Here is a 144,179-nt window from a genome sequence, read left to right on the forward strand (position 1 = left end):
TCTCATTAAAAAAAACCCACCACTGCCGTCAAGTTGATTCCGACTCATAGCGACCCTATAGGACAGAGTAATCTTTAATCTTCTCATTAAAGATGTGATAATAATAATAACCTTGGGCTCAACACCCAGTGATACCATTTATTACCTATCATTATGACTCTGACTTATGGCTGTTGTTGACAGTTGCTATCCAGTCGATTCTGGCTCCTGGTGACCTCATGTGTGCAGAGTAGAACTACTCCATAGGGTTTTCATGACTATGACCTTTCAGAAGCAGATCGCTAGGTCTGTCTTCAGAGGTGTCTCTGAGTGGGTCTGAACCACCAACTTTTGGTCAGTAGTTCACGTTGCTGTTAGTTGCCATCAAGTCAATTCTGAATCATGGCGGTCCCAAGCCCTTAAGAAGGGTAAATAGGTGGGTTCCAGCCAAACCCCTTGCCATCAAATTGATTCTACCTTATAGTGATCCTGTCGGATAAAGTAGAACTGCCGCATAGGTTTCCAAGGCTGTGATCTTTACAGCCTAGAGGAAGGAGCCCCGGTGGTGCAGTGGTTAAAGTGGGTGACTGTTAACCAAAAGTTTGGTTTTTCGAAATCTCTATGGGAGAAAGATGGAGCAGTCTGCTTCCATAGAGGTTTTACAGAGTTTAACCTACTGGGTAGCTATATTAGTAGTTTTTTTTTTTTTTTTGAAATCTTTATAGAAGCAGACTGCCCCATCTTTCTCCTGCAGAGCAGCTGGCAGGTTTAAACCTCTTGCCTTTTGGTTAGCAGCCCGGCATTCTAACTACTAGTACAAACTGCTCCACCTGGGGAGCTTAACACCTATTCCGGTATCCATGAGCTCTCTGCATGCATTTCTCATTCTACCTAAACCTCTCGGTGCCTGGATATGGGAGGGAGGCACAGCAGAACACAGTCCCCCAAATTCAGCACCCCTTTACCTGAGATCTCTCTCCTTCCACCCTGTTCTCACAGTCTGAGATTCCACGTTTCTGATGTTTCCGACACAAGGAATGCGTGCTGAAAGGTTGTACTGGGGAGCTTAGTGTCTTCCTGCTGAATTTTTCACCAGTCCCCACCTCTCCCTGAACTGCCCCCCACCCAAGCCTGGCATTTTCTGGAAGTTCTCCAAAGTCACAATGACAATGTTAACGTTCTCATCCCCATTTGAAGCTCTCATCCCATCAGAAACTCTTATCAGCTGGATGCTAATCAAAAGGCAAAGGAACTGAAGTCACAAGTCGAATTCATGAATGAAATGAATTTAGGGTCAAGGCGCAAACAACTCTTAACATTTCCCTTATTTTAGAATTAAACCAAGCCAAATCCATTGCCATCGAGCAGATTCCAACTCACAGACCCTATTTTAGAGTGGCCTGAAAAAATACTGGATGCCCAGTTAAATTTGATTTTCAGATAAACAAAGAAGAATTTTTAGTATAAGTAAGCCCTACATAATGCATGTACATACTTACACTGAAAAAATTTTCCATTGTTTATCTAACTTTAACTGGGAGTCCTGCATTTTTATTTGTTAAATCTGACAAAAAACCAAAACCAAACCCACTGCCGTCGAGTCGATTCCAACTCATAGCGACCCTATAGGACAGAGTAGAACTGCCCCGTAGAGTTTCCAAGGAGCGCCTGGCGGATTCAAACTGCTGACCTTTTGCTTAGCAGCCGTAGCACTTACCCGCTACGCCACCAGAGCAACGCTACCTTAAATCCACTTTTCAAAAGAGAATTAAAAAACCCCATGTGTACAGAGTAGAACTGTGCTCTGTAGGGTTTTCAATGGCTGATTTTTCAGAAGTAGATGGCCAGGCCTTTCTTTCGAGGTGCTTCTGGGTGAGTTCAAATCCTTTCAGTTAGAGTTCAGCGCTTAAATGATTTCACTACCCAGGGATACCCTCAAAAGAGAGTAGTGAGGCTGTGACCACTATAAATCTGTAAAGTTGCTATTTCAGGCCTGGGGGACAAAAAAATGAGATTTTTACTGTTAGATCTCAGGAGGGGAAATACTCTGGGGCTTGGTGTGATGGGGAAGAGAACGTTTGCTTGTCTCTAAGTTACACACCATCTTTCTGTGCAAGCTGCCCTGATAATGAGCTGACCAGCTGCTACTGAGTTGATTCTGACTCATGGCGACCCCATGAGTTGCAGAGTAGAACTCTGCTCCATAGTGTTTTCGTGGATGTGACTTTTCAGAAGCAGATCTCCAGGCCATTCTTCTGAGGTGCTACCGGGTGGGTCCAAACCACTGAACTTTGGGATAGTTGCCCCGGTGATGTTGTTGTTGTGTGCCGTCAAGTTATTTCAGACTCATAGCGACCCTATAGGACGGAGCAGAACTGCCCCGTAGGGTTTCCTAGGCTGTAATATTTATGGAAAAGGAGCCCTGGTGGTACAGTGGTTAAGCACTTGGCTGCTAACTGTAAGGTTGGTGGTTTGAACCCATCAGCCGCTCCACAGGCAAAAGATGTGGCACTCTGCTTCCGTAAAGATTGCAGCTTCAGAAACCCTATGGGGGCAATTCTACTCTGTCCTATAGGGTTGATATCAGTTGGAATCAACTTGGTGGCAACAGATTAGTCTTTCTTTTCTCCTGTGAAGCTGCTAGTGGGTTCGAACAGCTGACCTTTCAGTTAGCAGCTGAGTGCTTAGCCATTGTACCACCAAGCCTCCTTAGCAGCCCTGGTAGTAGCAGGTATTGAGACAGATCAGGGCTCAATGACTTTTGAATAAATAACTGCTTCAGTGTTGCTTTGGGAATGGCAGCTGGCAAGGAAACTTGTCTCTAGCCAACAAAGACTCCCTGTCACCCATCTTGTCTTTGAGGGTGTGGAGTTTTTGCTGGAGAGAGCACAGCGCTAAGGATTAAGGAGAAGGAAGATGGGCAGAGCCCCAAGGGATCTTAAACTATCTGTGCCTGATTGAAGATGCTGAAAGCCAAGATTAAAACCTTGGCATTTGAATCAGCTATGTCCATGTGGCTTTTTCAGACAGAGCTTCTTCACCTGGTACACACAGGTATGCCGTTCCTGGCTGTTTCTGGGAAGCGTGTGTCCTGGTGGATGGCGCTATGCCCCTTGAGGTGCAAAGTATTTTGTATACCACCTTGATTTTTAGGTGTGCAAAGGTGGCAGGTGGGCACGGATATTTGGATATTTGATAGCAAGTTCTCTGTCTATACTTTTAGAGTCACGTGGAGAGGTTTTACAAATCCTGATGCTTGGTTGCTCCCCAGACAGGACAAATGAGAATGTCTGTGGGTGGGAAGCAGGGATGGGTGTTTTTGAAGATCCCCAGGTGAGTTTGAGTTTGAGAACCTCTGGTCTGTGCTAGAGGTGTTTCCTGCGCCCCGGCAAACACTTTCCCAGCTAGATGTCCAGGGATGTAACTGGAGGGGTGAGGGGAGTCACCCTTCCTTGTCCGACCAGGGGGAGGAAGAGGGAGGAGGGAGGGGGTCCCCTCAGGATAAAGTGGCATTGTTTTGTATCAGTTTCTGGCTTTCTAGCTTGGCTGGGCTGGTGGAACAAAGAAGGCTTCATGCGGGACAAAAGCGCTCTGTTTCACCTAATGAGGAACAGTTGAGAGGTCTGGAGACAGGACCCCATCAGCCGGGGACAGAGGGCGGCAGAAGAGAGGGCTGCTGGGCGCCTAATGAAGACCAGTTGAGAGGTGCCGGCCAGACACCAGAGTCGCCTTTCTTTGTGATCCCCCCTCAGCTACCCCCTCCACCTCTCCCGTCTCAAGAGGCTTGGCTCTGCATCCAGAGAGTGAGAGAGACATGCTTAGATTCATCTGTCACCATGATGGGTCCTGACCTCGTGACCTCTCGAGCCGTGCCCTCTGGCCTCTGGAGTTGACCTTTCCAAAGAGCCCCCAGTCCTCAGCCAGAAGGCCCCTATTGACTACCTGCCAGTGGCCACCTGCTGAAGCAGCCCCTGAGAAATTAAAGTCGGCAAATGGTTCACCAGGGACTCTTTGAGGCTATGCTGGAGTGCTGGGTCCGGGGTCCATGAACCCATCTCTCTAATTATCTGGCGCAAGAAGGCTTGCCACTTCTTTTTTGGGACTTGAGACTTCGTTGAACTTTGAGGCTGGTGAAAAGTAGCGGTGTGAGGCCAAGAAAAAAGGAAGGGGCTTGTTGGAAGGACTTCCGAAGTCTCCTTGTTTGCTTTTGGGTCTAGCTGAGGAGTGGGGGGCACGTGAAACCAAGTGGGTCCCAAGGATTATACTCATCTTCTGGGAGATTCTGCTTTTTTCCCGCGGAATACTTTCTTCTTCTTTAAATGATTTATTTTGTTTTTGTTGTAGAAAATATGCACAGCAAAACATACACCAATTCAACGATTTCTACACGTACAATTCAGTGACACTGATTACATTCTTCAACTTGTGCTACCATGCTCACCCTCCTTTTTTGACTAAGAAGAAAGGCATGGCGGTCTACTTCTGAAATTAGCCAATGAAAACCTTATAGATCACCACAGAATGTTGTCTGACTTGCTTGCTTTGGACACGCCATCGGGAAAGGGTTGCTGGTGAAAGACGTCATGGCTGTGAAGCGGAGGGTCAGCGAAGGCAAGGGAGACCCTCAGTGAGATGGACTCAAGCATGGGGTAGTGCAGGCCCGAGCAGCATTTTATCCTGTTGTACATAAGGCTGCCCTGAGTTGGAGTCAATTTGATGGCAGCTAACAACTTCAATATCCATTCCACTCTGTGATTCACTGGTTCCAGACTTGGTTTCTGCCATCTGGTCACAGGTTGGGTTTTCTGGAAACTGAGATGAAGATTAGCATGCAGAACGTTTATTAGGGCAAGCTCTTGGGACCAACACCTGTGGAAGGAATGGGAGGAAACCAGGGTTAGGCGGAGGAAGAACCTGAGCTGCAGCGCAGTAGCGGCGAAGGACTTGGCCAAGTCCGTGGAGTGCTCTAGAGCCGAGATGGCCCTTCAGAGTTGTCCTGAGTTGTGGCGGAAGGTCTGGCCTTTATGCTTTCCTGTGGATCAGCTACTGAATGTGGACTGCCCCCTTTAGTTATGGCAATCCCAAAGAGGCCTGGCACCTGAGGACTGTCTTTTAGCAAGTTCTGGCCACAGTGGGAATAAGTACTTAATTTGTTAAGCAAATGGGGCAGCGCATCCCAACATGGTGTTAATTTCTAACCTAGTTAAGAAAGTCATACACATTCTCTCTCTCTCTCTCTCATACACACACACACACACACACACACACACACATCCCACCTGCACTCACATTCAACAATCCCAGGTAGCATGTAGAGAATAAATTCAGCCCTAAGAAGTCCCCGGAGTTTTCAGATGAAGAGAGAAAACACATTTGAGAGTTTCACAGGGATCTCTTTCATCTGAACAGCCCCCAATTATCTGTGTTAAACCCCTGGACTCCTGCCCTCAGCACATACACCCAGCCGACAAGCAGATTACCTACGTACGTAGTACACAATGCAAAAATAGATTCTTTATTGTTGAGTTACATTCACAACACACCAACACTTGTATACCTACATACAGTTGAAATGCATTCACGTACATACACAGACCAACATGTGCACACAATACCCACACAGGCATGTACACGTATTCATAACACATGTCTACCCATTCAAACAGAACGCATACTAACATACACTCAACACACAGTCATGCACACACAAACATACAGATTGTGGAGCTGGTCTAACACGGATGAGAAAATCTCATAAATAAAGATGAAATTACCCTTGAAAATCTATCATAGTGCCACATTGTAAGACACCTGGGAAACTAGACTAGTTATAGGAACAACAGAGGCACATCTTCTATCTACACCCTCCCTGGGGCAAAAGTTCATTGAATGGATTGATGGGCAGAGCTCTGCTTATATTCTGCACTTCTCTCTCTCTCTCTCAATAGTTGAATTAGTGTCACATAAATACATGCATGATGTTTCTCTACTGCATCACATTACCCTAAACCCAAGGAGAACACACAGACACACACAGATACCAACAATGGAAGCCAAGAATTCCTGCCTTTCCTCTTTGACTTTGTCTTCTTCTGAGCCCCAAGTGACCAGATCAGCGGAGAAGACTCCAGAAGCCATGGAGCAAAGGCTGCTGGGTCTGCGGCTGGCCTCACTGCCTCAGCCTTGGACACCGAGTCTACAAGGCCAGTTGTCACTAAGAAGAGAGTGTGGAAGGAGATTACCAGGCCCAGCGAAGGCCTCTGTAGTAATTGCCCTTCAGCCTCTTATCCTGGGAACAAACACTTTGTAAGTCTGAAGGGGCCATTTCAGATCTAATAAGGCCTCCCCCTCAACTTCACCCATAATTGGAATAGTGCTTGCTTTTCCTTTTCTGTTCTTTTCCCTAAGCAATTAACTCTTTCCTCTCCTTCCCTTCTTCCCTGGACGCTCTCTTTGCCTGTTCAACTGTCGTTGTTTTTCACAGATCACTCCTGCCCCCACAACTGTGCTATCACTTTCCTTCTTTCTCTGGAAGGTCCATCTGTACTGGGGGTTGCCCATCTGTGAGTTCACCCTTCATTTTTCATCAGGGGCTTCTTTCCACCCCAAAGTCCCATTTCAACTTTCTCCTCCTGCTCTCCTACAGCCCATAACTCTCAGGCCAAGGGATTAACAATTGTGATTTATTTGCAAAATTCCTTGAGTGAGGGATGAGGAGGGAGGAAGCCCCAGAGAGACCTTTGTCCCTGAATATTGAGTGGTTATTCTGTACATTTTGCAAATGATAAAGTAGGCTCTAGGGGTCTGGACTAGAGGGAGGTGACTGCCTCAGTTGGGTTCAGTAGAGAGATATTGTCACTCTGGAGACTCCCAGGGTTTCCTCTCCTTCCTCCACCCAACCTATATGAATAGTTTGGCCCATTTTTTATTAGAAATCTAACTCTCAGATGTGTCCAGTGCACCTCAGCTGACCTACCTTCTTTCAGAGAGCCCCTAATCCATACGGTGATGTCTGTTGGTTCTGTTAGTAACCTATTGGCTATATTCAGGGATGATGTTCACCAGAAGACCAAATAGACTTTCTTTTTCTCTTTCTCCTTCTCCTGGTCCTCCTCTTGGCCGTTTCAACATTCTTCACATGTAACAATCTCGTAACATTAATTGTATTCATCATGTTGTTTAACCATCATCGTTATCCATTTCCAAAATTTTCCATCACCCTTAACAGAAACTCAAAAGTGTCCCCTAAGCAATGAGTCCCCTTCTCCACTTCCTCACGCTTGCCCCTGGTAACCACTAATAAACTTTGATCTCTATACACTGGTCTATTCTAGATATTTCATATAGGTGGAATCAAACAATATTTGTCTTTTTGTGACTGGCTTACTTCGCTCAGCATGATGTTTTCAGGGTTCTTCCGTGTTGTAGCATGTATCAGGACTTTGTTTCTCTTCATGGCTGATTAATATTCCATCATACGGCTAGACCATGGGTCATCTGTTGGTGGACATTTAGGTTGTTTCCATCATTTGGCTATTGTGAATAACGCTGCAATGAAGTACAAGCATCTGTTTGTGACCTTGCTTTCAATTCCTTAGGGTATATACTTAGAAGTAGAGTTGCTGCCTTGTATAATAATTCTGTTAAACCTTTTGAGGAACTGCCAGACAGTTTCCCACAGTGGCTGTACAATTTTACAATCCCACCAGCAATGGATGAGGGTTCCCATTTCTCCACATCCTTGACAACACCTGTTGTTTTTCACTGTTTTAAATCATAGCCATCCTAGGGGGTATGAAGTGATATCTCATTGTGGTTTTGATTTGCAGTCCCCTGTAGGCTAATGACACTGAGCATCTTTTCATGTGCCTATTAGCCGTTTGTATTTCTTCTTTGGTGAAATGTCTATTCAAGTTTTTTACCCATTTTTTGATGGAGTTGTTAGAGTCTTCTTGTTTCACCTATCAAGGAAAGGATGAGGAATAAACTTGGAAGAGGAGATGGAAACAGAAAACATGATCAGGGACTCTCCCCAGGCTGAGCTTGCCCATGATAGTTATGGTTTGAGAATGATATGCCTAAAGATTTCCATAAGGATAACCATATTTACCCATTACCCATAGTGCCTTCTGTTGTAGGTGCCTTTTCTTTTACTTAGGAAGTACTAAGCCACCAACACTCACTTTCTGCTGGATGGCTTATTAGTTTTCCACACCATCTGTAAGCCAGCCAGCTAACCAGGGGCACGGTTTGCTGATACAACACAAGAAAGGGCCAAGGCATGTCTCCTCACTTCTTTTGAGTCCTCTACTTAATCGTGGCATTTTGAGAGCTCCAGAACACCAGGTAGCAACTGATCATGATATAAGTGCATAGTGAATGCTTGGCGCAAGGCTGGGACACCTGAATTGTAGGGCTCCTAATCACAATTGACAGACACATTGGGGGCCCCTCAGAAAAGGTGAGAGGCTAAGGTCCTGCATGAAGAGCTTGTGGGATGCGTGTTATTGTTGTTGATGTATCCACAGGCTGGAGGAGCTGAGGAAGCTGAGATAATGAAAGAATAAAAATAAACAGATGAGAGTTAGACAAAATTAGTAAGCCCTGACCTCCCCTAAGTTCCAGCTGTTCGCGCAAAAGACTGTAGGGGTGACATTCTAAAATGAAGCCCAGAGTTCACCCAAGGGTCTTTGCCACAGGTTTTTTAATCCCCCCTGGTACAACCCTCTCCACTTACAGCACCCCCCGCCCATGCCCTTTGTTGCCTCTATTTCAAAAGGGTGTCAACAGCCACTGGAGATCAATACACATTAGTCCATCTGTTTTCACTTTGAGGTGCTACATTCAGCATATGTCTTACAATTCTTCTGATTGATTACTCTAAGCACCGCCATTTTGATTTGGAGACAGAGTTCTCTTTCCCCATTGGCAGTCATAATTTAACTTGCAGCCAACCAAGTTTTCTAGAACAGCTCCTGTAGAACATTGTTTCTTCCCAGCTTTGATAAAATCAGAGATTAAGGTAGCGTTCTCCCATCCCAAAGCATCATTTCAGGGATATGCTCTCTGGTCCCCTGATTTTGTTCATCACTTTCACCACTAGCTACTCAAAGTCAAGTCCAGCCTAAATCTGTTTGTTTATGCAACATCCCATAGAACTGTTCTATCTTCTCAAGGTCACCGGTTGCCAGTTTAACTCATTGAGGTTGGAATATGAACTGGAGCACAAGGAAGCCATGAAGAGACTAATTCAGGCTGTTACTGGTGAGCAGACTCTGGAGGTCACCAGCAAATCTGCTGCAATAAACAATATTTTATATAAAGGACAGAATGGCATTTCATAACAGGGGCTGTCTCTCAATGCTCCGGCCATTAATTCTTGTCTAAGATGTGGGGTCAGATGACTGGGATCTGGAGTAGTTTGATGGTTGGGTTTGTGGATGCAAGAGTACAAATTACTGAATGCTGGCCAAAACCACATAACGAAACCCCTAATTATCTACGTCCGCTGAGCGGCATTTTAGCACAGATAATACAAAAATGAGTATCCAAGGTGTCATTTATCTTTGGTTTTGGATTATATGCTATGGCTTTATTTTATCTTGTTCTTTTGGCATCAGATTTTCCATTTTCAATATTGTTATTATCTTGATGGTTATTATTAATTTCACATTGCAGAATCACAGAGTTAGAAGGCATGGTGAATCCTAGCTCTTCTCCTGATTTTCAAACTGCATTCAATGGAAGTCCGGGGCTCTGCAGAGGAGCTGGAGGAAGGAGAAGACAAAAGGGGGTGCATCTCCCCCATAGTATAGATTGCAAAACTGAGTCCAAGGGAGAAGAAGAGACCTTTCGAGCTAGTTAGTGCCGGAGCTGGAACTAGAATCCTGATCTTCTGGTTCTGAGAGAGAACGAATACCAATGGCTTTAAGGTTCAAGAGAATTATTTCCAAAACGCAAACTCATCTCCAAAGCCAGCCAACAGAAGGTATAGAGCTTTTAAAAGGGTTGATCCAAGAATCATACCAAAAAGATTCCAAATACAGAATGACTAAGAGAAATTTTAGAAAATTTAGTTAGCATCTATCTTAATCTATCGAGGTTGACCTGCACATGTGGGCTTATAAAATTACAGGGAACACATGTGTCGGCCGGCCAGCGTGCTGGCTAGTACAGAGTGTGTGTGTATGTGCACTTGTGTGTGTATTTGTTGTTGGTCGTGTGTGCCATTGAGCTGATTCTGACCCATAGTGGCCGCAGGTGACAGAGTAGAACTGCCCCATAGGGTTTTCTTGGCTGTTACCTTTACAGAAGGAGATTGCCAGGTGTTTTTTCTGTGAAGTCACTGGGTGGGTTTGATCCACCAACATTTTGGTTAGCAGCTGAGTGCTTATATATGTGTGTGTGTGTGTAATGTGTGTCTGTATGGTGGATGCTTACGTATGCGTGTGGTTTGGGTGTGTGGTTTGTGTATGTGTGGAGTGTGTGTGTGTGGTGCATGTGTGGGCATGGAGTGTGTGTGTGTGATATATGTGTTGGTAGGGTGTATGTACGTATGTGAAGTATGTACATGACTCCGTGGTATATGTGTATGCGGAGAGTTTTTCTGTTATGTTTGTGAGTATGTGTGGTGTAAATGTGCTTGTGTCTGTGTGTGCTGCGAATGCGCACTATGTGTGAATATGTGAGTGTGTATGTCGTGTGTGTGTGCATAGTGTGTGTGGCATCTGGATATGGAGACTGTGTGATTTTTGTGTGGCATATTTGTGCATGTTCAGTGTGGATGTATTTGGTGTGCTTGCGTGTCTGTGTGTGCAGTCATGTCATGTGTGTGTTACACAAAGGCAAAGACTCAGACACACTGAGAGACACAGAAACAGAATTTCACAGACAGACTGACAGACATAATAAAAGACAGAGATTTGTCATAGAAGTTGCAGAAGGGGAAAAATAAAAGCCCCCCAGGAACCTGAAACCTCCTAAAAGCCCAAGCAGCTGAGTGAGAAGGATCCAGATTCTCACCCTGGCTTCACTGTCTTGCTGGTACATGATTTCGGGTAAGACACACAGCCTATTCAAGATACAACTTTTGCTTCAGTAAAACAGGTTAATAAAACCTCCTTTATAGGTTTACGTTGAGAATTAATATTACACAAGATAATATACACAAAGTACTTAGTAGGATGCACGGCACATACTTAGTATTTGAGAAATGAATCTGTTGCCGTTGAGTCAATTCTGACTCATAGCGACCCTATAGGACAGAGTAGAACTGCCCCATAGGGTTTCCAAGGAGTGGCTGGTGGATTTGAACTGCTGATCTTTTGGTTAGCAGCTGAGCTCTTAACCACGGTGCAATCAGGGCTCCATTTAAGAAACAGAAACGATTATTATTATCAGTAGTAGTACTAACAGTATTTTGCTCATTACTATTATTGCACAATTATATGCCTGGTCTCCGCCATTGAGTCGATTCCTACTCATTTACACTTTGCCACCAGGGCTCCTTAATTATATGCCAGTTACACAAAATTGAAAATTTCTCATAAGGTAGACTATTTTTCAGCCTCCCTTTTTATTTGTTGGCAAGAAGTTTGTAGAGTTCTTAAACTGTCTATTAAGGTCTTCAGATATTTCAGGAGTGATTTTCAAGTACAGCAGCTTCTGAAATGTAGGGTGTCATTGTCGTTATTGCTTTGATTATTAGGAAAAAGAAAATGACCAAAATCAGTGCGAGAATGGTGGTAATTATATTCTGATTTCCTAGATCCACGTGCTTCTCTCACCCCAAGGAGAGATATTCTTATTTCATTTGTCTTTCAGACTTGGCCAATTAAAATAATCTCCACCAACTTGTCATGGATTGAACTGTATCTGCCCAAAATGTCTGTCAACTTGGTTAGGCCATGATTCCCAGTATTGTGTGGTTGTCCTCCATTTTGTGATTGTAAGTTTATGTTAAAGAGGATTAGGGTGGGATTGTAACACCCTTACTAAGGTCACATCCCTGATCCAATATAAAGGGAGTTTCCCTGGGGTGTGGCCTGCACCACATTTTATCTTACAAGAGGTAAAAGGAAAGGGAAGCAAGCTGAGAGTTGGGGACCTCATACCACCAGGAAAGCAGTGCCAGGAGCAGAGTATGGCCTTTGGACCTGGGGTTCCTGTGTGGAGAAGCTCCTAGTCCAGGGGAAGATTGGTGACAAGGAGCTTCCTCCAGAGCCGACGGAGAAAGCCTTCTTCTGGAGTTGACATCCTGAATTTGGAATTCTAGCCTACCAGACTGAGAGAATAAATTTCTCTTTGTGGAAGCCATCCACTTGTGGTATTTCTGTTACAGCAGCACTAGATGACCAAGACACTGTTCTGGCAGTTAATAAGGAGAATTTGGATTTAGGAAAAGGACATAGCAAGGGAGAAAGAAACCAATATTTGCCTGCTTTATATCAGACTGTTTACATAATTCATCTTGTTACCTCTTTAAAATAATCCAGTGATATTTGGATTGTCACCTCCATGTTACAGACAAGGACACTGAGGCTTTAAGAGATGACAAAGTTCTTGCCAAATATGGCACAACCAGAAAATGGCAGAGAGTGGATGTCTTGTGGCTTGGGCCAACCCAAGAGTTCAGTCTTCCTGGCCAAGAAAATTAAGACAAATAACAAAGAAACCAAAGAGGTGGCACCTTTCCATTCAGACAAGATGGTAGCACCTGAAAATCCAGGATGAATTCTCAGGGTGTGGCTCCAGGGGCAGCTTGGTAAAGTGAATGTAATTGCCCCCTAGGGTAGCTTGTTTTACTGTCCTTGTCTTCTCTGCAGACCAACAGAGCACGCCAACAGCTAAAGCTCAAAACGCATGAACCCCCAAATTATCTTGTGCAACGATTAGTTTTTTGAGGCAGTTTGGCTAGGTGCTGGTTACCAGTTGCCATCAAGTTCACTCCAACTCATGGTGATCCCGTGCGTGTCGGAGTAGAACTGTGCTCCACCGGGTTTCCAGTGGCTGATTTTTTGGAAGCAGATCACCAGGACCTTCTTCTGGGAGGCTCTAGTACCAAACATTAATCTAGGTGTTGCTGTGAAGGTATTATGTAGATGTGGCTAACATCTACAATCAGTAGATATTGTGGGTGGGCCTCATAAAACCAGTTGAAGGCCTTAAGAGGAAAAATTGAGGTTTCCTGGAGAAAAAATTCTGCCTCAAAACTGCACCATCAACTTCTGCCTGAATTTCCAAATTACGGGCCTGCTGTATGGATTTTGGACTTGCCAGCGCCCTCACAATTGTGTGAGCCAATTTCTTTAAATAAATACCAGTTGCCTTCAAGTTGATTCTGACTCATGGCGACCCAATGTGTGTCAGATCAGAACTGTTTCTATAGGGTTTTCAGTGGCTGAGTTTTCAGAAGTAGATCAACAGGCCTTACTTCCAAGGATGGAACCTGAAACCTTTCATTTAGCAGCTGAGTGCATTAACTGTTTGCACCACCCAGGGAATCCCTGAAGGAAGGAAGAGAGGGAGGGAGCGAGGAAGGAAGGAGGGAGGAAGGGAGGGGGGAGGGAAGGGGGGAGGGAGGGAGGGAGGGAGGAAGGAAGGAAGGAAGGAAGGAAGGAAGGAAGGAAGGAAGGAAGGAAGGAAGGAAGGAAGGAAGGAAGGAAGGAAGGAAGGAAGGAAGGAAGGAATTCCCGTCCTATTGGCCTGCTTCTCTAGGGAGCCCTGACTGATACACTCAGCTAAGGAATATCCAAAGACCAATAATTTCCTGTCTCCCAATTTGGCCGCAAATGCTTTTCCTTAGTAACCACCACAGTGTTTTCCATTTCTCTGTTCTTTTTCTCACATTTAGGCCTTGGCATGCCTCCATACCACCCAGCTCCTACAATGGAGAGGATAAAAGATTCTCCCCTAAAGCAAAATTCCTTGGGTGTTAAAGTCACCTTGTTTTAAGGAGGCTGATGGTGGCTTAGTCACAGAAAAATGAACTTGAGGATTTGGCTCCTTGCTGGGAGGTGCCCATGGGATGGTGTCACCTGTCACACAGAGACAAAGAAAGTTATGTTCTGTCACTCTTTCAATGGCACCTCTGTTGAAGTTATTGACCTTTTTGTTCAAATCCCACCTCTGTGTCTGACGGGGTGCGGGCTTTTTTTAGGCTCATTTCCAGGCTTCTTTTGTGAACATCACCCTCTGCAACAGAGACGTGGGGTTTTAAGATATTTGTTTCTAGTGGCTTCCATGATTTCACCTTTCTGCCTGTTGTTCCTGAGAAAATGGGCTTCAAACAATAGGGAGGTTTATGACTCTACCTAGCGGCTTTCACAGAAAGAGTTAGCAGGATAAACGAGGAGTTTTCTTTTCTGTTTTTACCTGTACCAGAGTTTTGGAGGGTGAAGAAATCACGCTGTCCTTTCTTGTTTGTCTGCTTACCTTCTGTGAACCTCAGGTAAATGAGAACTGGTCTTATGTTGAATCAACTGTGACTCATGGCCACCTTAAGTATAACAGAATGAACTGTTGCCTGGTCCTGTGCCATCTCCATGATCTTTGATATGGCTGAGCCTATTGTGAGACTTTTGTGTCAATCCATCTCACTGAGGATTTTCCTCATTTTCGCTGACACTCTCCTTTATCAACCACCAGCTAAAGTAACTGGGTCAACTTCAAAATATGATCCTCAGTAGAGCTGCAGAGAAAATCCTTATACAGCTTCATCTCCAAGGTATTATCTGGTCTTAGAAGACCTAGATATCCTCTATAATCTGTTCTTGTTGTTGGACACCGTCTAGTTGATTCCAACTCACAGTGACCCCATTTGACACAGTAGAACTGCCCCATAGGGTTTTCCTGGCTGTAACATTTACAGGAGCAGATCACCAGGTCCTTCTACTGTGCGGCCACTGGGTGGGTCCAAACCAGCTACCTTTAGGTTCACAGCTGAGTGCTTAACCGTTGTGCCACCAGACACCAGAGCTCCTTCTCTATTATCTAGAGTATAAAAATATTATGAGAACCAGTTTTAGAGACAGGCAAAGCAGTGTGGAGTGAGAGAGATGAGAACTTGCCCCAGGTGACACCCAATGAATTTGCAATAACTGGCTGACTGAATGGATGAATGGATGAACGGAGGAAGACAGCTTCATCCCTGACCTGAAATCTGGTTCAGTCACTAAAGTGCACCTCAATAAGGCAATCTATTTCTGCTAAGATGATATGAATACTGTAAGCAGAGTTGGAGCCCCTGGGTTCAAATCCTTCCCCTTCCACCTGTATATAAAAATCTGTTCCTGTTAAATTGATTCTGGCTTTTGGTGATCCATGTGTTAGAGTGAACTGCTCCATGGGGTTGTCTTGTCTGTAATCTTTATGGAATCAGATTGCCAGGACTTTCTTCCATGGTACAGCTGGGTAGATTTGAACCACCAACATTTAGGTTTATACTCGAGCACAAACCATTTGCCCCACCCAGGGACCTTTCCTCCCATATATACTTAGTTGCTATATGGCCTCGATGGGTTTTGGTAACCTCTCTGAGTTTTAGTTTATTCAAATGGTGAAATTTTTCGTGAGGATGCAAAGAGATCATATAAGAGTTATCAACTCGTAGTGCATGCTCAATGAAAGTGTGGACTCTGATTAGAAGTGTTTGGTCAATTTGATAGTAAGAGTAATTAAGAATGGGGGCAGACATCTTTGTTCCACTCTGCACTTTAGAAAGAAAGCTTTTGTCTCACCTCGTATCAGTTTTTTTTTTTCATACCAGTGTCTTGCTTTTTTAGTTCTTCCCATCCACACTTTGTGTCTCTTTAGCGCTTTTGTAGGTGCCATTCTCTCCACCTGGGACACTCGTCCCTCAGGTAAAGACTGGGTAAACTCTCGCTTTTATTCTTCCGGCCTCAGTTTAGATGCCTCCATCCAGGGGCAGACTACCCAGTAAGCAAGGTAAGTACAGGCCTACTTGTGCTTACTTACTAATCTGTAGTGAACAATCTCACAAGGGTTTCACCACATCAAAGATGTCAGGGATTGTACATTTGAGAACTGGCTTTGATTCTGTAGGAATGTGCTGTGGGGTTGGGAGAGAGATGCCAGCCATACCAAAAAGCTGAATCTTTGATGTGGTGAAAAAAAAAAAAGTGCGATTGTTCACTACAGATGATCTGGTAAGCAAGATAAGCATTGTGCTTATCTTGCCTATGGTATAATCTGCCCCTGCCTCCATCTTTCTCCAAGATTCCTTCCTTACCTCCTACTCCCCTGAGCGGGAGTTACCTCCATCGTTGCGGTCTCCTGCACCCAACACTCCCCCACCTCTGAACACATTTCATGATATTGCTACTGACATCTTCCGTGCCTCCCTTCCCCACCAGACTGCAAGATTTGGGAGGCCAGGGCCTGTGTGTTCTTCCCTGTTGGAGCCTCAGCACCTAGGCCTGTTCTGGAATAAACCAGACCCTCAGTACATATTTGCTGGATGAATGAAGAGTGCAGAGACGAACTGAAGTTCCGATTACAAGAGTGAAGGAATGTAGAGAGGCGATTACAAAATGGCGGCACCTAGGGAGGTGATTACAAAATGGCGGCCATAGATTAATTACAAGGAGATTCCTTGGCCTGTCAGCATTTGTCCTCTCTATGGAGGCCCCCTAAGGGTTCCGCTCCAAATCCTGCTGTTGTCATCAGATAACGAACTCCCCGCACCAGGCTCCGCACTGGAAGTGGAGACATTCCCTTGCCCTCCCCTAGGAGTCCTGCCTCTCCCAGTTTCCCAGGCCTGACTCTTAGTCTGGGGCTTCCCTTCCATTTTCCAGTCAGGCCTTGTCTGCGTTTTGAGTCAGGAGGGGACTGTCTGCACCTTCTGTGGAGACAGAGCAAGGGAACATGACGTCTCACCCTGGCCCTAAACCCAAGCGTCATTGGTGTTGGCTGGGGATCAAAGCCGCTGTTCCATTTTTAACCTTCGTCGGGCCCCACCTCACCCTGAGCATGTGTTCCCGACATTTCATTGTGTGCCAGGGGGATAAACAAAACCCACCCCCTGAGTCTGGGGAAGGATGCCTTGGGGGAAGGGGGGCGCAAACCCGGCCGAGGCAGATAAGTGCTTTCCCCACTGAGGGGCCCCTTGAGCACTGTGGTTTTTTCTGAGCTTACATGACAACATGGTAAGGGAGATGGATGGCTTTATTTTTGTGCAAAACAAATCTACAGATGGTGACCCCAGAGCAAAAAAAAAAAAAAAAAAAAAAAAAATTAGTGTGTGGAGGCGGAGGGAGAGGTGCGGTGTGTGTGTGGGGGGGGGGATGGGCGGTGGACTCTATCTTTGGCGCTCTCTCTCTCGCAGTGTCTCCTATTCCTTCTCTTCTCCTGGGCCTTCTATAAATGTCACGAAGGAACGTCCACATCTGTGGTTATTGGGGATGTTGACAGCAGACTGTTTTATTTTCAAACGATCTGTTAAAAAGGTAAAAGCAAATGCATGCTTTTAGAATATTCAAGTAATTAAAAAAAATGCCACGAGGAAGAAAGATGGTTGTCTGGTACAAAGTAGGAACTCAATATAATATTCCTTCCTTTTCGGAAGGAAGCAAAAATCCTTCCAAACCCCATCACTAATATTTTGGGGGACATCTTTCTATATGTTTATGTGTATTCAAATTATATATACAAACAAGAACATACTATATACATGATAGTATATTCCTACTCACTCTACATACATAATAAATTCTATGCTGTGTACTATTAAAGGAGCCCTGGTGGTGCAGCGGTTAAGCACTCAGCTGCTAACTGAAGGGTCAGCGTTCAAACCCACCCACCGCTCAGTAGGAGAATGATGTGGCAGTCTGCTTCCATGAAGATTACACCACTGGAAACCCTTTTGGGCTGTTCTACTCTACTCTGTCCTATAGGGTTACTATGAGTCGGAATTGACTTGATGGCAATGGGTTTATGTACTATTATATACACACATAGTATATTCATACTCTGTTGTACATATATATACACACACATTTATATATGCATGTAGTATATACTACACTACACCGTAGTAGCTGTTAGCTGCCGTTGAGTTGGCCCTCGACTCATGGCGACCCCATGTGTTACAGAGTAGAACTGCTCTATAGGACTTTTTGGGCTGGAATCCTTATGGATTCCATAAGGATTCCTCGCAGTTTGTGAGGTCTTTCTTCTGTGGAGTCACTGGGAGGGTTTGACCTACCAACCTTCAGGCTAGCAGCGAATCCCAAACTGCCTGTGGCATCGAGGCTCCTATACTACACTAAGCTATGCTAGACTATCCTATACTAAGCTGTGCTAAGTTATATTAAGTGGTACTAATGTATACTACACTATACTATACTGTACACAGCTCTACTACACTATAGTATGCTATGCTACGTTATGGTATAGTATGCTATATACCACTACGCTATAAAAAGCCTAGTAATATACCCATACGACACATGCAGACGGGACCATACCGTTCATGCCGCTTCACAGTCTGCTTTCCTCACCACGTCCTGGACATCTTTCCAGGCCTGTGAACTTAGAACAAATCCGTTCTGTTCCACTGCTGCCAAGTCGCCATTTGTGTATCACTTACTTAAGCAGTTGAAGGGAACATTTTTTTGAAGCCCTCGCCTTAAAATAAACTCTGACTTTTGCTTTTTCTCTCGTGACTCTCCCTCTCCACTGTCCCTCCGGCCACACTCATCTGAGGTTGGGGTTTTCCGCCGCCTCCTTGGCCCAGATGCCAGCATCAGCATCGCGGAAGCACATTTGCAGGGACCCAGTTGGCTTTCTCTGTTGTGCTTTGGTTTGAGAAAAACAGTTCTCTTGCCTTTGCCTTCATCTCCCCGACATGCTTCCACATTTTAGAAAAATAATATTGTGTTTTTGGTGAAGTTTACACAGCAGTTTAGCTTCCCATTCAACAGTTTCTACACAAGTTGTTCAGTGACACTAGCTACATTCTGCATAGTGCGTGAAGATTCTCATTATTTCCATTCTGGTTGTTCCATTTCCATTAATCTAGTTTCCCTGCCTCCTTGCATTCTCATCTTTGCTTTAAAGTAATTGTTGACCTTTGGTCTCATATAGATGATTTTTTAAAGGGCGATATTCATTATTTTTTTTAGCCAACTTGTTATTTAGCTACAGGGTGACCTCAGGTTAGTTTCAGTTCAAGGTTTGAAGGGTATTTTAGGGCAATAGTCTCAGGGAATCCTTCAGTCTCAACCAGTTCCGTAAACCTGTTTTTTTTGTTTGTTTGTTCAGGAATTTGCAGTCTATTCCACAGTTTTCTCCTAGTCTATCGGGGTCCACCTATTGTGGTTCCGATTAGAGTGGTCTGGTGTGGTAGCTGGGATCTAGTTCTTTTTGGTCTCAAGGTAGTTGAGGCCATGGTTCACGTGGCTTGCTTCCACATTTTACTTCTCTGTAGTGCTGTTACTGTATCGGACTCTCAAGGAGTGGGGCCTTAAGATTTATAGTTTTAAAAAAGCTCTTTGTGTGTTCCAATGTATGTCCAGAACCAAGAAACCTTGGTGTAGGACATGGCAAGAATATGGCTTTTGATGTCAGGGAGGGCCAAGTTCTAATTCCACCTTTGACCTTGGGAAAATGACTCAATTTGTATGAAGAGCAGTTTTCTTGTCTGCACAACTGGGGAAATTATAATTGAACCAGCCTTGCAGGGTTATTAGGAGGACTAAAGTAAGTGCCTAGAACACAGTTGCTGCTTCAGTGATGGCAGCTTTTATTATCGTCTGAGAAGTGGTGAGATGTTGCAGACCATAGGTTCTGGAATTAGCCATATCTGGGTTTGGAGTCCCTGGGTGATGCAAATGATTAAGCACTCAGCTACTAACCCAAAGTCTGGCAGTTCAAATCTATCTAGAGGCACCTTGGAAGAAAGGCCTGGCAATGTCTTCCGAAAGACCAGCCACTGTGGAGCACAGTTTTACTCTGAAACTCACTATGAGCTGGAGTCAACTTGATGGCAACTGGTTTGGTTTTCGGCTTCAAACCAAATTCAGCTTCTTCCCAGATGCATGAGTTAACCCCTGTGGGTTTCCTTTTCCTCATGCGTAAAATGGGGCTAAAATAACTATCAACAATTATGTTTCAAGGCTTACAGATAATACATGCAAAGGGCCTAGTTCAGGGCAGTCAAATGGTAGCTGGTGTATACTGACCACTCTGTGTCCAAACACTAAGGCTCAAAGAATCAGAAACTTGCATTCTGTTCCTGCCTTTCCTATTTATTCCCCGAGCGACCTTGGAGAAGACACTCGGCTTCTCACTTTCCTTGTTTCTAAGCTGTTGACTTATTCGCATTAAAAGCAATGATGAGTATATCCTTGGTAATTAGGCATTATTCTATATCACTTTCCCAGAGCATGGGCTGAAGTTTAAACATACACATTTAATGCATCAACATTCTATACAAATTTAGATCCCTTTTGGAGTCTTTTTTATTTTTCTTTGTTAGGAAGCAAGCTGTGGGCAGAGGTATAGGTGTTAACATATAACAGACTCTTAAAAGTGTTCATTTGTTAATTCATTGAACAAGCGTCCTGTAATTGCTTGTAATGTGCTAGTCATTGTACTACAATGTAAGGATGACATAAAGCATAGTTGCTACTCTCAGAACTCTTATTGTGTAATGGGAAAGACTTACATGTAAAGGTTTAACGCACTAGAAGCATAGCAAATATTCTAAGGGAAGTGTGTGTAGGGTAAGGTGGAGGTACCAAGGTTGTTGTTAGCTCCCCTTGAGTCTCAGTCTGGAAGCTTCGCTGAAACCTGTTCAGCATCATAGCAACATGCAAGCCTCCACTGACAGACGGGGGTGGCTGTGCCTGAGGTACACTGGCTGGGAACTGAATCTGGATCTCGTACACAGAAGGGAAGAATTCCACCACTGACCCTAAGGAGGCGTCAATTCTTAGAAGAAGTGACACCTTTGAATTGTGGTGTTGGTGAAGAATATTGAATATACCACGGACTGCCAAAAGAACGAACAAATCTGTCTCGGAAGAAGTACAATCAGAATGCTCCTTAGAAGCAAGGATGGTGAGACTGCGTCTTACATACTTTGGACACGTTGTCAGGAGCAATCAGTCCCTGGAGAAGGACATCATGCTTGACAGAGTACAGGGTCAGCAGAAAAGAGGAAGACCCTCGACAGGGTGGATTAACACAGCGGCTGCAACAATGAGCTCAAGCATAACAACGACTGTGAGGATGGCGCAGGACCGGGCAGTGTTTTGTTCTGTTGTGCCTGGGGTCGCTATGAATCGGAACCGACTCGATGGCACCTAACAACAACAACCCTAAGGAGGTGCCAAGGAGCAAATACTTAACCCTGTTGTGGGTGGGGAGATGGCACTGAGAAGAGGTTTTAAGGCAAGGAAACTCTTGAGTTTTCCAATGATAAGAGTTCACCAAGCAGAAATGGGGAGCATAAGGGTGCTGGAGATCAGGAAAGGCATTCTTTACAGGACGTACAGCATGTTTAAGATCAGGGGATTAGAAGAAGTCTCCAGAATGACATTAGGGGAGAGCAGAAGGTGAGACCAGAGCAGTCAGCAGTGGCCAGAGCTTGGAGAACCTTGTACTCCATATTGAATCTGGACTCTTCTGAGAGCTATGATGGGTTTTACATGGTGGAAGACAGTGCCCGGAATTGTGTTTTCTGGGTGATTACATCTGATATAGGGGGCATTGGTGGTTCAGTGGTAGAATTCTCACCTTCCATGTGGGAGATCCAGGCTCAATTCCCAGCCAATGGAATTGTAGTGCAGCCACTACCCATCTGTCAGTGGAAGCTTGTGTGTTATTGTGATGCTGGAGAGGTTTCAACAGAGCTTCTAGACTACGACAGACTAGGAAGAAAGGTCTGGTGATCTATTTCCAAAAATCAGCCAATGAAAACCCTGTGGATCATAATGGCACAATCCACAACTGATCGTGGGGACGGTGCGGGACCAGGCAGCATTGTGTTCTGTTGTGTGTGGGGTCGCCGTGACTTGGAGGCCAACTCCACAGCAGCTAACAACATTGGATGACTGGGATTTTCTTTTGTCTAGGCTTGTTAAGTTGGGGGGGTGAAAGAATGAAGCTGCCATCTTTACAGTAAATTCAATCCAGAAGAAAAGAAAACCAAGAGATGGGGGAGAGAGATTAAAACTTGGTGACATCATTTGAGTACCTGGATCCAATCATGCTTAAAAGCAGACAGCTTTGCCCCTAGACTTTTTAGTTGGGTGACTCAATAAATTTTTATTTCCTAAAAGCCATTTGAGTTGGGTTTCTGTCCCTTGCAAATGTACAGGTCCTAACTAAAGTACCAATAAAACCTTTGGGGCATAGCCCTGGCTCTCAGTACTCCCAGGTTCCTTCTTTCTATGGTTATTATTAGTTGTGCTCGAGTCAGCTCTGACTCACGGCAACCTTGTGTATAACAGAATAAAACGTGCCATCTCCACGATCTTTGGTATGTTTGAACCAATTGTTAAGGCTACTGTATCAATCCTTTCATTGAGAGTTTCCTTCATTTTTGCTGACGCTCTGTCTTTCTAGGGGATGGGAATCTGAGATGTTGATATCTTGAACCACCCAAATAATAATAATTACCACAATGTCAGCAACAACTACCATGTACTGAGTGCTTCCATACAACACTACATTGGTACCATCACAACTCCTGTTGCCATGGAGTTGATTCTCAGCAACTCTACAGGACACAGTAGAACTGCCCCATAGGGTTTCCAAGGCTGTAATCTTTACTGAAGCAGACTGCCACATCTTTCTCTCGACCAGCGGCTGGTGGTTTCGAACCACCAACCTTCGGTTAGCAGCCAAGTGCTTAACCACTGCATCACCAGGGCTCCTTTACTACATCTCCAGGCACTATTATTAACCCTATCTTGGAGAGGAGTCCCTGGGTGATGCAAACCATGTGCTTGACTGCTAATCCAAAGGTTGGAGGTTTGAGGCCACTCAGAGACACCTTGGAAGAAAGCCTTGGCAATCTAGTTCCTAAAGGTCACAGCCACTGAAAACCCTGTTCAGTACAGTTCTACTCTGACACATGTGGGGTCACCATGAGTCAAAACTGACGGATGGTTGGCAGCTGGTGGTTTATAGATGGAGAAATTGAGGCTCAGAGGCGTTCAGTAACTTGCCTAAGGCCACACAGCTCATAAGCAACTAGCATCCAGACTCAGGTCTGTCTCCTGATTCTACATGGTCAATTTCAGCGCTCCACTTCTTCCTGCCTTAAGAATTGGAAGTTCCCTCCTGGATGGGCAAAGATGAGAGTTGAACTTCGCTAAACACCCATCGAGTACCTGTAGTGCCACTTCATTACCAAGGTGTTGGTGAAGGTCACGCTCTCCCTGCTTGCTTATAGCTATTCTTCCCTCCCTGGGAATCTGCTGGAGTGCCAGCGGGCTCTGAGAATGGCTTGTCACCAGATACTCTCCCGGCCCTCTGGGTTTCTGTATACAATCTTATTTCCTGCTGTGATTGGAACCTCCATTATGAGGGGGCCGTACCAAAGTCTGCCCCATAAAGTATATACACATAAACTCTTGTCTTCTGAGCCCCCAGAATCTAGACTATCAGGTGTACTTATCCAAATATTTCGGAAAGCTTTGAAACATTAACCCCATTCACTCCTAAGTCCTGGGTAACCACATGCAGAGAGTAGGGGAGAAAGGGCCCTGTCTTGTGCCTTTTCAAGATTAAAGCTCTTGATAGCATTGAGTGGTGCCCAGTATTGAGGGTCTAACAGCCATTTAACTGAGCTGCTGGGCCGGTGGATGCAGAGTTACATATCAGGGCTGTGTCCCCAATCAGCCCTTGCAATCAGAGATACTCAAGCCATTCCAATCTTTAAAAAAAAAAAAGGAAAAAATCCCTGCCAACTCAGGGTGAATGGGTGGCGAAGAGTTTTAATGGCTGCTTCTGCAAATGTGCAGAAAATGCTTCTGTTTCTCAGGTTGGTTTTAGCTGTTTTCTACAATCTGCTTGGGTGAAGAGAAGAAGGATACGGTGTGGGAGGGGGTAGAGCTGGGGAAAACGGGCAAGTCTGAAGGACTGAGGTCCAACTGGCCTCTTGTAGGATGCCCCCTGGTTCTGTGTCACCTCTTGTTGTTAGGTGTCGTCGAGTCGGTTCTGACTCATAGCGACTCACAGTGACCGTAGGTACCACAGAATGAAACACTGCCTGGTCCTGCACCATCCTCACAAACGTTGTTGTGCTTGAGCCCACCGTTGGCAGCTGCTGTGTCAACCTGTTTCGTTGAGGGCCCTCCTCTTTTCTGCTGACCCTCTACTTGACCAAGCATGATGTCCTTCTCCAGGGCCTGATCCCTCCTGATAACGTGTCCAAAGTATGTAAGATGAAGTCTTGCCTAGAGATGGAAAAACGGGCTGGAGGAGGGTGAGAATCGTTGCACGACTCGAAGAATGTAATCAATGTCATTGAGTTGTACATGTAGAAAATGATGAATTGGCATATGTTTTGCTGTGTATATTGTCAACAATAACAAAATAAATTAAAGGAAGAAAAGAAAAGGGGCTGTTGGTTCTAAAGACAAAGCCAGTATGAGAAAACATTCCAGCTTCCCCAGAAGCCCTCCCAAGGGGTGGAGTGTAGAGAAATCAGAAGGCCTGGGTTGGAGTCTCACATACGCCCTTCACTCGCTGGTTGGCCTTGGACAAGTCATTTTCTTCCCTGAGCCTCAGTTTCCCCATCTGTTGCCACTGAACTAAATCAGGGACTCCAGAAGGCCATCATTAGAGCTTCTATGAATCAGCAGGAAGGGAAGGGAGAGTGTGAAAATGCAGATTCCCAGACGGACCGCCTTATTGAACCAGAATCTCCATCCCAAGACCGGTAAATCTGTGTAATTAACTGGTTCCCCAGGTGATTCTTACGCAAAGCCAGGTTGAGGAAGTGCCAAACTAGATCAGTCCACGGTTCCTTCCAGCCTTAGCATTCTTTGACAATGGTTTGGAGACTGATTTTTGGCTTCTTTGCTCTCTGTTGGAAGAGAGACAGCGCTCTTGCAGGCTTCTTGGCTCTCTCTGTCTCAGTTTCCCTTGATAAGTCACCCCACCTTCACCCCCTTTAAACACAAAATATTATGAGTGTCCCGAAGGAAAACAAGGAAGTCAGATGTTTCTGGTTTCAAGTGAGAACTCTGCCTTCAGTTCTTGCACAGTGGTTGTTTTACGGGCCCTTAGCAAAATATAACACAAGCCAGCTTTCTCAAACCCAGCTACATGGAAAATGTGCTGGCAAATCTATAGACCTCAAGTCTGTAGACCAAAAAAAAAAAACTAAATGAGAACCACCATTTCCAGGGTATTGACTGCAAATGGCACCAGGAGTCAGTATTGATCGAGTACTTACTCTGTGCCGGGCGCTTTATATGGACTATTCCTTTCAACTTCCCCATCCTGGGAGGTAGATGCAATTATTACCATTCCCATTTTACATTCAGGGAAATCGAGGCACATGGACGTTAAGTCATTTGCCCACACTTCCCTAGCTAGTAAGTGTGGGAGATAGGATTACAAACCCAAGCAGTTTGGTGCTGAATATCGCACAACTATGCCCTCCTGTCCCTATTGGTCCTATGACCAGCTATGGATTTTTTTTAACAGCTACTATGTGCCCTGGTGGCATAGTGGTTAAGAGCTGCTCAGCTGTTAACCAAAATGTGCACCAGCCACTCCTTGGAAACCTTATAGGGCAGTTCTACTCTGTCTCATAGGGTCACTATCAGTAGGAATCGACTTGATGGCAATTTTTTTTTTTTTTTTTTTAATGTGCCCAAGGGAGCCCTGGTAGCACAGTGGTTAAAAACTTGGCTGCTAACCAAAAAGCCAGCAGCTTGAATCCACCAGCCGCTCCTTGGGAACCCTAAGGGGCGGTTCTACTCTGTCCTATAGGGTCGCTATGAGTCGAAATTGACTCCATGGCAACGGGGTATGTGTCCAAGGAGCCCTGTGGTGCAGTGGTTAAGTGCTGGGCTGCTAACTGAAAGACTGGCAGTTCAAACTCAACCAGCAGCTCTATGAGAGAAAAGACCTGGTGATTTGCTCTCTTAAAGATTATCTGTTAAACCAAACTTGTCATTGAGTCCATTCTGACTTATAACGACCCTATAGGTCAGAGTAGAACTGTCCCTTAGGGTTTCCAAGGCTATAATCTTTTACAGAAGCAGATAGCCACATCTTTCTCCTTTGGAGTAGCTGGTGGGTTCGAACTGCTGATCTTTCGGTTACCAGCCGAGTGCTTTACCACTGTGCCACCAGGGCTCCTTCTATAAAGAGTATAGCCTGGGAAACTTTATGGAGTTCTACTCTGTTACATGAGGTTACTATGAGTCGGAATCTACTTGATGGCACACAAAACCCGTGTGCCCAATCCACCACAGATATTTCAAATACCAGCAGGGTCACTCATGGAGGACAAGTTTCAGTGGAGCTTCTAGACTAAGCCAGACTAGGAAGAAAGGCCTGGTGATCTGTTTCCAAAGATCAGCCAATGAAAACCCCATGGATCACAACAGAATAGTGTCCAATATAGTCCTGAAAGATGATCCCCTGGGTTGGAAGGTACTCAAAATACACAGTGGCTGAAACAATGGACTTGAGCATACCACTGACCGTGAAGAGGGCACAAAGGCGGGCATTGTTGTATTGTGTTGTACATGGGGTCACTATGAGTTGGAGGCAACTTGATGGCAGCTGACAAGATGTGCTTCAAATCATACAAAAGCTTTATACTTACTGACTCCCCCATGAATACCCTGCAAAATAGGTATGGTTATTTTTTTCCCATTTTAGGGATGAGGAAACCAAGGCTAAGAGTGGCTTTCTATATATTACCCAAGATTACACTGTAGCTAGACTTCAGCGTATGCAATGGATGGAGAAACTCCACTGGTAACATAAACTTCTAGAGGTGTGTGTGTGTGTGTGTGTGTGTGGAGTACATACACGTGCGCGCCTGTGTGCGTGCATGGGTCCCTGCGTGCGTGGGTGTGTGTATGTGTAGCTGCACCAGGAAACAATCCTTTGTGTAAAAAGGGATGGACCATGCATTGTCCAGCAATGTTCAGAAGGTGCAGACTCCAGCTTTTAATTCCCTTCTTGTAAGAAGTGTCGTCCAAATAAAATAAACGGAACTTGTCCCAGCGTATTGTACTGCTGGCCCTGTCATCACGCACGTCCGGCATTCTGTTATCCCACCTGACAGCTGCTCCCTTCACTAAAGGGATCTGGGGACGTTAGCAACAGAGTTTTTTTTTTTTTTTTTTTGACTATAGCAAAGGATTGTTTAGACTGATCCCAGGGCCATAACGTGGAATAATGAGTGACAGGTTGAGCGTGATTTTGCCAGGCCAAGAAAGGCCTGATTTCACGACAATTTCCATATTCTGCTTCCCCAGCGCGTTGACGATAATGCCCAAGATTTATAGTGTAATGGGAACTAGGTGGGATTTGATGACTCTCGGCTTCAGCTTACCACTGACCCAGAGTGTTCGCCAGGTTTCTTTAGCACGCCAGGCCGGTGCAAAGTCTGAAACAGGGGACAGGGAAGTGTACTGGGCTGAGAATCTGGGCCTTTGTTCTCTGCGTGAATGGGGGCAATTGCTTCAATCTCGACTGTCCATCTGTTTAATAGGGAGATAGGATTGGAAGATTCACAAACTCTTTTTCAACCCTGATATCCAATTCACTTTCATTGTTGCGAGTTGCCTCCGAGTCATGGCAACCCCAGGTATAATAGGATAAAACATTGCCTGTCCTGTGCCATCTTCACGGTCCTTGATATGTTTGAGTCCATTGTTGCGACGATTGTGGCAATCCATCTCATTGAGGGTTTCCCTTGTTTCTGCTGACCCTCTGCTTTACCAAACATGATGTCCTTTTTTAGTGATTGTTGTTTGCTGAGGACATGTCCAAAGTAGGTGAGCTGAGGTCTCGCCATGTTCATTTCTAAAGAACATTCTGTTTGCATTTCTTCTAAGAGTGATTTGTTCATTCTTCTGGCAGTCCATGGTATATTCACTTCCATTCAACCAACATCATCAAGCAGCTGCTCAATGCCAGGGTTTGGCTAAGGACGGATGACACCGTAAAGAACAGCAACTGTCTCTCCACCTGCTTTATAGGCAGATGCTGGATAGGCCCAGAGAGCAAGACATGGAGCGAAAAACCCACCTTTGCCACCACCCAGCTGGGTGACCTCTATGAGCTGGTGCCTCATATTATGGGGCTTACAGAAAGAAGTTTCTCAAAAGTGTGGCCAGCTGACTTTTTGGATCAGCGAACCCTGGGGCTCTTGTTAACAACTCGTATCCTTGGATCCCAGCCCAGACCTGCTGAATGAGAATCTCTGGGGTAGGGGTGGGGGATGGAGGAGTATGCATTTTAACAAGGACTCAGAGGGGACTGCTGTAACGTTGACATTAGATAATGTGTTAAAGTGCCTCACAATTTTAGAGTTAAGGGTTCCATGCTTGCTTGTTACTTTTATGGGCTCATGCACTGGAAAACCCTTGACTTCAACCACATTCAACTCTGTCTGAACAATAGCGTCTTACTGTCCCTGTAGGTTATCCTTTGTTCATAGATTTACATGTGGATATAGATGTTGTTGTTAGGTGCCGTTGCGTCGGTTCTGACTCATAGCGAGCCTGTGTACAACAGAATGAAACACTGCCCGGTCCTGCGCCATCCTCAGAGTCATTGCTGTGTTTGAGCCCATTGTTGCAGCCACTGTGTCAATCCATCTCATTCAGGGTCTTCCGCTTTTTCGTTGACCCACTATTTTAACCATGATGTCCTTCTCCAGGGACTGGCCCCTCATGTCCAAAGTACATGAGATGAAGTCTCACCATCCTTGCTTCTAAGGAGCATTCTGGCTGTACATCTTCGAAAACAGATTTATTCATTCTTCTGGCAATCCATGGTATATTCAATATTCTCTTCAGTTTTCCTTATTCAGCATCCAGCTTTCATGCACATATGAAAAAACTCAAACCAAACCCATTGCTATCGGACAGAGTAGAACTGCCCCGTAGAGTTTCCAAGGAGCACCTGCTGAATTTGAACCGCCGACGTTTTAGTTAGCAGCTGTAGCTCTTAAGCGCTATGCCACCAGGGTTTCCATGTGCCGATGAGGTGATTGAAAACACCATGGCTTGAGTCAGGTGCACCTTAGTCCTTAAAGTGACATCTTTGCTTTTTAACACTTTAAAGAGGTCTCTTGCAGCAGATTTGCTCGGTGCAATGTGTCTTTTGATTTCTTGACTGCTGCTTCCATGGCTGTTGATTTTGGATCTAAGTAAAATGAAATCCTTGACAACTTCAGTTTTTTCTCTGTTTATCATGATGTTGCTTATTGGTCCAGTTGTGAGGATTTTTGTTTTTTTATGTGGAGGTGTAATCCATATGGAAGGCTGTGGTCTTTAATCATCAGTAAGTGCTTCAGGTCCTCTTCACTTTCAGCAAGCAAGGTTGTGTCTTCTGCATATGGCAGGTTGTTGATGAGTCTTCCTCCAACCCTGATATCGCCATGTGTCGGAATCTAGTTGATGGTAACAGGTTTGGTTTTGGCCTCAGTGAATGTAGATGAAAGCAATGCAGATGGTATTGGAAATGAGGAGTCTCTGGGTGATGCCGGTGATTAATGTGCTCAGCTGCTAACTGAAAGGTTGGAGGTAGAAGTCCACCCAGAGGTGCCCTGGAAGAAAGGGCTGGTGATCTACTTCTGAAAAATCAGCCATTGAAAACCCTGTGGAACATAGTCCTACTCTGACACACATGGGGTTGCCATGCGTGAAAAGTAACTCGGCAGGAATGGGTTCTGGTTATTGGAAATGAAGATAGATGTGCCCTGAGCTCCCCTTTTGACTAAATTTCAATGAATCCAACCTTATTTATTTTTCTGCTCCATTGTTTTTTCCTAAAACTGAAACCGAAGAAAGGCATTCTAGTGAGTTGAAGGTTCCAGATAGTTGGTTTTCCATTAACTGCCTTTTATTTAGTGTTTATGCATTGATGATGGTTTGCCATTCATATACAGTAAAACCTGTGAAAGCCAGAACCTGTGTAAGGTGGCAACCTGTCAGAGAAGGAAAATGAAAATATCTTCCACTAAAATGAGCGATAGAAAAGTAGTAAGACTGCAACCCATCAACGGCAGAAAACTTGCCGGACCTTGAAAAACAAGACAGTCCCGTTGAGTTCCGGCTCTTGCAAGTTCCACTGAACTTTACAGTTTACCTTTAGTTCACTCTTATTTTTAATTCTGCCCAGCGAATTCTAAAGTTTCCTCGTTTGTACTGTAAATTCCATGACGGTGGCTGCCATCTTCCTGTTGCCCATAGCACCTAAATTGGAAATTTGAAGTAGCAGCAGCTCGGTAAGCGATGTTGAACCCGCATGGTTGCAAGTGAAAATACTTTCTGAGAATCCGTCACAAGGAAGGATCCGTTCCAAAGTTCAATTGCAAGCATCTGAGTGAAGCTTTGCGTGGCTCATTGTCACAGGCTCTAACAATGGAAGGCTCTCTGCAGATCTGTTCGCTTGACCCACAGGCTGTTTCCTGGCCATCTTGACCTGTTGTTCCAGTGAGAGGTGTTGTTCCCAAGTCCTGTCCTGATGCCTCAGTAGCCAGAGCCTTGGGGAGAACAGAGGCTTTATTAGTCTTTTCCCACGTCTATCACATTTCCATCAAATCTCTTCCCCTCCTGGAGCCCTTCAATGACGGGTATCAATGGTTTCATTGTAGTAGTAAGCTCTCATATGAAAATTCCTTTCTGTTCACCTTCATCTTCTCCCTTAGCTCTGGGAGGTGGAAGTTGCTTTGTGTCTTTTTTAGGAATCTATCTATATGTTCATCTATGTATTTTAACTGAGCCCTGGTGGCACAGTGGTTAAGAGCTCAGACTGCTAACCAAAAGGTCGGCAGTTCAAATCCACCAGATGGGAACCCTATGGGGCAGTTCTACTCTGTCCTATAGGGTCACTATGAGTTAGAATCAACACAACAGCAACGGGTTTTTTATTTTAAATTTTAATTGAGTGCCTCATGTGAACTGGCCACTGTGCCCAAGTGAAACCTGACTTGAATCTTCTCACAATTTTCACAGCAACCCTTTGTGTTAATGCCATGATTAGAGGAGAAGAAAGCAAAGGAGTTGTTAGATTATAATAATTCTTGGACGTAGATCACCAGGCATTCCAAAACGTCTCCAAAATCAGCCGGCACAGGGATCCTTTCTTGGTTCTGCCATTTATTCTGTGACTTTGGGCAAGGTCTTTCATCTCTGATCTCCGGTCTTCTTTATAAAGGGCATCAATCATATTACTGACCTCAAAGGTTTGTTGTGAGAATTAAGTGAACCAATGGCACATAGTAAACATTCAGTGGAGTCCTGGGTGGGGAAAATGGTTAACTAGGTCAGCTGCTAACTGAGAGGGAGGTTCAAGTCCACCTAGCGTTGTCTTGGAAGAAAGACCTGGTGATCTGCTTCTGAAAAATCAGCCACTGAAAACCCTGTGGAGCACAGTTCTACTGTGACACACATGTTGCCATGGATTTGGATTGACTCGACAGCAATGGGTTGAACATTCCAAAAATATTGTCTATTATTATTATTTACCAGCCCCTTCCCAATTTGCAGAAAAGTCTATTGAGGCTCAGAAAGGTCAGGTAACTAGCTCAAGGTTGCACAGCCAGCAAGAATGGAGCCAGAATTTTAGCACAGCTCAGTCTGACTTAAATTATCTGTCCTTTCTGTGAAGTTATACCAGCTCCTATCACCCAATGAGGAGCCCTGGTGGTGCAGTAGTTAAAATGCTTGGCCGCTAACCAAAAGGTTGGCGGTTCGAACCCACCAGCCGCTCTGTGGGAGAAAGATGTGGCAGTCTGCTTCTGTAAATATTTACAGCCTTAAAAACCCTATGGGGCAGTTCTACTCTGTCCTATAGGGTTGCTGTGAGTTGGAATCGACTCGATGACAGTGGGTTTGATTTGGTTTTTGTATCATCCAATGACACACGCAAGGCCTTTGGCAGTGTGCAGAGCATGATACTGCAGTAGATGCAACATCATTCCTATATTATTATTTTGTCTTTCCTTTGTGTGGGGGAGCCCTCTAGATGACCTTTTTTCTCTTTGGTAATTCTTCTAAACGGAGCTAGCACACACACACAAGCCAACTAAACTGGGTCCATATTTGCAATCAAGAAGACACTTCGCAGATGTCCTCAACTTGGAAAGAGTGCAAGAATCAAAACAGATAAACAATCCTTGGCTGATATTGCCCAAGACTTGGAAAGCTGGGATGCTTCCTGGAGACCCACAGAGGGATGCTTCTTTGTCCATAGAGAAGTCCACGTGAGAAGTCCCAGCCCTGCCTGGAGACCCTCTTTGGAATCCCCCATCTGTGTCTGTGTGGGTGGGAACTGGGAAAATCTCAGCTCATAAAATTTGGCAGTTGTGTCCTTTGACACATACAAGGTGCCTTACCATGGTTGACAGAATCGATTGTGCGTAACTGGGGACCAACTTCATTTGGCAGAGGCCTGCAATGGTGTGGCAAGTGTTGAGTTGGGCAGTCTTGGGCTCCATTTTGAAAACTTTTTTTTTTTCTCACTTTGAAGTCAAACCAAGTGCTCATTGAAGGGACTAGCTCAGATGAGAAAGGAACCATTATTTCGAATCCCCCTTGCTGTGACTTAGGATCCCTGTCCCATCTCCTTGAATCCCAGTTCGTCTATTGCCTCGACAATCTTTACAACAAATTGTTGAAGTCAGTACCCCATGTTAAGGATGAGAAAAGCAAGGTCTGAGAACACATGGCTTTAAAGCATTGCAGGAAAAATATCTTCCCAAATGCCTTGCTTATGGAGTCATGTTAAACAATTCGGTTGCAAACTGAAGCCAGTTGTCATTCAGTCAGCTTCAACTTGCGGTGACCCCTGTGTGTCAGAGTAGAATTGTGCTGCATAGGGTTTTCAATGACTAGTTTTTCGGAAGTAGATTGCCAGGCCTTTCTTCCGAGGTGCCTCTGGGTGAACTCAAACCTTTCTGTTAGCAACAAGCATGTTAACTGTTTGCATCACCCACAGACTCTCTAGTAACGCGGGATCACTTAAATTTTGTGTTGAGTTACAGTAATGGAAATGGACACTGAGTCTCTGAAATCACACTTACTTTGTTTCTTTATGAAGGCTGTCACAAGCTAATTGGGGATTAAAAGACTTTTCTCTCTGTGAATAATTCCAGTTTCCTTGGCTTGATATCCAAACTTTCCTTGTTGGTAGAGCGTTGAAGGAACAGGCCCAAAGCCTTCTTGATTTTACTCCTAACTACGATGATTTAAAAACACACAAGGAAATTCACTCCGACAAACATCAAACAGCTGCTCCAAAAATACAGGCTGAAAAAAAAGGAAACAAAACTCATCATCCCGTATTTCAGCCACAACAAACAACGGTTTATGAGAAGCTACAATAGATTGGAGAGACTCGGCAGCATTCCTCGGCATCTAATGTCAGTTGACAATCAGCAGAAGAACCACAATAAACATGCAGCTGCACGCATGGCAGAAAAGTCACAAACCTACACCATATGGTGGAGTGGTCACTGCTGTTGGTCAGCAAACCACCTACGGTCTTCTTGACCTCACAAGTTGATGACCAGGCCAGCCATGAGGCTATAAGTTGTTGATTGGCACTGATGGAACCCCACGATCCATCCAACATCTGGAAACATTAGAAACCTCACCAGCTGTTGGCAGACAGCCTTCATTATCCCTCTGCATCTCAGTCGTTAACCATCTCACCATTGTCTCCAACCATCCAATAACTCTGTTCCATAAAGCGTCAGTCCCAAGAGATGGTTCTTGAAGAACCTGTTTTGTATCCAAAGACGAGAAGTACTACCTACTACTTCCCCTACGTGGAACTTCTCAGTCACCAGGAACTCAGGTGCCTTTCAGTTTCCGGCTTGCCAATCCTAGTGCATCACCCGTATTCGGAGAAGCAGGAAGGAAGAAGGCAGAGGGAGATGCCTTCCCTTTAAGGAAGCGTCCTAGAAATAACAAGCAACGCTTCTGTCTTCATTTCCTAGTGCTGCTGTAACCCAGATACCACACGCGGGTGGCTTTAAAGTACAGACACGTATTTTCTCACAGTTCTGGAAGCTGGAAGTCCAAATCATTGTTGATTCCTTTCTTGTCTGTAGCCCTGGGTGTTCCTTGGTTCCTTGGCTTGTAGACGATCCTCGCATGGCATCTCTCTTCCACCGTGTGTGTGTTTCTGTGTCTATTCCGGTCTTTTTATAACTTGGAAGTAATTAGGTTTAGAATTCAACCTACACAGGTATGACCTCATTAACATAACAAAAGAAAAGCCCTATTTCCAAAAAGGATCACCTCCATAAAAAAACCCACCCAGGGCCTTCGAGTCGATAGGTATAAGGGCCAGGAATTCAATACACACACACACACACACATATATATATATATATATATATATATATATATATATATATATATCTTGGGGGGGCAGGGGAGGGGGAGTGGGCACAATTTAATCCATAATAGCTTCCATTTTACCTTTATTGGCGAGAACTTAGTCCCATGGCTTCTCTTGGCTATAAGAAGGCTAAGAGAAGTAAGATTTCAACAGGGAACTGAAATGTACTTTCAAAAGTTAGGGTTCTGATAATAAGAAAGAAGTGACAGAAGAGATGTTGGGGTGGGCATTTAATACCCTGCCCTCCAACTACAATTCACATCAGTATAAATGGTTAACACATCTGGCTGCTAACCAAAAGACTGACAGTGGGAGTCTACCCAGAGGTATCTTGGAAGAAAGGCCTGGCAATCTACTTCTGATACATCGGCTATTGAAAACCCTATAGATTTAAGTTTTACTTTGACACATATGTGGTCGCCATGAGTTAAGAGTCCACCAGATGGTAACTTTTCTAAGCAATGTGATACAACGGTGAACAAGCCATCTATAATCTCCATCCTCCTGGGCTCACTTTCTAGTGGGAGAGCAAACAAATAATAAGAAATGTATCTGTTGGAGTTCCTTCCCCACCTTCTTTGAGTGATTTCCCCCACTGAGATGTTTTTACATTGGTGTTTCCCTTTCCCTCCCGGGCAAGGTCTGGGAGATCCAAAGAAGCGATTTGGGCTGAAGTCTTTGTTGTCACACCGACAGGCTCCTGAGAGAAGGCAGGAGAGGAAGCCGCAAGCCAGGCCCCAGAGTTAGACAATCCACCCCCTCTTGTGTGGCTTCCCCCGTCTCCAACTCTTGACAGACAATCAAGATTAGTCAGCAGAGGAATTGACTGTGGCTCTTTAAAGTAGTATATAATTATAATGCCTGGTACTTAAGGGGTGTCTTTTATTTCAAGCTCTTTCAGCACGTAATGAGGTCTAACTCCGTAATCTTGGCAGTTTCTCACTGCATTACTTTTTTGTTTTTTTTATTAAATTGTAAAATGACCTACTTGAACAACATTTTTAAAAAGCTTTTTTTTTTTTTTTTTTTGGTAAGGGTTATCTTCTACTCAATGTTTTTCTCTGTCCTTTCTGCGAGAAACAGTTTGCCAAAACTTTTATGACCCTACTGTGTGTGAAAGCAGTCCCTCGGTGGGACAAACGGTTAAGCGCTTGACTATTGGCTGGAGGGTTGGTGGTTTGAACTCACCCAGAGGCACCTCAGGAGACAGACGTGGCAGTCTGCTTCTGAAAAGTCACAGCTTTGAAAACCCTGTGGAGCAATTCTACCCTGTATATGTGAGTTCACCATGAGTTGGAATCGACTCGCTGGCAGCTAACAACAACCAACCCAAGATAACCAAACTCGTTCCCATTGAGTCGATTCGACTTATAGTGACCCCATACAATAGAGTAGAACTGCCCCATAGGGTGTCCAAGGAGTGGCTGGTGGATTCGAACTGCCAACCTTTTGGTGAGCAGCCAAGCTCTTAACCACTGTGCCACCAGGGCTCCAACAATAACAGCAGCAACAAAACAACTGTGTCTGAAGGCTGTGATGTGCCGTGCTTATACAGTGGGTACCTTATAAATGCTTGCATTGCTGTGGTTTAAGACATAAGGCTGTTCTTTTCTACTCACTCTTTGATACAACCAAAATGTGTTGAGTTAGTCGAGGAAGCTGGAGTTGTTGGGAGCAAAAATGTACTATAACTCAAACAAAAAATGAGATTTATTGGAAGGGCATTGCCGTGTGTTGAAGAAAGCAAGTTCAACGGTACACAGTAGACCTCACAAGGGCCCGGAATCAGGAATCTGAAGATCAGGGCCTAAGACGACCTTGTCCACCTCTCCTCGTTCGTGGCGTCTCACCTGTGTTTCTCTCTGAACATCAGATGCTGTCTTCTCTGTGGTCCATTCTTCTCTGTTCACTTCCACATGGGTGAGACATGGCCACTCTAGTTCAAGCGTACTACAGAAACCAACATACATACACCTTTGTCTCCCAGTTCCAAGATCTCAGGAAGGACAAACTGATTGGTCCAGTTTGGGTCCATGGTGAGCAGAGGTGAAGGCTCATGTGCTTCAGAAATTCCCTAAGAAAAGAAGTTGACAGTGCAGCCATTTTGGAAAACAGTTCGGCAGTTTCTCAAAATATTAAACATAGACTGAGCATCTTGTTGTTAGCTGCCGTTGAGTTGGCCCCCAATTCGTGGTGACCCTGTGCCGCAACGGTATTGGACCATTGTGATCCATAGGGTTTTCACTGGCTGATTTTTGGGAAATAGATCACTAGGTCTTTCTTCCTAGCCTGTCTTAGTCTGGAAGCTCCACTGAAACCTGTTCAGCATCACAGCAACACACAAGCCTCCGGTGACAGACGGGTGGTGGCTGCACATGAGATGCGTTGGCTGGGAATCGAACCCAGGTCTCCTGCATGAAAAGTGAGAATTCTACCAGTGAACCACCACGGCCCCCAGACTTGGCACTTGTGACCCAGCAATTCCACTCCTCGCTATTTACCCAAGATAAATGAAAACCCATGTCTACATTAAACTTGTATACAAATGTTCACAATAGCCCCAAAGTGAAAACAACTTAAATGTCCATCAACCTGTCAACAGATAAACAAAATGTGGTGTATTCCTACAATCAGATGCTATCAGGCAATAAAAAGGAGTGAAGTACTGATACATGCTACAACATGGATAAACCTCAAAGGTATTATGCTCAAGTAAAAAAAAAAGAAAAGCCAGATGCTCACATGTTATATTATCCCCTTTATCTGAAATTCCTGTAAAAGGCAAATTTATGGGGACAGAGAGTAGGTTAGTGGGTGCCTGGAGCTGGGGGTGGAAAAGAGGAGTAACTAAAAGCATTCAGTAGTGCACTTAGAAGTGAGGATGGTAAGACATGAGCTTGCTTACTTTGGGCACAACATCAGGAAAGACCAATCACTAGAGAAGGACGTTATGGTTGGTAGAGTAGAGGGTCAGTGACAACGAGGGAAACCCTCAACGAGATGGATCGGCACAATAGCCACAACAATGGGCTGAAACATATCAAAGATCATGAAGATGGCGCAGGACCAGGCAACGTTTCCTTCTGTTAAACGTAAGGTCGCCAGGAGTCCGAGCAGACTCAACCACCACCACAACACCAAGAACGGTACCCTTAAAATGGATGAATTTTATGATCTATGAATTCTTTCTCAACAAAGATGTTAAAAAAAAGGTGGGGGGGGGAGATTGGTGAAGAAGTGGTTTGCATCAATAGATGAGTCTACTTCCAGTTGCCTCAACCTGCAGGGTGAATTCCTGTCTCTGGGTCATTGTTTACCTCATTCCCTCTGCCTGTAACATCCTCCCCTCTATGCATTTAAATGACTGGCTTCGATTCCACAACCTCTGTGGTTATCTGCAACAGTAGGCATCAGGAGAAGTCCCTGGGTGGCGCAGACTGTTAATGATTGGCTGCTAACTGAAGGGTTGGAAGTTCCAGTCCACTACCCTAATAAGGGTGCTTTGGAAGAAAGACCGGGCAATCTACTTCCAAAAAAATCAATTATTGAAAAAGCTATGGAGCACAGTTCTACTCTGACACACATGGGGTCACTATGAATTGGAGTTGACTCAGTGGCGACTGGTTAAGGGATCAAGAGTGGGAGGAGAGAGAGGGAAGTTGCATTGGTCAAGATCTCAACAGGAAACAGCTCCCAAGGTCATCATAGCAGTGGGAGAAAGGGATGGCGAGTCACATGGGAGATCCTTTTCGAGGCCAGGACACATTCCCATTGAGTACAGCGCAGTCACATGACCCCACACTAATTGCAAGGGAGGCTGGGAACTGTGAAGGAGCACATGGGAATTTGGCGAGCACTACTGTGTCCTCCACACTCTCCTATTGGAATCTAAGCTCCCTGAGGCCAGGGACTTGGTCTATCCTACTCACCACTCTCTCTCCAGCATCTAGAGCATGTCAAACACGTTAGTCCTCAGTGCATGAATAGACGAAGGCGTGAATGAATAAAATCTTAGTTTCTAGAACTTTCTTTTGGTTCTTAGTAAAGTGCTGTATTGTGATGTGTGGGTGAGAATTCTATCTTACTAATTCCATTTTCAGTCTTAGTAGGGCAGGGACTAATCTTGGTGTTCTTTGGGTCCACCTTTTAATATGGTCCCCAGCTCCTTGGAGAGGCTCCTCCATTTGTGAATAATGACTCCTGTATTCACTGTGACTCCCCAGAAAGAAAACTGATAACGAGACTCTAGTTTATTCCACATGTTTTCTGTTTGCATCACTTTAGTGATTTCACAAACAGTTCTTTACTTAGCGCCCTCACCACATGTCAGGCATTGGGTTCCTTGTCCGCCCGCCATGCTTTCTCTGCCAACCCACCTCTTGAATCTTCTAAAATTACCATGATCTGAGGCAGTAACCCTGATGGTGCCAGCATCAGGCTTCCAGGTACATCTGAGAAGTTCCCAGAAGTTACCTTTTCCAGGATGGTTAGTGGGGAGTTTTAAAGACTATGGCTTCTTGGCTCATAAAATAGACAATATCACCCGTAAGTACTGTGCTCTTTTAAATAATCATCTATATGAGACCAAGCAGTCAATATTTACCCCAAAGCAAAGATGAGAAGGTAAGAGGGGGCAGGGAAGCTAGATGAATGGAAACAAAACAACCAGAATGGAAATAATGAAAATGCTGACACATTGTGAAAAATGTAACTGAATCATATGTATAGAAATTGTTAAATAGGAACCTAATTTGCTGTGTAAACTTTCATTAAAAATACAATAAAGTAAAAAACAAACAAAAAAAGACTATGGCTTCATAAGCCAAAATGTGGGTTCTTGGTCATAGACTCTGCCCCCTGGATTTGGCCTTGGTTCCAAGAGGACTTCGCCATACAATGTGGATGGCTCCATGAAGTCTCAACCCCTCCAGTGGAGATATAAACCATATACCCAAGGACCTCATTTTCCAAGCTTGTTTGACGGGAGTCTGTAAGAAGTTAAAAATTGTTCCAGCCAAAAGGGTTTCCTGGTGAAAGATATTTGGGGAACAGTGCTAATACAACCCGCTTTTGGAGATTCGCAACATAAACTACGGCATTAAAGGCTTTGAGTAGTCCTGCAAATAAACCAACAGAAAAGCAGATCGCCGTACTTAATTTTGCTCAACCTAGTATATAAAAAAACAGCCCATATTTGTTCAGCCATGGGCCCGTTTGTCATGAGCTCTGTGTTACTATAAAGTCCTCTGAGCATAGTCTTGGAAGCTCTGTCTTTACCTACGTGGTTTCCGATTCTGCTGTCTATCTTGCAAACTTTTCCATATGTCAGAATTCAGACTCAGAGAAATGAAGTAGCTTATGTACAACAGTTACTCAAGACAGAGAGTTGCAGAGCTGGAATTTGAGGCCGTACCCAGCTGAATCAAAAGCCCCTATTTTTTGCTACCATGCCATACTGTTCCCAAGGTATAGCCAATTGCCTGGGATTCATTTTAATTATGTGATAAAAAAATAATTTGTAATTAACCATGGATGGTTTATCAGCGAATGCTATTCCGAAGAACTTGAAGACAGCTTATTTTTCAGATCCAGCAGTCTGCTTTGCATTATCAATTTTGTTAGGAAACTCTTTTGTAGAGCTCTGCAAAAAGAAACTTCCATCCAGACCGTCTGAGTTATCCAAAAATTCTGAACTGATGGCATCCAAATGAATACGGTTTTACGGAACTGTATCTGGTGAGCTGATTGGATTTGTCAGTTTTCCTTTCGATATGAAGTCCTGGGTGGCTTGACCGAAAGTATGCTAGAACATAAATAATCACCAAGTTTTCAGGTGGATTCCGCAGAGTCTGTGGGAAAAATAAAGCTCTGGCTGTCTGTTTGGGACTCTACAGGCACACTCTGAAAAAAAAGAAACTTACACGTTGTCTTGAGGTGTGAGCTGGATAAGGGTGTTTGGAAACATCAGGTTGATTTTTTTTTTTTTTTTTTGGAAGCCAAAGCACTTTCCGGTAACCAGTGTTATAATTTAACAGCCAAGAATGGCAGGGTGTTGAGCTTCCAAATGTTTGTGGACATGAGGCGCCTAGTCAACTCCCCCAAGAGCGAGGAAAATGTTTTTTGAACTAAAAAGATTACATCTTGGATAGATAGACAGATGGATAGATACCAAAAACCAAACCAGTTGCCACTGAGCTGATTCTGACTCATGGCAACCCCATGATTTTTCAGACATAGATTGCCAGGCCTTTCTTCTGAGGTACCCCAGTGTGGCCTCAAACATCCAACCTTTTGGTTAGAAGTGAAACACGTTAACCATTTGCAACACCAGGGATTCCTAGATAGATGATAGATAAATAGACAGGCAGATAGATTATGCATTTATTTATATGTCTTCATTTATTTTCCACAAAGGGATTTTTAGAATGTCACATCTCTTGGCTTCCCGAGTTTCTTCTTCCTATTTCTGGGAAGGTGAGATATGGGTTGCAAAACTAGACTTGGACCTTTCCCTTTTATATTTCCCAGAGGTTATACACTGTTTGGTGATGAAAGATCTGATCCAGGAATTTGAAGTTCATGGGTGGAGTGAGATGCTGAGGGGGCACTGGGAGGCCTCCCAACCCCAACTTCCATCTGCCCCAGCTGGCTGGACTCCAACCGCTCTCATTCTTGGAGGGCTGGGCCCTTGCTGCCGTTCACTGGCACCTTCATCTTCTCTTCTAAGGCAGTGGCTTTTGCTTCTTTCCTGGGCTTTGAGATGTGTCAGTTGTTCATAGCTGATTCTCAGCAGACCTTTGAATGAGGGTCAGTATCCACTCATGCCTCCAACGAATATTAGTGGAACATCTACTCTACGCATTGATGACCCTGGGAATAGACACCACCTCCGTGATTCTGACTCCTGGTGACCCCATGTGTGTCAGAGTAGAAATGTGCTCCGTAGGGCTTATTTACTTATTTTTTAAGTTACTTTTGTCGTTGCCAAAAATATACACAGCAGAACATACACCAATTCAACAGTTTTGACACGCACGATTCAATGACATGGATTACATTCTTCAAGTTGTACAGGTATTCTCACTCTCCTTTTCTGGATTGTTCTTCCGCCATTAACATAAACCCACTGCCCCCTAAGTTTCCTATCTAATCTTCTGAGTGACAGTTACCATTTGATCCCATATAGATAGTTCCTAAAAGAGCTCAATGCTCAAGGCAGACAAATTACTTTACTAATTAAGCTAAATTATTGTTTGGTTTAAAGAAGACTTCAGGGAATATTTTAGATTAAAGCTTAAAGATTATCTCAGGGCAGTAGTTTTGGGGGTCCATCCAGCCTCAGTGGCTCTGTAGAGTCTGGAGTCCATGAAAATTTGAAATTCTATTTTGCATTTTCCCCCTTTTGATCAGGATTCTTCTACAGAATCTTTGATCAAAAAGTTCAGTAATTTTTAATGGCAGATCTTCCGGAAGTAGATCACCAGGTCCTTCTTCTGAGGTGGCTCTGGGTGGACTCAAACCTCCAACCTTTCGGTGAGTATTAACCTTTTGTACCACCAAGGGACTCCAGGAATGGACAACACCCTCTCTATCCTGTTGAGAATTCTCATATTTTTTGAGTTATGTGGACCAGTTCCCACTGCAGCTTGCTTGCACTCAGAGGGCAGGATCGTCTTAGAAATCATCTCTTCTGAACCTTTCATTTTACAGACGGAAGACCAAGGTCCAGAGAGGAGCAAGGGGCTCATTCAAGGTCACATAGTAGATTGGTTACAGGACCTAAAGAAGGTTCTAGTTTTCTTGCTTTCTAACCCAAATATCTTTGCACAATGTTGTTTCTTACAGTTCATTCAACTCGCCCTCACCAGGTACCATGAACTTTGTTAGGTGCCATATGCTACTCAAAGATGTCAATGAGAAGATGAAGATCCAAGCTGGGGACCCTTAAGCATGTAACTGGGAGATGTGGAGAAGAAAGTATAAACTTGGAAATCAGGTGTTGGGTTCCACTTACTCACCTTGTTGTCTTGGGCAAGATTTTTTTAGCCTTTCTGAGCCTCAGTTTTCTCATCTTTACAATAAGAAGAGTAATGATACCTACCTCCTATGAGTGCTAGAAGGAGAAGCAGGAAAATATGGAAAATGCTTTACAAAGTGCCTGTCACAAAACAGATAATACTGCATTGTTATACTGAATAATAATCACTGTGGTAAATGCTATAAATAATGATACGGTCAGTGTTCTGGGAACACATAGGAAGGAACAGCTAATTCTGTCCCCAGGAAGGGGACGCTCGCCCTTGATTGGATTTTTCTGCCTGATTTTTGTTAGCTGCCATTGAGTTGGCCCCCAACTCTTGGTGACCCCATGCACAATGGGACAAAACTCTGCCAAGACCTGCACCATCCTCATGATCGGTTGTGGATCAGGCTGTTGTGATCCACAGGGTTTTCACTGGATGATTTTTGGAAGTAGACTGCCAGGCCTTTCTTCCTAGTTTGTCTTAGTTTAGAAGCTCCACTGCAACCTGTTCGACATCATAGCAACACGAGAGCCTCAAATGACAAATGGGTGGTGGCTGTGCGTGTGGTGCATTGGCCGGGAATCGAACTTGGGTCTCTTGCATAGGAGGCAAGAATTCTACTGCTGAACTACCACTCCTCTCCCTCTGCCTGATTAGGGGATTACTTTTCATTGCCAAAATCTCTCTACAGCGATTTCTATTCTTAGACGATCATTCTCCTATGTGAAGTGAATGCAAGAGACCTAGCCACGGACTGATGTGAATGCTACCCGCCACGAGCTGACCAGCCGGATATTGTGTTCTCCCAGTGGCTTTGTCCATATGCTCCAACTACAAGGATGACCCATGTCCAGAGGATGATCCAAGACACAGGAGATCTCAAAATGCCTTACGAATCACACAAGATCAAATGCATTGAGTCATCGAGGATTATATACGTTTTTCATGTCGAAATGTTTTTAAAACTGGGAATGGTTCAGGAAGGGAGAGGAAACCTGGACAAATGGACACGGGGAACCCGGAGTGCAAAGGGAAAGGGGGAGAGTGCTGACACATTGTGGGAATTGCAACCAACGTCACAGAACAATTCGTGTATACACTTTTGAACGAGAAACTAATTTGTGCTGTAAACTTTCACCTAAAACAAAATTTTTTTTAAAAAAAGGGAATGGTATAGAGTTCATACCTTGATGATGCTAACAGCTGCTGGCCTTGACAAGCATTTCCCAAAGTCTGCTTTGTGGAAAGCTACGCCCTTAGCGTCTCAGTAACTTTGGGCAAAACACATACCCAGTTATTCCCAGTGTACTAACTGCATAGTCTATGAAGAAAGAGTCCCATTTGTGTTCTTTAACCCAGTAGAAATTTCTCTAATCCCTAGATTAAAAGGTCCATAAGGACAGGAATGGTGCCTGTCTTGTTCTTCATTGTATGGCAGCAACTAGCTCAATTTCCAGGGTGGTGTTGTTAGGTGCCGTTGAGTCAGTTCCAACTTATAGCTACCCTATAGGACAGAGTAAAAATGCCCCATAGGGTTTCTAAGGAATAGCTGGTGGATTTGAACGGTTGACCTTTTGGTTAGCAGCTGTAGCTCTTAACTACTGTGCCACCAGGGCTTCTTCTAGGGTGTAGTGGGCATTTAATACATATTTATTAAAAATAATGATCCATTTCCTAAACATACTTGACCATAGAAGCTCGCTTTTTGTCCACAACATACCAGCATCCTGTAGAACTGAAGGAAAGACACTTTCAAACTAAAACATCAAAATGTGGTCCAGGTGGAGCCACAGAGGTGCCTCAGGTGCAGCAGATAGAACAGGGGAATGGTGAGGAGAGCAATGGGGGGCGGGGCTCCAGGCCCCTCATCCTTGCCTCAGCTAGTACATCCCGGCCCTCACGGTAGCTGCTTTATATTTTGGCTTTCTTTTGAATTAAGGGTTATGTCACTGTTTATAAGACGCTTGAAATACATGAGTCTAAAGGGAATTGGATTCCCGGGGAGTGTTGATATAACAGAGGGTGGGCTGGCTGGATTTAGCCAGACGTGTTTTAGGAAAAAAATGTAACTCTAGGTCATTTGATTATGGATTCATCCATCCATCCATTCATCTATATTTACTGAATGTCTCTATATGCTAGGCAGAGTCCCTGGGCGGTGCGAACAGTTAATGTGCTGTGCTGCTTAGCTGAAATGGTGGAGCTGCAAATCTACCCAGAGGTGTCCCGGAAGAAAGGTCTGGTGATCACCTTCCAAAAAAACCGGGCATTGAAAACTCTGTGGAGCACAGTTCTACTCTGTCACACATGGGGTCGACCTGATGGCAGCTGGGAACGGTGTATGCCGGGCAGTGCGCTAGATCTTAGAGATACAAGTAAGTAGGATAGATGAGGTCTCTGATCTTCAAGGGGCTCCTATGTTAGTGGGGGAGAAAGGTGCCGGTTAATGAGCCAGTAAACAATCACCTAAACAGCATGGTTTCGTACAGAGACCCCTCCCGTGAAGATGGCAGAACAGGGAGATGGAAGGGAAGTTTCTGGGTGAGGGCAGGATGGCAACCATTTGAGCTGAGATCTTAAGGCCGTCTGAAGATTCACGAGGCCGCCATCCTGGATGGAAGGACAGCAAGTGCAAAAACACCGAGGCTGGAACAAAATTGGTGTGCTTAGAGAACATAAAGCCAGTGTGGCCAGAGTGTAGCAAACTAAATCGCCCCCCCAAAACCTTGCCATGGAGTCGATTCTAACTCATGGCTACCTCAGGTATTACAGAGTAGAACTGCTCCATAGGGTTTTCTAGGCCGTAATCTTTATGGAAGCAGATGGCCAGGATTTTCTCCCACATGCCTCTGGGTGGGTTTGAACCATCAACCTCTAGGTTAGTTGTCGAACACAAACCATTTGTGCCACACAGGGACCTACATAGCAAGCTAGGGAGTAAAATGGAAGGATAAGCAGAGGTTGGGATCTGGCCAGTCTGTCTTCTCAGCACCAAGTGCTGTGTCTGCAAAGATATTAATTAATTGCATCCCTGGATTCCTGTTATTCACGATCTTCGATGCCACTGTGCATGCATCTTTTATAAAATGAAGCAAATTAAAAAAAAAAAAACAACTGTATTTGGTTGTTGCTATTCACCATGGGAGCCCTGGTGGCATAGTGGTTAAGAGTTCGGCTGCTCACCAATAGGTCAGCAGTTTGAATCCACAAACTGCTCCTTGGAAACCCTATGGGGCAGTTCAACTCTGTCTTATAGGGTCACTACGAGTCGGAACTGACTCGTCGGTGAGGGGTTTTTGGCTTTTATACACAGTGAATCAGAGTCTGCTTGATGGCAACTAGCTACTTGGATAAATATGACCATATTCATGGGAACAGTGTAACAGACTCTTTGATATTGACTATTCTCCCATATCTAAGACTTCAATGGTTAGTATTGCCCAATTAATTGCCTGGAAGTGCAGGGGATTTGCAACCCACGATAGAAAGACTCCCTTTGAGGAAAAAGGCCCAAGGAGGGCCAATGACTTGGCCAAGGTCAAACGGGCGACCTGATCAATTCCAAGGCTGGGAACCCACCTTCCTTATCCTGTGACTGAGCTCATGGCTGGAAGGATTAGTTGATCCATTTAACTCCATTTACTCTGACATGCTCACACTTGAAGCTTCCCCAGCACAATGCACTTCGTTCCCCAAAATAGGGGATTTAAAGCGAAACCCTGACATTTAGCTCTAGGGCTAAACAGCAATATTCAAACCCCCAATTAGAAGCAGAGATGGAGATGAAATGGTCCCAAGGAATCTGGAGACAACAACACTTTCAAAAGGCAGCAACAGGCTGGGGCAGAGAGGGGGAAGTTTTAGATCTCGCACCAGGAATGCGAAGCTAAATGAGAACCATTCGAAAGCTCTGGGGGTTATAAACTGGAATTCCCTCTTGTACAGTACACAAGAGTTATTAAGTGTGTCTATGAGACTCCTGTTTTACTTCATGTATGTGATTATTTTATACAGGCGAGTTTGGAAAGAATTATAGGCTGAGAGCTGGCTGAGACGCAAGATGAGCAGTGGGGAGGGGGGTGGCCTTTGCAATTGTCACTGTTGGGAGCTCCAGCTGCTTGGAGAAAGCCAAGGTGGGGTCCATCATAGGTCAAGGAGTTGGGGAGTTGTAGAGCATGGAGTTGGACCCCGTCAAGGCTCCTCTCCAAAGAGGCATCTGGAGCTTGGTCTTTAGGGGGAAGGGCCATTTTTGAGAACTGAAGGATCAGAACTTGGGACCAAGCCCAGCAAGCTGGGTTTGGTCCATGAATGGCTGGAGACCAGGAAGATAAAGAATTTGATTTTGATTTGCCTGGCTTTAAGACACGAGCGAGACCATGGGCCATTGTGAACACACCCAGTGATTTTCGAAAGTGGGAAATATATTGATTATCTTTCTGAAAGAAGTCCAGGAGGCAGGAAACTGGAGAGAAAGGGCTGCTTTCAGGAGAAGCCCAATTACCAGCAGCCTGGGCTAGCTGTACCTTCCCTGAAACTGGGGCAGAGGCAGTGGATTTGGCCCACCCTGCTTTTCCTGGGTTACATTCCTGTGCACTTGAGCAGAGTGGATGAGCAGTGGGCTCCGGCAACAGAAAAACCTGGGCTGGATTCCTAACTTTACTTCTAACTGTGACCTTGAGAAAATTAATCTCTCTAAGCCTCAGTTTCCCCAATTGTAAAATGGGGATTAAAACACCCACTTTGTGGGGTTATTGAAAATACAATATGGCAGAGGATACGTAAAATTGGTGCTCATTAAGTATAAAAAGGAAACCCTGGTGGCATAGTGGTTAAGAGCTACCGGCTGCTAACTCAGAGGTCGACAGTTCGAATCCACCAGTTGCTCGTTGGAAACAATATGGGGCAGTTCTACTCTGTTTTATAAGGTCGCTATGAGTTGGAATCAACTCGATGGCAACGGGTTTGGTTTTAAAGTATAAAAGAAAAAAAAATCAGACCCACTGCCGTCACGTTGATTCCTACTCATAGCGACCCTAAGGGACAGGGCAGAACTGCCCCGTAGGGTTTCCAAGGCTGTAAATCTCTATGGAAGCAAACTGCCACATCTTTCTCCCATGGAGTAGCTGGTTGGTGTGATCCACCTACCTTTTGGTTGGCAGCTGAGCACTTTAGCCACTGCACCACCAGGGCTCCTGCTCATTAAGCGGCAATTATCATATCAATAAATATGATTATATGAATGGATGGATCAGACTAGGATGGGGAGCAATATCGGCATTGCACATGATATTTTGGGTTTGATGAGCCAGGGTCTCTTGTCTGTTCTTTGTGCCCCAGGCTTGCTATGGTGCAACTACAAAAGTCCACAAGAGCTTCGTTGAGTTGCCAAAGTGGTTTTATAACTTGAAAGCAATTGTCTTCATGGGATGACTTGCCTTTCCCTCTTGCATGATTGAGCTTCTGTAGACACTAGTCTGGTAAATGTCAACCGCACCAGAGTCCAAAGCTTTCCCCTTGGGTGCCCCAAATATTTGAATTTCCCAATTCCTTGAAGCTACAACTTACATAAAGGGACAATACTGAATGCAGAACTTTGTATTATTGTTGTTCTTAGTGGCCCTCAGGTCGGCTCTGATTCCTGGCGACCTTACCTATAACAGAACAAAGCGTCGCTGGGTCGTGAGCCATCTTCATGATCGTGGGTGTGCGTGAGTCCATTGTTATGGCTGTTGTGTAGTGCCTTCCAACCTAGGGGGCTCATCTTCCAGCACTACGTTGGACAGTATTCTTTGTATCCATAAGATTTTCATTGGCTACTTTTAGGAAGTAGATAGCCAGGCTTTTCTTCCTGGTCTGTCTTAGTCTGGAAGCTCAGCTGAAACCTGTTTAGCATCATAGCAACATTCAAGCCTCCACTGACAGACAGGTGGTGGCCGCGCATGAGGTGGATTGGCTGGGAATCAAACTTGGATCTCCTACACGGAAGGCGAGGACTCTACCACTGAACCACCACTCCTCCTGGTCGTAGATTAAATTTATACAAATCCCTGAACCTCAGATTTCCTGTTTTCCCAGCTGTAAAATGGGGATAATATCATAACAAATCCAACCTCACAAGACTGTTGTGTATCGAATATAGAACACTTACCGCTTGGCCTGTACTGTTACGTTGCTGCTTCTGCAGCTGGTATCAAAGCCTTGGTTGGCTCCCTCCTTTCCTTCCTAATCCCATCATGCACCATCCAGAGGGTTACAGCTCCTGGGATATTCTTGCACTTAGCTTGTTACAGGTCTGGTCCCCCTAGACTGTGAGATCTTGAGGACAGGGACCATGCTTGCTTCCATTTTGTCATTCTGAGTAGGTTGCAGAGTGTCTGGAACAGACTAGAGTCTCAGTAAGGTTGGTTCAAATGAATAAATGATTGGAAAATATCTGTTGACCAAGCTAGATCTTACCATGAAGGGTCCAGGATCCATACATGTTGGCCTAAGATGGCATACTATTGGGATGCAGAGATGCTGCTTAACTCGCCAAAAGCCACACAGATGTTAGGCGGAACAGCAGGGCTTTGAAACCAGGAAGTCCGGTTTCAGAACCTATGTTCCTAACCACCATACCATACTGACTCTTTGCTTTGGGGTGGATTAAAGATGCCTCACTGTGCCTTTTCATGTTTGAATTCCAAGAAAAAATCTTCTCCAGATTCTGAGTTGTTAGAAGAGTCATTTCATCTAGTCTGGTGGATTTCAGCCCTTCTTCCTTCCTTCCTCCCTCGCCTCCCTGCTTTCCCCGCCCTCCCTCCTTTCCTTTCTTCTTCCATTCCTCTCCTCCTGCCTTCCTTCCTTCCTCTCCTTCTTTCTTCCTTCCTCCCTTCCTTCCTCTTTCTTGTCTTTCACAGCACATTTTTTTTTTTTTAATCGTGCTTTAGGTGAAAGTTTACAGGTCAAGTTAATTTCTCATTCAAAAACTTATACACATATTGTTTTGTGACTCTGGCTGCAAGCCCCACAATGTGACAGCACGCTCCCCCTTTCCACCCCAGGTTCCCTGTGTCCATTTGTCCAGTTCCTGTCCCTTCCTGCCTTCTCCTCTTGGTTTTGGACAGGAGCTGCCCATTTGGTCTCATATACTTCACTGAATTAAGAAGCCTGTTCCTTACGTGACAACACATTTTTTCCCTCTCATAAATGATTGCAACATATAAAATAGAACAAAGCAGAGCGCCAGTGGTTGAAGAGCGCAGGCCCAGGTCTTATCTATTATGATTCCCCATCATGTCCACAAGTGTCCCATGAACGATTAATTCCAAGACTCTCTGAAACACACTTTGTAAATCACCAGTTCATTTTACCCCCTTCGTTGTGTTGTTGTTATTAGGTGCTGTCAAGAGGGCTCTGATTCATTGTGATCCCATGTACAACAGAGTGAAACATTGCCTGGTCCTGCACCACCTTCGTGATCGTTAGTGTGGATCGTCCATTGTTGTGGCCACTGTGTATTCTGAGTGCCCTCCAACCTAGGGGGCTCATCTCCCAGCACTGGATCAGACAACATATTGCTGTGACCTCTAAGGTTTTTATGGACCAATTTTCTGAAGGAAATCATCGAGTCTTTCTTCCTAGTGTGTCTTAGTCTATAAGCTCTGCTGAAACTTGTCCACCATGGTTGACCCTGCTGGTGTTTGAAAACTGGTGGCAGAGCTCCCAGCATCACAGCAACAAACGAGTCACTGCAGTATGACATACTAGCAGATGTACAGGGGGGAAACTGAGGCCAGCACAGGAAGGGATATGCCCACGTCCAGATCAGAAGAATAGAAAGAGTCCTGGCACCCAGCTTAGTATCTGTGCAACTTGTAATACATGTTCTGAATCCCCAAGAAGGTCTTCAGGTACTTTCAACTAAAGTCACCTGAACTCAAGAGCAGGAGGTTACAGTTCAGTTAATGTCAATTACAGCTTCAGATAACCAAAGAGAACAGATTTAAGGCTGTTGTTATCAGGCCAAAATATATGTGGCCAGTGTTCGAAGTCAGAACATTTGTTGCAATCCATCCTCGAGAGGCAGACATGCCTGTTTATTCTAAGAGTTCCCCAAGTGCCAAGTCCCCAGCAGTGAATAACTTAATGGCTCAAATGCAAAGCCCCGACTGGCTCAGGAGAGGTGGTGTGTATGGGAAATCCTGCTTCATCTCCTCCAAGGAACTGACCACCCGTGAGCTACAGAACAGAACGCAAAGCAGGAAGGTCACAGAAGTGTCCAAGAAGGAAACGGAAAACACAGCCCAGAAAGAAGCTGGCCCTTGAGAATGACCATGTGTGAGCTGAGCCAGGGGTAGTATTCCTGGGTGGTTCTGAAGGCCTCTGGGCTCCTGTGTTGTGGATGAGAATGTAATGTGTAGACAAGAACTGTCTATTTTACAAGGCCCTAGAGAACTGGGATCCCAGAAGCCTTAGACTATTGTCTTAGATCTGGGGTTATAAAGTCAACGTTCACCCAGGCCAGGCAGGAAATATACGTTAGTAAGTTTTTTTTAAGTGAGCTGGGTGGAAGACGATCAAAGGCCTCTGACGCTCAGTTTCAGTGTTGGGAGGCAATAGGGAGTAGTGGGGAGTGGGCAAACACACCTCAATTAAAGGGAGCAGCTGCTGAGCTCCAGCTGACTTTTGCTGTGCGTCCAGGATTGACAGATATTCTGATTTTTCAAAAGAATCCCAAACCTTGATTTTTCATCTGAAGTCTTCCTTTTTAAAGATTGCCAACTAATGCAAAGTTTTAAAAGCAGTTCTGGGAGCGCTCCCTTCTCACTAACATAAACTAGGTAGTGGCCAAGGACAATCTCTGTTTAAGACCCTTGGAGTACAGAGAGGATGTGTAATTCCACCCTTTGTCCCTCTCTTCACATCCCCACTGCATTAGGAAATGGATCACATGATATTGGGGGGCGGGGGGGGGGTGTGGTTGTCCTGGTGGTAATAAATCAGTGTAATCCCATTTGTGGGACTTTTCTACCGTATGATTTAGGATGTACTTATGTTAAGTAAAGTTGAATCACAAATGAGAAGAACACTGGCTGGAGAACACAACAAATAACCACGAAGTGTACTGCAGTGACTTGTGTGTTGCTACAATGCTGCAAACTATGCTACTGGTATTTCAAATACCAGAAACATCACCCACAAGTGGACAAGTTTCGGCAGAGCTTACAGACGAAGACAGACTAGGAAGAAAGGCCTGGAAATACGCTCCCAAAAATTAGCCAATGAAAACCCTATGGATCACAACAGACCATTGTCTGACTCACTTGCTTTGGACACGTCATCAAAAGGGATCGATCACAGGAGGAGGACACCATGTTTGGTGAAGTTGAGAGGGCCAGTAATGGCAAGGGAGACCTTCTAAATGATGTACTAGAACACGCCAGCGAGTGTGAGGATACTGTAGAACCGGGCAACGTTCTGATCTGTTGAACATAAGGTCGCCATGAGTTGGAGTTGATGCAGACAGGCAGCTATATCTATCTGTCTGTCTATCTATCATGTATCTATTTATCTACCAGCCTACCTGCCTATCTGTCTACCTACCTACCTGTCTGTCTGTCTATCCATCTCTCTAAGAAATTAGGGTTTGGGTTACTTTCATGAATGGATAATTTCAGAGCACAGAAGCCTAGGGTGTTTGTGTGTGTTGTAGTAGGGGATGAGAAGAACCGGGCAAGGAACAGGCAGGAAGAAACACAGTAATTCTTATAAAAGGCAGAACATTGCTGAGCTCTGGTTCAGAACAGCTATTAATAAATCATGGCCTTGTTAATTTATACCAGTTCACCATCTCCAGTCGCTTCAGCTTGGATTTGCCCAACACGAACCCTCAACCAGGTGTATGGGCTTGAAGCAAACTGCGTTGATTCATGCGGTCCTGTCTTCAGCAGCTACCTGGTGGGAAACACTGATGGACCTGGTGGTTGGCACTGTCTGGTTTGGCCCTGCCGGAATGGCACTCAGTGCAAAAGACCTGACCTTCTGGAGAGAATTTCCACTTGAAATTCTTGGTGGAAAAGGTAGGAACCAGAAGCCCCCAGTTCACATTCTTCTCCTTCTGTTCGTTTGATTATTTAACTAGTATTTACTGAGTAACCATCTGCCTTGCAGTAGACTCCAACTCTTGGTGATCCTATGTGTGTCGGGGTAGAGCTGTACTCCAGAGGGGTTTTCAATGGTTGATTTTTTGGGTAGTAGATCATCAGGCCTGTCTTCTGAGGTGCTTCTGGGTGGACTCGAACCTCCAACTTTTCTGGTAGCAGCTGAACGCATTACCGGTTTGCACCCCCCAGGGACTTCGTCTCCCTGTATAGCTGGTATGTATTCAGGATTTACCACGTGCTATGCTAAGCGAAGGAGCCCTGATGGTACAGTGGTTGAGAGCTATGGCTGCTAATCAAAAGGTTGGCAGTTCGAACACACCAGCCACTCGCAGGAGAAAGATGTGGCAGTCTGCTTCCATAAAGATTACAACCTTGGAAAACTTGTGGGGGCAGTTCCACTCTGTCCAACAGGGTCACTATGAGTTGGAATCGAGTCAACAGTACCGGGTTTTTGGGGAGCTCAGTGCATTACTTCTTTTAAACTTTACAGTGATTTTAAGAGGTATGGGTGTCCCATTTCTCATACTCAGTCCCCCATCAAATCATCGTACAAATATAATCAGGATCCAGGTGAGTTAACCTAAGAGAATTCTGACTTCCACCCCCTGGCCACTGAACCCACACTGGGAGCTGAAATCACTCTCACAGATTCCCAGGGAGCAGATGTCCCTATAAGTATTATCCAAACAAAACCTCTGCCAGAAATGCGGACTAAGACAAGAAAATCCATGTGCATGCGACTCAGAAAGGGCTTGGATCGACTCAGAAAGGGCTTTTTATGAGATTTCATATTCCCCTGACTGCAGATACATTACTGTCAAATAATAAACAGCAGAGTCCATGGTGTTGATCTTTAAAGTAAATCCTATTGCTATTAGCTTATCTACCCAACTATTAAAACTAATAAAATAATAAACTTTATGACACAGACACTTAGCTCAATTCAATCCCCCCGTCCAACAGCAATTTTCTCCTTCTACGACTGTTGGTTTTTCCAGCAATTTCCTGCTTATCACTAAACTATCTGGAACATTTTCATATGTTTGGATGACAGTCTTCAGTTGCCCTGGGATATTTTTATATTCCCGACTCTTTCTCTTTCTTTAAATTGGAACTTTATTGTCTCTTTTTATTTCAGTCTGTGCTTAAATTTTCCTGCCTGGTATTCCAGCAGGCAAGAATGTGTCTCCTTGTCAAGTTCAAGATCACCTGCCTCCTGAGGCCCATTGTGGGCTTGGTAGAGAAAGGGAGAAAAAGCACTCCGAATTGATCTGGTGGGGAGAGGAAAAATAATCCAGGTCTGCCTGGGGCCCTGGTGGCACAGTGGTTAAGTGTTTGGCTGCTAACCAAAAGGTCGGCAGTTCGAATCTACCAGCTGCTCCTTGAAAACCCTGTGGGGGCAGTTCTCCTCTGTCCTATAGGGTCGTTATGAGTTGGAATGCGTTTGGTCTGGTCAAAGTCATGTAACAAGTTTGGGGCTGAGCAGGAAAAAAACAAAACATGTATACATGCAGAAGAGATGCTTCTTATGTGGGAGAGTGAGGGCAGCTGAGCGCTTAACCACTGTGCCACCAGGGCTCCTAAATTCACCAGAACCAGCTTTGTTTCCACCATTGAAAATCACTTTCGGTATGTGAGAACCAGATAAAGTAGCTGGCTTGGGTTCAATGGGCATGTAGCATGAAAAACTATGCACGTTTAAGCACCAGAACGACACTCAGTATGGGGGATATTCATGCACTAAGAAGACACTGGTGATGAGGCCGAGAGAGACCCACATTCACCCACATGAAAGCTACACAACGAAAGGGGAAGAAGGAAGAAGAATTGATGCTTTCGAACTGTGGTGTTGGCAAAGAGTATTGAATATGCTGTGGACTGCCAGAAGAACAAATCAGTCTTAGGAAAAATACAACCAGCGTGCTCCTACATGTGAGGCACCTCACCTGCAGCCACCACCCGTCTGTCAGTGGGGGACCGCGTGTTGCTATGATGCTGAACAGGTTTCAGCAGAGCTTCTGGACTAGAAAGAGAGGCTTGGCTATCTACTTCTAAAAAATCAGCCAGTGAAAACCCTATGGGTCACAGCAGTTTGATCCGCAACCAATCATGGGGATGACACAGGACTAGGTTGCGTTTTCTTGTTGTGCATGGGATTGCCATAAGTTAGGGGCTGACTCAACGGCAGCTAACAACAGCAAATAGAGATATGGCACCCAAAGTGAGGCAGCGTAGTAAAGTGGGGTGCTCCGGAGCTTGAACCCAGCTCACTTACTTTGGACATGTCATCAGTAAAGACCTGTCCCTAAAAGGACATCTTGTTTGGTAAAGTAGAGCATTAGCAAAAATGAGGGAAACCCTCCATGAGATGGATTGACTCGGCAACTGCAGTAATAGACTCAAACATACCAATGATCATGAAGATGGCGTAGGACTGAACGTCTTATTCTGTCATATGTAAGTTTACCGTGAATTGGAGCCAACTCAGTGGCAACTAACAACGAGGACAACACCACCCTCACACTTGCTTTAGGCCATGTGCTCGCTGATATTTCAGTGCTGTCTCCCTCTTTCCTTCCCTCTCTTTGTCCCAGAGTACATAGTTGGATTTCTATCATAAATGTGTGTATTAAACCACCTCACTGCATTTCCTTCTCCAGTTCCCAGATCTGAGCAGACCATGGTCTTTATGGCTTTAATCAATTGATCTTCTCCTGGCTTCAGTCTTCAGACCATCATTGGTGGGTCCGAAGAGAAAGGTAGACTCTAGAGACTGTTCTCATGTCTTGTGGCTCTTACATTTTATCTCCAACCATCAGCACACGCAGTGTTCCACCAATGGTCAGAAAAGGGTAGTATTGGGTGACAGTGGGCTGTTTTATTGTTAAGGGCTGTGGAGTCGATTCTGACTCATAACGAGCCATGGGACAGAGTCGAACAGCCCCATCAGGTTTCCTAGCCTATAATCTTTATGGGAGCAGATCACCAAGTCTTTCTCCCACAGAGCTGCTAGGTGGGTTAGAACTGCCAACCTTTCAGTTAGCAGCCAAGTGCTTACCCATTGCACCACCAGGGCTCCTTGACAACAGAGTGACTGAATGGTAATTTGACTCACTGCCAAAACCCACAGACCTTACCTTTCCCCCTTCTTTTCCACTTAATGGATTTGTGTATGTCTGTTTCTGCATGATATGAGAAGTATTTCATTGAGGCAAGAAGAAACACGTGCTTAGGAAGATTTTTAATTTGGCCTGAGTACTTTATGACATTTCTGTGCACCCTTCCCCCACCCAAGCATAAAAGAAACACACATTACTTCCAGAAAATATGGAAAAAGCAGTGTATCAGTCAGGGGACATGCCTGGAAGAAACATAAACCAATTCTGACTGGCTTAAGCAAAACTTAATCTATTTGAAGCATAGCCTGGTTCTCCCAGAATTGGCAGGAGGTTCTGTGCACGAGGTTTGGAAAGTGAGAATGAATCATGGGAGGTATAGGAGTTTGGAAAGCTGAAAGCAGAGCTACAGTGTCATGGCAGGAAGTCAGGTCAGCATACCTACGCAGTGGTGAATGACCTGGCACTGTTCTTTCCGTAACATCATTCACTGAAGAGTCAAACTCTTGGGACAGAGCATCTGATTGGCTACACTGAGGTCACATGACTGTTTCTTGGTTGTAACCTTGGATTCTGTAGTAAAAGGTAGAAACCTGGAATTACCTGGTCACCAAGACAATGGCTACTACCTGCCTGTCTGTCAGTTGATTGTACTAGGGTGGCTTGCATGTTTCTGTGCTACTAGGTGTTATACCACCAGTATTTCAAATGTCAGCAGGGTCACCGATGGTAAACAGGTTTCAGCAGAGCTTCCAGATTGAGACAGACTGGGAAGAAGGACCTGGTGATCTACTTTGTAAAATTAGCCAATAAAAACTCTACGGACTGTAACAGAAAATTGTCTGATATAGTGCTGGAAGATGAGCCCCCTAGGTTGAAAAACCAAAAAAAACCAAAAAACAGAAACCCAAACCCATTGCCATCGAGTCAATTCTGACTCATAGTGACCCTATAGCAATCCTATAGGACAGAGTAGAACTGCCCCGTAGAGTTTCCAAGGAGCACCTGGTGGATTCAAACTGCCAAACTTTTGGTTAGCAGCCACAGCACTTAACCACCATGCCACCAGGGTTTCCCCTAGGTTGATAAAAAAAAAGGCCCTCAAAATATACAATGGCCACAACAATGGACTTGAGCATTCCAACGATGGTGAGGATGGTGCAGGACCGGGCAATGTTTTGTTCCGTTGTACATGGGAATCAAACCTGGGTCTCCTGCATGGGATTTATCTCATGCTGTGCCACCAGCCATCTGTCAGTGGAGGCTTGCATGTTGCTATGATGCTGAACAGGTTTCAGTGGAGCTTCTAGACTAAGATGGACTAGGAAGAAAGAACTGGCAATCTATTTCTAAAAATCAGCCAACAATAACCCTTTGGATCACAGTGGTCCAATCTACAACCCATCATGGCGATGACACAGGACCAAGGAGCGTTTTGTTCTGTTGTGCATGGGATTACCATGAGTTGGGGGTTGACTCGATGGCAGCTAACAACAGCAAATAGAGAAATGGCACCCAAGGAGAGCCAGTGTGGTAAAGTGGAATGCTCCATGGCTTGAATCTCAGCTCTGAACTTCTGTTTATTCAATTATTCAAATTTATTTAGTGAGCCCCTTCTAAATGACAGGCACTGCTCTGGGCACCGCAAATATGTTGTTATTGGGTGCCCTTGAGTTGATTCTGACTAATAGCAACCCTCTATGATAGAGTGGAACTGCCCCACAGAGTTTCCTAGGCTCCTGTAAAGGTTACAGCTCGGGTAATCCTATGAGGCTGTCCTCCTCTGTCCTGTAAGTTGGAATTGACTTGATGGTACACGCAACAACAACAACAAAATCTTTACAGAAGCAGATCGCCAGGTCTTCTCTCCTGTGGTATAGCTAGATGGGTTAGAACTTCTAACCTTTTGGTTTAAGAGCTGAGTACTTTGCTCAAAAGTGAAGTCCTGCATTTTCCTTCCTAGCTCTGTCCCTCTGACAAGTTATTTCACTTTTCTGACCTATAAGATGGGGCTATTAATAGCTCCATGATGCGGGAAGTAAGTTCATTTTGTCACTAGGAAAACAGGGACACAAATACCTGATCTTGCAAGAAGAATTAAATCAGGCGAATGTATATAAATCTATTCACTACACAAAGAGTTATGGAACATTTATTACGTGCTCGTGAAGATGGCGTGGGACCAGGTAACGTTTTGTTCTGTTATATATAAGGTCACCATGAGTCAGAGCCAACTCAATGGCAAGTAACAACAACAACAACAACAACAGGGCCTCAGCTACGCAATAAGAATACATCAGTGAGCAAGGCGAATACAGTTCCTGACTGCTTGGATCCTACACGGAGTGAAGCTGGCTTTTATGATCAGGGTTTGTAATAGATGTAACAGATTGTAATAAATATGCAACCGACTATAGCTGCTATTTAGTTCTGTTGTACGTAGGGTCACTATGAGTCGAAATCGATTGGCCGGCACCTAACAAGAACAAGAGCTACTATGAGGGATCCCTGGTGACACGGTGGTTAAGCACTCGGCTGTTTACTGAAAGGTTGGCAGTTCAAACCCACCAGCCCTTTGCGGAAGAAAGATGGGGCAGTCATCTTCTGTCAAGATTCAAAGATTCCATAAACAAAAAGCCCATTGCTGTTGAGTCAATTCCGACTCATAGTGACCCCGTAGGGTTTCAGAGGCCGTAAATCTCTATGGAAGCAGACTTCCCCATCTGGCTCTTGAGGAGCAGCTGGTGGTTTTGAACCACTGACCTTTCGGTTAGCAATCACTTTAACCACTGTGCCACTAGGGCTCCTTTCCGTAAAGGTTATAGCCTTGGAAACCCTACGGAGTAGCCGTCCTCTGTACACATGGGGTTGCCATGAGTAGGAATCAACTGAAAGGCAACTAACAACGGCTACTACTATTATTCTTCCTTTGCCATGGCCCTGATGATTCTCCATAGCTTCCTCCTTCGAGGTCTCCGGAGTCTGGAGAGCGGGCAGTGCTTTTCCTGTTTGCCTACCGAATCCTGAAAAGCAAAGTTAACTTTCTGGTGCTGAGCAGCAAAGACAGGTAAGAGTTAAAAGGGAACCGTTCCTCAAAGGAGCCACAACCAACTGGGTCTACTGCCACGTTGGCTGAGCCTCCCGGCCACTTTGCCATGACTTTGGGCTTATGGAAAAAATATAAGCCCTACGGAGAGGAAGAGAGGAAGTCTTTTTTCCTACAGCACAGCTGAAAATCCCATCGCTCTTGGGAATTTTTTTCCCCCTTTAATGTGCGCAGTTTTGGGTGGATTTGGCTTTTCTCTTGGTTTCCTCTGGATGCTTTAATAGTCAGGTATATTTATGGGCTCTGAAACCAAATAGAAACAGCCGAGTACTAACCCTGTGACTCCCTGGTTCTAGCAAAGTGTGCCCAGCACTGTGCCTGGCGTGTAGTGGGTGCTCCACAAATGTTGGCGGGATGAATTGTTGCCTGGAGACTCCAGGCCAAGCATAACTTTCTGAAGGGCTGTCCTGTCGGCCCAAGCTGCTCCCAGAAGAAAAAAGGTGTCAGTCTGTCTTTCTGCATCAGCGAGTCTGTCTCTTATTGCTCAGGATAGAACCACATTAGGGTTCTTAGGTAATTAATGTTTGAGGGGCACCTATTAGGTGTTAGATACTGTACTAGGTATCTTACATGTCACATCCTGGAGATATTCAAGAGACAAGGAGGTGGGTTTCACATCTCCCATGAGGAAGAGTTTTGAAATGATCCGACCCCTACTTCATTTCCATAGGGATCAAGCTTGTGAGCATCCCAGGTCCATCAGAGATGTGTCTGTGTATTCACTGGCTAATGGTTTTGTCATGTGCCTGACAAATGGACTTGACCTAAAATTCTTCAACTCCAAAGGAGGAATGGACAATCAAGTCACCCTGGTGACCCTCTGATTTTACAGTGCAGACACCTTCTATTTGAGCTTTCATTAGGAGACAGAGGAACCGAGCCAAGTGTTTCCTTTTCCTTGGCCAAGTCATCCTGGACCGATGGAATACAAAAGTTGTGTTCTAGTTTGAAGGCTGTCCAAGGGGTAAATTACCTTTCAGGTGCAATGACTGGAACTGCTTAGCCTGAAGAAAGTTATAAACTATTACTTACTTTCTAGTGTGTCTTATATGTTGTAGTAACTCCAGGAACATGGTAGATATATTTATGTGAATAAATCATTATAGAAAAAATGGGAAAAAAATTAACAAAAGAAAAAAGAACAAATGGCGATAGACAATCTTCAGGTGCCACTGAGCTGATTTCAACTCACGGTGCCTGCACGTGTGTCAGAGTGGAACTGTGCTCCATCGGGTTCTCAATGGCTGGTTTTTCAGAAGTAGATTGCCAGGCTTTTCTTCCGAGGTGCCTCTGGGTGGACTCAAGCCTCTAACTTTTTGGTTAGCAGCTGAGTGTGTTAACCATTTGTACCATCCAGGGACTCCCAGACAGATTGTAGACACTCCATAAACGTTTAATAAATAATTAAAGAATGAATAAATAAAATACATAAATAAATGAATAAACGTAATTCCCAGGATGAAATAAACAGTAGGTGATCAAGACCTTCTGTAGTGGAGAATTGAGGGATGTCTTCAGGGGATAATAGTGCCCTTGATTGTCTTCCCACGATTCGTAGGTGTGGTTGCTCAGAATCCGCTTTTGTCCAATATGACTTATCCTTTCTGTCTACAATTGTCTGGGCCAGAAGTGACATCTGGCCCAATCAAAATATCTTGCCCTAGAAGAAGACAGAACTGGAGTAGAGATTGAGATTATCTCTGTCCATGTTGCCCAGACTGTAATACGTAATTATGTAACATGTATATAAGAAGCCCTGGTGATGCGATGGGTAAGCACTCAGCTGTTAACCAAAAGGTTGGTGGTCGGAACCCACCTGGTGTCTCCTCAGGAGAAAGACCTGGACAGCTGCTTTCGTAAAGATCACAGCCTAGGAAACCCTAGGAGGCAGTTCTACTCTATCACATGGCGTTGCTATGAGTCAAACGTTTACTCGACGGCACCTAACAACAACATGTACATATGTAATGTGGAACAGAAATAACACATGCAACCCAAAATATAAATGGGTCACATACATGGTACATACATGTTTCATAAATATGTCACATATACCTAAATAACATGTAGCGTATAGTGTAACATGCTCACGTCGTTACTCTGAGGGAGGGCGTACCTTCCCCTTGCCAAAGAGATAAGGAGAAGGAAAAGATGGTCTACCATGAGGCAGAAGAATAAAAACAGAGAAGAGGAAAGGAGGAAGAAATTTCCTGGATTCCTGAGGTTCTTATAGTTCCTGGATTAAAAAAAAACAAACAAAAGAAACATTGCCCTCGAGTCAATGCCGACTCATAGTGACCCTCCAGGACAGAGTAGAAGTGCCTTATACGGTTTCCAAGGAGTAGCTGGTGGGTTGGTACTGCCGACCTTTTTGCTTAGCTGCCAGATGCTTAACCACTGCGCCGCCAGGGCTCCCAGTTCCTGGATAGGACCTGAATGCTCATCGTTTCTCCAGTGTGTTCTCTCGAGCTAGCACACATTGATTTATGCTGTTTCGCTCACAACAGCCTAGATGCCCAGAGAGGAGCCTCTGTAGCTCTCCTGGACTTCTCCTAAACACCCAATCATCGTCCTTTCAAGGACAAAGACATATTCCTCCGCAGCCCTGCTATTACTTCTAGTTTCCTTTCTACTTTTTCATCTCCTAGGATTTGAATGTTAAAAAAAAAAAAAAATAGCAGAAGGAGAAGAAAGAAAAACTCAAAACACCTCAGCCCTCATCATTTCAAGCTGGTTGGTGGGGAGTTGCTCTTTCATTTTGGTTTCCTTTCAGTCCTGAGGTTTGTCTTCCCTGCTTTTAGCCTGGGTTCCAGTTGCTTTATCTTGGCTTCTGGTTGCTCAAGAGGACTGAAGGGTGTCCAGGGCAGGGCTGTGGTATTTGCATTGGCGGTCAGCGCTGCTGGGGTAGTAGAAGGGCCTGACCTCCAGGCTTCAGTGCACCAGGAGTTTCCTTTCTGGGGTTCTTTGCCCCTGGGGATCAGGACAAAACACACCCACTGTTGAGTCTCAGTAAAATCTGATTAGAATTTTCTGAAAGTGTCTTGTTTTTTCGTAGGGCTTTTGTAGAGAGCATGGGAAAACAAATGGCTCTTCTCTCCTTTCCTCTCCTCTCCAGCAAGGGAGGGTGGTGGTTTTGGCTGCCTTGGTGGAAAAACAAATACCCTTCCACACATGAGTTCTTCTCAGATCCTTGAATTAGTGTTGGCCAAGACACCTCTGAGTGGTGACTCCACAAAGGCACAAGCCAACCACACCTTGGACGACAAGAGGACCTCAAAGATGTGGGGTGGTTGGCTCCAGTGCAGCAGTTATGGGGCTGAGGGGGCAGTGAGTGTCTCAAAATGGAAACAGTGTCAAAACCCAGACAAGGTAGCTTAGCACCTTTCTCTGGGTCAGAATGGATACGTTCATTTCAACCAGCTTCCAAAATTTTGGCTACGTTATCGGTGAAAACTAACAGCCAGGAAATTCACACAGCACAATTAGAACAACAACAACAAAAAAAAAACGGAGCAGGAGAAGAAAGGAACTCACTTTGAAAATGAACTTGCAGACCCTGGGAACTGCACATAAGGGAAAGTTTAAAGTAATAGCATTTCGGCGGAATCACACTATTCAGCTCAAAACACATCTTTTGGGTTTGTGTTCTCCCCGATGTCCTTCCCTGGCATCTCTCCCACCCTTTGCCACCCTGACCCTCTTGGCTGGCCTTTTCCTCCTTTGCCGTCACCCATCAGCCGGGCCTGCCAGTCGGAGGGTTCGGGCAAGACATATTTGCACCATGCGTAAACACCACTCGCCATTAAGAGCTCCGTCTAATGAGAAACAGAGCCACGGAGAGGAAGCTTCAAAGTGGTTAACGGAAGGAAGTGCCTGGAACGAAATCCGACTTGATGTCCCAATTAATACGTCCCCTAATTCTATTTCCTGCCCTTGTGGGCTTCCAGCCACCTCCCTCTAATTTCTGTGGGAGACGGAGACTCGCGATGGGGAGGAAGGAGCCTGGAAATGGGGCGGCTTCACGGATGACTTGATACGCAGGCAATGGGCATATTAGAACAAATTAGGGAATTAAGGAGGAGGAAAAAATAGAGACAATGACAGTCAGAGGAAATGTCATCCCAAGTAATAGTATTAATGGAGACTGGGGCCTCGCGCGAGAGGGCGGCTGGAGAAATTGAGAGCGAAAAAACGCCAGCCAAGTTGTCTTTTATTTCAAGCTGGGAGAGAGGGCCTGTTGCCAGACCTTTTCCTCTTTGCTCTGGGACCTTGGGGTAAAACTAGTTATGGGGCCCATTTAGGAGGATAAAAAGCAGGTCCGGATTTCAGCCTTGATGAAGTCCTTGGCTGGAAATAAAGTGAAATATGAATGTTTCCACCCAGGAATAGACAAGTTAGAATAAGGGCTGGGCTCTGAAAGTGTTAAAAGCTCCCTGAAATAGCTCGGTGTCATCAGCCTCAAAGGCCACCATTCAATCATCCTTTTTGGTTAAGCATTGCCCTCTGTCTATAAAAACGAGCTGCTGTTGATTCCGACTCATGGTGACCCCACGTGTGTCAGAGTAGCACTGTGCTCCACAGGGTCTTTGATGGCTGATTTTTTGGAAGTAGATCACCAGGCCTGTCTTCTGAGGCACCTCTGGGTGGACTTGAACTGCCAGCCTTTTGGTTAGCAGCTGAGCATGCTAACTGTTTGCACCTCCCAGGGACTCCTCTCTCTCTCCTGACCCTTTCAAAGGCAGATGCTTGCAGAAGGTAAAATATGTCACTGGGATGAATGGCTTCTTAGAGGCATCAGACACCCCAAGAGAAGTGGGGGCCAGCAGGCCTGATTGGAACACTCTCTGGGTGGCTTCGCTGACTCCAGTCTTTCCCGTCCTCAGCCCACGTTGCACACATCTGCCTAGCGGTCTTCCTAAAACATAGAGTTCATCTCGTCACTGGTGAGGCTCCCCAGTCCCTGTGTGATGGAGTCTGGCCACCGTAGCCTGGCATCAAGGCCTGTCATATACTCAGCAGGCTTTCTCTGGAGTCTTGCCATCCTTCACTCTCCTCCTAGGCCTCCACCCAGTGCCCTGTCCCCTCGGTCTGCCAAACTCTTTCCTTTTACATAGCTTTGCACATACTGTGCCTGCCTTGTTATGGATTAAATTGCGTCCCCCCAAACTATGTGTCCCCTTGGCTAGACTGTGATTCCCAGTATTGTGTAGTTGTCCACCATTTTGCCATCTGATGTGATTTTCCTATGTGTTGTAAATCCTACCTCTATGGTGTTAATGAAGCAGGATTAGAGACATTAATGTTAATGAGGCAGGACTCAATCTGTAAGATTAGGTTCTGTCTCAAATCAATCTCTTTTGAGATATAAAAGACAGAACCAGGCAGAGAGACAGGGGACCTCATACCATAAGAAACAAAAGCCAGGAGAATAGGGTTTCCTTTGGACCTGGGGTCCCTCACTGAGAAGCTCCTCATCCAGGGAACATTGATGACAAGGACCTTCCCCCAGAGCCAACGGAGAGAGAAAGCCTTCCCCTGGAGCTGGTACCCTGCATTTAGACTTCCGGCCTCCTCAACTGTGAGAGAATAAATTTCTCTTTGCTAAAGCCATCCACTTGTGGTATTTCTGTTATAGCAGCGCTAGGTGACTAAGACATGCCTCTAGCTTTGCCCATCTCTCTGTTCATCCACCCAGGCCAAGTCCACATGGCTCCTCCTTGCTGCCGGCTTCCCGGGCATCTAAGTCACTTCCCTCTGTTTCCTGTGGGCCTCTCTTGGAATCTTGGCATGAACACATGTCCCGCAGCTTTGTCATCATTTGCTTTTGTGCCTGGATTTCCTAGGAGACTGTGTCTCCCGGGAGACCGCAGAGCACAGGACCTGCAGTGCACGTTTCTCTACATCTGCAGTGATTGGCATAGTTTGTTGTTGTTAGCTGCTATTGAATCAGCTCTGACTCATGGTGACCCCACGTAAAACAGAGTGAAAGGCTGCCCGGTCCTGCAGTATCTTCACGATCGCTGGCAAGCTTGAGTTTGTGGTTGCGGCCACTGTGTATTTTGAGTGCCTTCCAACCTAGAGGGCTCATCTTCTAGCACTGTGTCAGGCAATATTCTGTTGTGACTGTAGGGTTTCCATTGACTAATTTTCTGAATTAGATCACCAGGCCTTTCTTCCTAGTCTCTTTTAGTCTGGAAGCTCTGCTGAAACCTGTCCATTGTGGGTGAGCCTGCTGGTATTTGAAATACTGGTGGCTTAGCTTTCAGCATCATAGCAACATGAAAGTCACCACACTACAACAAATGGACATAGCACAGGGGCTCAAAGAATGGGGAGGAAAAGAAAGAAGGAAAGGAGAGAGTAAGAGGTAGAGGAAAGAGTGGAGAAAGAACAGGAAACAGCTACAGCGATCTTGTCCATGGTATCCTTTTATCATTATGTAACACAGCCACTCAGTTGGACATAAGATCAGGCTGAGTTCACTATAGAACTTGTTCAATTTAAGCAAATTGTCCAGGTTACACAATATTTGACAGCCTGTGCTTTGGAGACCTGGGTTCGAATCCTTTTGAAATGACTCTGTCACTGGGCAAGTCACTTCCCCTTTCTGAGCATCACTAACATGGGAACAAGGTGGTTGTGAGGATCAGACAAGGCGAGGAACTTAAGGTACTTTGTCCAGTGCTCTGTGCACAGCAAGTGATCAATAAAATCTACTATTTTTTTTTTTTTTATAGATGAGAATCTGAGCCCGTGAACTCTGTCCTCCTTTCCCACCATCATGGCTCTTTCCCTCTCCTCTCACCGGCCTCTTCTGCCCAGGCCTTGCCCAATAGTCTGAACTGTTCATTCTCCTCATTGCCAGGATAGACAAGCCAGGGAGTGGCCCTGGCATCTATGCCAACAGCTGCTGGCATCTTGGTTCCTGGGGAACAATGTCATTGCTGTGACTTGGTTCCTTAAAGGGTCTGATGCCCACCGCAAACATACCCAAACAACGACCTCCTAGTTACGTAATTTGCTTCAAAGCAGAAGAGGCAGCCAAAATTTGCAGACCTGAGATCAGATGCCTCAAAAGTTCCACTGTGGTGTGTCAGCTACTGGAGAACCTACAGGAACCCCTGAGACCACTTGGAGGTCTTTTCCTTCAAGGTAAATCTCTACAGCCCCTGGATTTCTTTCCCCATGCGCCTGGGACTTGGAATTCCCCTGGAGGAAGAAGACACCACTCCCAGCCAGACGGTGCCTGTTGGTGTAAATATTGTGCTTGAACGTTGTTGATGTTCAGCTCCAGCTCGTGGTGACCTTATGTGTCACAGAATGAAGTATTGCCAGGTCCTGCGCCATCCTCACAATCGTCGGTCTGTGTGAGCCTGTTGTCGCGGCCAGTCCATCTCACGGAGGGTTTCTCTCATTTTCGCCGTTCCTCTGCTTAACCGAACTGATATCTTTTTCTAGCGATTGGTCCTTCCCGATGACGTATCCAAAGTAGGCAAGATGAAGCCTAGCCATCCTTGCTTCTAATAAGCTTCCTGAATGTACTTCCTTTGCTTTGTATTCCGGTGCTTTAATACAGACGCGACAACGACGAAACAAAACAAAAGTAGTCGCTGTGGAGTCAGCTCCAGCTCATCTCACACTGGTAATTTAAATAAGCTTTGTCCAAAGTTATGAAATCTGTTAAGCTGTGGATTTCACATGTTGGTTGTGCATTTTTGGATTATACCCGAACACAAATATAAAATGATTTAAAAGTGGTCATCTGTTGCCACCTAAAATCATCCCATGTGCCACCATGGTTCGGTGCTACCTTTGAGAGACTTGGCCCTAGGTGGTGCAGGTGGTCATACCTCTTTTGGTGAGGGCTGAGGCCTCGGTAGGAGCATGGGTTTCAGCCTTGGGTCCCACTACACTGGCCACCTAGCATCTTCTCACAGGGGCCGTGGTGGTTCAGTGGTAGAATTCTCCCCTTCCATGTGAGAGACCCAGGTTGGATCCTCGGCCACAGCACCTCATGCGTAGCTACCACCTGTCTGTCAGTGGAGGCTTGCATGTTGCTATGATGCTGAACAGGTTTCAGTGTTCTTTCCAGGCTGAGACGAAGTAGGAATAAAGGCCTGGTGATCTACTTCCCAAACTAAGCCAGTGAAAACCGTATGGATCACAACGGTCTGACCTGCAAGTGATCATTGGGATGGCACGAGACTGGGCAGTGTTACGTTCTGCTGTGCATGGGGTCACCATGAGTTGGGAGTGACTCGATGGCAGCTAACAATAACAACACCTTTTTAAACAAAGGTGTTCTCCAGGCCCTTGCCCCTCACCTGGCCTACCTAACCTTCTTCTCTGGCTGGGATGGAAGCTGGAGGCTTCTCGTACAACCACGCCACCTCATTATGGAGTAGGGGATTTCACGTTCAAGTGAAAGTTGGGCTTTTGAAAAAGGCAGTAGGGAGGGAGGGAGAAGGCAAGTTAAGAAAAGAGTCTAGTTCCTTAATACTGGGCCGTAAGAATTTTCTCCTACTCTTGTCTTCTGGAGCAGTTTGGTGTTTTAAGTGCCCCTGGTCTGAGGCTTGGCTGCCTGGAGATGGTGAAGGCCCAGCTTGAGGCTGGTCTGCTGTTAATGGCATAACTGGAGTTGGAGAACATGGATGCTGGGAGGCTTGCATTTCACTTCCTCCATCTCTGGATGCGGTGCTGGCATGTTGCCTTATGCTTTGGAGCCAGCTGTATAGAGTGTGTGAGCACTGGATTGAGAGAATAATAATGCCTATTATGAAAAACGGAGTCCCTAGGTGGCATAAATGTCTAACATGCTCAGTTACTAACTGAAAGGTTGGCAGTTCGAATCCACCCAGACGCATCTTGGAAGACAGGCCTGGTGATCTACTTCGGAAAGATGAGTCACTAAAAACCTCGTGGAGCACAGTTCTACTCTGACACACATGGGGTCACCATGAGCTGGTAGTGACTCGATGGCAACTGGTTTGGTTTTCTTTGTTTAATACTAATAAGAACAATGGTGAGAATAATAACCATTGTCCTAGGTGACTCACTGAGTGCCTATGCTCTTGACATGGCTTCACTCACCTGATGGATATATATATACACATTAACCCAGATGAGATACAGGTAGGTCCTTTCTTCTCCCCATTTTACAGATGAGCAAAGTAAGGTTTAGAGAGGGTAAGTCACATGCTCGAGATTTACACCAGGAGAGCCCGGGTGCACAGTGGTTAAGAGCTTGGTTGCTAACCATAAAGGTGGGCAGTTCGAACCCACCAGCTGCTCCTTGGATAACCCTATGGGGCAGTTCTAGTCTGTCCTATAGGGTCGCTACGAGTCGGAATCAATTCGACGGCAATGAGTTTGGTGTGGTTTTGGTTAAGTGGCAGGGATGAGATGTAGCTGCAAGACGTGAGATGAAGTAAGCCCCTTCCTCCCTCTGGGCCTCAAGGGCTCATTCGGTAAAGTGAAGACTTTAGACCAGGTTGATGGTGGTTGAAGGATTATATTTTATTTCTTAATCTTGGAACTCTTTTTTCAAATGATGCTGGTCAGAAAGCCTGTTAAAAGAGAAGCAAGTGGGCTTGCCGTGTTGACACAGATGAAGGAAATGACGCGGGGTCATCCTAACAGACTTGACCTTTGCTTCCGGGAGGAACCTCTTGGGAACTTCTAAAAGATTCTATGGGGCTCGCTTGGTTTACAAAGCAGTGGGACAAGAGCTTCTCTCAAGGTGCTGCCTAGCCTCTTTCTTTCATGACTTTAGGAATCTAATCCCTGGAAACCTCACTGGCTCTCTGGATGACTTAAGGTATAGTTCTTGGTGCTGCCGCTCCAGCTAGCAAATGTGGAGTCCAGACTTACTCCACCATTCATTTCTCCAACATTTCCAGCCCCCTGCCTACTGCAGTGGTGGTTCAGTGGTAGAATTCTTGCCTTCCATGCAGGAGACCTGGTTCCATTCCCAGCCAAAGCACCTCATGTACCACCACCACCCTTCTGTCAGTAGAGGCTTGCATGCTACTGTGATGCTGAACAGCCTTCAGCAGAGCTGCTAGACTAAGACAGACTAGGAAGAAAGAACTGGTCATCTACTCCCCAAAAACCAGCCAAAGAAAATGCTATGGATCACAACGGTCCGATCCCCTTGTGCATGGGGTCACCATGCGTTGGCAGTTGACTTGACAGTAGCTAACGACAACCATCTATTCTGTACCCAGCCTGATGTTGGGTATGGAGGGTAGTAAGAGAAGTGAGAGGCTCTTTTTGCCCTTTGGGACTTTGTATCTTTTGGGGAAAAGGGAGCTGGGGGTGGGGAGAAAGACAACTTCATGGGCAATTACAATGCAGAGTGATAATAAGTATTTTAATAGGAATGAGCGCACTGAGAAAAGTGATCATTGAGAGAAATGAATGCCCATGGAGAGAAAATGGGAAAGGATCTCTTGGTCTAGGCTCAGGGACTAGAAAGGCTTTCTGGCATGAAAAGATGGGCAATAAAAAAGAGAAAAGGGGTTGGAGACGTGGGGCACAGAAGAGGATTTCAAGCAGAACGAGACGCATGTGCCAAGCTAGGGAAGAGGGAGACATTGGGGAACTGTGGGGTGTGTATTAGCACTGGGGTGCAGACAAGAGGGAGGGCTTGGCGAGCAATTGCTATCACTTACATATGTTATATGCAGAAGCAATGCTCTACACCTGCTTGGGCACAGAGAGGAGTAAAAGGGTGGGAGGTCAATATTCGGCAATGACTTGGCTCTGGGTTGAATAAATTGCAAGAAGCCACAAATAATTACCTTTCCAAGAGGCTCGGTTCTTGCCCTCTTAATAAAAACAAGAAACAGGAAATGGCTACCCACACTCATGGCAACCTGGACATTTTCAGCTGGAGCTGGCTGCGGGGAGGAGAGATGGAAAAGCCTGGTGTGTTTCATCCCACTGCATAGCAGCCCGGGCCCCCTCGAACCGGTTCCTGCTCACTTCTCTCCCCAAGTGCTGGAATCTTCCCACTGCCTCTGCAGTCTGCCATTCCATAAGGTGCTTTTCTTGTGTTCCATTCTCTGCTGACACGTCATTATTGAAAAATAGGTCTCACAACTCAGAGTGGGAAATCACAGTTGGGGAAGAGTAAGTGAGAGCTGTGGCCCGTAGTGCCAAAGAGTGAGCCTCATAAAAACCCAGTCATGAAGTCTGAGCTTACAGCACTGTCTGCAAGACTCCCCTGGGCCTGACTCTGCAGCTAGAGAGGAAGGAGCCAAGAACAGGGTTGTCATAAACTCTATTTTGTTTGATATTCCTGTTACTATACTAGCTTTCTCTTGGTTTATGCTTAAACCAGAAACCAAACCTGTTGCCATTGCATTGATTCCAGCTTTTCGGAAGTAGATCTCCAGGCCTTTCTTCTGAGTCTTTGCTGGGTGGATTCCAACTGCCAACCTTTCAGTTAGTAGTTGAGCACTTAACCATCTGCGCCATCCAGGGGCTCCTATTTTGTAGATATTTATATTTTGACATCAGCTTTCTCTTGGCTAGTGTTTGCTTAGGATTTTTTTTTCCCCAATCTTTTAGTTTCAACTTTTCTGTTAATGTATGTATGCCTCAGAAAAAGCACATAGCTGATTTTTTTTTTTTAAATCAATTCCCAAAGTCCTTGTCTTTTAATGGGAAAGTTTAATTCCATTATAATTAATGCGAAGTCTGATTAGTTGGGTATTATGCCTACCACTTAATTCTGAGATTTCTTATTTAGCATTGTTTTTCTGTCTTTGATTTGTTCTTTCTCTGTTTTATTGGATTGATAGATTTTCTTTATTTTCTTCCCCCTTATTTTCCCTTCTCTCTGTTTGGAAGTTACATGTTCAGTTTCTATTCTTAATGGGCATATTGAATTCTTACTATGCATATGGCTCATCGCTACAATAAATGCAATAGTTAATTTAGTCCCTAACTGAACAAAACAAGGCCCTTAAACGCTTAAATTCCCAACCTTTTCCCCTTTCCAGCATCCGTATTATTTTTGGCCAAACCAGCTAAGAGTCCTACCTCTACCTATTTCTCTCTGTGTTACCTTCTAAGTAACTTCGACTCTCCAGTTCTCATTTTCTTCATCTGAAAAAAAGCAGGACTCATGACACCGTCCTTGGAGGGTTGTTGGATGACCAGAAACAGTGTGTAATATGAAAACACTCCAGGCAATCAGCTTGTTATCCATCTCCTTGGCTCCTAAAATCTCCGGGAAGTTGGGATTTCCTTATAAGCATTCAGAGAGTTATCGCAGTGGCCTTGAAATACATTTGGCCCAGCTGCTTTCACTCTCTGGTCCTGTCCCTTTCTTATTTGACCTTCTTTGCACATGATCTGTATTTTGTAATCAATGTCTGTTTGGGTCTCATGGAGTCCCCGTGTAGAGCAAATGGTTAAATGCTTGACTACTAACCAGAAGGTTGGCGATTTGAGTCCGCCCAGAGATGCCTTGTAAGGAAGGCCTGGGGATCTGCTTCTGAAAGGTCAGAGCCTTGAAAACCCTACAGAGCACAGTTCCACTGGGCACACACGGGGTCACCATGAGCTGGAATCAACTTGACGACAACTGGTTTGGCTTTGGTTTATTTGGGTCTCAGTGTGTGTCAAGGTGGTAAAGTCCGAGAAGGAACTTGGTTCCCTGTGTGCCCGGAGGCTCTGCCTTGCTCTGTTTCTCTGCCTCAATTCTTTGCTCCCCATCTCTTTATCCCCCTTGTGTTTCTCTCTCTGTGACTCTGTCTCCATGTCTGTCTCTCTTACTGCCTGATTCCTCTCCTAACACTCAGGGTCTCCCTCTCACTCCATCTTTCTGTCCTTCCACGTCTGTCTTTCTCAGTCTAGGTTCCTTTCCCTTCTCTCCATCTGTCTCTCTCTGTGTCCCGGTCTCTTCCTCTCCATCTGTCTCCCAGCCTCAGCCCAGCCTGGCCTCCGTCTCTGCCTCTGTCTCCTCATTTTGGTCTGTTTCTCTCCTCCCGCTCTTTGAACCTGACACAGACACTTTGTCTTGCCCCTTCCTGTCTGCCTCCATCCATCTCCTCCTGTCTGTCTGTCTCCACATCTGCCAGTGTTTCTATCATTTTCTCTCCTTCGCTCCGTCTTGCTTCCTCCCTCTGGCATCTGTCTCATCTTCTTCCCGAGCCTGTCTCTCCCTGTCTTCCCTATCGCCACCATCTCCATCTCTGTCGCTTTCTGGCTGTTTCCATGTCTCACGACACACTGCACACCAGACCCAGCCTGGGGTCTCTGGGCTCCAGGAAGCCAGCCAGGGTCTGTGCAGACCGTGCCATAACTCAGGAACTCAGCCAGCAATCATTTCATTAAGTGGGAATGGCTTTCCCATTACCAGATAGCAGGCCCACTTCCCCACCACGGCCCCCTCCCTGCCACAAAGCCCCCTTGCAACTTCCTGCTCGCAGCCGCCACACAAGGCCTCATTCTAATCCTTGGACTTGTCTGTTTAGTGTCTTTGAGAGGGAAAAGGAGCAGAAAAGTAGCTTGTCTTTTATTTTTATTTGCCCTCTTTTTTTTTTTTTTTTTTCCTTCCTCCAGATATCCCCCCGGGGCACCGGCCTAGAACAGAGCAACAAATATTTACTAATTCCATTAACAGAAGAGGGTTTTTTTTTTTTTTTCCAGGCGAATATCTAAGGCCCCAAGTTCATGGTGAACCTCCTCCCCTGCATACCCCCCGCCCCCTCCTCCCTCCACACCCAGGACTTATATATAGTTCACTCAGTGCCATTTCCCCAATTTTTTCTGAAGTTCAAGACAAGTTGAAGGGTCAAAAAGGCAAAGGGTGTTTTAGAAGTTTAGCAGACAGCTTTTGGTACAAGGAAACGAAAGAGCGAGAGATCAGGAGAGAGGCAAAGAGTGTGAGGAAGCCAGGATCTGGCTCACATTAAGCTGGAAAGTTCCAACCATTGATTCGCTTTGGAATTACAGCTTCCCCCAACCCCCCCCCCAAAAAATCACAAAACATGGTTTATTTCATGAATTTTTAAAAATATCAATCAAAAGTTATCCTTTGGTGAACCAAGACAGAGACTCATCCTTCCTTTCTCTTTGGATCTTTCAATTGGGAAGAGGACTAGGGTCTAGAGGATGGGGGATGGCGGATTTCCAAGGCAGTGAGTCCATCAGCTCATAGGATAATCTTCCAGCCAGACCTTATACAATGTCTTCATCCATCTTGTGGAGATCTCTTAACTGAAGAAGACTATGATCTGAAAGGGACACTCCTAGCCCTTAGTAAAGGAGGGAGTTGGAGGAGAAAGACTCACTGGGAAACGCAGAAGAGAATGGCATTGGGAATGGGTTTATCCGGTGGTTCTCAACAAGGCCACATAGCGAAGCCAACAGTGAACAACCTGGAATGGCACACCTAGAGAAACGCTGTGCTGTGTTCTCCTTTCATTTCTCTTTCAATCCTGATTATTTCCAGAAGAAAGCCTCAGCTGGGCTCTAGTGTGTCTTCAACACTTTCTTGGCACTTGCTAATCCTCTTTAAGGGAGAGAGAGAGCAGCCCTCAGAAACTTCAGCTGGGAACTCCGTTGTCAGTTGTTACTCAGTTGGCCCTGACCCATGGCAACCTTATGTATAACAGAACGAAACGTTGCCCAGTTCTGCGCCATCTTCATGATCATTGGTATGTTTGAGTCCATTCTTGTGGTTATTGTGTAGTGTCTTCGAACCCAAGGGATGTGTCTTCCTTGGCTAATATAGATCTTTAGGCCTTTCTTCCACGTCTGTCTTAGCCTGGAATCTCCACTGAAACCTGTCCAGCATGGGTACCTGCTGGTATCTGAAATATTGGTGACAGAACTTCCAACATCATAGCAACACACAAGCCACCACAGTACGACAAACTGACAAATGGGTAGTGTCCCAGCATTTATCGTACACCTGACTCGTGTGATCTCCTGTTTTTGAAAATAGATACTGGTCTTTCATGTATGGTCATGACATAAAGCTTCCTTTTGGAGTAAATTGAATATTGACTGAACAACTGCAGGGGGTCGAGTTGAGAAAAATATTAAATAAATAAATAGATGCATATAGTCAATAAACAGGTACAAGGAGATGACAAAAATTATGGAATTACTGGTCAAACAAAGAAAGACTGGGAAGCACTGGCGTGGCCTACTGTTTTTCCCACTGTTCACTGAAGTCCAGAGTCTTTGAGGTTCACCAGGGAGTGGGTGGGCAAGAAAGCTCCCTGGTCTCCCTGCACCTGATCTGCTGTTCCTAATGGTTGTATGCATTGGGTTTCCTGAGGAGATTTTGTTTTGGGGGAAAAAAAAACTTTATAATTAAATTAAAGCTTAAAATATCAACTTCCTCTGCCATCCCACTTCTATTATATAGACAAGGAAATTAAGCCTCAAAAAAAAAAAAAAGCAATTGTCCATGGTGACCGAGTTGTCTAGGCTCCCGTATGGCAAGCTATTACTATTTACAGGCAACTATGAAACATGAATTCTGCAACACATGAGTTATCATATGAAGTCCTCACAGGAATACTGTGAAATTGCCAATATTCTTTTACAGGGGAAGAAATTGAGGCTCAATGAGGTCAAGGGCTTGTGCAAAATGATAGTGGAGGAGTTGGGATCCCCACCACATCTGGCTGACACCCCATCTAATGTTTTTAGTGATGCAGCTAACTGCTTTCCCTACTCGCAAGTCATCTGTATGTCCTTGATGACTGCCCACCACACACACACACAGACACAGACACACACAGAGACACAGACACAGACACAGACACACACGGAAGGTTTTCCACCAGAGCGTTTGGATAAGGCATTCGGAGTCTTGGTTGTTTCTCCAGGCTCCACATTCACACACCTCATCCAAGTGACATTTCTCCGTTGGGTCTTCTTGGCAACCCTTGCAGGTGACAACATGTCTCTGGCTTCCTCCAAAGGGAATGAGTGCAAGGGAACATTCCTTCTTGGCTTGCGAGAAGGGCAGGGGAAAGAAGAGAGGCTGGGTGCGGAGAGATAGATTCTGGGCCTAAGCGTGCCAGGTTATTTCTCTTTATTCTAGAAGTTTCTAGACATTGGAAGCCAATTGAATGAAGCCAGTTATTCAGGCATTTCTAAACAATCAGATATTGGAACCTATCATAGACCCTGACACCAAGATCATAGGAGTGGCCTGCCTCAGATTCTTTGGCTGTTAATTCTTCTTATTGATGGTACTGTTGTATTCTAGACTCCTTGGAGGTCCCTAATGACAGTCTGCCATGAACCATGGACCTTCTGCCTCGGTAAGCTAAATGTCCAGGCACATTTTCTATACAATTTTTGGGGGTTTGTATACTTTCGGAATCTCTTCTCTGAATTCTAAAATCTCTCATCCACAAGTCAGGATGGGAACACCCCTGGATATTCCCATGGACAACTCCCTCAACTCACAGATGGGGAAACTGAGGCCCAAGAATTCCTCTAAGTCCCAGGGATGGGTAGGGTCAGAGCTGGGATTGGATCCCATGCCAACTCATCTCTGGGCTCATGCCCTTTCCATTACCTCCTTCTCTCCCTGAAAGTTTGAGACATTCTGGGAAGACCTAGATGATGGTGGGAGAAGAAGCTCACTGGGAACCAAGGGGGATGGGTTAAGGGATCCATCACCTGGCTATTAGGTTTGACCGCTTATGGGCCACGAAGCTTTGGGTAGATTATTTAATCTCTCTGTGCCTCAGTTTTCTCATATGTGGGGGGCGGGGGGGGGGCCTATTAGCACCCATCTGTCAGTTTGCCATACTGTGGTGACTTCCATGTTGTTATGATGCTGGAAGCTATTTCAAATACCAGGAGGGTCACCCAGGGTGGACTGGTTTCAGAGGAGCTTCCAGACTTAGACAGACTTGGAAGAAACGCTTGGTGATCAGCTTCCAAAAATTAGCCAATGAAATCCCTGTGGATCACAGAATATTGTCCAAACTAGTGCTGGAAGATGAGCCCCCCCCAGATTGGAAGTCACTCAAAATACAAAGTGGCCACAACAATGGACTCAAGCATATCAATGACTATGAAGATGGCACAATGTTTCCTTCTGTTGTAGATGGGGTCAGTATGAGTTGGAGCACCTTCAACAGCAATCAACAACCATTAGCACCTACCTCATGGAGTGGTAGTGAGAACTCAAAGAGTTGAAATAGTGCCTGACACCCACTACACATTTGATGAATAGTTATTACTACTAACATCATCATCATCACTATTAGATACAGAAGGGAAAAACTCTCCCATTGGTGTGCCGCAGACTCCATGTTGTTTTGTTGTTAGGTGTCTTGGAGTTTTGACTATAGTAACCCCTTGTCACAGAGTAGAACTGCCCAGTAGGCACACTGAGTGGGTTCGAACTGCCAGCCTTTCAGTTAGCAGCTGAGTGCTTAGCCTTTGCACCACGAGGGCTCCTACAGACGCCATAAAGCAAAAAACAAAAAACAAACCTTGTTGCCATCAAGCCGATTCTGACTCACAGCGACCTTACGGACAGGTCCATAAACACCACCCCCCATTCTCAGCCCAGCCAGAGGGTACTTTACCCTAGGCACAGAATAATTTTTTTTTTTTTTTTTTTTAGTGGTAGAGCTGAGAGATGTTTGGAGCACAAGGGGCTCAATGCCCTGATTTTTTAAGCAGAGAAGCTCAAAGCAGGGAGATTAAGGGGTTTTCCTGAAGATCTCAGAGCTACTTGGGGGGCAGCCAGGTCTCTGGAACCTTCTGCTTCACCATCCTCCCACCGCTTCCATTATATCCTGCTCAAGACCTAGTTCTGAACAGTAGACAATGACTTCCGGGACACTGAATGGGTTAACTCTGAACCCTGCAGCTGGCTGCAGCAAGCTTCCTCCACTCTGATTTTCATTTGCAAAACAAACAAACAAGAATCCTTCTAATAACTCCCAGGCCTCCCTCTTTGTGGCTGAGATGTGGATTTTGCAAGAATCAAGGCTTCCAAAGATCCCTAATTGTTATGCTGTTGTGGGTTAAAAAAGAAAAAAAAAAAGGCTGTTCCATGGCTGGCCAAAACTTTACATGCTCATTCATTTATTCACTCATTTATTTATTCGTTCTGTCATTCATTCACCAAACAGTTAAGAAAGATCTACTTCAACTCTTCAGCAGTAATGTGGCCACCATCCCAGCCCTCGAGGAGGTGATAGTATTCTTACAGCATTCCTGCAGAGACTTCAGTGTGGTTATAACCAGGAAAGAAGAGAAGGGAGTGATGGTTCAGTGTGCCTTCCGCGTGGGAGACCCGGGTTCAATTCCCAAGCGATGCACCTCATTGAGGCTTGTGCATTGCCACGGTGCTCAGTGTGCTTCAGCAGAGCTGCCCGACTAAGATGGGCTAGGAGGAAAGGCCTGACGGTCTTCTTCTGAAAATCACACAGTGAATACCCTATGGACCACAACGGAATGTTGTCTGATGTTGTGCATGGGGTTGTTCTGTTGTGCATGGGGTCGCCGTGAGTCGGGGGCTGACTCGATGGCAGCTAACAACACAGCCAGTGTAATGGGGAAGATAGTCATCTCCGTGGTTCAATATTCCCATTCCTTGATAGGCAAACAAAACTGCACCTAAAATATCCTTTTGGGAGTGAAAAGTCCTAGAAGCAGCTGTCAAGTCCCACTACCATGAAGGCAAAATCCGCAGCGTTTTTGTTAATGAAGAAGTAAGTGCAGGCAATTTTATGACCTCGCTGATGACACATAACCTAGCTCATAATTATATGCCACAGATAACTGTAAAATCTGTTATTACACCAATAAATTGTAAAAAACCCTGTAAGAACTTGTTAGCAGCTGCAAGGCCAATGCCTACCTTTTCCGATTGTTTGCAGGATTTTCAAACTGGTGAATACTGGTAAAGAAACACTTGGCATTTGCTTGAGAGTACTTACTCTGAGATCTGGCATTGCATTGTGGTACAAGCATTTGATATGTGCAAGTATATCAAATAGAGATCTCTATCAAATTGGTGCTTAGAACAAAAAACATGATAATGATGATCAGTATTTCAGTTCTCTGTTGTTGCATATCAAGCTGCCCTAAACTTAATCCTTTAAAGCAATAGCCATTTTATTCCGATCAGGGATGTGTGGATCAGGCGTATGGATAGAGCATAGCAGAGTTACTTTGTTTTGGCTCTGTGATGATTGGAGTTTCAGCTGGGAAGATTCTTAAAGACTGGGGGCCAGAATCATCTGGAAGCTACTTTGCTCATATGTCTAGTGCCTGGGCTTGAATGGAACTTTTAAGCAGAGTCTACACATGGCCTCTCATTGTGACTTGGGCTTCCTTACAACATGGCGGCCTCAAAGTAGTCAGACTCTTTTCATGGTGGCCCGGGGCACCAGCGGTCTAGTAAAGACAGAAGCTGTGTGACCTTTTATGATGTAGCCTCAGAAGTCAGACAGCATCCCTTCTTCCATATTCTTTTGGTCAAAGAAGTCACAAATTCACCTAGATTAATGAAAGAGAGTAAAACATTTGTGACTATTTTTAAGAATGGCCATAATTGGTAACAGTTATCACTATGTGCCAAGCCTGATGCTAAACTGTTGTGCATTTTACTCTTCACAATAACCCCATAAATTAGGTATGATGATCACCACTTTATAGGGAGAAAAAGTGACTTGCCCAAAGTCAGCTAGAAGGAGACATACCCAGGATGAATTCCCACATCTGTCAGATTCAATAACCCCAACCCAGTCCTAATTTCACGCCTGAATCTCAGCTCATTCCTGGTCCCTAGTCCTGTCCTGGGGTGGGAGGAGCAGGCAGTTGAGAGAGGAGGCTCAAAGATAAGCTAAATGCATTTTCTTGTTTATAAAAATAATTTAAAAAAAGAGATAATTTTATTATTGTTTTTCAGCCACATCAAAATTTCAGAGTTAAAAGTACTCTATCAAAACGGCCAAGGGGCCCTGGTGGCACAGTGGTTAAGCGCTTGGCTGCTAATCAAAAGTTCAGTGGTTCAAACCCATTAGCTGCTCCATGGGAGAAAGATGTGGCAGTCTCCTTCCGTAAACACTACAGCCTTGGAAACCCTGTGGGGCAGCTCTGCTCTGTCCTACAGGGTCGCTATGAGTTGGAATAGACTTGACGGCAACAGGTTTGTTTTTTGTTTTTTATGAAAGTGGCCGAGTCACAATGGTTTATTATTTCCCAGTAGGCTGTGCTGCCTTGTCTTCCATGCCCATCTCTCTGATGGATAAATGATAGTGACCTTGAGGTTATTAGATGCTGTCCTTTTATCTTCTGGGTCAGGCTAGGCCTGGGTGAGGAAAGAGGGTTGGCAGGAAGAAAAAGAGATTGAGCCCCCAGCTGGCTGTCCGTGGGTTGGGCCAAGTCCTGGGAGTCCTTGTGGCCAGGCGAGGAGTTTCATCCAGGCAGATGATGATGTTGTAGAGAAAGAAGTCAATGGCTCTGGTTGTGACAGCTTGTCTGATCCAGGAATTGTAGGGGCAGCACTGAGACACAGGAGTGAATGCTGATAGTCACATGGGCCCCAGCCCACCACAGCCACCTTCCAGAGGCCCCAGGCTGTGCCCAGATATTTACATGGAGATGGAAAATGGAAATGTAAGCTGCACCTTCACGCATTCCTGCCATACTCCTGGAGTTTAAGTGACTTTGAAAAGCACTATATGCCTTCTCCATTTCCCAAAGTCATGGGGTCTCCTGAGGCCCAAGCCAAGGCTCCTCCATCCTTCCCATATTCCTGCATCTTTAGGATCCTCCTGAGACATGCCTGGCACACCGTCAGTGATCAGTGTTGAAAGATTTGTTGTTGATAGTATTGAAAGAATTGCACTTGGCATTTCATCGGTTTCAAACTATGGATAATCCGTCTTCATATATATTTCTGTTTTCTACTTTTGCCCATGCTCGCTTGCTTTTCTGCAGTTCTCTCCTTGCTTTCCAAATGCCTTCCCGTTTCCCTTGACTAACTCCTACGGATGCTTCAAAACTCAACTCAGTTCTCCTCTAGAAACTTTTCCCCCAGCCCATCCTCCAAAACAGGATTAAAAACTCTTGCCCATGAACCCTATGTTTATGGCACAGACCTCCAGCATTCACCACTGAGTATCATAATGACCTTATGTGTTGCTCTTGTTGTTAGTTGTTCTTGAGTCGGCCCCTGACTCATGGCGAACCCATGCACAACATAGGAGGGTTAAGTTTCATGTGCTATGAAATTTAGGGTTTGAATGGCTGCACAACCCATTGAAGAATATAATCAGTATCATGGAATTGTGCATGTAGTAATTGTTAAATTGGTGTATATTCTGCTGTGTATATTCTCAACAACAACAAAATAAAATAAATCTTAAAAAACTTTCATATGCTAAGTCTTAGTCCTCTAGTGCTCCTATAACAGAAATACCAAAGGTGGATGGCTTTAACAAAAAGAAATTTATTCTCTCACAGTTTAGGAGGCTAGAAGTCCAAATTCAGAGCAGCAGCTCTAGGGGAAGGGTTTCTCTCTCTGTCAGTTCTAGGGGAAGGTCCTTGTCATCAATTTTCCCCTGGTCTAGGAGCTTCTCAGCACTGTGCTCCCAGAGCTGCTTTCTTGGTGGCATGAGGTCCTACTGTCTTTCTGCTCGCTTCTCTCTTTTATATCTTAAAAGAGATGGACTCAAGATACAATCTAATCTTGTGGACTGAATCCTGTCTAATTAATATAATGGCCTCTAATCCTGCCTCATTAATATAACTGCCTCTAAGCCTGCCTCATTAACATCACAGAGGTAGGATTTACAACACATAGGAAAATCACATCAATACTTGCAATTGTGACCTAGCCAAATTGACACATATTTTTGGAGGACACAATTCAACCCATAACACTCTATGATCCACTGGTGGCACACTGGGTAAGCATTCAGTTGCTGACCAAAAAGTTAGAGGTTCAAACCCACCAGCTACTCCTTGGGAGAAAAGTCCTGGCGATCTGCTCCCTTAAAGATTACGGGAAACCCTATGGGGCAGTTCTACTCTGTTCTGCATGGTGGCTATGAGTTGACATTGGCTCAACGGCACCCAACAACAACAATAACATGATCCAGGAGTGGCCAAAACAAATGTAATAAATGAAATATAACTTTCTTCATTTTGTGTAAGTGATTTCATCTTGCCCTTGAGTCCCCGTTTTCATTAGTGGCAGAAACAATTACATTTGCTGATTAAAGGTAACATCTCCTTAGTAGATATTCAGAACTGAAATTCCCAGTGAAGGCTGTGTCTCCTTTCTAAAGGTGCTCTGTTCCTCTGCCCCACGTCGAAGGTGGCCAGTGGATGTGGGGGAAGTTAATGTGTCTTCGTGGTGACAGGGGGACCAGACTTCATTGGGTCCTCGCTGTGCGCTGACATGGGGTGTCTGATCTTGCCTGTCCCCTGGGTGCCAGGCTGGCATGCACTTCATGACCCTCATCATGCCTGGGGTTGGAAACTCTTCCACCAGACTCTTGCTGGTTTTCTGGCTTTTTAGCACTTCCCACTGGGACACATGGGAACTTTTAGATTCCTTGGATGCTGTGTCCCGACCCTGGGGAACTGAAGGACCCCTCTCAGCCCATGCAACTAGATACTTCTAAGCTACTTTAAGTCTCCATTCTCGAGAGGTAGGACCACAGTCTCAGAAGTGGTTAGTTTCTCTCAAACCCATCTGGATGTTTCTACCTCCCCTGACTCCCACAGGGTGGAAAGAGCCACTAAGGTCTGGGCAAAAAAAAAGACTGCGTTCTGAGCACTGAACTAGCTTTCTTCTCCGTTTTGCTGTCTAAGAAGAATGTCCCTTACACCATACCCTCCTTTGCTCTTACTCTATTGACTTCTTTATTCCAGGTGGCAGCCACCTTCCCCTCCCTCGGGCAATTGTCCTGGGTCTTTGGCTTAATGTTGGGAGCGATGGAGCAGAATTTTAAAATAAAACAATAAATAAATAAAGTTGTTGTTGTTAGTTGCCGCTGAGTCAATTCTGACTCGTGGCGACCCCGCATGTGCGGAGTAGAACTGCTCCATAGGGTTTTCAAGGCTGTGAACTTTCGGAAGCCGACTGCCAGGCCTGCCTTCTGAGGAGCTTCTGGGTGGATTTGAACCACCAACCTTTCGGCTAGTAGTCAAGCGCTTAATTGTTTGTGCCACCCAGGGGCTGAAAGAGAAGTACATCAGTAGATAGTTACGTATACACACGTATGCACGCCCACCCACCCACCCACCCACACCCACACCCACACACACACACACACACACACATATTTTCCTCCTTACATTGATCTCTTTCTCTCTCTTTCCCACTGTGACTCCTGGAGAACCAGGAGCATGTCTGATTCATTTCTGTAACTCCTGGCTTTAAAATGGGCCTTGACACAAAGGAAGTGTTCAAGGAATGTTTCTTGAATGGAACCTTGATTCCCCAGATGCCGCTCTTGACTTTTGAGACTTTGGTGCCTGTCACGTGACTGTCTGTGCTGCCTGCCACCTCCACGTCCCCATGTGGAGCAATAAGGGGGGGGGAATAATGATAATACTGATGTTGTTTTTGTTGTTAGCTGCCTTTGAGCTCGCCCCTGACTCACAGCAACCCGTGTGTTACAGAGTAGAGCTGCTCCATAGGGTTTTCTTGGCTGCAATCTTTATGAGAACGAGCCCTAACGGTGCAATGATTAAGTTCTTGGCTGCTAATTGAAAGGTTGGCAGTTTGAATCCACCCAGAGGCTCCTCGAGGAAAAGACTTGGTGATCTGTTCCCATAAAGATTACAGCCTAGAAAACCTTTTGGGGGCAGTTCTACTCTGTCCTATGGGGTCACCATGAGTCAAAAATTGACTTGATGGCACTCAACAACAACAACAATCTTTATGGAGGCAGTTAGCCAGGCCTTTCTTCTGCGGAGCTGCCAGGTTAGCAAGTGATTGCAAACCACTTGCGCCACCAAGGCTCCACAGAATACTGATAGGCCCTGTATCTTGAGCATTTTATATATATCAGACACATTAGCAGGCACTTAGCTTGTCTATAACTTTACTGCTACCCTACGGGAGAGGTTTGCTCATTTCCCATTTACAGACACACGTGCCCAGGTTCAGTTCAGAGGTTCAGAGATGTTTAGAGAGGTTAAACCCCTTGTCTGAACCTACATTACCAGTAAGTGAAATGGCTCACATTTGAACCCAGGATCCCATGGCTCCAAAGCCCAGGGTCTTTTTGGCAGGCCACACTAGAAGGAAGAGGTCTATATGTGAAGCCTTCTTTCGAATTGAGGAAAGAAGCCTGGTCTAAGATGAACTTGGCACTTAACGCTTCTAAGCCCACATCTTAGGAGGGCAGCGCTTGGGTACATTGTGGGAGTTACTGGTGCCAGATCTCCCTTCTATGGGACACACCATATGGAGCCTAGAATTCATCACAGCCTTGGCAGGCAGCCTGGCCTGAAAATAACCCCAGAAGGCTACATTTTGATCAGGAAGCTTGCAGCTGTTTTTCAAAGTCACAGTCGGAATTTCTCATTCAATTTTATTTTTAGTAAACCTGTGGGCCCCTTGGTTTTCATTCCACCTTCCAGTTTCCTGGGTGTTCTATCACAATGGGCACCTGGCCCATGCTTGGAGAGATATCGAGGAGTTTGAAAAGGTTAGCACACCTCGTATGGGGGCCTCAGGACCAAAAAAAAAAAAAAAAAAAAAAGATCTCAAGTAAAGTTAAGCACATAAACAGCTGTGGGCTTGTCATGGAGTCTCAAGGTTGAAGTGGGGATGGGGAAGTACAAAGAGGCTATAGGAACCCCAATAAATGGGCAAAGCCTTTCTCCCTAAAGTGAGGGCTCTGGAGGGTCAGGCAGAGCCTCAGGACAGAGGGCCAGGCTGGTTGGGCCAGTTTGCCATGGGGCCTGCGTGACCTCTTTCTGAAACCAAAAACCCAACCCGTTGCGGTGGAGTTGATTCCAACTCAGAGCGACCCTATAGGACAGAGTAGGACTGTCCCATAGGGCTTCCAAGGCCGAGATCTTTACCGAAGCAGACTGCCACATCTTTCTCCCACGGAACGGCTGGTGGGTTCCAACCACTGACTTTTTCGGCTCGCAGCTGAGCACTTAACCACTGCGCCACCAGGGCTCCTTCTGTAGGCCTCTTAGAGCTCTCAGTTTTTGATTTTTCCAAGTGATTCACCAGATCGCCGTCACACTGGGGCTGAATTCTTGAAAGTGAAGCCACATTTGAATTCACAGAAGTAAAGCCACGGTTTTTGGGCTTTGGCTGCAAAGGGCTTGGAACCCAGCCACCCTGGGACCGGAGAAAACAGCCATTCCATTTTTTTTGAGGTTTGATGAATCCTAGGATTCAGAGGATAGGCCTGGCCTGGGAGGAAAACTGATTTCAATCTGACTTAAACCTGCACCCCACTCCAGACACAGACACAGACACACACACACACACACACACACACACACACACATGCATACACACACCAGGTGGGGAACTGTGTCACTCACAGTACATTCTTACTAGAATAAACACTGTTATGAAAAAGTAGGGTGTCAGGCTCTTCCTTCTTGGGGTAAGACTTTAAGACGTCAAGGTCGTAAGAAAACTCTAATGGAAATGGTATGTGAGGTTTTCAAAAAAATTTTTTTCCTTCTTTTTTTCCCCAGGATGGCAACTGTTCTGTGGGTCTGTCTGCACAATTGATTGAGAGAGGAAAAAAAAAAGAAGCCACATGTAAAATTCAGGGTTTTGTTATTTTCTTTTGCCTACACAATACCACACAGATCGTGCGGCTGACTTATTTTTAACTGGGTGTTTGTGTGAATGAACCAAACTGGTCAGTTGCTTGGGCAATACTGAGATCAGAAGCGAGCGGATCAAAGGCACAGAAAGCAGCCACTAATTTGACCAAAAGAAGCCACAAAAGTGAGACAAAGACACGTCAGTTTGGACTGTGTATAGACGTGGCTTGCCCAAAGCCTGGGGGCCAGCATTATAGCATCATCAGCATGAACCAAAGAGAGTTAACGCTCTCGACCATCAAAATAGTGAAACCGTGGCCGTTCCAACTGGTGCCTTAGCTTGTCTGATTCAGTTTTCAAGAAAGCTAGAAGAAAACGACGTGTGTGTGTTGCGGGGCAGGGGAAGCAAAAGGCTGGAAGTACAATTATGTCTATTGACTTTAATGATCAATCACATAGACCAAGCAGGAATCCAATTACTTGTTAATCAATTGGTTACAAAGTGGCCAATCCAATCAGTTGTATGATTTTTTTTTTTTTAATTCCTTATTTCATTGGTGTTGGGAAATCTACTTTATCTTTCTCTTTATGCCCCTGTTGACATCTCAGTGAAATGAAGAGAAAAGCTAAGGGATAAAACATTCAGAATCTTAAAATCATAAAACATGAGGTGTGGAAGACATCTCAGAGTACATCCCATCCACGTTTTTCTACATGGATTCTGCACTACTCAACCCCCCACAAGATAGCACACGATATAAACATTCCAGAGTCAAACAAATATGAAAAATGCTTCATACCCTTGTCATAAAAAAACAAAACAAAAAAAACAAACAAACCCAGTGCCGTCGACCCTTGTCATAGAGAACCACAACAACAACAAAAAAACCCTTGTCATAGAGAACAAAAACCCTTGTCATAGAGAACAAAAACTGACTTCAGTACTTAAACGCTCTGACAAGCCCTGCATCCAGGAAACTTCTTCCACTTTGAATAATGTAGCATTTTCCAAGAAGGCCTATCTACTTCCCATGAAACTATTCTTTCGTGAATAACACCACCTTGAGACATCCAATGCTTTCATTTTTTTTTAAATAATATTTTATTGTGTTTTCAGTTAAAGTTTACACAATGAATTAGGTTTTCATTTGGCAATTTCTACACAAGTTGTTCAGTGACATTAGTTACATTTTTCACAGTGTATCAATATTCTTAATTGCGTTCTGGTTTTTTGTTTCCAGTACTTGAGTTTCCCTGCCCCTCCTTGTCTTCTCATTTTTGCTTTAGAGTAATTGTTGGCCTTTTGATCTCAATAGATGCACTCAGACAGAAGGGGAAAAAACGTGGAACAGAACCCAAATTCTTAAAAATTCCAGACTTACTGGGCCAATTGAGACTGGAGGACTCCCTGAGACTATTGCCCTGAGATTCTGTTTAAACCTTGAACCAAAACTATCCCTGGAGGTCACCTTTCAGTGAAATAACAGATTGGCACCCAAAATAAAGGATATTACCCATGAGTACGGGGCTCCGTTCAAAAACAACCCTTTCGTTTTATAGATTAAAAAGCCCGAGAACTAGAGGAACAAAGAAGCTTGTCCACTGTCACACAGAAGCATAGCCTGAATTCTAACTGTCCCATGCAAAGACTGAAGTCACATATGGTGGACCTCCTGCCTGAATGTGCTGCTCCACCAGCCGACCCCGCCCTTAATCGGCCGTGTGATCTTGGGAGAGTCACACCACGCCAGCCTTCATTTCCCTCAGTTGGAAGATCAGAGGTCTGGACTAAGTCATTGTTAAGATCCCTTCTAGTATGCAGACTATACAACTATTGACCTTGACTCTGTGTGGCTCAAAGAGATAATTCATCCTTGGAAGGAAACCTCTCTTTAAAGGGGGCCAAATTATTATTTTGGTCAGTGATGTATTACACTTCCCTTGTCCATTCCTTGTCTTGGCCCTGTCAGCAAATTCAGGGCTGATGAGTTAATGTATGTCAAAGTGCTTTGTAAACAGCAAGGCAGTGCTCAAATAGAAGGGCTTATTTTTATGCTCTTTAGGTTGAGAGCATTGCAGCCAGGCTGAAGGCAACGTGTATCCACTCTCACACGCTGGAAACGAGGCTGTGTAGGTACACACTTGTGCACGTGTGAGATAAGTGTGGTATAATGTGTACTGTATACCGGTGCGTTTTAGTTTCCGTGTAAGTGAATTTTTAAGAAGCAGCGGAGCCCGATGTTTATAAACATGTGCTCTTGGAGAAGACTGCTCAAAGCCGTCTAAAACCAAACCAGTCTAACTGATTCTGACACATGGTGACTCCATGTGTTGCAGAGTAGGACTGTGCTCCATAGGACTTTCGAAGCTGTGACCTTTCTGGAGCACATTGCCAGGACTTTCTTCTGAGGTGCCTCTAAGCTTTCAGTTAGCAGTTGAGCTCTTGACCATTTTGTGCCACCCAGGGACGCCTGCTCAAAGCCAGAACCAGACTCTAATACTTACCGACTAGGTGGTCTTGGGAGAGTCACTTCTCCTCTCTGGGACTCATTTTCTTTTTCTACAGAATGGGTATACTATGAGTTGATGGTGGATGGGATGATTATATGAGGCCATGCTTGGAAAGCACGGACAGTCACACTGGCATGTGGTGAACCACACGTTAGCTATGCAGAAGTCCATCAGTTTTATATGTATCTGATGTATGAGGGAAGGAGCCCTTGTGGTGCAGTGGTTAAGTACCTGGCTTCTAACCAAAAGAACCACCAGCCGCTCTGCAGGAGAAAGATGTGGCAGTCTGTTTCCAGAAAGATTACAGCCTTGGAAATCCTATGGGGGCAGTTCTACTCTGTCCTGTAGGGTCACTATGAGTTGGAATTGACTCCATGGCAGTGGGTTTGGTTTTTGGTTTTGGAAGTTTGAGGCATGTGCAAATGTCATATGGCCATGTTGTCTTTCCTTTGCTATTTTGCAAATTGCTTTGTTCCCTGTGGCGTGGCTGGTATTTCCTGAGCAACCTGTTAGAAACAAGAAATAGAAGGTGGTATCTGGGCAGCGGAAACCCTGGTGGCATAGTGGTTAATAGCTACAGCTGCTAACCAAAAAGGTCGGCAGTTTAAATCCACCAGGCGCTCCTCGGAAACCGTAGGGGGCAGTTCTATTCTGTCCTATAGGGTCGCTATGAGTCAGAATGGACTTGATGGCAATGGGTTTGGTTTTTGAGGTTTTATCTGGGCAGCACAGCACTGGGGGACCTGGACTTTGGGAGACACTGAAGGGTCATCTTTCTCAATGTTTCCATACCTGAATCCCCCTCTTCAACATCTTGGAATTATACATTCTAGACAAGCATATGGGGCTTGAGAGCATTACCCACAGTGGTCTGGGTTGCACGATTCAGCCAATGACCCAAAAGAGATGACTAGCTTCAAGAAAGATTTCTTGTGGTAGGGAAAATTCAGAAAGTGATGGAATAGTTGCATTTCAGGCCACTCAAACCTTCGTCTTGGGCTCTGTCCTTGGCAGGCTATGGGGGAGTTTGCCAGGGAAGGGCAACATTTGAGTGCATGATTTTAAAAGCAGCAGAAAATAGTCTCTAGGAAAAAAAACAAAACAAAACAAAAACTGTACATTGGCCACAGGAACTTAATGGTCCATTTTGATCTCAGCCTCCTGCCTGGCTGAGGGTGTTAGGAGCCCTGCTCTCAGCTTGCACAAAAATGTCATAATGAAGTGTTTGTGTAATGGAGAGTTAATGGAACTGGGAGCCTGAGTTATAACAAAAGGGCCTTAAAAGAGGGGTAGGGGTATAATTTATTAACAGCAATCTATGGAGCAGGGAGCTTGCAACATTTATGAGAAAAGAAAATGGGACCTTTCATGAGATCTGAGGCTTCTCCTCTCCGCAGGACCCAGAGATGCTCATTGGAGAGACACAGACACCTCTGGTTCTCTGAGGATGTCCCCATTCCTCTTCACTGGGGTAGAGGGTGGCACATTTGCTAACTGAGCATCGTAGATCAAAGGCGCATGCTCTGTTTCTCCCATGGATGGAAGTTTCTGTTTATAACAAGGATGTCCAAGTTCTAATACCTGGAACATGGCTCCGGGGACTTCAACTGCTTGGGGAGCATCTCTCTCTCATGACCTGGTATATTAGTCAGGACTAAGTGCAGAAACACAATTCACAGCAGGCAGTGGTTAAGCACTTGCTAATTGAAAGGTTGGTAGTTTGAAACCCCCAGTGGCTCTGTGAGAGGAAGACCCAGTGATCTGCTGCTGTAAAGATGACAACCTAGGAAACCCGATGTGGCAGTTCTACTCCATCACATGAGGTCACTCTGTGTGTGTAGGAATTGACTCGATGGCACCAACAACAAGACTGAAAACCACTCCCCGCCTGTCAGTTTGTTATACTGTGGTGGCTTTCATGAAGCTATACCATCAGTATTTCAAATGCCAGCAGGGTCACCCATGGTGGACAGGTTTCAGCAGAGCTTCGAGACTAAGACAGACTAGGAGGGAAGGCCTGATGATCTACTTGTGAAACTTAGCCAATGGAAATCTTACGGGCCACAACAGAACACTGTCTGACTCGCCTGCTTTGGGCACATCATCAGGAGGGATCAATTGCTAGAGGAAGACATCGTGTCTGAGGAAGTAGAGAGCCAGTGAGGGTGAGGGAGACCCTTGATAAGATGGATTGGCACAATAGCTGCAACAATGGATGTCAACAAGTCAGCAATTATGACGATGACACAGGACTGGGAAGGTTTCATTCTGTTGTACATAAGGTCATCATGAGTTGGATGAGTTGGAGTTGACTCAAAGGCATCCATCATCCATCCATCTGTCCGTCCGTCCATCCACCCACCCCCCACCCATCTACCCATCCACCCATCCACCCATCCACCCATCCACGCATCCGTCCGTCCGTCCGTCTGTCCGTCTGTCCGTCCGTCCATCTCTCTCTCTCTCTCTCTCTACCTCCTATCTATCTATGGCTCTATCTACCTGCCTAAGACTGAAAAAAAAAAAAAAAGGCAAAGGGGTGTTGTCTTATTTTGTACTCTCCCAGAAGGAGATGCAAGGAGGGGAGTGCAAGCAGTTTATTTGGGAGAAGTTGCAGTAAGGGAGGGAGTAGAAAAGTGAGGCAGGAAAGGCAAAGAAGCCAACGCAGAAAGCTCATTATCGAGCTAGTTACAGTGTGGACAACCGGTGCTTAACTCCCTCTGCGGAATTCTTGGTGACAGCGTAAAACATGTTTTTGAGTTATCTCAATTGAAAAGCAAGAGAACTAGGGAAGTCTTCCCCCAGAGCTGGCACCCTGCACTGCGCGAGAATAAATTTCTGTTTGTTACGGCCATCCACTTGTGGTATTTTTGTTATAGCAGCACTAGGTAACTAAGACAAGGTGTTTTCCTTTGACTAATTCAGCTCACCTTCCTAAGTAACTCCTCTGTCCCCTTACTTAGCTTCACCCTCATAGTAGATGCCCTTTCAAATTGCCCTCTAGGGTTCCACTCAGATGTGGTCTCTTTGGTGAAGCAACATACATCCATTAGGACTATTTTGATGTCAAGTGACAGAAACCTAATCGATAGTGTCTTAATACACGTAAGTTGTTGTTAGTTGCTGTCAAGTTGGCACTGATTCACGGCAACCCCATGTATGACAGTATGACACATTGCCTGGTCACGTGCCATCTTCACGATCGATGGTATACTCAAGTCTCATTGTTGTGACTACTGTGTATTTTGAGTACCTTCCAACTTAGGGAACTCGTCTTTCAGCTCTATATTGAACAAAGTTCTGTTGTGATTCACTGGGTTTTCGTGGGCTAATTTCTAGAAGTAGCTTGCCAGGCCTTTCTTCTTAGCCTGTCTTAGTCTGGAAGCTCTGCTGAAACCCGTTCAGCATCATAGCAACACGCAAACCTCCACTGACAGACGGTGGTAGCTGTGCTTGAAATGCATTGGCTGGGATTCAAACCCGGGTCTCCTACCTGGAAGGTGAGAATTCTGCCACTTGAAACATCAATGCCCCATAAACCTACTAACTCATTGTTTACCGTCTGTGTCCCCTCTTGAAGACAGAGAGCATTGTTTGTGCTCTTCAGTGATTTACCCTTTGACATACTAGCTGCTCATTAAATATGTGCTGAGTGGATAAATTGCCACTCTGAACAATCGGGATTCTGTTAGCAAAGAAGAAAAGGAGAATGGATAACTGAGTTGGTAAGTCTCAGGGTCTGCTATCATTCCAGTTCGCAGATTCCATGTGGTTTCTCTCTCTCCTACTGCCATGTGTAGACTCACCTTCTAGGCAGACCAAGGGAATCGCTCATTCTCATAGCTCCTAGCCCCCACCTCACTCACACATCAAAAAGGGTCTTGGAGGTGGGAGGGTAGATAGGACCATGGACCCCCTCAGCTGCCTGAGCATCTTCCCCACGCATGATGAGAACCAGGCCTCGGCCTGTATTCCCTGTCCACATCCAGGGGTTCCTTATCTTGTACTCTCCGCCCCCACAGAAAGCGAGGCCCAGGAATTCATGTGTTTGTTGTTGCTTGTGTTACCGAATATCCATGAAATGCAAAATGGCACCGTGACCTAATGAGGTATTAACCCTGCCTCATTACTGCACATCAACCGTGAAAGCAGGCCCTTCTTGGCCAGGGCTATTTCAAGGAGATTTAGGAAATACTTGAGGCTCCAGAAGAATGGCTGGAAATCAGGGACTCTTCAAAAGAGCTCAGAGCAGAGAGCTCCCCTTATCAGGAGCCCCCAGGCCTTCCAGTGGGGGTCAAGATGGCCTCCTAACTCCCCCTTGGTGCTCTCACCCCACCTCCTACCCCTGCCAAGGCCCACCCAGTGTGGTAAAGAATAAGGACACTGGAGTCTACAGCTCTGGGTCTGCATCCCAAGCTCCACCTCCATGAAACATGGGGAAAATGACTTATCCTTACTGAGCCTCAGTTTCCACTTCTGTAAAATGGAAATGTTGTTGTTGTTGGCTGCCATCGAGTCCGGCCCAACTCACGGTGACCCCATGCACAATGAAATGAAATGCTGCCCGGTCCTGCACCATCCCCATGATCAGTTGTGGATAGAACTATTGAGAACCATCCAGGTTTCATTGGCTGATTTTCGAAAGATTGTCAGGCCTTACTTTCTAGTCCATCATAGTCTGGAAACTGCACTGAAACCTGTTTAGCATCACAGCAACACACTAGTGTCCAATCAAAGGCGGGTGGTGGTGGCTTTGCACAAGGGGTATTAGCTGGAATCGAACCTGGGTCTCCAACATGGAGGCTGAGAATTCTACCACTGAACTACCATTGTCCTCATGAAATGGAAATAATTATTGAAAATGCTTCACAGTGTTGCAAAGCACAATGGCATGATATATATATGCTATATATATATCATGCCATTGTGCTTTGCAAACACTATGTGTATAGGAGACTCTGGTGGCATAGTGGTTAAGTGCTATGGCTGCTAACCAAAGGGTTATATATATATATACACATAATGCAACTGGCTTATAGCAGATACTCTCCTACTGGGGGCTACTGGTATTATTTTGTTGGCTTTTTTACTGTGTTTTTCATCACATTGAAAGATAATGCAAACACTTTGAAAGGGAACTCATAGTTGTCAGCCCGATTCTGTTGAACCCTTCACTCCTTAGAGAGTGGGGAAAGAAGCATGGACAATGTAAATAACCACTATTACTGCCTGCTCTGTGCTAAGGACTTTATATAGCTGTATCCCAATATTTCTAGCAACAACCCTCTGGGCTGGGTACTATTAGCCTCATTGAGGAAACACGGGGTCAGAGAAGTGATCAACAGCTGCTGGCAACTGGTTAATCCAGGACTGAGCCTTGTTTGCATGACATCCATGTTTTTTCCATGACGCCACACCCGGACCCCCTACAGTTTCTCTGAGCACCTTAGACTCTGTCATTCCTGGGAGTGAAAGGTCAGGGGTCCTGGTGCCCTAATCCAGGCCTTGGTCTGGTTTTCCCATGAGGCCTTTTGATCCCCCTGTGTGTTCATCACTGTGCCCCAGAGTCCCAGCTCCAGTTGCTGGGAGGTCAACGTCCCCCACTACCTACGGACCCCAGGGGCCAGGAGCTGTGTGGGCCATGCCTGTAAAGCCATTTGATGATGTGTTAAGTGTCACTGCTTAACGAGCTGCAGGACCAAACACTCAGAGTCCAGTGAGGGCGGCCAGCACAGCCCCTGAACACATGCTCCTGCCCAAGTTCAGTCATAAACGTCACAGCCCAGGGTGGGTCTGGAGCCACCGCTACAAGAACCCCGACTTCCGTTGCCCCGTTGGCCTCTGACTAATCTACTCCCCACTCAACAGCTTGCCCCGACTTCCTCCCGGGCCCTTCTGCCCCCCGCCCCAGTCCATCCTCAGGGTTGTCGCCATGGGAGGTCTCTTCTCACTACAGGGCAAAGCAATTAAGACCAGACGGGGCGAATTAAACCAGAAAGAATGAGTTTCCTCTAGCACCAGAGAAATATCTGGGGCCTTACTTTGGAGGGGAAACTGGTAGAGTCAAGGATGACTGGAAGTGGTAGAGATGGAGGCTGATGGAATGTTACCAGGGAGCAGGCAGGAGGAAAGAGATGTGTGTGATGCAGCAAGTGCATAGATTTCTCAACATACAGAAAACAAAAATCCTCACAATTGGACCAAAAAGCAACACAATGCTGAAAGGAGAAAATACTGAAGTTGTCAAGGATTTCATTTCGCTTGGATCCGCAGTCAACACCCATAGAAGCAGCATTCAAGAAATCAAATGATGCGTTGCATTGGGCAAATTTGCTACAAAAGACCTCTTTAAAGTGTTAAAGAGCGAAGATGTCACTTTGAGGACTAAGGTGCCCCCTACTCAAGCCATTGGTGTTTTCAGTCGCCTCATATGCATGTGAAAGCTGGATGATGAATGAGGAAGACCAAAGACCAACTGATGCCTTTGAATTATGGTGTTGGGGAAGAATATTGAATATACCATGGACTGCCAGAAGAACGAATAAATCTATCTTGAAAGAAGTACAGCCAGAATGCTCCTTAGAAGGGAGAATGGCGAAACTTTGTCTCATGTTCTCTGGACTTGTTATCAGGAGGGACCAGTCCCTGGAGAAGGACATCATGCTTGGTAAACTAGATGGTCAGCAAAAAAGAGGAAGACCCTCAACGAGATGGATTGACACAGTGGCTGCAACAATGGGCTCAAGCATAACAACGATTGTGAGGATGGCATAGGACCGGGCAGTGTTTTGTTCTGTTGTACATAGGGTCGTTATGAGTCGGAACTGATTAGATGGCACCTAACAACAAAGTGGAAATAGCAAATGAAGAAGAAGGGCAGAATCATTCATGCTGTTGTTTTCAACTCGTAACGACTCCGTGTGACACAGTAGAACTGCCCCCTTGGGTTTTCTAGGCTGTAATCTTTACAGAAGCAGATGGCCAGGTCTTTCTCCCAAAGAGCCTCTGGGTGGGTTCAAACTACCAACTGTTCCGTTAGCAGCTAAGCGCTTAACTGTGCCACCAGGGCTGCTTAACACTGACCTATGTTTGGAATACAAGTGCAAATTGGAGTTCATAACGAATTGATTAGGAGTCAGGGTTTTAGAACAAAGGGACTCCCAGAGTCTCAGTTTCCTCATCCGTAAAATGGGGATAGAATGCATTCGTTTTGCCAGGGCTTTGGGGGAAGATTGAACAACAAAATTTCTATAAAGTAAACATTGCTTTGCACTTAGTACATATTCAAGAAGGTGAATACATCACGTATAAGGTCTTCTATGTGTGTCTGTTGAAGGAATAATTAGAGCTTGTATTTATTTTTCCAAGTATTTCATGTACATAAACTTACTTAATTCTCTCAAATCTGTGAGAAAGTCATGATTACCATTTCCCTTTCTTTTGAAATGAAAGAACTCAGGCAACTGGAGGTTGAGTTACCATTCAAAGTCACACAGCTATTAAATGGCAGTGGGAGGATTTGAACCCAGGGAGTTTATTTCCAGAAACTCTGTACCTCAAGGCCAAACAAACGACACTGCCTTCTGGTAATACAGGAAGGAAAGAAAAGAGGAAGTATAAGTTATGTGTTTAAGCATTAGGGGTTGAGTCTGAGGGTCCTTGGAATTCTCTTTTAAAAATTCTAGTCAATGACTCCTGATGCCTGTGGCTGGGTGTGGACACACACACACACACACACACACACACACACGTGTGTACATGCTTTGGCTGGCGCTGACCTCCAGCTGCTACCCCCTGTGTGCCCTGCAGCAGTGGCTATTTCCTGGGCAGGGGTGCATGCCCATTGCTGTGTGGATGCCTAAAGCAAAGGCTGCTGACCCCTGTAACCCTAATCCCAAACCACACTGCCCTCCACCTCCCCGCTTCCCCCCTTCCTTCCTTCCCTCCAGGGCCCGACGCAAACGCGGCATCCAATTTGTTACCTACACAGGAAGGTCAGGGCCCTGCTGGCCCCTGCACTTTTCTCAGCGTGGGTCACTTGGCTATGGCTCTTTGCAAAAGTGAGTGCGAGATGGGGAGGGGACTGGTACCAGACGATGACCCCTGACTATAAGCAGTTCATTAGGGAGGGTGCTTTTCTGGAGGGCTCAATAGGTCTCAAAGTTGTCTAGACAGGCGCAAGGTGGGGCATTTTGATGGAGAACTGGGCTTCACTATAGACTTCAGGATGGACAAATTGCACCTTCTGAGCTAATTAGGGAGCCCTGGTGGCTTGATAGTTAAGCGCTCAGCTACTAACCAAAAGGTTGGTGGTTTGAGCCCACCCAACTCTCCAAGGGAGAAAGACCTCGTGATCTGCTTCCATGAAGATTACAGCCTAGAAAATCCTATGAGAAAGGTCTACTCTGACACGTGGGGTTGCTATGAGTTGAAAATGACTTGATAGCGCCTAACAACAGCAATCTAACGGGGGCTCAGAGACAAAGCTCTATGTAATATTACGTGTGTGTAAACACATATGTATGTGTCTGTTCATAGGAGAACTCTCTGGGAGAAGATTCATAGGTGCCATCACAATTTCAAATAGATTGGAATCCCCATCATTTAAGATCCACTGGCCTAAACTGAAGGGGAGTTAGTGGGAGAAGTTCTGGAGTAGGAAATTATCACGGACTCACAGAAGCCAAGTACTGGATTATTTGGTTCAGAGGCCCCAATTCAAATGTCTCCAGAGACCAAAGATTAATATAAGTGAGTGAGCCTGGCCAAGTCTAAGAGAAGTCTTGGTGTCTGGGGGACAATATGGAGTAAGTGGGATTGAAGTACATCAGAAAGCAAAGAGTCAACCCATATTTGCAGTGAGTATTTTTTTTTTATTCATAACTCATATGCAATCATTGTCGCCATATTGGGATGTTGACCCGCCCCCCTTTTTTTTTTAATCATATTTTATGGAGTTTTGGGTGAGGGTTTACATAGCAGTTGAGGTTCTCATTCAACAGTTTCTACAGAAATTGCTCAGTAACATTGGTTACAGTTTTTACAACACGTGTATTTTTGTTCTGGTTCTTCCATTTCCATTAATCTAGCTTCCCTGCCCCCTTACTTTCTCATCTTTTTTTTTTTTTCTTACTATTTTATTGCATTTTCTATGAAAGTTTACAGAGCCAATTAGTTTCTCATTCAACGAACTGTACAGAAAGTGTTCCATGCCCTTGGTTGCAATCCTCACACTGTGTCAGTACTCTGTCCATTTCCCCGGGTTCCCCATTTCCTTTTGTCTGGTTTTCCTACCCCTTCCTGCCTTCTCATCTTTATTTTTGGGCAAATATTGCCATTTTGATTTCGTATAATTGTTTGTTCTTAGAGCACATTCTTTTCAGGTGTTATTGTTTATTTTATAGGCCTGCGTATTGCTTGGCTGGAAGGCAGTTTCCAGGGGATCCTCCAGTCTCTATCAGGCCTGTAAGTCTGCTTTTTTTTTTTTCCTAAGGAATTTAATTTTTGGTCTACATTTTTCTCCTGCTGTCTTCGGGACCCTCTATTGTAATTCTAGCTAGAGTGGTCAGTAGTGGTGGCCGGGCACCATCTAGTCCTTCTGATTCTGGGACTATGTAGGCTTGGTGCATATGGTCCGTTTGTCATTTGGACTAATTGCTCCCTTTAGTCCGGTTTTCTTCACACTCTTTTACTCTGGATGGGAATAGACTATGGTCTTCATTTTAAAGTAACTGTTGACCATTTGGTCTCATATAGATGATTTTTTAAAGGACCACAGTACTCCTGGGTAATATTCTTTATTTTGTGAGCCAATCTGTTATTTAGCTCAAAGGTAAATTCAAGGGCTAATTTAGGTTCCAGGTTTAAAGATTATCTCAGGGCAATAATCTCGGGAAGTCCTCTAGTCTCAACCAATCCAGTAAGTCTGGATTTTTTAAAGAATCTGAGGTTTTGTTTCACATTTTTCTCCCATTCTATTAGAATTCATCTATTTCGGCCCTGGTCATGTTGACCCATCTTTGCTGGATCCTCCAGATTTTTGAGAAAAGCCAGGATCTCTGATTTCTATCTGAAATATCTCACATTTTAAATGTTGGCTTAATTAAAAATAAAATACTGTGCAAGCCAAGCAAAACACGTGTGCAGGCCAGATCTAGTCTGTTGACTACCAGATTCTGACCTTCAACAGTTTGTCTTCATTGATTTAAAGGTAGAGAAGCTGCAAACCAGAAAAGGGAAGTGGCATGTCTCTTCGACATCACAGAAAGTTAAGTGTTTGACAGAACCAGGACTCACCATCCAGGTCTCCGAAGTCATAGCCATTGCTTCTCCTACCCTATCAGGCTACTTGAAGAATAGCTCGTTACCTCCTCTTCTCCATTGTTCCATCTATTCCAAAGAAGGAAACCCTGGTGGCTTAGTGGTTAAGAGCTATGGTTGTTAACCAAAAGGTTGGCAGTTTGAATCCACCAGGCACTCCTTGGAAACTCTATGGGGCAGTTCCACTCTGTCCTATAGGGTTGCTATGAGTCAGAGTTTTCTTGACGACAATGGGTTTGATTTTTTGGAGGGTTTATTCCAAAGATCAGCAGTTATTTGGGGTGGATGATAGACACAGCAACTTCTTGCTTATCCATCAAGGGGCTGTATCTGAGATTTACTGTGTTGATGGCCCTAGGTCTCCTTCCCTTCAAGGCAAAGGCTTTTTGTCTCACACCTTGATTCTGGGTTTGGCCGTGTGACCTGCTTTGGCCAATAGGACATTAGCAGCTGTGATGCAAGCAAAGGCTTGAAAAGTGCTTATGCCTTTCTGCCGGTTTTGGACCCTTGTCATCATCCTGTGAACTAACATGTGCTGGGCTGCTGGAAGCACGCGAGAAACGCATGGAGGACAGCCAAGTCATCCCAACCAAGACCAGTCAGTCCCGAGCAAACCTATCGGTCGATTACATTCACAAAAGCAAGCCCTGTCAAAATCCTTCAGACTCACCCCTGTCTTCTCATAGACTCTTGAGAAACTAATACGCGGTTGTCATGTTAAGCCACTACGTCTTGGAGTCGTATGTTACACAGCAAGTGCTCACTGATACAGGTGAAGATATGAGGGTTATTCCCTTTATGAATGAATGGTGGGTAATATTCTCCTTCTCCCACCTGAATAGGAGCCCTGGGGTGGTGCAAATAATTAATGCGCTTAGCTGCTAACTGAAAGGTTGGAGATTCTAGTCTACCCAGAGGTGCCGCAGACGAAAGGCCTAGGGTCTGCAAACGAAAGGCCTAGGAGCTACTTCCAAAAAATCAGCCACTGAAAACCTTATGGAGGTTCTACGCTGAAACACAAGGGTCACCGTGAGTCTGAGTGGACTTGATGGCTACTGCTTTGGGTCCCTCTCCCTTCCCTCAATACTTGATTTAAATTTCCTGCCTTCAGTTGGTAAAACCCAGGTGGTAAACATTTATTTGAACCTGGTCAGATTATCTTTTTTGTGCAAGCACTGTCTTAGCTCTTCTAACATCTATCATTAAATTATTATCTCAGTACATCAATAAATAAATAAATAAACTTCTTCAATTAATAAAGCCATCTAGATAGTGAGTAGATCCCCAGGCCTTTCTTCCTCGTCTGTCTGTCTTTGGGAGCTCCATTGAAATCTGTTCGGCGTCACGGCAACATGCAAGCCTCCACTTGACAGCCGGGTGGTGTGGTGGCTCTGCTTGAGGTGCATTGACTGGGAATCAAACCCTGGTCTCTGCATGGAAGGCTAAAATTCTGCCACGGAGCCACCGCTGCTTTCTAAGATTCTGTAAGTGGACCACATTTGATGATACCAAGTGTATCAGGCAGGGTGGGCTGGGCTATGTATGCTTCAGTAACAAACACCCTCCAAGTCTCAGGAGCTTAACATAACAGAAGTTTATTTCTCTCTCATGTTACGTGTACAGTGCACATTGGCTGGGTGGTTTCTGCTCACTGAAGTCTCTCAGAGACCCAGGCCGATACAGGGTTTATCTTTTTTTTTTTTAAATTTTTATTAAGCTTCAAGTGAACATTTACCATTCCAATCAGTCTGTCACATGTAGGTTTACATACATCTTACTCCCTTCTCCCACTTGCTCTCCCCCATTGAGTCAGCCCTTACAGTCTCTCGTTTCGTGCCAATTTTACCATCTTCCCTCTCTCTCTATCTTCCCATCCCCTCTCCAGTCAAGAGTTGCCAACACACTCTCCCGTGTCCACCTGATTTAATTAGCTCACTCTTCATCAGTATCTCTCTCCCCCCCACTGACCAGTCCTTTTCATGCCTGATGATTTGCCTTCAGGGATGGTTCCTGTCCCGATACAGGGTTTATCTTGACATTGCTTCCACGCTTCCCACTGCAGTCAGAAATGAACGTGGCAAATCACTCACCATGGCTCCTAAGGTTTCTGCCTCAAAGTGACATACATCTCCTCTGTTCATATTTCCTTGGCCAAAGCCAGTCCCACAGCTATGTCCAACTTCAAAAGGGGTCGTTGTTTGCTGTTGAGTTGATTCCGACTCACAGCGACCCTGCGGGACAGAGTAGAACTGACCTGTAGCATTTCCGAGGCTGTAATCTTCACGGGGGCAGATCACCAGGCCTTTTCTCTCGCAGGGCAGCTGGTGGGTTCGAACCGCCAAGCTTTCGGTTCGAAGCCAAGCGCTTAACCATTGCGCCACCAGGGCTTTTCCAAAAGGGGTAGAGAAGTACAATCCTTCTGAGGGCCTGGAAAGCAGAGACTTGGAGTTGTTTGGTGAGCAACACTGTTGACTACCACACTAGGGCAATTCAACCATTTAAGAGAATATTTGAATAAAAATCTAAGGTAAAAATTTTTGGTGACCTTATATTGGTTGGGCGCTTTGCTTACGTTCTCTTACTTAATCTGCATCCTGAAAGATAGGTATGTGACCTCCATTTCACATAGTGGAAGACTGTAGGATTCAACAGGCTGTAAGGATGTCCAAGGCCGCAGAGCCGGTAGTGATGGCTTTAGCTTTGAACCCAGTGCTCTCTCCACAGCCCATGCTCTTAACCGCCATTTTTTTCTTCGTAAAATACATTCAACACATTCTTTCAGAAGTACCATATATTTTCAAAAGGCTGTGAGAAGTAGTATTAAGAAAGACACAAAGATGGTGTGTAAGGAGTTCACCGTCTGGCCATTAAAATATTCATGATCTCTTTCACTGGATGAGAATTCCCACGTCAGGCTTTCCTTAAAGCTGAGGAATCAGCAACTAAACCTGTAAGCCAATATTAACACAATACATGATTTAGCTTTCTTGGGGATTCAGTCAGATGTCCAGAAACCTATTCGCTTTCTCTAATGAGAGCCTAGTATAATCTGGCTGTCAAAAATGTCTTCAGTTGATCCCAGCCATCACTGAAAGGCATTTTCTTAACAATGTCTTAAAAGGCAGTTAGACTTTTTTTTTAATAGTTTGTATTATTGTTCAAAAGGAGCCCTGGTGGCACAGTGGTTAAGTGCTCGGCTGCTAATGGAAAGGTCTGTAGTTGGAACCCACCAGCCACTCCACAGGAGAAAGATGTGACAGCCTGCTTCTGTAAAAATTACAGCCTTGGAAACACCGATGGGGCAGTTCTACTCTGTCCTATAGAGTCGCTATGAGTTGGAATTGGCTCAATGGGGATGGGTTATTATTTTTCAAATCGGCAGCGATGGACTCAACCACGCCAATGATCTGAGGATGGCAGAACCCGGCAACGCTTCTTTCTGTTGTACATAAAGTTGTCATCAGTCAGAAGTGACTCGATGACAGCTAACAACCACGACATTATTCACTCCCTTTCTTCTCCCACTGTGGGCAGAGAATGTTGTCCCCACGCCATTGATGTTGGACATGGTCATGTGACTTGCTTTGGCCAATGCAATGTTGGGGTCACCCACGGTGGACAGGTGGAGGGCATGATGTAAGCAGAGTCCTTAAATGTACGTGCTTTGGCTTAGTTCTTGAGCTCTCTTAATTCACCATGAGAAAAGCATGACCCAGGTAGTCACCGCCCTTTAATCCAGAACAGGAAAATAAACACATGTGGAGCCGACTTAAACCCAACCCTCAGCATGGGAGCACTGCAGCTCAGCTCCGTCCATGTTAACCGAACCACAATTCAGTTGTCGTTGTTATTGCTGGATGCCTATGAGGCGGCTCCGACTCACAGCAACCTTATGGATAACAGACCTAATTATTGCCCAGTCCTGTGCCTTCTTCACGACCTCTGGTACGCTCTAGTCTGTTGTTGTGGCTACTGTACACTTCGCGTGCCTTCCAAACTATGGGGCTCATCTTCCAGCAGCACTCTATCGGACAATATTCTGTTGTGATCCATAAGGTTTTCAATGGCTAATTTTTGGAAGTAGATCAGCAGGCCTTTCTTTCCAGTCTTAGTCTGGAGCTCTGCTGAAACCTGTCCAGCATGGGTGACCCTGCTGGTATTTGAACTACTGGTGGCATACTTTCCAGTGTTACAGCAACAGGCAAGCAAAGCTGATTGCAGACCCATCCACATGATGGGTGCTTGTTGCTGTAAACCACTGGATCGGGGAGTGGTTTCTCAGGCAGCATTACCATGGCAATAGCTGACTTCTATACCATTGATTTTGCATGCTGGTGGGAGATGAAAGCTGGTCACTGGGACATTTCAAGGGTCATTTGTTTAAGCACATCTAATCCCTGGTGGCGCAGTGGTTAAAGCACTCGGCTGCTAACCAAAAGTTCGAACCCACCAGCCACTCTGAGGGAGAAAGATGTGGCAGTCTGCTTCCATAAAAAATTAAAAAGAAAAAAATTTTTTTTGTGACCCCTATTTTTTTTATGGGGCAGTTCTACTCTGTCCCATAAGATTGCTCTGAGTTGGAATCAATGGCAGTGAGTTTTTTTTTTTTTCTTTTTGGTTAATGTGGAGAGATGGAGTGGATCCCCAGCTACTTCAAGTGGACGCCATGGACTTTTGGCATGGTAGGGCACTGGAGTGGAAATTCGAAACACTTGGGTTCTAGTCTCTGCTCAGACTCACACATGTTATTTGCAGGTGGACAGGTTGTTCCCTCTGGCCTTTGGTTTTATCCTCTGTAAAGGACCTTTTCTAGATTAGAATGGCAAATAGGTCTATCTAAGTGGTCCACTGAGATTTATTTATGATAGTTGTCTTGAACATGCTCTCAAATTTGGAAGATGGAGCCAGGTCTGGAGTGAAAGTTCTGTGATTGATTATTGATGCCTGTCATGTGCACAGTTTTGTTGTTGTTGTTGTTTTTAATTTCCTCCCTCCTATTGTTTAAGTTCCTTACCCACCCTACATCTGGTACTCTAAGAGTGCGTTGTCCTTGTGCCCTGACAAAGATTGAGTCAGAGAGAAATTGGATCCCCTGTGAAAGAACAGGAGGGCCTGAAGTTCACAGACTCCGTGAGGTTAGGCTGACTACTTTGTAAAATTCCTTGCATTTCCATAGTGGAGTGTCTGTTGAGAACTGCAGCTGTGGCTGTGGGGTTGGTGGGCTGCTTGGGGCACACACCCCCTTGTCCACCAAATGGTAGGGAATGAAAGCTGACAAAGTCTGGGGCTTTACAAATTCAAGCTGACCAGCAGTGTTCAAAGGGGGCGAAGGGAGCTGGCAGCTTTGGTTCCATTAAGGGCAGGTGCAAGTCCTCATAAGGGGGTGACAGGTACCAGTTGGTCAATGAAATAAAATTGTCCGACTTGTGGCCAATCCAAGTTGAGCAAGAATCAAAGTGGAAGCATCCAGCCTGTTATTTTTCCCTGCACAATGTTCACTGGGAGATTTAGTTGGTTACCCAGGGGGCTAGTTTTGAAAGTTCCCTCCACCCCCCTTTAAAAAAAAAAATGCTTACACCTGGCATCAGAGAGCTTTCTATAGCCTTTGAATTAATCACCAAGCTTCATATTTTAAAGGAGCTTAGAGAACACAGATTCAAATATTAGTCTCCACACAAGGTGGCTGTTGAAAATAGCAAGGGTATCTTATTGCAAGGGTGAATAAAAAAGATCAGCCAGAAGTTCCCTGTAAGGTGAAAGGCTGGCTGGTCCCACTCCGTCAGGGTCCAGCTCAGCCACCTTGCCCCTGTTTATCTGGCCACACTGATGTCTACAGGCCAATGGCCTGACACTAGGCAGGAATTCTGTCTGCCTTGTTTGTTCTTGCAGACCTGGCTCCTAGCACCATGCCTGGCGTCTCAATAATTGCTTGCTGATCGAATGAATACCTGTAGGTATGTATTAGCTAGCTGTTGCTGTGTAATAATCACCGAATCTCAGTGGCACACAATAAGCATTTATTTTACTCATGTCTTGGAAACCCTGGTGGCGTAGTGGTTAAGTGCTACGGCTGCTAACCAAGAGGTTGGCAGTTCGAATCCGCCAGGCACTCCTCGGAAACTCTATCGGGCAGTTCTACTCTGTCCTATAGGGTCGCTATGAGTTGGGATCAACTCTATGGCAGTGGGTTTTTTGGTTTTTGATTTACTCATGTCTGCAAGTTCCTTGGGGCATCTCTGTTGATCCTAACTGGGCTGACTTATATGTGTCTACAGGTTGTCTGGGGCAGGGTGATCCAAGCTGGGCTCAGCCAAGTGGCTTTTCCCTCAAGTTTTGAGTACTCGGTCCAGCTGCGTAACTCCTCCATGCTTGTCTCTCATCCTTTTTGGGCCAGTGGTCTATCAGAGCATGCTTATCTCAGTGAGAAGGTGGAGGCATGTACTATGCAAGCACATTCAAGTTTCTCTTTGTGTTACATCTGCTGACAATCCCATTGGCAGAAATAAGTCACATGGCTGAACCCATTTTAGGGGATGAGGAAGTGTACTTAGCATTGTGTAGAAGGAACTGCAAAGCTAGATAGTCAAGGACAGGGATACAAGAAAAGATGAAGACTTTGGGCCAATCATTCAATCTACAGCAGGGTCATTGTTGTTGTTAGCTGCCATCGAGTAAGCCCCTAACTCATGGAGACCCCATGTGTTACAGAGTAGAACTGCACCATAGGGTTTTCTTGGCTGAAATCTTTTATAGAAGCAGGCTGCCAGGCCTTTTTCCCGCAGAACCTCTGGGTGGGCTCGAACTCCCAACCTTTAGGTTAGTGGCTGATGGCAAACTTCTTGCGCCATAGTTGATCATTTTAATTATAAAGATGCTTCAGGAATTTGCCAAACACAACACGTGTCAAGGATCTTAAAATGTTTGACCTACACGTTTTATTTCTAGGACTTAAATTTAAAGAATCAATCAGAAAAATGGGAGTGATTTACAGCAGAAAGGTGACGTCATAACTTCTTTCACACCGGTGAACAATTAGAAACAACCTGTATGCTCCCCCAAAATAAGAATGGTTAAATTACAACAAATGTCATGTTTTTGGAAAATATTTGACAATAGGAAATGCACATGACACAAAGTTGAGTGAAGAAAATGCAGGATATAAAACTGCAAAGGTGGTATGATCTTAATTGTTGAACTAAACACACACACACATACACACAACATACAGTCAAGAATGAAACAGACCAAAATAACAGTCTTTATCTCTAATGGATGTTAACCAGGGTTCATTTGAATTTTTTCTTTCTTCTATTCTTTTAAACAGTAAATTTTCTATAAAGAACAAATGCTACTGTTACAAACATATAAAACAAGATGTGTTCTCTTAAAATCATCTGTCAAATACACCATAATTTTGAGTTGTCTGGAAAGTATTTCCTATAGAAAAAGCAAAGTCAACAACAAGGACTTACAGCATTTGAGGAGACAAAAAAAACAATGTGTGGCGGTAAAAATTGAGCATTCGAAATAAACAAGTCTGTTGCCACACGTATAAATAATTCCAATTTATAATTTTGTAAATGTCTAGACCTAATACATACATATATAATTTTGATTACATGGCACAATTATAAATGCAGATTTAGGAAGACTGAAATTGATCAACATTATCGGGATTGACAATAAGCCCATAATGTAGCATAATGGATTTTTAAGATGCAGCATAAATCTGCTTAAAATAATACCTAGGCAGTTAGCATCAGGGCACATTAAGAACTGCCACCAGACAACTACTGGTCTCTACTCATCTGGAGCAGAAAAGAAAGAAGGAAACCAAAGGCTCAAAGAAGAAACCAGTCTACAGGACTAATAGCCTACACTAACCACAGCCTCATTTACCCTGAGACCAGAAGTGCTATTTGGTGCCCGGCTACCACTACGGACCATTCTGACCAGGGACACAATAGATGGTCCCAGATAGAATGGGAGAAAAATGGGGAACAAAATTCAAATTCTTCAAAAATAAAAAGGCCAGGCTTACTGGACCGGTAGAGACCAGAGGAGCCCTGAGATTATTGCCCTGAGATATCCTTTAAATTTTGTACTGAAACCACACCCAGAGGTCACCTTTTAGCTAAATAACAGATTGGCTCATAAAATAAACAATATCACCTGGAGTACTGTGCTCCTTTAAAAAAACATCTATATGAAACCAAAAGGTCAACATTTACACTGACACAAAGATAAGAAGATAAGGAGGGGTGGGCAGGGAAGCTAGATTAACGGAAATGGAACAACCAGAACAGAAATAATGAGTATGTTGACACATTGTGAAAAATGTACCAATGTCACTAAACAATATGTACAGAAATTTTTAAATGGGAACCTAATTTGCTGAGTAAGCTTTCATAAAAAATAAATAAATATAATCTACGACAACTTTTTGGACTGGGATTTCCATGCCAGTACCTCACAGACCCAGCAAGTGCAGGATCTCACACAATAGAATGTCTTGCCCTTGCTGAAGTACACTTCTATTCAAGTTGAATGAGTGGGATGCTTTTTTCTTTTTAAAACAAGAAAGTAGATGGAAAGGTTCAACAAGAATATTTCTCCCCAAGTGTAGAACCATTTCACGGAAAAGGTACAAAAGGTATGAGTCAAGGAAGGCCCCTTTTGAAGCAAAGGCAGGCCCACAGATGGAAAGTCAATGGACAGACAGACTTTGAATACTTCAATTACCCAGAGCTATTCATTCTAGCGATTCTAAGCCTTTGTCCCTATGGAAAGTGGGGCTGCTTTTGGAAGCCAAAGCAAATAAATTGGATTAAGCCCTGAATTGAAGACTCAGGAAATAATGAAGTCAATGATGGAGGGCTTGGGTGTATTATTGTTCACCTTCCACACTCTTTTATAAAGCCAACTTGAAATTTCGTTGAGTTTTTTTTTTATTCACCATCACTGCCCTCCCGCGCCCAGCATCTGAAAATTGATTAAAGAAAAAAAGCAGATATAGAAGCTAAAATATTAATTTCCAATCATTCATTCATGTATTCACTTAAGCAGTTACTGAATGTATGTATATGTCCACATTTAGTGTGTCTCTGGCCTAGATGGAGGAAACTCAAATTACGTTTTATATGCTATATAACTTCAAAAGTCTGATGACCTCACCAGAAATTGACCCAGTAAGGATAATTTAAGAGTAGATAAACAAAAAATATTAACAGAGCCAAACATAACTTAAAGATTCTGTACTGATGTATTTAGCACAGCCAATTCAATTCAGCTCAGCTCAGCTCAATTCAATTTATGGTTGTAAAGTTGGAAGAGTCTAAAAGTTGACACAGTCTGATCTTTAATCCAATAAGTATTTGTCAAAGGGCCCTACCATATAAATGTTTGGTTCTGTACTAGGTGTTTGGGGAAGTTAGGAAAGAGAGTGGATTTTTGGTAAATATTTGCTGAAATGAGTGAAAGAATGAAGGAAGAGCTAAAGGAACAAATGCTGTCAATAAAGCCAGGTCTGCTTAGCGAAGGGACAAGGCACATGATAACCCATGGTGCGGAAATGATCTAATAAGAGTAAATAATACCAACATTTAATGAGTTGTTATTATGTGCTAAGAATTGCTCTAAGTGCTTTACAGGATCTAATTTACTTCATTCCCATGCAATATCTCTATGAAGTAAGTACTATTATTATCATCACATCCCCATTGTATTGTTGAAGAAAGGAACCCATGGAAGAATGATTTTCCAAAGGTCACATAGCCAGTCGGAAGTCAAAACCAGACAGACTGTTGTGAATCCACAGACTTACCCACTATCCTATGCTCCCTCTCATTATTTTAGTTAATTCTTAAATAACCATATGAAGTAGGATTTGGCAGAAGAGAAAACTAAGGCTCACAAAAGTGATAGAGGCAGGATTTGAACCCAGGACTAAATCAAGGCTGGGTCTTAAATACCATATCTCTCTTCAGTAAGGTTATCTTCATACCCAAAGTCATTATCCTTTATGGAACTTGTGGTAGACAACCTGAAGTTGTCCCTTTAGAAGAACTTTAGACAAGAAATCATAATCATCCTCGATGTCTGTTGCATTCCTTATACTAGAAATCCACAACACACCTAAACTTATCTAGAACCATGGACAGCACCCAGGTTTTAGGACTGTCTTCTCCAGACTTCAGGAGTAAGATGGTAGCGATTCCTTCCATCATGAACCAAACCAACAGTTATATTCCAGGCTTTCTTGGTAAGAAAACATGTTGGTCCATCTGGAGGTGTACACTGAACGCACCATTTTTACTTCATTAACCACGCAGTCCTCAATATTGACTTGATTTGTCAGCTCCACAAGGAGACACTATACTATCCAGCAAATCATTGGCCATTTCCAGATAACTGAGTATTTTAGCTTCCTAGAGATCAAACTGATCAGCTGAACTAAGTATATGATTCTGGTCTCGCAAATAGCTCCTTCATTGATGTACTCAGTCTTCTACTAGGAGGAATCTTAGTCTAGGACATCTCTTTCAAAATACACAATTGCCTGGGAGAGGTAATATATTTAATTCCTTTATACCTTAGTGTTAATCAGACATGTTTTTCATGAAACCAGAGATAAGTCAAAATAAAATCCGTTGCTGTCGAGTCGATTCTGACTCATAGCGACCCTATAGGACAGAGTGGAACTGCCCCATAGGGCTTCCAAGGAGTGGCTGGTGGATTTGAACTGCTGACCTTTTGGTCAGTAGCCAAGGTCTTAACCACTATGTCACCAGGGCTCCAAGGTCAACGTAAGCCCACACTGTTTGCATGGATGAGGGGCAGACCAAGGGGACTCAGGGGACTCCACATACTCCATTTTATCATTTCACCTGGGTACAGCCCTGAAAAAGTTCCTTTGGTTTCTGTTCCCAGGACACACCTTGACATTCAATATAAAATTCATTTTATTGATTATTTATTGGACTTCAACAAGGTGTCCCTGAAACTCACCCCTCCCTTTTTATTCTGACAATATTGTAAATATCCTTCATATAAATGATCTGTGATTTCTTATTGTTACCTGTCCTTCTTCCTTTTTTTCAGTGAGAGCTCTGGTGACAGGGATTATGTATGTCTAATCCCTCAAGCGGTGCAACTGGTGAAGCACTCAACTACTAACCGGAAGGTTGGTGGTTTGAACCCGCCCAGAGGCACCTTGAAGAAAGGCCTGGCAATCTACTTCTGAAAAATCAGCCATTGAAAGCCCTATGGAGTAGTTCTACTCCATGAGTGGGAATCAACTTGATGGCAACTAATTTGGTTTTGGTTTATCCTCCAAGCACCTACCACAGTTGCTGGCATAGGCAAGATAATAAATTAAAAATTTTAAGTTCTATTGAATGAGTTGAAGTATTAGTGATTGTGCTGACATTCTTCATTTATTCATATATTTGTTGGTGTGTTTGTCTTTCTGCCTACTCATGAATTGATCAGAGGAGTTTTTCGTCCATCCATCCATCCATCCATCCATCCATCCATCCATCCATCCATCCATCCATCCATCCATCCACCCACCCACCCCCCCACCCACCCACCTACCCATCCTTTCTTATCCCTGATAAATCAGCCATTGAAAATGCTACGAAGCAGTTCTACTCTGTACACGTGGGGTCACCATGAATCAGAATAGACTCAACAACAACTGGTTTGATTTTGGTCGGTCCTTTGAGCATTAACCATTTGGACAAAGCAGACAGACAAATTCACCAGGTGTCAATTGATAAGGATTTCCCATCAATTCTCCTTTCCGTTTTCCTGTCCCAGCTTTCCTTTCATCTCCTATCTCTCCTCTGTTCCATCCCACATCTCCTTCTCTGGCCTCAGGAGAGTTATAGGAATGAACACGAGCTGGCTCCTGAGAACTGGCAAGGGGAGTAAATTGCTTGGTGACAGCTTGGGTCCAGGGACAGATGAAAACCTTAGCCTGAAGCAAAGTTCAGGGAAGCCCAAGGAGAGAGCTGATGGACAGTCTAACTTGTCGAGGGTGAAATCAATTAAAGTACATCAAATCCAGAGTTCATGGTTTCTCAGAGTGACAAATCTACGCTGGAAACTGAGAAAGACGGAGGGAGAAAAATGCCTTTGACCTCTTGGAGACCGGCTGTTCCTTCTGCCAGGGGACCGAGGCCCAGAGTGAGATGCGTTCATGATGAATTATAACAGCCAGCCAGCCACCTTAAAAAAGAGCAGGGTGAAAAGGTCACCAAGGAGACCCCCAAATGTGCGGAATTCAACCAAACATCAAGATAAATCAACTCGGAGCCGGGAGTATTTGTACCAGGCCTGTTTGGAACTGCTATGGATAATCTCAGTGTGGTAGCCCAGCTCTTCTCAGCACAATATACACACGCAACTACATGCACACGCAAACACATGTGTTGTTTACCATGACATCAGGAGGTAATCAGAAGAGATGAGCCACAAGATTGTCCACTTAGCACCAAGAATTTGGGGGCATAACACTCCAGGGCAGTGCTGTCCAATAGAATTTTCTGCAATGCCAGAAACGTTCTATAGCTGCACTGCCCAGTATGGTAGCCACTAGCCATGCGTGGCTATTGAGCATTTGAAATATGGCTGGTGGAACTGAAAAACTAAATACTTAATTTTGTCTAATTTCAATTAATCTGAATTGAAATAGCCATATCTGACTAGGAACTGTCATATTGAATGATGCAGCTTCAGGCCAAAGGATGTGTTTGCCTGCAACAACGTCATCAGACAAGCTGGGATGGGTTTAACCACACACTGCAATGTCTAGTGGTCAAGGTGCCCTAAAGATCCAAAGCACGCCAAGGTCTATGAGCTCCAAGAGACAAGGACAGTATCCTATTCATCTCTGTGCACCTAGCATCTACCCTAGCACCTGGCACATAAAAAAGAGGTGTATAATGCATCTTGAATAACTGCTTGAACAAATAACAGCTAACTTACTGAAGGGGGTAGTGGTGGTTCACTGGTAGAATTCTCACCTTCCCCGCGGGAGACCTGGGTTCGGTTCCTGACCAATGCACCTTGTGTGCAGCCCCACCCGTCTGTCAGTGGAGCCTTGCATGTTGCTAGGATGCTGAACAGGTTTCAATGGGGCTTCCAGACTAAGATGAATGAGGAAGAAAGGCCTGGTCATCTACTTCTGAAAAGCAGCCAGTGGAAATGCTATGGATCACTACAGTTCAATCCCTAATTGATCATGGGATGGCACAGAGCCAGGCAGTGTTTTCTTTTGTTGAGCGTGGGGTATCCATGAGTCAGGGGCCAACTTGACAGCAACTGACAACGACAACAGAGAAAAGGTAGTGAACTCCAAAAATCACTCACAAAGACACACAAAGCTTAGCTGTGTGGGGCTGTGTCCTGTAAGGGGAACAGCTTTCTGTATCTGGACTTGTGGGCATTGCTGAATGTGTTTCACTACCACATAGTAACTGGGGTTCAGAAAGGTCCCTCGGCATACAGTAAAGATTAAGTTTTGTTCCACATTTCCCTCTTATAAAGGCAGGAAATATTAAAACCTGCAATAATGTTTTCCAGGCACAATGGCTCAAACTTGGAAATAATATTAACTTGGGTTCTGAAGAAGGCAAACCATAGTTATTTGGAAAGTTCACCTTTGTGAGGAACAAGTAAGAAACCAGAACAATTGGTCAATGAAGGGCTTATTTTTTTCAGCACCTACCTATTTTATCAGGCCCCTGGGTGGCGTGAACTTTTAAGCCCTTGACAACTAGCCGAAAAGCTGGAGGTTCGAATCTACTCAGAGGTGCCTCGGAAGACAGGCCTGGAGTGCTGCTTCTGGAAGTTCACAGCCTTGAAAACCTTATGGAGCAGTTCTACTCTGACATGCGCGGGGTCCGCCATGAGTCGGAATCGACTCAAAGAAACAAATAACAATAACAATACCTGTTTTTTAATCATAAGTATAATAAAGATAATAATAATAATAATAATAGCTGCAGCAAACTTTTATTAAGTGCTTATTTTTATCAGGTGTTGTTCTTCCACTAGAATGATCAACCGCTTTAGTTTTTCTGGGACTGAGGTGCTTTCTTGGATGCGGGACATTCAGTGCTAGAATAGTTGGGATAGCCTTGGGGTAAGCAGACAGTTTGGTCCCTCTGCCTCCTAGCCTTCCAGCCTCCCTCTATTGCATGCACACCCACACACACACACACACACACACACGCACGCACACACACGGTACCATATGTTGCTTTTGATCTACGTAGTTCGTTGAGATGGTTAGATTTCGGTAAACAATCCCATTAGGCTCAGAGAAGGGGTTCAGTGGAGACCTCAGTGCACGCACTCGGTGACCACTGTTTTGACCACCTCAAAGTGGTTTATCCAACTTCAGGCTCCAGGTTGTGTCTCAGGTATTTGTGTAGGTTGGCTAAGTGGCCCTTCAACAGTACGCTCATGAAAAGGATACAATTCTGCACATAATAATTTGCATATGTATTTCCTATAAATGCAGAAACTAAATTGTTTTAATTTTCTATTAGAGTGTAATTTTTTTCCCCCCAAAGGTCGTCTATGTACCTATTTTCACTCTCAGCCAAACATTATTGGCTCTAGAATGTTCTAGACAAGTAAATTGTGACTCTAGAGCAGTGGTTCTCAATGGGTGAGGAGGTGATTTTACCCCTCCCCCCCCAGGGGACATTTGGCATTGTCTAGGAGCCCCAGGGGTGCAATGGTTAAGTGCTCAGTTGCTAACCAAAAGGTTGGTGGTTCCAACCCACCTAGTGGTTCCATGGGGGGAAGACCCGGGAATCTGCTTCCGTAAAGATAAAAAAATCAAAGCAAACCAAACTGGTTGCTGACAAGCTGATTCTGATACACAGTGACCCTACAGGACAGAGTAGAACTGCCCCACAGGGTTTCCAAGGATTCCAACAGCTGATCTTTTGGTTAGCAGCCATAGCTTGGTGTAGCTCTGAACCACTGTGCCACCAGGGAAAACCCTATGGGGCAGTTCTACTCTGTGACATGAGGTCACTGTGAGTTGGAGCCTACTAGATGGTACCTAACAACAACACAGACATGTTTGGTTGTCACAAGTGGGGGGAGGGTGCTACTGGCATCTAGTGAGTAGAGGCCAGGGATGCTGCTCACCAGCCTACAATGCACAGGACAGTCCTCCATCACAAAGAATCGTTCAGCCCAGGTGTTAATGGTGCTGAGCTGAGAAATCCTGCTTTAGAAGAATGAATTAAAACCTGTGATATAACCAGTCATATAATCGCAAGGCAGAACCAAACCACCAGACCAAACCTGTTACCATTGAGTCGATTCCAACTCAGAGCGACCCTGTAGGACAGAGTAGAACTGTCCCATAGGGTTTCCGAGGAGTGGCTGGTGGGTTCGAACTGCCGACCTTTTGGTTTGCAGCTGAGCCCTTTAAGCACTGCATCACCAGGCCTCTGCAGTTAGAACAGACTTTTTAAAAAATGTCTATGGAAATACTTACCCTTATTTCCTAGCTGGGTCAACATGAGGTAACTCACCCCCTCTTTACTCAAATATGCCTGGCCTTCAATCAAAGCCAAACTTAAGTCCAAGAGCCAGAGAGAGCCCAAACCACTTGCCACTTCTATTTTCCACTCTTGCCAGGACGTTTGGGTGCAACAGAAAAGTAGGATGCGAACACCGTACGTTTTGCATTCATTTATGCTGAAATCGTCAAAATGTTCCTTTTTTTTTTTTTTTATGAGCCATTTGATGTCCAAAAAGCCTTTTGAATTTCATTTACAACCCTTTAAACAACTTGCTCCTCTTGGAAACAGGAAGCCACTTTGTGAACAGAGTAAACACAGCCAGTCCCTGGAAGATGGGAATAGATGGCAACTGCCTCGGCGAGCCTTGGCCGGGGGCAGAATGTCTTCCATTGCCCTCGAGGGGACCTCCTGTGGCCACTGCTGGTCACGGGGGCAGCATGGCCAAGTTGAAAGCAGGGCCCACAATAGGCTCCCTGGCTCTCCGTGGCGGCCTTTGTCAAGGGTCTGAAACTGACCGGCAGCTCTAAACGGGCCAGTGCCTATGGTTGACTCTCACCCACCTTTATTTTACTGTGGTAAAAATACACGCACCAAGACATTTGCCAGTACAACAACCTCCACATTCTCAATCCGTTGACCTTGATTACACTCCTCATATGGTGCGACCATTCCTGCTGTCCTTTTCCAAAACTTTCCACCACCACTAACATAAACTCAACACCTCCCAAACAAAAACTCCCATTTTCTCCCCCTCATCGGACAGGTTTCATCGGAGCTTCCAGACTAAGACAGACTAGTAAGAAAGGCCTGGAGATCTACTTCTGAAAATTAAAAAAATAAAAAACTAGCCAGTGAAAACCCCATGATCACAACAGAGCATTGTCTGATATAGTGTTGTGGGATGAGCCCTCTAGGTTGGAAGGCCCTACACAGTGGCTGCAACCATGGACTGGAGCATACCAACAATGGTGAAGATGGCACAGGACTAGGCAAAGTTTCCTTCTGTTCTACCAGGGGTTGCCAGTGGCAACTAACAATAGCAATAATATCCTTAGTATCAAAGTACACTGCTTTTCACATTCTAATGTTTCTGAAACCAGGATGTGTTACAATCATCGTGCATAATTAAGGTAGCCATGTTTGCTATTTTCCCTCCATGAAACAAAAGCAGTTTTTAAATCTCAGGATAAAACAAAAAGTGAGGGAATAGTTTCCATTTATTTAACCCATAGTGCATTCCAGACAACGTCCTAAGACCCGTCGAATGGATTCCGACTCACGGCAACCCCATGTGTGTCAGAGTAGAACTGTGCTCCGTAGGGTTTTCAAATAGCTTTTTTTTTTTTTTTTTCAAGTAGATCACCAAGTCTTTCTTTTGAGGCACCTCTGGGTGGACTCAAACTGCCAACCTTTCAGTAAGCAGCTGAGCGCCACCCAGGGACTTACACAACAAACTATAAGGAAAGTATTATTCACATTATACATATTAACCTGTTACATTCTTCTTACTGAGATGCAGAAACTGAAGCTCTACAGGCTTGTCTTATCTAAGGTCACAAGGCGGGTGAAGGACAGAGTTGGGATTTGAACTCGGGGTTCTCTGAAACCGGGTCTATTCTCTTCACCAACTTTCTCGTTTTGGCCCCACATAACCTTGTGAGGGAGCCAGGGCAGGTGTCATTCCGGTTCCCTTCCAGGTGCAAAAATGGAGACATATGACCATGATGTGACTTTGCTTTGGGGTCACGTCCAAAAAAAAAAAAAAAAGCATTATGGATCCAGGGTCTCTGAGCTGAGGAGGAAAAGCAATCACGGTGCTTTATAACTTACGGATGTTAATCTCCCATTTATTGTTGGCCCTGGGACAGTGCCTACGCTTGAGGCTGCTGCATCCTCCCGAAGTTTTAAGAGGCCCGAGGGAGCCGGGGAGGAAAGAAGCTTCAACTCGTTAGAAAGTTGAAAAAGATGTATTTTCCCGGGGAGACTTTAGCAGATGGTGCGTGACATTTGTTCATTCATTCAACAGGCAGTTCTTGAAAGGCCTCAGTATGTCCGGGTGGGTTCAAGACACTCGGCTGAGTGTTGGGTTGGTGGGGGTGGGCCTGGCGGTAGGCAGCACGTTAACTTACAAAGCAGGAGTCACTTGAGAAGCAGGGAAGCAAACTGAAAGGGCTCTATCTTGGGAACCAACCTAAACTTGGATTGAAGGCCAGCTCTGCCGCTCTTTAGCTGTGGGACCAAAGGCATATCACTTCCCCTCTCTGAGTCCCAATTTTCTTATGTGTAAAATGGGGATAGAGCCCCTGGGTGGTCCAAATAGTTACTGTGCTTAGCCGCAAACCGGAAGGCTGCCAGTTTGAGTCCACCCATAGGTGCTTTGAAAGAAAGGCCTGGTGATCCACTTCAAAACATCAGCCACTGAAAACCCTATGGAATGCAGTTTTACTCTGACCCACATGGGGTGGCCATGAGTCAGGGTTGACTTGACAGCAACTGGGGAAAAATGAGGATTAAAAAAAAAAATCTAACCTGTTGCCATTGAGTCAATTCCGATTCATAGCAACCCTATCAGGACAGAGTAGAACTGCCCCATAGGGATTCCGAGGCTGTAAATTTTCATGGAAGCAGATTGCGACATCTTTCTCCTGCAGAGCAGCTCGTGGGTTCGAACCACAGACCTTTTAGCAGCTGAGCACTTAACCACTGCGCCACCAGGGCTCCTGTAAAGTGGGGATAGCAATAGCAAATTGCTCATGGTGTGGTTGAGTAACTTACGGAAGATCATGTGTGTAAGATGCCCAGCATAGTTCCTGACACATAGTAAACACCGAGTAAATGAACGCTGAAACTCTGTTCATTCAACAAACATTTACTGAGCACCTACTGTGTACCAGGCAGTGCTGTTAGCACTGAATAATAATATCGACTGTTATTATTTTCTCATGGTGACCTATAGATCTAATCTCCTGGGATTCACCGAGGCGTCCTGAGACCTGAATTGGTTCTCAGTGCAGGAGGTATGCGTGACGGGGTTACTGAGCAGAGGTACCTGGGACTCTTGAATTCTCCCAGAGGTAAGAGAAGGTAGTGCTGCAGCCGAGTGGGTAAAAGGGTCCCACAGAAGGGAAAGGAGAGGAAACACAAAGAACACTTGACTTCTAGGGATAGTCACATTATTTTCCTCTCTTAGGTTTCTCTCCTTGGGGTCAATTTTTACTGAAGCATAGAGAAGTAGCAGTTGAATTGTGTGAGATAATGGCACGGGTGGGTGGGTCCTTCAATCTACCTCCAACTCTGCTTTTGTTCCCTTGAACCTCCATGTCTGCACCTGGTCCCACCTTGCTGAAGTGTATTCATGTTTGCACTAGCTCCCTCTTGAGTAACGATGATGATGATGATGATGTTGACACTGATGCAGTTGTAGGTGGTGGTGATGACGATGACGTTGATATTGTAGGAGGTGATGATGATGATGTTGACATCAATGTTGTTGTGGGTGGTGATGATGATGATGTTGATGTTGTAGGTACTGCTGCTGCTGCTGACATAGGTGCTGTTGTAAGTGGTGATGATGATGATGGTGATGCTATTGTAGGTGGTGGTAATGATGACGTTGACATCAATGTTGTGGGTGGTGATGATGATGACGTTGATGCTGTTGTAGGTACTGCTGCTGCTGCTGACATAGATGCTGTTGTAAGTGGTGATGATGATGACGTTGATGCTGTTGTAGGTGGTGATGATGATGATGTTGATGCTGTTGTAGGTGGTGATGATGATGACGTTGACATGGATGTTGTAGGTGGTGAAGATGATGACGTTGACATGGATGTTGTAGGTGGTGATGATGATGACGTTGACATGGATGTTGTAGGTGGTGATGATGATGTTGACATGGATGTTGTTGTAGGTGGTGGTGATGACATTGACATGGATGTAGGTGGTGACGATGATGATGACGTTGATGCTGTTGTAGGTGGTGGTGATGATGATGATGACATTGACATCAATGTTGATGTGGGTGGTGATGATGATGACATTGATATTGTAGGAGGTGATGATGATGATGATGGTGATGCTATTGTAGGTGGTGATGATGATGATGTTGACATCAATGTTGTGAGTGATGATGATGACGTTGATATTGTAGGAGGTGATGATGACAATGACATTGATGCTGTTGTAGGTGGTGGTGATGATGAGGAGGAGGATCAATCATCGGGGACTGGGTACCTATCGATGCTCTTTTACATACATTCTCTCATTAGGATTGTTTCCAACAATCCTGCAAGTTAGACCTTATTATTGCATGTGATAAAGCAAGAATATGAGGCTAAGGGTCAAGAGGTGACTGTCCCTAGGCCACACCACTAAAAAGAGACATAGATGAGCCACAAACTTAAGTCTTGGGCTGGTCCTAACCAATAATCTTACCAGTAAAATGATAATCTTGAGTGCACAGAATTTGTCAGACACTGTTTTAAGCACTTCACACATATTATCTCATTTAACCACCACTGGTGGTGCTGTGGTTAACAGCTCAGCTGCTAACCAAAAGATCAGCAGTTCAAATCCACCAGCCACTCAGAAACAGTTCTACTCTGTCCTATAGGGTCGCTATGAGTTAGAATCGACTCGATGGCCATGGGTAACCTTTTGAGGTAGGGGGCACTGGTGGGTCAGTGGTGGGATATTTACCTTCCATGTGGGAGACCCGGGTTTGATTCCTTGCCAATGCGCCTCATGTGCAGCCACCATCTTTCTGCCAGTGGAGGCTTGCATGTTGTTATGATGCTGAACAGGTTTCAGCAGAGCTTCCGGACTGAGATGGACTAGGAAGAAAGGCCTGGCAAGCTATTTCTAAAAATTAGCCAATGAAACCTTTATGGATCACAAAAGGATATTATCTGATACAGGCTGGAAGATGAGCCACCTCTGCCTCAGGTTGGAAGGCACTTAAGATACAACTGAGGCTACAGCAATGGACTAAAAATTATCAACAATCATGAAGATGGGGCAGGACCAGGCAACATTTTTCTGTTACACATAAGGTCACCATGAGTTGGCATTAACTCGATGGCAACTAACAACAACAACAACCTCTACTAGAAAGCCACAAAGTGAGGACCCTACTATTTTTTATTGGTGGCAGTTGCTAGTCAAGTGGGCTCTGACTCATGGCAACCTTATATATAACAGAATGAAATGCCTGTTTGATTCCAAAATGTATGCTTTTCATCACTGAGCTAGAGAAATTTGAACTTTGCTTCAGGTTGGAGTTATCAGTATACCTGCTTATCTTTCTGTGGAAATCCCAAGCTTATGGACAGTGGGAGCTCGGTCTTATTGGTATTTTGTCATCTGCAGCTCCTAGCACTGCACCCCACACTCAGGCGGAGCCTGTGACAGAAGCGAAGGCTCTGGAACAAACGTGCTTGCTGTCAGGGATGGCAGAGTCCACAGGCCCCGCCTTGAGGCCATGAGCACATAAATGCCTGTCTCCCCACTCACCTCCTTACCCCCGCCATGCTCCTGGGTCCACCTCTTCCTAGCTTCTCCTGGGGGGATAGTAAATCTTGGGTTTCCCATTTTCCTCCAGCTCGAAAGGATATGAGTTCCGTAAATCTTGGCCTGAGTGACCATCGGGATGCATGAAATATGACAGGAAAGAGGCCGGGGGGTAGAGTTTACGCACAGCGCGGTGTCCTGTGGTGGGGATGGGCAGACCGGGGCTCCATGAGGACTCCTGGGGCTGGAGTTTCTCTGTAGAGAGGAGCCTCGACAATCTCCAGCTGTCACAGACCACTGCAGTCACTTCTCCACCATGCTCCCAAGGGCCACTGCCACTGCCTGGGGCAGAAGTGACACCTTGCAGAAAATCAGTGTGGTCCTGTCCTGTTCCTCACTCCTGGCGCTTGACTCCAAAAAGGTGGGGAAGGAAAGGAGGGCCATCCCTCAGGGCCGACAGGGCAGCAGGAAGGGTTTAGCTCTGATGGGAGGAAGAACTTCCTGCAAGGAAAGGTTATTAAGCCTGGGGATGAGTTATTGGGAGAGGTGGTGGAAGTGACTTCCTGACTTTGAGACCAAGATGGATAGTTACTGGTCTGGGAGAGTTGGGCTCAGCCTGTCGGCACGATCCGTGACCCTTTAGGGAAGCTGTGCATCGTTGTGTCTGCCTCTGAGGTCATCAGCAAACACTAGCAATTACAGAATTCTCTGTCGATGGCAGGCTTTGTGCTTTTACTTGTTATTTTTTGGTCACTGTAAATAAGAAAGAAAAATCCACATAATACAGAATTAAAGCTAGACAATGAAAAAAGAAGAAGACCTGATGGATTTGAATCGTGGTGTTGACAAAGAATACTGAATATACCATGGACTGCCAGAGAATGAACGAATTGGTCTTAGAAGAAACAGAATGTTCCTTAGAAGCGAGGGTGGCAAGACTTCAACTTGCTTACTTTGGACAAAGCATCAGGAAAGACTGATTCTTGGAAAAGGACATCATGTTTGATAAAGTAGAGGGGCAGCAACAACGAGGAAAACCCTCAGTGAGTTGGATTGACACAGGAGCCGCAACAACTGGCTGAAACATATCAAAGATCATGGAGACGTCAGGGGACAGGGCAATGTCTCGTTGTTATACATAAGGTCGCCATGAGTCTGAGCGGACTCAATGGCCACTAACAACAACAGTGACAATCTAGATGAGAATAAAGTAAAAAAAAAAAAAAAAGCCAACTTTCCCTCTTCTCTCGGCAAATGCCACTCCCCTTCCCATAGAGAGCTACCTTTAACATTTAGAGGGTAAATCTTAATAGACTTTTTAAAATTTGAATCCACATTCACATACATACATACGCATGTGCACGCTCACACACACAGTGGCCCTTGTGTGATTTTTATTTTTAAGCACAGATATGCACATACTACCCACATTGTTCTGATATTTGCATTTACCCCTGTTCACATCCTGGGTATCGTTCCATGTCACTACACGTATTTCATTTTCATTTTTCAGATAGTTACTTCCTATTCCATAGTATGGAAATACCGTAATTCATTTAAAGCAATCCTCAATTGATTTTACTTTCGGGTTGTTTTCCAAATTTTGTCAATGTAAAAACGCTGCAATAAGTCACTAGTACTTAAGTCTCTCAGTATATAAAATGGCATTATTTTACAAGGGATTTCTAGAAGCGGAATTGCCAGAGCAAAGAGGCCTCTGTTGCTAGGTGCAATGTAACCGCCCTCTGAGAACATGTCAAGTGCTTATTCCTGGCGCTGGTGAGGGTGTACAGAAAGCGACTCAACCTTCGCCAACACTGGGTATGAGCACTTTATAATGTTTGCCACCTAAAAAAATTCCTCCTTGCCTTCTGTCAAAATAAAATTGAGGTCCCTTCTCCAGTTGAGGTGATTCTCGAGCTCTGGCTCCCACCGTCCCTCTCACCTTTTTCAGGAATCTTACAGCATAATCTACACTGGAGTTCCCCAAACAGCGTACTGCAGGATACTAGTGTCCTGGAACATGTCAAAGAAGGCTCTGAGGGCAGAGCACGTCTATCTGTATGACTGTCTATGTATGTATGTACGTATGTGTCTGTCCTTCCGTCCGTCCACCCGTCCACCCACCCACTCACCCATCCACCCACCCAACTATCTATCTAATCTCGGCAGTGAAAACGGTTAATGCATTCATCTGCTAACTGAAAGGCTAGAGGTTCAAATCCATCCAAAGGCCCCTGGAAGAAAGGCCTGGCAATCTGCTTCCAAAAAATTAGTCACTGAAAACCCTATGGAGCACAGTTTTTTCTACTCTGACACACATAGGGTCAGAATCAACTCAACAGCAACTGTTTCTTTTTTTTAATCTATGTATATATCTGTCTGCTGTCTATCTGTCTGCTGTCTATCTGTCTATCATCTCCTGTGATCAAATATGTTGGCAGCCTACCTGCTTCCCCATCCTACACACACACCCCTGCTCATCCCTCCTCCTGGCCATCTAGGAAATCCACAAGGTGTGTTAGCATTTCAAAGGCCCTAAGGACTGCAGCAAAAACAAAACTAACCAAAGCCTGTTTATTTTTTCTTAGCCAATACTTCTCAAACTGAATTGACAACAGGCAGGGAGAGGGAGGGAAAGGGTGGAATATGGAGCGAGAAAAATAGAAGCTTCCACAGTGGAAGTGTGGAGTCGGAGCAGGATCAGGGTGTGGACTGACAGGCTTTCGTGTTGCCAGGACGCTGAACAGGTTTCAATGGAGCTTCCAGAGCAAGAAGGAGCAGGAAGTAAGGCCTGAAGATCTACTTCTGAAAGTCAGCCAGTGAAAACTGTATGGATTACAACCAACCGTGGGGATGCACAGGACCAGGAAACACTTTGTTCTGTTGTCATGGGGTCACTGTGAGTCTGGGTTGCTGTGAGTTGGGGGGCCAACTTCCCGGCAGCTAAAAACAACAATCCCCATTTTCCACATGAAAGAAGAGAGGCTTAGAGTTCAAGTAACTTGGCCCTGGTTACAGCAACAGCAAGTGTCAGAGCTGGGATTTGAACCAAGGTCTTCAAGAACCGGAGTCCATGCTCTAACCCCTCCTTTCCATTCCTAGAGGCAGAAAAGTCAGAGGCTACACTTTCATCTTTCATGACCCGGATGCTTTACTAAAGCGATTCATCTCTCAGTTAATTTCTTTATAGGACGCCAGTCCTAAAATCCTACCTTGCCTCAGCTCACGAGGGGCTGAAAGTGTATTTTAGCTCCAGAGGGAGAGCCCTACAGCCCTTCTTCTTTGGTGGCACATTTAAACAGATGCAGGACAGGAAACAGGTACCCTCCACCCCTGCCCGGGGGTGCCTGCAAGGAGAGCAAAGAGCAGGGTTCTGTGCCCAGCCAGCGCACACGGCCTATAGAGTGATTGCTGCCTGATGGTGCGAAATGGATTCAAGGCCCTGCCTCCATCTGGTTTGTGTATCGTGAACGAGCTGTTAAAGTGTCAGGACTTAACTTCTCTGGATTCGAGGAAGTCTCATGAGGTTTTATGGAGCAGTTAAGATGGGTGTAAACCTCACTGGCTGGACCAGCTTCTCTCCTGTGATCTGAGAGACATGCGCAACTCACGTGGTGGAGAAGCGCAAGGTTAGAAACTAGGGGATGGACCCCCCGAAATGCAAGCGCCTGGACTTGGAATCTATTCTCCACGAATGACGCACCATTAGGAGCGATTCATTCCTTCCTCTAAGCCTCAGCACCTCCTCTGAGGACTGGAGACAGTGACTTTACCCAACTCCCAGGGCTGTTTGGTTCTGAAAGATAATAAGAGTTGTAAAGGCCTCTATGAATGGGAGTGGCGGTTGCCAGCTTCTTTTCATTTCCTGTCTCGGGAGTAGCCAGAAGGGGCTACAGGGACCTTATCTCCTGTCCCTGCTCTGCCCGCTCTCCTGGCAGAATTAGGCAGTATTTCCACTCATCAGACTAAAGGATTCTCAAGAATGACTTGCAGCTCCTCTGGGTCCTATAACATTGGCTGCTTCTGAGTCTTTATCAAATATAAGAACACGGGCCCAGGTTGGGTAAGGGGCCACAGACGGTGGGCTGGTTAGAAGAATGACTGGCACACAGAAAGGACTACTTAGGTGTTGGCTATGATTGCTTTCACATTTGGTATTTTCCAAAGATGGCAGCAATAATATTGCCCATTCCATATACTCAACCTTGACTTACAATGTGACCTTGGTGCTCTCCCACTGAGTGGCGGGGACTCTGTCTCTTTGAACATGGGTGGGCCTTTGTGACTGCTTTGACCAACAGAATAGTGCCATGTGACTGCTGAGCCTAGTTCATAAAAGTGTTGTCCATCTTCTCCTTGTTTTCATGGGATGCACACTCTTGGAGCCAAGCCACCACGTTGTAAGGAAGCCCAAACTAGTCCACCGCAGGCAGATCACCTGGAAAGACCTCATGTAGATATTCTGACCAATAATCCAGTTCAGGTCTCAGGTAACAGCCACCATCAACTGCCAGACATGTGAGTGAAGACACCTCTAGATGATTCCAGCTCCTAGTCATGGGATCAACCCCAGCCGTCAAATCTTCCAGCTGAGCCCCCAAACACTCTGCAGTGGAAACAAGCTGTTCTAGTCTTCAAATGCCTGATCCACAGAAGCAGTGAGCAAAAGCAAAATGTTTTATGCCACTAAGTTTTGGGTGGTTTACTACCCAGCAGTAGTAACTGCAGCAATTATTATTATAGATTGCTATTATGTCAAACCATGCCATTCCTCCCGAAAGCAGAAAGAGCTATAGTTGATTTTTATTTTAAAATCTTGTTTTCCCTTTTTTTTTCCATTCTATTTCATTCCCTTTGTGACCTTAGATAAGTCACATGACCCATCCGTGTCCCAGTTTCCTAACTTATGTATGAAGAATAATGCTCGATCTTAGGAAGCAAAGGACCATGGAGACGGGAGGTGGGAGGATGCCTTGGCTAGAAGTTGCTCTATTTCACCCCTGTCACTAACAGCTCATGAAGGAGCAGCCTTGCACCCCCAGTGTCCCGAGAAGCAGGGCAATGGTGGAAAGCTAGAACCATCTCTCGTGTAGAAGCCCCACAGTTCGGCGATGTGCGTCTGGACAGTCAGCTCCTGTCCAGCTCATTGCAAATGGCTGCCTGGTGTCTCCTTCATCCCCACTCCCCTGGTCGTGAGGACTTTCTACACGGGAGCCCAACCACAGACAGTGACGGTGACCCGTGGAGAATGCATCACGCCTGTCAGGGTCCTGTTGCTTTGGAGGCTGGGAAGGCGGTGCCCTGCTGGGAGAGGTTACTTTCCACGAAGATGGATGGCCTCCCCCTCCTGACAACGTTCCAACTGAGAGCGATCAGCGACCCTGCTGGGGCCGGGAAGGGCAGTTTGTATTAAATGGCTGCTGGGCCCTGTGGGTTAGGACCAGGGACTTACTTCACTCTGCTTCAATAATACCCTAGCCTTGGAGACTGACAAGTCCTCTCCTTGGTAACCACTGAGCGGTCCAAGAATGTCTTTGCACACTGGTAAGACCCAGAGGTTACAGGTATGCATGCTGGGCTCAGTTTGGCTCGAGAGCAAGTCCTTGCTTTGCCATTTCCTTGACTGCTAAACTTGGATCTATTACTTAACTTCCTTTAGGTCTCAGTTTCTTCATCCACAGAATGGAAATAATAAAAAAACACTTGCTGTCTAGTCGACTCCAACTCGTGACAATCCCACGTGAGTCAGAGTAGAACTTGCTGCACAGGGTTTTCAATGGCTGCGTTTTTGGAAGTAGACCACCAGGCTTTTCTTCCGAAGGGCCTCTGGGTGACTTCAAACATTCAACCTTTTGGTTAGCAGCCAAGCACAGGGACTGTTTGTACCACACAAGGACTCCTCCCAAACCAACAGGGACCTGCACACAGATACACACTTCTGTCCCTGTGTCTCCAACCCCCTTTAACCCAGACCTGAACTTTTCAAAGACAATAAGCGTGAAGAGCAATGTATTCAGTTGACTTCAAGAATAAAATGGATGGCCGCCGATGCGTCTGTGATTGACACGACATATTGGCTGGTTTCACTGTTAATTAATGCAGAGAGGAATCATTAAATCAGATCAAATTCATTTTAAAAACGCTCAGCTCCATTTTGCTCCCCTCCCCATGGCAAGGGCTCTGTGCATGGCTGGGGGAAGGGAAAGAGAATAGTTACCACGATTTCATTTTTCAAGTAACACTGTTCAAATAAAAATACATTTGTTGGAATGAGATTGCCCTGAAACCGCGTTTGCATTGATGGCGCTGGGAGTAATTTTATTAAGCCGGAGCATATTTTTCATCAGGAGGCAGGAGAAGGGGGTGAGAGAGTCAGCGAGGGAAAGGACTGAAAGCAGAATGTCACCTTATGGAGCCTCAAAAATCAGATATTTTAACCTATTTTATCTCAGTTTCTCCACTAAAGCTGTTAACCATTTTATCGCCTGCTGGGGGATTCAGAGGGTTTCATCTCATCTCAGACAGGCTGGGGCTCTGGGGTTCAGCAAAGTAGGCTGCCATAGCTGCGTATATACTCCCAGTAGCTCTTGGTGCCAGGAAAGCTGGAAATCACACAGGCTACAAGGATTTCATGTCTCCGTTGCTCCTGGAGAAAAAAAGCAGTCTGAGGAAGCACTTAGTGTGTTTACACACATACACATGCACACACATGCATACATAGACACACATATACGATATACATACAAACATACTTATTCATACATACATACATGTACAGAGCCCTGGTGGCACAGTGATTAAGAGCTCGGCTGCTAACCCAAAAGGTCAGCGGTGCGAATCTGCCAGCTGCTCCTTGGGAACCCTATGGGGCAGTTCTGCTCTGTCCTGTAGAGTCGCCATGAGTCGGAATCAACTCGACAGCAATGGGTGTATACATGTACATACACACACGTGATCGTACCTATATATATTGTTGTTAGGTGCCATCAGGTCAATTTTGAATCATAGTGACCCCATGTGACAGAGTAGAGCTGCCTCATAGGGTTTTCCAGGCTGTACTCTTTATGGGAGAAGATCACCAGGTCTTTCTCCCATGAAGCCACTGTGAGGGTTCGATTCGCCAACCTTTTGGTGAGCAGCCAAGTGTTTAACCTGTTGCGCCACTAGGGCTCCTTATACATACACATGCGTATATATACATCTATATAAATTATTTTTTGATGAGATTATATGTGTATATGCACAGAAGCTCATACATGTACGTACACACAGACACGTATACATGTGCATGGTGGTGTTGGGTGCTGTCCCAGTGATGCTGACTCATAGCAACCCTATGTGTCAGATTAGAACTGCCCTGTAGGGTTTTTTTTGTGGCTGTAATCATTGTGGGAGCAAATCACTAGATCTTTTCTCCTCTGGAGCCACTGGGTGGGTTGGAACGGATGACCTTTCAGTTAGCAGCTGAGTGCTTTAGCACTGCACCACCAGGGCTCCTTACATATGCACACAATATACACACATATATTTACATATATACATATATAATCACCTTTTGTATATACGCGCACACATACCCCACATACATATACACATACAATATACATGCATATACACGTATATACATAGAGCCCTGGTGGCACAGTGGTTAAGCATTCGGTTGCTAACCCAAAAGGTCAGCAGTTCAAATCCACCAGCCACTCCTTGGAAACTCTATGGGGCAGTTCTACTCTGTCCTACAGGGTCACTATGAGTCGGAATCGACTCAATGGCAATGGATTTGGCATATATATATATATATATAAATCGCCCATGGATGTGACCACACACGCACACGTGTGTGCACCCACACATCTGTCAGAAGGTTGGAACAGGCAGTGAGTCTGAATGTTTACCATATACCAGACAGGGTACCATGCTATGTGCCTCCTAGATAGGAGCTCATTTGATCCTCACACTCACCTGTAAGGTATGTCCTTACAAGGCATTGTTATGTCCATTTTACAGATGAGGAAACTGAGACTCACAGAGGGAAAGTGCTTTTCCCGAAGCTACAATCAGTAAGTGGTAGAGTAGGGGCTCGACCCAGGCCTGTTTCTGCCTAGAGCTTATTTTTTTTTTAAATCCATTTTATGTTTCTGAAGCAGTGGACAAAGCCCCAGGAGGTCTTTGAGGAAATCATGATTTGTTCATGTTTTCGGCTTCTCCATCTGTTCAGGGAATGATTTCTGCCCCCTCTCTGAACAGGAGGCCATAAGGCAACCAGTCAGGTACCCAAGAACCACCCTCCTGAGCCCTCCTTCCAGCTGACAGCAGTGCCCTTTCTCTCTGCTCAGAATTGCCTTCCCAGGATGCAGTACCCAGTTACCACAACCTTGGTGGCTTAAAACAACAGAATTTTATTCTCCCTCAGTTCTGCAGTGCCAATGTCCAAAATCAAGGTGTTGGCAAGGCTGTACTCCCTCCAGAGACTCTAGGGGAGACTTCTTTCCTTGCTTCCTCCAGCTTCTAGTGGCTTTGGTGTTCCTGGGCTTTGGGCTGCATCACTCCAGTCTCTGCCTCCATCTTCACAGGGCCATCTTTCCTCTGTGTATCTCCTCCTTTCCCTCTGCCTTTCTCTGAAGAGTACACTTGTCATTAGACTTAGGACCCACTCAGTTAGTCCAGGTTTATTTCCTCTTGCGATCTCTAACTTAATTACATCTACAGTTACCAGTTGTTGTCAAGTCAACTCTCCAAGGTTGGTTGACACTGTTCACATCCATATTTTCTTGTTGTCTGACATCAAGGTGGCCTCTGACTCGTGGTGATGCCAGGCACGATGGAACAAAATGTTGCCTGGTCCTGTGCCATCCCCATGATCAGCTGTGAATCAGATCATTGTGACCCATACGGTTTTCACTGGCTAATTTTTGGAAGTAGATCTCCAAGCCCTTCTTCCCAGACTGTCTCAGTCTGGAAGCCCTGCTGAAACCTGTTCAGTGTCATAGCAACACGCAAGCCTCCACGGACAGATGGGTGGTGGCTGCACATGAGATGCACTGGCCGGGAATCAAACCCAGGTCTCCTGCATGGAAGGTGACAGTGCTACCACTGAACCACCAATGTCCCTGATATCTGCACTTGAGAGACAATGAAACCAAGGCTCAGAGAGGCCAATGAACTAAGGCAAAGCCACAGAGTGTGAGAGAGCTGGGATTCCTGCCCAGGAAGGAGTGTCTGACTCCACATTTGGTGTTCTCTAGACTTCCAAGGTGATCGGGGTGAACTGGCCCCTTGGACACCTTCAATCCCACTTTCAGTGGCCCTCGGTCACATAGACTGAGTCGTGATCAAGCCACCAGAGTCCACGTTGGCTCAATCCAAGCATTCCTCTCCAGAGGAACAATTTTTGGGGACTCTACTTCGCACAAGTCATGTTGGGCCCCTGAAAATTGAGTGGAAATGGAGCTGGGTCATGAGTGCCATCCACTCTGGAATTCACTCTCATCTCTTTTCTGATCTGTCAGGATGCTTGGACCATCCCCAATATCTTCTTGCACTTTGTTTCCAGGGGAAAAGGGGGCATGCAGGCTTTCCACGAGGGATCTCCGCTCCCAAGAGGGATAAGGGCCACTTAGACTTCCTGCCCCTTTATTGCTTTAATTGGCTGCCTGGTGACCTGGCAGTCTCTTTGATGCCCATCCAGCATCAGCTTGTGAAGTATGGGGACTGTCAGCCTGTCGAACAAGGGTCAGCAGACTGTCAATACCATTGTCCATCAGGCCAGTCCAGACTGAGTGCTGAGCTGCAGTAAAATGATTGAGCCATCTGTCCACTCCCCCTGGCCAAAGTGTTGCTGGCGTGTGGGACATGGCTGCTGGCTGGAGGTGAGGTGACAGTGTCGAGGCCATTGGGCGGCTGACTTCAAACCAGAGGCCCAGGGCAGCAAACAAGAGAGAGAAAGCACAGTCCAAGGTAAACAAACTACAGCACAGCCAGGGGAAGGCAGAAAGTCAACAAGTTAGGACAAGAGAAGGGTCTCTGGAACACCCAGAGGATGGCAAGGCCTAGGGTTAACCCTGTCTGCATTACTGGCTTCTGGGAGCACAGGTATTTTCCCTAAGTCATTATCACGGAGTGTAACACACACAAACAGAAACAAAAACCTTGAGACTTGAGTCAGTTAATGATGTAACATGGCTAAAAGGTACATCAACGTGATCAGGGGATGCATTAATAAAGGTATACTGACAGCAACAAGGGAGGTGATTCATTCATTTTCCCAAGTATCAACTGAGCAATCATTATGTGCCTGATCTTATTCTTGCTGCTAGGGATATTAGACTAAATGAAACAGACAAAAATTCTTACCCTCATGAAGCTTTCCAGGTAATGGAATGGATTTCGAAAGAATGATAAATTGTATGGTATGTTAAAATGTGCAATAAACAAACACGGAAGAAAGGATGGAGTTAAGGACTTGGGAGCAGTTTGCCATTGTAAATGAGGTTATTAAGGAAGCGTCTATGAGAAAGGGACATTTGAGTAAAGCCCCAAAGGAGATGAGAGATCAAGAAAGAGAGATCACATATATATTTGTGGGAAGGGTGTGCCAAGCAGAGGGAACAGCCGGTGCAAAGGTCCTGAGGTGCAAGTGTGCCTGGACTGTTTCAGGAATTGCAACGATGCCATTAAAACTGGAGTGGAGTAAAACGAGAAAGAGCAGTAAGAGATGAAGTTGAAGAAATTATAGAGGCCAAGTTTAGCAGGGCCTTGTAGACAACTGAAACGACTTTCGCTTCCACTCTGAGTGAGAGGACACAGAGTTGTGGGAGGGTTTTGACCAGAGGAGTGATATGACCTGACTTAGGTTTTTATTTTATTTTATTGTTCTTGAGAATATACACAGCAAAACATACACCAATTCAACAGCTTATGCATGTACAATTCAGTGACATCGATTACATTCTTTGAGTTGTGCAACCATTCTCACACTCCTTTTCTCAGTTGTTCCTTCCCTGTTGACATAAACTCACTGCCTCCTAAGGCTCCTGTCTAATCTTTCGAGTTGCTGTTGTCAATTTGATCCCATATAAATAGTTCTTACAAGACCATAATGTTCAAGGCAGAATTTTTTACTAGTCAAGCTAAACTATGGTTTGGTTTTAAGAAGACTTGAGGGGATATTTTTGGTTCAAGGTTTAAAGGTTATCTTAGGGCAATCGTTTTCATGGGTTCATCCAGCCTCCAGAAAGTCTGGAGTCTGTAAGAATTTGAAATTCTGTCCTACATTTCCCCCCTTTTGATCAGGATTCTTCTATAGAATCTTCGACCAAAATGCTCAGTAATGGTAGCTGGGCACCATCGGGTTCTTCCAGTCTCAGGGCAAAGGTGACAGTTGTTCATGGAGGCATTTAAGCACCCATTCCATATCCTCCGACTGAGGGAGCCTATTAAAACCTAAGTTGCACATGGCAGCCTCAGTCGGAGGAGCTGCTTTTAGGAGAATAGACTATGGGAAGGCAAAGGCAGCTGGGAAGCCGGGTAGGAGGTCTAGAGATGGCCTTCCCTGAACTGAGGTGGCCAAAAGGATATAGATAGTGTTTACTTGGCCAGTTGGTGCAGAAGAAGAGGGGCAGAAAGAAGCTCCAACTGATGGGGAGGTACAGAAAATGAATGTCTGGGGAAGCATCTGAGGGGGAATGGACAGCAGAGAATGGCGCAGGAACACCCTTGTATAGCACATTAAGGAGTTTGGACTTGATCTGTGGGCACAGAGGAGCTATGGAAGGTGCTAGAGCAGGGCATATCTTTTTTTTTTTTTTAATTTTTAACTTTACTAACAAAGTTTACAAACGAATCAGGGAAATAAGAGGCAATACATGAAACATTTCTTATTCTTTCTCTCACGTACCTTTGAAGTTATTAACCACTTATGCCTGGCTTGTCACACTTAACTGTTGGTGTTTGGCCAATGAATTTTTTTTTTTTTTTTTGGTGAAAATACGTACAAAACAGATACTCGTTCAGGAATTCTTACATGCAGAGTTCACTGACAATGGGTACGTTCTTCACATTGTGTCACCATTCTCATTCGCTCTGCCCTTGTTGTTTCATGGATACTCTCTGCCCCTTCAAGTTCTCATCTGTTCCTTACAGTTAGTGTTGTTGTTGCAATCTCATATAGGCAATTCTTCAAGAGGGCGCAATACTCAAGACAGACATTCTTTGTTTATTGAGCTAAACGGTTATTTAGTTTAAACATGACTTCATGGGATAGTTTCGGCTCCAGGTTCAGAAGTTATTTCCAGGCACTAGATTCGGGGGTTCCTCCAGTCTCAGTGTGTCCAGTAAATTTGGTTTTTAAGAGGAGTATCTACATTGATATCAGAACGATCCCTCTGGCCGTAAAGTGGGGGAGGTATTCATGGGGACCGTGGAGACAACTTTAGCAGTTATCCAGGTAGGAGATAAGGAGCCCTGGTGGCATAGTGGTTAAGCGCTGGGCTGCTAACCGAAAGGTCGGCGGTTCAAACCCACCAGCCACTCCTCAGGAGAAAGATGTGGCGGTTGGCTTCCGCAAAGATTTACAGCCTTGGAAATGCTATGGGGCAGTTCTACTTTGTCATATAGGGTCGCTATGAGTTGGAATCAACTCAATGGCAACCGGTTTAGGTGGGAGATCCTGATGGCCTGGTCCAGGAGGTGGCGACGGGGTGGGAGAGAAGTGAGCAGATTAGAGTTACGGTCAGAACGGGAAATCAAGAGTTGCTGATGAGATGATGACGGCCTCAGTCATTCCTGTAGAATCTTCGATGTAGCCACACTGAGCTTTTTATACATACTGGCTGCACCATGCCCCAGACGCTAGGAATTTTCTAGAAATGGACTCTTTGGTTTGGCCTTGCTGTCCTAACGCCACTCTCAGTCCCAGATTTCTTTATCCCTGCCTAGGCTGTGCCTTTGGACTCCGTAGGGGCCTTTTATCTTATCTGGGCCTTTCCCCCCTCACTTTGCTAGCTGTCACGTTTGTTATTCTAGGATAAACTTTCGGCCGCTGCAGCACGTACTTTGGGGTCAATGCCCTGTGTTATCCCAAGGATAGTTCAAATATTTGCGACCTTGTCAACCTCCACCTCACTGGACGTGTGGCAGCCCGGGAGGGGCATTTCATGTCTTCTCACCTGAAGACTGCCAGCTTGTGGTGAAAGGGACACTTCCTGGGAGACCACAGAAGGCAGCTGGTACATATACGGGCTCTTGGCTTCAGGTTGTATGTGGGCAACTGTTGAGGAGAAAGAGGCAGGCTAGCATTTACTGAAAAGTTCCTTCATGCCGGTGCTTTCACGCACACTGGTGTATGTGATTGTCACAAATGAAGGAAGAGATTCTTAAGACCATTTCACTGACAAGGAAACTGAGGCTCACAGAATTTAGCAGCTAATGCCAGTAACCAGGTTGGAGCCCTGGTGGCACAGTGGTTAAGAGCTCAGCTGCTAACCAAAAGGTCAGCAGTTCGATTCCACCAGCTGCTCCTTGGAAACGCTATGGGGGCAGTTCTACTCTGTCCTATAGGGTCGCTAAAAGTTGGAATTGACTCGACGGCAGTAGGTTTTTTTTTTTTTTTTTTTTCCAGTAACCAAGTTCCCCGGGTATGCGAACAGTTTATGCCCAACTACTAACCTAAATGTTGGTAGTTTGAATCCACCCGACCGCACTGTGGAAGAAAGGCCTGGTGATCTGCTTGTGTAAAGACTACAACCAAGAAACCCTATGGGGTAATTCTAGTCTGTAGCACTTGGGTTGCCATGAGTCAGAATCAAGTTGATGGTAATGGGCTTGGTTTGATTTATCAGTGACCAGTTGCTGTGAAGTTAACACTGACTCATGGCGACTCCATGTGTGTCAGAGTAGAGCTGTGCTCCATACGGTTTTCAAGGCCTGATTTTTTGGAAGTAGATCACCAGGCCTTTCTTCTCTGGAAGGACTCAAACCTCTAGCCTTTCAATTATCAGCTCAGTGCATTAACTGTTTGCCCCACCCAGGGATCTGCGTGTGCGCGCACGTGTGTTCATTCAACAGACCTCTTCGGCCACCTGCTGAAGCCTGGGGACCCCTTCTCAGAATACTGTTTTAAAATCCCCGAAATAAGATACATGAGATTCCTAAGAAAACCAATTACATTGGAACACAGTTATCAGATAGAAAAAAATTGTGAAATAGTGATGTCTGTACTTCTTTATTAACTCATGAAATAAAATTCTAGCAGTGGGTCTAACAACCATGAGTGCAGAGCAGTGGTGAGGTTAAGGGATGTTAAGCTCTCTGCAACACCTGTAATGTGATATGCTAATATCTGTGATTTCCACAGATGACAAAGATGACATACCCGGGGAACTTTGTTACTGGAAAAAAAAAACCTATTGCCGTTGAGTCAATTCCAACTCTTAGCTGACAATCCTGCTACATTTCTGTCACCTACATTCATAAGGAAAGGGAATGACAAATTTCAGTTTGAGGTTAGTGAGAACAAAGACACGACATATTTTCTTCCCATCCAGGTTTGTACTAAACCCTCCCCCCCGCAAAAAAAACAGTTGTCATAGAGTTGGCCCTGACTCATGGTGACCTCATGTGTGTCTGAGTAGAACTATGCTCCATAGGGTTTTCAGTGGCTGATTTTCACAAGTAGATTGCCAGGCCTTTCTTCCATGGCACCTCTGGTACACTCGAACCTCCAACTTTTGATTAACAGCTGAGCACGCTAAACATTCTCACCACTCAGGGACTTCATCCAGGTTTATGGATGCTCTGAGTTCCATCCATGGAGCCCTTGGGGGTGTGGGAGCCCAGGGGAGGCCCCTTGAGTTGGTGAGTGGTGAGCTGCGGCAAGTGAAGCCAGATGGACTTGGGCTGGGAGCCATGCTCTTGGCCACTGGGAGGTTCTTGCCCCAAATCCCGAGCTCCCCACATTGCACCCCCCTCATTGTCCCCAAGTGAACCAGCTAGCTGTGACCGGTGGCTGGGAGTGCAGAACAGAGGGCCTGCCTTTGAAGCCTGGGGCTTCCTTTGATGTACAGATCTCATCAAGGTCCTTCCTCGAGTTGGACAAATCCCAGTTGTCTGCCTCAAACCCTCCCTTCGTGAACATTCCCTAAATAGCTCAATGTTTCTGGTTTCTGTTAGAATTTTTTTTTTTTTTTTACAGGTGAAAGTGGTGGCTTGGTGGGCTGGACATGGACTTTGAGACAAAAGTTTAGACTCTGAACATGAGACCATTTCCCAATAGTTGTCATTCCAAATTAAGCTTAAGAAAAAATACCAGTCTTAAGGAAAACAGGAACGCAATCAAAATATAGAGGCATAGGGTTAAGCAATCAGGGCTGTTGGAGTTATACAACTTTGGGTGGAAATTTCTTCCTGGGTAGGTGCCTTTAGAAAAGTTGCTTCAACTTCCTGAACCTCTCTTTACAGATAGAGAAACTGAGGCAGACTCAGAGAAGTTAACTTGCTCAAGGTCACACAGCTGGTGAGGGGCTACTGGGATTAGAATGCAGGTTAATCTGACTACAGGGGCAATGGAGAGACTGAGGAAAGAAGGCAGGTAGCTCTTTGCACTGACGACAACAACAATAACAGCACAGCATCGACAGGCCCTTAGGAAGGAGGGCCTCTGCGCCAGGCATCCTACATTAGGCACTTGCACAGATTCTCTCTGACCCTTCTAACAGCCCTGCAAAGTAAGAATGATCCCCACCCTACCAATAAGAAACCTCAGATCAGAGAGGTGCTATGACTTTTCCCAGGCCACACAGCCATGGATGGCAGAACCCAGGTCTGTCTGAGCCAGGGCCCTTTCCACCACCATGTCTGGAAGCAAAGCATCTGAGGTCTCTCCTGGAGCCAGAGAGGTACGATTTTTGAGGTGGAACTTCAGACAGTACCACTCTGAGTGGGTTAACACCAATGACTCTAAAGATACAGCCTTGACAGTAAGGCCCCTGAATCTGGGAAGAGGAAGCAATGGAGAGCCTCCCGGCCCTGCAGTCCACTGGAAGGAAGAAGTCATCCTGTCACCCAGCAGGCTTTCCAGGGCTGGCCTGAGATGCGGGGATGACATGAGGCCATGGCTTCTCACCAAGCTGGCCTGAAGGCCGTAAGATGAGACGCTGTTGCCTGAGCTGTCCTCTAGCAATCAGCTTCCAGCATCAGAGAAACATGACATTATCTCCATCAGCACCTTTCTGTTCCCAAACTTTGGAAACTGGAGCTCAGGGAGAGCCATGGGACACCCGCGTGATGCTCCTGTGGCATTCGGGGGACTCAGATTTGGACTCGAAATCCCATGCAAGGCGATGGGTCTTGCTCATTTCCCCAGCCTCCCTTGTAGGCTTGAGCTCACATCTGCAGCCCATCTGGCTGGGCCCAGGAGCACAGTCCACGGCTGGGGAAGGAAGTCTCTCTCTGGGTATCTCAGGCCTGGCCTGGACAGCCTAAGCTCTTTCCAGGCCAAGGTCAGTGGAAAAGCTCAGCCCAGTGGGCTGCTTGTCAGAGAGGCCTCTGGCCTTGACTTTCAGACTCCTGAGTCATCTCTCCTTGGGCTCATCCTCTTCTGGACTTCCTTGCGGGGGCCTTTGATGAGCAGATGAGATAATGGACATGCTTTGAAGGAGATAAAACACAGAACAAAAGACTGTGCTGGCCACTGCAATGGGTGCTGTGAATTGGGCAAACCCTTAGCTTTCTCACATCCGAAGACTAAGGCTGATCCCAATTTCTGTGTCTCTGAGACAGCAGCCTGTGGGGTGGCACGGAGAGAGGGATGCAACTTGCCAGTCCTTAATAACAGTGGCACTTCAATGGCGGGCCTCCATGCTAAGCACATTACATCCATCAACCGATGGCCTCATCAAAACCACCGTGTGAGAGAGCTCTGAATCTGCCCGTTTTACAGATGAGGAGACTGAGGCATGGAGAAGTTAAACAGCGTGCCCAACATAATACAGCTACTTATTCCAGACTCAGGATTTGGACCTGTTGTTGTTGTCAGGTACCATCAAGTCAGCTCCAACTCACAGCAACCCTGTGTACAACAGAACGAAACACTGTCCGGTCCGGCGCCATCCTCACAATCATCGCTATGTTTGACCCCATTGGACCCAGGCCTGCTAATTCTAAAATCCAACAAAACACAAGAGATTTCGTTAGAATGTCTTCAGCCAGAACACAATATAACAAAACAACAGGAACAAAAAACATGTGGTTTTACAAAAATGTCCCTGACAGCTCCTCCAAACCTGGAGAGAGGATGGCTTTTCCTCCTCGCTGCAGCTGGGGCTCTTGGCTTGAGTTGTGTCAAGCGGAGGTCCCACTGCAGGGAGAGGAGGGGTCACAGGATCACACAGTGGGAAGGAACCTTAATGGCCATCTAAGGCCAGCATCCCCTCCACAATCGCCATGCCAAGAGGCTGCCCAGCCAAAGCCTGGACACTTCCAGAGAGGAGGCACTCGTTCCTCCAACGTTTGCCTAGTCTCTTCCCAGACAGCTCACCATGACTTAGTAGTTCTTTAGGCAATTTGTCAGAAAAACCAAAAAACCAAACTCGTTGCCATCAAGTCGATTCCGACTCATAGCGACCTTAAAGGACACAGTAGAACTGCCCCATAGGGTTTCCGAGGAGCAGCTGGTGGATTTGAACTGCCAACCTTTTTGGTTAGCGGCAGAACTCTTAACCACCAGGGCTCCAATTTGACGGAACTGATTAAAATAGAAATATTTCCTCTTCCTGTTGTTGTTGTTGTCAGGTGCCATCAAGTCAGTTCCAACTCATGGCAACCCTACAGGACAGAGTATAACTACCCTATAATGTTTCCTAGGCTGTAATCTTTACAGGAAGGAGCCCTGGTAGCACAGTGGTTAAACTCTCAGCTGCTAACCGAAAGGTTAGCGATTTCAACCCACCAGACGCTCCGAGAGAGAAAGATGTGGCCGTCTGCCTCTGTAAAGATTTACAGCCTAGAAAACCCCGTGGGGCAGTTCTACCCTGTCCTATAGGGTTATTATGAGTTGGAATCGACTCAGTGGCAATGGATTTAATCCTTACCGGGCATGTGGTCAGGTCTTTTCTCTCTTGGAGCCACTGGTAGGTTCGAACTGCCGACCTTTTGCTTAACTGTTGTGCCATCAGGGCTCCGTTTGGGCTCTTCCTACCACTCTAGCAACCCCACCTTGCAGAGAGGTGCAAAGGGAGACACGCACAGAGGTTTTCACAATATAGATACTCTTGTACATGTCTCCCTGTGTATGCGTGCAAGAGTTTCCAGGAGAGACCCCCACAAGTGACACGTACCTCTTTCTCCTAATAAATTTCGGTGTGCAAAATTGAATCCAACGTTCTAAAGGTTGTGTCTTCAGACCAGCCAGTCAAGAAGCATTTATTGGATGACCCGCTATGTGCTAGACACTGTTCCAGGCACAGGGGATAGAACACAAGCACAGTCCCTTCCTCCTTAGAATTTATAATCTCATGTAGGAACACAACAGTGAGTGAATGATTCCAGGTAATTAAATAAGCATAACTGGTTGTAATGTGCCATGAAGAAGGAGGATGGGGGCTCTGGGCAGGGGACCCGGCCTCTTTAGGGGTCAGGGAAGACTTCCAGGAGGAGGTGACACTTAGCTGTGCCGCAGAGGATGGGTGGGTGAGTGGACAATGGGATGGCAGATGAACATTTCAGCAGAGGAGAGCAAAACAAGTCAAGTGTGCTCCTGCCTCAGGGCCTTGGCACTTGCTGTTCCCTCTGGCTGAAATGCTTTCCACCCAGATTCTTCGCAAGATGCTGGAAGCTTCGCCAGCTCCCCTGTGTTTGGGATCTGTGTGGCTCTGGCTGCTTTCTCACATCAATGAGTCCTGTAACCTGACCACCAATGTCATCTCCTTGGTCCCTGCAAAGAAGAGCAGAGGTGGGGAGACTGATCTGATTTGGCAGCTGTATCTGGCCAAAGGAACCCTTGTTAAAGCGTATGAGGGTTGTAGCCCCAAGCATGGGCTCTGGAGTCAGACTGCTGGGTTCAAATCCCAGGTCTGCCTTTTTTAGCTGTGTGACCACAGGCAAGTGACTTCCCATCTCTGAGCAGGCTGTAAATAGGGATAAAAAAATACCCCTTGATAATCCGAGTTACGTTGTCGTCAGCTGCTGTCAAATTGGCCCCCGACTCATGGCGACCCTATGCCCAAAGGAACAAATGCTGCCCAGTCCTGCGCCATCCCCATGATTGTTCTGGATTGGGTCATTATGATCATTTTGTTGGCTGATTTTCAGAAATACATCACTGGGCCTCTTCCTAGTCTGTCTTAGCCTGGAAGTTCCGCTGAAACCCGTTCAGCATCACAGCAACACCCAAGTCTCCACTGACAGACGGGTGGTGGCTGCGCATGAGGTCCACTGGCTGGGAATTGAACCTGGGTCTCCCGCATGGAAGGCGAGAATTCTACCACTGAATTACCAATGCCTTCAGAGTTATAGTGAAGATGGAATGAGAAAACTCCTATAAAACAGCACAATGCCCTAAACATACTAAACATTCAATAAATGGTAGCAAAAATAGTAACGGTAGTAACAATAGTGAGTGTCCACTACTTTAAAGGGCAAAGGGAAGCAGACGGTCTAATGTCCCATGCGAGCATTCCAGACCATTCTCCGAGACAAGGTGGTCAGTCAGTGACTAGCTGATGGCCTGGGTGCCCTAAGCCACGTTTCCTGGACGCCTTTAGCCTTGAACTCAAGGGAGTCTCTCCAGCTGGACTGTGGGCATGGAGCTGAGCAAACACATACTCATTGATCGGCCCCATGGCCCAGATGCTTCCCCAGAGGCCTGGTCCTGGGGGGACTGGGAGATCCCCTTGGGGTGTTGTCTGCTGTGCCTGCAGAGCAGGTCAGAAGAGGGAGGTGGAGGTCCACACAGCTCAGCCCTGCTCCTGGGGCCTCTGGCCTCTGGAGGGGGGCGGAGCTCAGAGATGGGGAGCAGGCCCTTTATAACTCCTGTTGTACATAGCAGAGCTGGGGGCAGTGGTGGCTCCGTGGTAGACTTCTCACCCTCCATGCAGGAGACCCTGATTGAATTCCCGGCTAACGTACCTCGTGTGCAGCCACCCAGCAGTTCTGTCACTGGAGGCTTGTGTGTTGCTAGGATGCTAAAGAGATTTCAGGGGAGCTTCTAGACTGTGCTGCAGTAGGAAGAAAGTCCTGGCAAGCTACTTCTGAAAAATCAGCCAATGAAAACCCCGTGGAGCACAATGATCCCATCTCGTTGTACATGGGGTCCCTGTGAATCGGGGGCCACCTCCACAGCAGTTAACAAGAAATGTGACATAGGTCCTAGTTTATACCCATTTTATAGAGTGGAGAAACCAAGGCTCAGAAAGGTAAAGTCATTTGCCCAAAGCCACTTTTATCTGACTACAAAGACAGGCTCTTAGCAAGTAGGCAAATTGCACGTGCCTGTTTCCTGCCACTGAACAGCTATGATCTTGGGTGGGGGTTTGAACTCTGTGTGCCTTGATTTCCAGGGCTGAAAATGGCTAAAATAACCTCTTAGTGTTGTCAAAAGGATTAAAGCAAGTTAGTAGGAAGGAGCCTTGGTGGTGCAGTGATTAAGCGCTCAGCTGCTAACTTCAAAGGTCGGCAGCTCGAACCTACCAGCTGCTGCGAGGGAGAAAGCTGTGGCAGTCTGCTTCTGTACAGCCTTGGAAACCCTATGGGGCAGCTCTACTCTGTCCCACAGGGTCACTACGAGTCGATATTGACTCGATGGCAACGGGTTCGTGGATGTCCAAGACTCATCGTAGTATCTGGTTTGCCACAACAGCACAATCGTGGGTTATTTGGACTATGATGATTGTGTATTTTTTTCCTTGGTGTATGGTGGTCATTTGTTTGTTTTTTACTTTGGTAAATATAGATGTAGAGGAGCCCTGGTGATGCAATGGTTAAGCACTCGGTTGCTAAGGAAAAGGTAGGCGCTTGGAACCCACCCAGCAGTTCCATGGGAGAGAGACCTGGCAATCTACTCCATAAACCTTATGGGGCAGTTCTACTCTGTCACATGGGGTGGCCATGAGTTGAAAAGCAACTCGGCGGCACCTAACAACAACAAATATGTACTCAGCAAGTCACTCACCATCTCGACTTTCTTCACGTGTACAATCCGTATACGATCATTAGTTACGTTCATCATGTTGTTCCAACATCACCATTATTATCCGTTTCCAAAATTTTCCATCACCTTTAACAGAAGCTCAGAGCCCCCTGAGCAGTGAGTCCCTCTCTCCCCCTCCCTCCCACTCACCTCTATGACCACTAATAAGCTCTGGTCTCTTTACACTTATCTATCCTAGATATGATAAAGGACCTTTTTTGAAGGCTGGAACGACTACGTGCTTTTTCCCCAGTGGGGAACTAGGAATATATATGGTACCCAGCAGCGTGCCCTGCCCCTCCCTGCCTCCATGAGTACAGGATGGAATTGATCTCAGGGGCAAGGTTAGCCAGTCTGGGCTTTAACTTCTAGCAGCCTTCGAGGGCAGTGGGGCAAATGTGGTGCCTTTCAGAGACAAGCAGCATGGTGGCCCCAAGCTGGTAGCCCAGTAGAAGGACACCAGGGAGGAGAGAGAACTGAATGCTTATACAAGAGTTAAACACGGTCTCCTTCGCAGCGGACCACCCAGAAACACACCAGCCTCTCTGAAGGGATCCAAGGTCTTTAGAAGGAATATCCATCTTTCTTCTGAATTCTCAAGGGGCCTCTCCCCAGGCCAACTTCCTGCCTGGGACCTTTCCAAACCATCTCGTCTTAAACCCTGCCTGACCAGCTCTCCTTTTCCAATATCCGTTCCCTCCATGCCCCCCTGCCCTTGGCCCTGCCCCGGATCCTGGCAACATCCTGTTCTTCCCCTGAACCAAACTCCCCCTCCAGCTTCCCAGTGTGATAGTGATCTTAAATAAATGCTTCCTGTCTCTCGACCACCTTATCTCCCATTCCTCCCCAATGGCTGTAGTTCAAGAACCACAGGCAGCTCTGCACTCCCTGCTAATTTTAAACCTGCCCTCTGAGGCTCTCTCTTCTTCCTCCTTAAGGTTTCGGGAAAGGTCAGAGGGTGTCAGAGGTTCCTGCTGACCCTCTGAGTCAGCAGAGGCGAAAGACATCCTCCTTAAGTTCTTAGGGAGGGTGTTTGGGTTAAGGATCTTGGGTGAGACCACTCTGCAGTCCCTGCCCCAGCAAGAAGGTGTTCTGCATGGAGTAGGCGCTTAGTACATCTTTCCTGAAGTCATGACTGAGTGTAAGAATAAACAGGGTAGAAATAAACCCAAACAGGAAAAATGTGTGCGCGCGCACACACACACACGCTGAGTTGTCCTGTGTAGCAGGCTGGGGGCATTGGTTGTTCAGTGGTAGAATTCTCACCTTCCAGGCAGGAGACCCAGGCTGGATTCCCGACCAATGGACCTCACTCACAGCCACCACTCATCTGTCCGCGGAGGTTTCCATGTTGCTAGGATGCTAACAGGTTTCAGTGGAGCTTTCAGACTAGGAAGGACTAGGAAGAAAGGCCCAGTGATCTAAAAATCGGCCAGTGAAAATGCTATGGATCAAAATGGTTCGATCCCCAGCCCTTCACGGGGATGGCGCGGGACCGAGGAGCATCTTGTTCCACTGTGCACAGGGTTGCCATGAGTAAGGGCTGGCTGGACAGCAGCTAGCAAGTCTTCTGTTAACAGAGCCTCATTCTACTCTGGGGAACCAGACCTTGCCCTCTCTCAGTCAATGAGGTTGAGTTCCAGGCAAGTCACGTGACTCATTGGGCCCAGCCAATCAGAATGTTGCTGTCCTTTGGCCAGTGATAGGTTCTGCGATGATCATGGGACCCAAGTCAGACCAGTTGGAACTTAATAGAGACTCAATCCTGAGACTTTTTTTTTTTTTTTTTAATGAACTCTTGAGAGGGAGGCATACTCTTTCAGATGGTTGTTGCTAAGAAAATGAGAAATCAGTTGAGAGCTAAGAGTGGCCATTTTGACATCACACTCAGCATGGAGCCAATGAAGGGGGAGGCTGAGCTAGGACAGAGAAAGAACAAGGAGTAGACGTGGCTTCATGTGAATCCATGAATCCAGCTCTGTCTGGAACCAATTCTCCTGCAATTTCAGTCACCTGAGCCCATAAAATCCTTTTGTCTTTAGTTTTCTGTGGAGTCCTGGGGCAGTAAAAATTAGTTAACGTCCTTGGCTGCTGACCAAAAAGTTGGAGGCTCAAGTCCACTCAGACACACCTAGGAAGAAATGCCTGGTGATCTCCTTCCAAAAAAATCCGCCATTAAAAACCCTATAGAGTGCAGTTCTACTCTGATACACTTGGGGTTGCCATGAGTTCGAGTCAGCTCAGTGGCAAGTGGTTTGGTTTTGGTTTTAGTTTTCTGTCACTTTAACTGCACACATACATGCACAATGAGGTGGGACAAAAAAAGGAATGACATATAGTGTGAGTGTATTATCTGCAAGATGTCTCCTTAAAATAGGTCTCTGAACTAAAGATTAATAACCCCATTTTATGGATCAAAATACTGAAGCTCTGAGGTGCAGTCTATTACCTAATATGGCCCTTCTACCAGAGTCTGGAAACCCTGGTGGAGTAGTGGTTAAGTGCTACGGCTGCTAACCAAAGGGTCGGCAGTTCGAATCCACCAGGCACTCCTTGGAAACTCTATGAGGCAGTTCTACTCTGTCCTATAGGGTCGCTGTGAGTCGGAATCGAGCCAGAATCTTTGTAAGTCTCACAAAATACTTGGCTAGGACTATGCAAATGAGGTGCTTTTTACCACCAAGGGGATTGGGTAGCTTGCTGCTAATGCAATTAAGGCGTATGGAACCCTGCAGGAGTGGGACCATGCAAATAAGGTGTATGGAACCTTAACAAGGGGATTGGTCAGTTTTGCCATCCTGCTAGGCTTAAAAGAGAGCCAATCCCAGAGCAGAGGGGGACTTGACTACCACCATGAAAAAAGAGTTGGGAGTGGAGTGTGTCTTTTGGGCCTGAGATCCCTGTGCTGAGAATCTCCTAGATCCAGGAGACACAGAGAGAGCTGTAACACTGGAGATGGTGAGAAGCAGCAGCAGAGAAACGGTGGCAGCAGAACCAGACTGGCAGGAGACAGTGCAGTGGACTTCCTGGCCCATGCAGTGGAGTGAGAGAGCTGAGTGCCTTCAGGCACAAGGCTTGCTGGCAGAGTGAGGTACATTCAGGCACGTAGTGGAGCTAGATTTGCAGATCCACAGAGGGAGAGAGCTGAGCACCGTCAGACGGAGGTTTCCTGGGAGAGTGGGGTGCCTCCAGGCGCTTAGTGGTAGAGCTAAAGAGCTTTGTAACACTTGACTGCAGCTTTGCAACACTTGCCTGAGCAGGGCAGGGGCTGAGGGGCAGAGAGCCAGAGAGAAGCCTGCCTGTGGGCATGGCTGATAAGAAGCCGTCTTGGTTGAAGAACTGCATCCTGAATGGTAAACTGTTAAACCCGTTGTATCGAGTCAATTCCGAATCATAGTGACCTTAAAAGACAGAGTAGAACTGCGCGATAGGGTTTCCAAGGAGCATCTGGTGGATTTGAACTGCCAACTTTTTGGTTAGCAGCTGTACCTTTCCACTGCTATGCCACCAGGGTTTCCAGTAACCTGTTACTTCCCTAATAAGCCCCATAATTGTGAGTATTGTCTGTGAGTTCTATGTGGCCATTGCAATGAATTATCAAATCCAGCAGAGAAGCAGAGCGTGCCAGGGGAGGGATGGCTGGTGTTGGTGTCAGAATCGATAAAAAAGGTTGGAGAGAGAGCATATGTCTGACCTCTGCTTCATAGGAACCTGCTTGGGCTGATACTGATCTTGATTCTCCTTCCCTTTTGTGAAGTTAGAGAAGGTCAGACGGTATCTCCCTCGCCCCATTCTTACAAACTCAGAGAGTTGAGAAGCTTATCCAAGGTCACACAGCTAGAAGCAGCAGAGCCGAGATTTGAACCCAGGGCTACCTAAGCCAATGCCCTTGCTCTCTGCAAAACACCCAGCTGCCACTGAAAGAAGCTCACGTAGGTTTTCTGGTGGTGATTATGGGACGTGACCTTGACCACCATAATTTACTACAAGGCTCCCTAGGGCTTCTACAAATTGCTCCTCACACACAGGCCTTTCTCTTTTTATCTCCATCCCTTTCTCTGGCTCCCCCATCCAGGCCCTTCTTCCCCTTTTTAATCATTCCATCCTCTTGTGCAATAGTTCTATCCCATCTTACTCTTCCTTCTCAGGTTTGTTTCACTCACCCCCTGCCCCCATTTCTCTGCTCACCTCTTCAGTGTGAACTGTCCCAGGGCTCACCCTTCCATCTCTCCTTGTCTTTTGACGTGTCTGCTCCCTAAGCCCCAGACCCATAAACACTCCCACGTGTCTCCTGCACATCTGCTTCTGCCGTCCCACGGGCACCTCCAGCTTGGAATGTCCAAAATGGAGCTTATCAAATTCCCCAAACCTGCTC

Source organism: Loxodonta africana, chromosome 19 (genome assembly GCF_030014295.1).
Source record: "Loxodonta africana isolate mLoxAfr1 chromosome 19, mLoxAfr1.hap2, whole genome shotgun sequence".
NCBI classification, from domain to species: domain Eukaryota; kingdom Metazoa; phylum Chordata; class Mammalia; order Proboscidea; family Elephantidae; genus Loxodonta; species Loxodonta africana.